The sequence below is a fragment of the Melanaphis sacchari genome, unplaced genomic scaffold, assembly GCF_002803265.2.
Source record: "Melanaphis sacchari strain LSU unplaced genomic scaffold, SCAv2.0 Contig20_pilon_pilon, whole genome shotgun sequence".
In the NCBI taxonomy this organism is placed as follows: Eukaryota; Metazoa; Arthropoda; class Insecta; order Hemiptera; family Aphididae; genus Melanaphis; species Melanaphis sacchari.
The window spans coordinates 4,122,285-4,266,463 of record NW_020271042.1 but is presented as its reverse complement, the minus strand read 5'-3'; the positions used below and the strand labels follow the sequence as shown (position 1 = coordinate 4,266,463).

Below are 144,179 nucleotides of genomic sequence, written 5' to 3'. Positions count from 1 at the left end.
AATTGTAATGTTATGTTTATAATTGTAATACGGTAATTACAAAAGTATTATATAATGTCGCTATGTGTTGGATTAGTTTACGAAAAATAAGAATAGACGAGTAACAATATTGTCATTACTCATCATTATCGCATGTTATAAAATAAATAATCTAATTTCGTATAATATTGCAGGTACGCGCGTCGTTATCACAACACGTTCTAAAAAAAACTAATAATTCGAATCCAGTCTACATTTTCTTTTTCTTTTTTTTTTAATCAATAATAATTAAACTAACTTAAATAATTTTGTTATAAATAAAAAAACGCATAAATCATGAGTAAATTAATATTTTAAGCACTTAGCTTAGTGTGAACATGTCTTATAAAATTATTAGTATTAACTGCAATAGAGTTCCATATATTATAGACACGACGCGTACGGATTGTCATATGTATAATGACATAAGTGTCATGAACTAATCCGTTACCATTCAATAATAATTATTGTTTTCTTTTGTCAAAAGTCAATATAATATAATATACATTAACCTGCAAAAGTGCACAAAATCACTAATTTAATTGTAAGTAAGTACTTAATATTAATAATATTTATTCAATAAATTTTTAATAATATTTAGTATTTAACAAATTTAACAATATTATCATTAATTATAATACTATTTATAATTAATAATATTATGCTATATAAAATAACAATATTATACAAATAATTAGACGATCTACCGATTGAAGTAGATAAACAATTTTTCATTAGCGCTTAAATTTTCTAACTAATGATACCTATTATATTTTTATTTTTATTTTATAAAAAAAAGATTTATTTTAAATTTAAAAATATTTTATGCTAATTTCTTTTGGTCTATTATTTTATTATTCTGTTTTTGAAAATGTATAGATTACGTTTTGTTAGACACTATCAGGTTTAATAGTTTTGATTGGATTTTTTTTTTTTAATTACATAACTATCTTAACTAAAAAAAAAATGTGTGCATTTTTTAGTAATGTTACAATTATAACACATAAGATATCATATTTGCATTTCGTTTCAGTAGTGATGACTATAGTGAGGTATTTTTTCTGTAATAATAACACACATTTTATTAAAGTATTAGTGATTTCCAATCACTGACGGGTGAATTTGATGGTTACTGCTGCTGTAACATAAAAAAAAAAATAACATCAACAATATAAAGTGGACACTGTGGAAGTAGCACTCTTGATAAGAGACAAAAGAACTCTCTAACTCTCACACCCACACACACACACACATACTATCGAATAGGAAAATATTGAAAACTTGTATTTTTGAAGAGTATAAAAATTATTTTTATTTTTACAACAAATAAACTATTGTTATCAAATTTTTTTTGTAGAAATACAAGAAACATGTGTGGGTGCGGAAGTAGTAAAGTAGAAAAGGATAGTACTTACGGTGATGGTGAATACAAAAATACTAAACGTCGTCGCCAAAATCATTCCATTGTCCAAAATTATTACGGCTCCAACACCTACTCCACTGGCGAACTCAGTGACCGTGGTAGTTATTATAACAGTGGTTGTCGTGACAGCGGTGGCAATTGCGATTGTTTTGGCAGTGACGGTGGTGGTGATTGCTATGATGGTGACGGTGGTGGTGATTGCTATGGTGGTGACGGTGAAGATAACTGCATATGTGATTGTGGAAGCGGCGGCTGAGTCTAGCTACTATTTTTAAATAATAATAATTTTATGTACACTTACGAATAGATCTATAAACAATATACCAACAAAACTATATAGTATTACTTTATGATGGGTACCTATAAAACTTTTACCATATTATTAGGTAATTCAAATCAATATAATGATGCATGTACGCATAAAAATATTTCAAACGCATTATTATTATGTTAATTTATAGCTTTTATTTTAACCAAAGAGTAAAGAAAAATATAATATAATTTATGATTGCTAACATGCTTGTATACATGTTTCTCAAATCTCCATCTTATACTATTATATATGGACCCAAACATATTGTGTCGAAATTGTTAAAACATTCCTTAATACCACCAGTTAACCCACTTAGATTTTTTACTGTCACTGCGTAATATTGCACGTATAGCTTGTATAGAAAATGTATCATTTTTTATCTAGAAAAAATTGTACTCTTATTTATTACACATTCCATTTAAGACTATAAAAATAATTATTCATAAAAAATTAATTATATTAATTAAATCGGTTAATATTTTAATTTATTAAAATATGTGATATGAGTTTTTTATTTGATTAATTTTATTTTTATATCCTAAACTAACTTGTTAATAAAAATTAGCTAAAAAATGTATTCATAATGTTTATTTGGGTATAGTATAAATATACTTACTTAAACTTAAAAAATATTAATAATAAAACATTTTCATACTCTTATAGTCTTATGTCATATGTTATATGTAATACAATATTATATTAATTTATTAATTATAGTTTTTGGTTTCACAATAGTGATGTTATATAATAGCATACTTTATATACAGATAACTTCAAAAGATTCAGTTATACAATAACTAAATTATTTTTAATCTAACATTAATAAATTGCAAGATTATGCATTAATGTATTTTATAAGAGAATATTTACTTTTATACAAACACCTACATGCTTATTGCATCAGGGCACCAAAGGTCACTAGTCACTACTATACTAAATAGTATTTATACCTAACTAGCCTAAAAATAGTGTCCCTATTAGAATATATCAAAAGATTAGTTATTGTCAATACCTTTGCGTATTTTGATTCTTGTTATATTTATTAAAACATTTAGTAACTATTCTTTATGTAAAATAAAATATTATATAATTATATCCATACATAATTATTTATTTAAGTTATTAATTAATATTACAAACCCGACCTATAACAATAGAGTAAATATTATATTTAACCAAAATAATTAGGAATCAAAACAATAATAAGTTTAATTTTTTAAGTTTTTGAAACTCGAAAATCAAGCCTGAATGCTATACATACTTAGAAATTGTTAAGCAATATTACCGCAATAGATTATAAATATTAAATACCTACTTTTATATATCGTTTTATTTACATTATTGGACAGAAGAAAAATAAAAAAATAAAACCAGAGAAGCTTTGGCATACAAAAATATATCAAAATTATAAATAATTATGTTATGTATTATACATAGATTCGAGGACAATAAACTTGATGGTAATGTTAATTGATTTTAAGTGGCTTGATATTAAACATACAATTTTCTCCGTCCGCTTATTGCATAAAATAAAATTTGAACCATAATACCCTTTGCCATTTTGTATCTAATTAAGCCCTGTGTATAAGCAAGCAGTTTCTCATCAGAATCTGTCAATGTGTACCTCACCATACATTTATTCGATTGCTTTCATTTTGACGACCTTTAGAACTTTATGAGTCAATATTTTTATAAAATTATATATTTGGAACATTTTTTTTTTTTTAAGTCTAAAATGAACGTGGCCATTAACACAATTATCATATCATACAAATGATTCAAATTTAATTAAATAATTAAAAGTTAGCTATACCTGATACAAGTGCTTAATACATGTCTTTCTTATTGTCATTAAAAAATTTTTAAATTAAAAATAAATGTGTACAAATTCGAAATAATAATCTAGTTATTGAATTATCGCGGTATCTAATAATTTATTAACATAATAAATTTTGAATTAAACGAAAGTAGGTTTTGATGATAGAGCTAAAGATAGCTAAAGATGTTCCACATAACTGGTTTAACTTGTTCTGTCATATTGTTAAAAACCTCGAATAAAAAATAAAACCATCTTATTATATTATCGTAATATCAAGGATAAACTGTTAAAAAATTATATCGTGTAAAATCCATCGAAACTAAGAGTATAAAATGTAATAAAAACGAATACATTATTAAGTGTAAGTATTTAGCTGCTTAAGCAAATACTCAACTATAATATTAATGATTAAAAAAAAAAAATAAGTAATCACTAGTCCGTGAATAATATAAATCAACTCTCGTATTTTAAAAATGACAGGCATAGTGCTTCCATAAAAACAGTGAGCTATAATCAAAAATAAGAAAAATTATAATTTAAATAATAATTAAGTATTTTAAGTTTTTTCAATTAAAATGTATCAATAACAATAACAAATTTTCATTTTTGAAAAAGCCCCAATTGATTACCGTAGATAACTGGTTAATTCAAAATTTGCGTTTTTCCTTGTATTGTTTTTCTTTTTATTGTTTTTTGAGAAATATTTACTAAGAAATTTTATCTTTTGTCACCCGAAACTACTCTCAAAATTAAAGATTGAAGCAATTTTACTTAACTTTTAATGGTGTCATTAGATACAGAAAAAAAATAATACATTCATTGATCTTCAGCTCAGAATCTAAAAGTGAGAGGAGAAGGTTTTCTGGTTATACGATTTCCGATCACTTTCAACAATATATATAAGCAAGGTACGTGTACATAATACGTAACTATATATCGCCGCTCTTTAATAAATTATGCCATAAGAAGGTTTATAATATTATAGTGGTCGTCGAGTGCATGCCGCCGGCAAATATATTTTATAACCAATACAATTGACTCGTCTCTATCATTATTTCAAGGCGATTGAAATGTCCGATAAATAGACACGATGTGTAGTCGTACAAATAATGTCTTCTTTACACGACAACGGTAGTATCTACTTCGTGTTATTTTAAATAGATATGTATATAAATATATCATATTAATAATATTATGAATCTATTAAATCTCACACATAATTCGATACTCGGCATTGATGAAAATTAGTATTTAAACATAAAATATGATCTAATGACTCAAAAATCAGTTCATTATTTATTTATTATCTATCAGCACTTTTTGTATTTATATAGTATCGCAGTTTTAATTACGCATACCTACTTAAAATTATAATTTATACTTATTATCACACGTGGCTCGCATTAAAGGTGCACCTATTTTTCGCATAAAAATATATTGTATAATACCTACAACTAATATATATAGTTTAGAAATCATTGTATTATTTTGTAGCCAAATGCTCAAGTTATGCGCATATTTCGCATGGAATATGAATAAGGTAGTTTATATTTATAATATATTAAATTATTATATTATGAATGTGAAAAAAATTCAACTATTAAAATACACAAAAATTGAAAAGTAGCCAATTCCAACAAATATCAGCGATATGCCGCTGCGGTAAGGCACTTGGACGGAATAAATTATTTAATTATTTTTTTTCCTCGAAGAAAGGTTAATGTACGTATAATTGGTTCATCATAACGATTCACCAATGAATTCATGTATCCACTTTTTTGAATGTAAGAAAAGACGATGAATTCACCAATCTTGTGTTCCACAATGCTTATTTAATAACTATTTAATTATGAATTTGAATGTATAAAACGACTTCTTCCCATATTGATTTATTGTAATTTGTAAGCAAATAGATATAATATTCTACCCAAGTATAGTATTGGAGAATATTAAAAAAAAAATAATTATTAAATGGCAATACCCGTGTTGTCATTGTTGTGTATATTTTTGTATTAATTGTATGAATTTGAAACTGATGAAAAATAAACTTAAAATTTAGCTGCAGACATTCAATAAAAGCTCCAATTCCGAGGTTCTAATAAATTGTGACGACACGTCAGTGTGTCATGTGTAGTACCGTGATGTGTGTCATCAAAAAGACTGAGCACCATAATATGGTAGGTATTATATAAGTCATAAGAGACGTTCGCTGTCCATTTACGAGTATCGGAGTATGTTCATAATATTAGACATAGCCAAACAAAATATTGAATCAGCATATATTTAAGTCGATGCAATAATTGCATATGAAAATAATTAATACCTACACATACATGCGCGTACTAAGCAACCGAATAATTTCTATCAGCTATTAAATAATAACACACCTACCGTGGCAGATGTATAATATAATAATCGTAACACCTTTACAAAGATATCGTGGACCGCGTGGGACGTTACTATAATCGAGTTTCAACTTTGGTTTGTACACAAAAAGATCTCTGTATTAGAATATACGATAATAAAACAGCAAAATCAACATAATATCAAAAAATAGATGGATTCTGTTTAGGTACAATGTTTAAGTCCATTTCACTAATTTACTCCAGGAATCAGAGTCTTTATATTATTTTATATTTGAGTATCTCAATTACTCTACTATAGGATCGTTATAAATTATTAAGCTACCTACTTTAGCGGTAGAAGTGAGACGAGTGTGTAATCAGGGCCGCGTTAACCTAAGTGCAAAAGGAGAATTTGCTCCAGGCGGAAAAAGATTTAAAATACCTATTTGAAAAATAAAATGTAATGATGATTTTTTTTATAAATATTTTTTTTTTAGTTGAATACCTAAGAAAATTTTTAAAAATAAGTGTAAATCATTTTAACATTAACTTTGTATTTTTTATTAAAACTCTACTTAATTACCTGATAATTTAAATTGTTTAATTCCTATATTAAGTATTGTATAATACACGTAATTACACGAATCACACATTCACATCTAATGATAGATATTAAGTTTCGAAATTTAAAACTTATTCCTTCACTTAGATATCATATAAAACGTGGTTTTTTAATAAAAAAAAAAAAAATTTTCGGGGCCTTTTGTTGCAAAATTTTCGAAAATCATATAAATAATTACATAAAAAGGTAAAGCCATAATGCATCAAACATTTTAGCTTGTTTCATATTAATTTACAAACACCTTAAACTCTAAAAAAGAAATAATACTAGGTTTTTAACAAAAAAAAAAAAAAATTCAACAGGTGGCTGTGGGCCGTATAAGAAAAAAAAAATTGCATATTTTTACTTTTTTTATGCTTATATAGTTTTGCGGTACCACATCTAATGGCGGATACAAAGTGAAGTTTCGGAATTCAAAACTTATTTCTTGAATAACTTAATAGGGTAGAGGATTAAGTCGCAAAAATTTTGTCTTCTCCTTAGCGGCATTGAATCTTAACCCGACTCTGTGTGTAATTGACCCCAATCACAAACTTATTAACATAATCTTCTGGGAATAATAACAAGTAAAAATTAAATATTAAAATGTGGTCGCGATAAGCATATATAATAAAATAAATAAATAGATAGTATTGTATTGGTAACATAAAAATCGTTGTACTGTTTCAATTTGACTATAATTGTTTGTTATAATGATATGATTTTTCTCATTTTCTTATTAAATTTTAAATATAATTCAGCAAGTTAAAATTATGATGTTTGATGTTTGAATATTTGTGTCACTATATTATATTTTGTATTATTTCATAGTTTATACTGTAACCAATCTAACCAAAGCAGACCAATAAAACATGTAGCATACGATTTAATGACGTATCATATTATAAATTCCCTGTCTTTGGTCGGTTACATTTTATACATCGGATGTTGTTAAGATAACCTGAAATTGTGTTAAAATTATACCATAATACTTCTATAGTCGTGACTCATGTGTAATGTCAGTTATGTTATCATTTCAAGAATTGTTTGTATCAAATCGAGGTTTACGTCTTAAATAGTTAGTTCTTACTAATATTTTTCGTCTCTTATCAGTACTACACTATTCATATTATGTGTAACTGCCGGTTTTTTGAAATATACTGTGTACCTGCACGGTTGCATTGCACTACTAATCGTGTGTATGTATTTTTAATATTTTTAAATACTTTCAATAATAACTTATAAAGAATCTTTTACTAACATATCAATCTTTTAAACAGAGCGAACAAACATTTATTGACGTATATATGAAGAAAAAAATGTCATTTCTATAAATAGCCCATTAAAAAGTGTAAAAATATTCTAAAAATGATAATATTATAACACTGAATTACAACGAAAACAAGAAAATCGATTTTATCGATAGCTAGTTTCGTGTTGAAAACCTAAGGTGTTTTACAAAATTTGTTGATCAGTAATTTTTTTTAATGCTTTATTTCTTTTGATGCTGATTTTAAATAATTATAGATAAAAATAAATAAAAAAATCAGCTAAACGGGTAAACACTCAAATACGCTACCATGGTTTTAAAGTATAGCGGGTAGTAGTTGCCCGCGACCGTTCATGGCAGGGGCGTGGTCGGGGGAGGCTCTCGACTGACGGCGGTTGCGGCTGTCAATCGACAACTCTAGGATGACGCAGGATAAAACGTAGCCCCAACTGTACCAGGCCCGCAGCCGAGCCTGACGTTGTACGGCTAGACGGCAAGTCACGACCCCACGAGCGGACGTGACTGCGCCGTGGGAGGAATTTCGGCGGCGGCGACCGTGAGAACAAACATCGTCGAACGACAATTTCACGAGACCGTACAAGTTTACCTACCAGGGCCTCATGCGACCGTCAGGCACGCCGCCCGAAAACGGTTGCTTACCATTCCGAACCGTTAGACTGCAACAATACGTAATGGCAATCATTTGAGTACTCGACTGCTATAATGATAATATTTTATAGCATATTATTATTATCGTAATATTTTATATGTATTATACTATCACAAACGATATAATATTATGATGATGCATGTGAACGGGCGAACGGTAGACGACACATGTTCTCGAACCAGTTTACTGTTTTAAGGCGAATATATTAAAGTCTAATAGTTATGTATTTTAGCCGTTTTAGGTATACAAAATGCTTTTTTTCAGGTAAAAAACTCATACCCTTCTCGAAAAGTACTCGCGTCTTTTAAATTTCTTTTTGTTTACATAATTTTAAATAATGTATTGTATTGACTAATTTGAATTTAATGTAATATGATATTGTAAAATGTTTTTTATTATTTTTATTTATTTTTAAGATTCTTAATTTTTTGAGCGACAGCCTATATTTTTAATTTTATATCCCATAAAAAAATATAATTTTTAAGTATTTCAAATTTCAACGTACAAACGTTGAATTTTAAACAAGTTATTAATTAGTTCCGATTTATAGACTAATAAGTATTTCAAATTTAAATTAAATTGAAGGAGTGAAAAATGAAATCAATTGCGCCCGATGTGAATACAACACATCAAACATATGCATATGTAAACTAGATAACATATTTTTTAAGGCACTATATTTACATTTCAATATATTGTTATCAAAATAAGAATTACTATTAAACTATAATTAATAATCATTAAAATAGATAGTTATTTTATTGTTAATAACTCTTAATTAAGTTATATTATATTAAAGGTAAATTAAATTTAAAAATAAAAATAAAGAAATGTGTTCTAAAAACATTATTTAAAAATTCAGGGGAGTCTCATTTCTTACTGCTGTATAGTAGATATCTAGTGTTTAAATGTATACAAAAAACATTTTGCGTCTATTTATTTTCAAGATTTTAAGGTAACAATTAAAATTACTGTTAAAAATGAGACAAATCTTAGATTTTTAAGCTTAAATTATATATTAAAATAAAACAACCAACAATTCAAATAACTATAAATAACTGAAAATAAATCTACATATTTTTAAAATTTCATTGCACAAAGAAAGCGTCTGTAAAACCTTAAAATTTAAATAGAAGTGCCATATTTCAAGTTTTTATGACTAGTAGTTTTTGAATTATGACAAACTTTTTTAGGCTTATATATATTTTTTATCAAATAAAATTATATTTATAATCTAAACAAGAATCATTATAAGTAAATGTAATATACATTGGATATAAAGTTGGCTTGGAGGACACGGAAAGGTATTAGATGCTATTTCTAAAAAATATGTAGCTTGTATATGAAGGAGTTTTTATAACAGACTGTAGTGAATATGTTGTATCAATGTATTATATTATAATACACTACATAATCTAGTAGCTAATAGCTAGTATAAACATCCGTCTTTATTTTGTAGGATTCGTATCTAGAATTTAGCTATTTAAATTAAATAAGTTTATAAAGGTAGCTTTATATTAAAAGGAAGGTCAATAATACTTATATTATTTATTTATTTTATTTATATTATATTATGATTAATAAAACTTAGAATTTTAAGCAATTTTTGAGATAGATATGTAATTATACTAGTTTATTTTGTAAACAATAACATTAAATAATTTAAAAATAATAATTACATTGAAAATTTTTAAGAATATATAAGTTTACTTAACAGAGGTAGGTTGGTAGGCACTATATTATATACCATAATAATATATAGATATAAATAAAATATAAATACACTAATCGTTCAATAACTTCATATTAAATCTAATGAATATAGAAATATAGAATGCTACAAATAGATGAATTAATAAAAAATAAAGACTTAAGAGTTAATATTGTTTTTTTTTTACTAAATTAAGTTTTGATTAAATAAAATGATAAAAATACAGTATTATAAAAGATAATATGTGATCCTCTTGTTATATGATATGATGATCTATCTAACTTTACACAGTTAATCTAAATAATGTATTCTCTCTAATAAATGTAGTCAAATTTTATCGAATTTAAAAAATCAAATAATAATAATATAAAATACTAAATAATTTATATATATAATAATTCAGCTCAATGATGTACATTTCTCTTTGCTAAGTTGACTAACTGTAAAAAACTTATTACAAAAAAGTCTCCATTTCGTATGCATTTGTAATTTTTCAAACCTGTATTATAAACTTGTGCATAATACTTTAATGTCTAATTGTATCTCTCTATTCATTAACATTATAGAAAAATATAAATATTGATAGTGAACCATAAAAATAATATGCCAAATAAGGTACTTGAAAATTACTTCACTGTTATTCACTATAATTGTTAAAACTTAAATACACTTGTCATATTTTAATGTGTGCCGATTTATTTTATTTATCACACTAATAATAAAGTTATGTCATACCACGTCAGTTTCTAAGAAAATCGCATTTATTATATAATTATTGTTCTTTTATATTTCGTTCACACTACACGATATTAAGTAACAAGTGATATTTTAACAATAATTAATAGTGTTGTAGACTGTAGTCAAAAAATTCTACAGTTAGGAATTGCTATTGTATAATATTATATTCTAAATCATCAAAAATAAAATCTCAATTTAACATACGTTATATCAACCTTAAATAATAATCATAAGTCTCATTATTTATTCATTATTTACAATTATTTATAATATGTTTATTCTAATGTATAAATAATTTTTTTTCAAGTAAAATTAATATTATAAGATAGGTATTTATGATTATAAACGTAACTATTGGTAAACTATAAGAGTTCAATTTTTTTCTAACCCGGTATGTCATTAAAATGATTATTTCAAAACTATACATTTCTAAGTTTATGCACTTATATGTGGTTTTTTTTTTATATTTTCTATCACATTACATAAAACTTTAACTAAATTCGTTTGTAGGTTTTGATAAAATTGACTTTTAAATAAATGATTTGATAATAAATATTTATGAAAACAATTTTTCTCTTACGTAAGTACCATAAAACTGTTATCACTATAAAATTTTAGGCTTAAGAGAATATAATAATTATGACAACTCATAGAGCAGGAAGTATATTTTACAAAGTTATTATAGAATTTACAAATTATAAATAGTAGGTTCATAACAGTATTAGTATTTTTAAATAATGAACCGTATTTGGTAACATAGATAAGAATCTCGTGTATTTAAAAATGTTATATTATTTTATTTCTTAATAATGGTATAATCATAGTATATTAGGATGTACATATAATGAAATGCGATTGTCTATTTGTCTCTATAACTTTACTATCTAGTATCTACTAACCTGCAGTGGTTTACATAGTATTTATCAACAGTAATCCTATCAATCAGTGTACGAATAATAAATAGCTATTAGGAATTATCGGCGGTCGTTATATGTAATGTTTAACTGCATAAACATTTGAACTTTTTGTCAACATATATCAAGTTATATTTTACTCATAAATTATAATATAATACCTATATAGGCTATGGCTATCTAGATATTAAGCCTGACCGGTTTTATAAGTTAACTATCATAAGAATATTTCAATTTGTATTAATAGATTTTTAATCGATTCACCATTATATAATAAGTGCAATGTGGTTTAATATTTAAATATAATTTGAATAATAATATATGATATTTTTTTCTAAATAATTTTATGATAATGAGTAATGACTATAATGAGCGAGTTGTTTAAATACGAAAATAATAAAAACACAGTCTAGAATATATATAATTACCTCGTATAAACACATTATTAATTATGATAAATTTTAAATTATAATTTAAAAATCTCTACCTAGTTATCGATTATTGGTGTATTAATAAGTATTCATTTATATAATATTACTTACATAAAAATGTTAGTGTACCAGTGTTTAGACATTGATTGTATTAAAAATAAATTGTATCTTATCAAATAAGTACCTTCATCAATTATTTTAGTAACACATTGTAACAACAAAATGTAATTAGTATTAATAAATGTAATTATTTATATACCAGGATTGCAAAGAGTAGTGCTGTTGTTAACACGTTTTTATGAAAATGTTTAGGATTGTCGTGTATGAGTATGAGTGGTTTTACAGAATAATCTACAATACTCTACTTATTAAATACCGTCTAAACCAGAGTTTCTCAACCTTTTCACTGTGACGACCCCCTTTTTGAATTTCGATTTTTTAATGAATCCCTACATATATTTTTTTAAATACTCGCATAGATTATTATTAATTATTATAATAGTACTATACACAATACAGTGTTTTATATTTATTGATTTTATTTTTTTCATTATTTTATTTTATTATTTGAGCTTTTAAATTTTTGTATTTTTGTATTTGAATCATAGGTTAGCGACCCTAATTAATAAGATGGCGACCTCCAGGTAGAGAAACACTGGTCTAAACCACGTAAAATCTATTTTACATTCATAACACTAAAATATTTTACACTTACTTTATCAGTTACTTTGAATTTTACAATTATATTTTTATATATGGAATGAATACAACTATGGTATAACAACGCCAAGCGTATAATTTTAATTAACTTAGGTAAGTGAAGAAACCCAATATTACCTGGTTACTTATTGCAATAATAGGAAATTTATATTTATACAAAAAAAAATTTAGCCAAAGTGTTATGGTAACATTTTTCGATGCATTCGAATCGCATGTCAAAAAAATAAATATATATTGGAATTTCCAAATTATATGCCATCTCTTAGAAGACTTAGAGGAGTCTACCCGAATTGCATACCTATTCAGTATAATTTTACTAAATAAAAAAAATAATGTAACTTACTTTTCCACTGAAGGAACGGGCTTTTATTACATTACAATAAAATATTTTAATATTAGAGCAAGCAACACTGTGAGTTTTAATTATTAAACAAAATAATTATAGTTTAGGACAGGGGTCGGCAACCTTTTTAACCACACGGGCCATTTTTTTTTCAATTGTTCATCAAGGGCCACATTAAAAAAAAAAAATTACATATTATGATATAATACTTATAATTGTATTGCTATTATGAAACGGTTAGATTACATTTTATTTATAAAGGAAAAAGAATTATATAATATTTAAAATTATATGAAAAATGTTATTGAACAAAAGTAAAACACAAAAATTAACCACCTTTGTGCGGGCCATTAAAAATTGCTTTGAGGGCAGCGGGTTGCCGACCCCTGGTTTAGGATAATAAAATTAATTTATTCTACATTTTTACATGGTATTTCAAATAAATAATAATATTATAGAATTTGATGGAGTTTTTTGACAAATCAGATATAGAATACTACAATTTTATAAACAATATATAATATATAATAATAATAATATCTTTATTTTCATATTCAATGTCAAAAATTAGATATTTTGTCGGCAACGCCATGTATGCCAACTTTCAACATATATAGTTTTATTAATTATTTATTTATTTCATGAAATAGATAAATATGACATGAAATTTGTACTTCTTTTTCGGCATGCAATTCGGATGCAGCCAATTTTTTTTAACCAAAACGATTGGAATAGTATTTGCCACATCAAAAAGTCTAATGGACAAATCTATATACTATAAGGCAGTGGATATCATAGTAAATTGCTCTCGTTCGTAGATATAATGTCATCCGTATGTACTGCACTACAACGTACCTACAAATTACGGTTTCAAAAAATGTAATAAGTATTTTATTCTTATATCTGATAGGCTTCAAGCTATTCTATTCCGATTATTTATTCATAATTGTTAGAATAATAAATTGTGGTAAATAATACTTCTCCCGTTTACCATGGTCACTGTCATGAATCAAAATAAGTCGGTGCCTTAAAAAATACAGATTTTTTTCAAACAGTACATCATATTACCGATACTTCCTAAATGATAATAAAATATTACATAGGCGTACACAATACACCCGATGGACATGACGTTACAAGGAACAACACATACTCACTCACGTTGCACTTTTCGATACGCAGCTTTAGCATGGTACCCTGGTTACCGGTAGTGCGGATTAAAAGTATAACCGTGTCGATATGTGTGTAGAAACACTAGAAACCCACATCCGTGTGTGGAAACAGCCGCAAGTGTGTGCGATGGCCGATCCGTGCACACAGACGAACGTAGTTGCGTAGTGTCTGCCCCACACACAACGACGACGTCATCGCAGTAGCCACTCACGCGCTGTTCCCAGCAACAGGTCGCCGTCGGACGATCGGTGGTGAGGGGAATGGACGTATGGGACCCTAGTACAACTGACGACTTGCAATTATTACTATACTGTGACCTGCAGGCGAGAGAGTAAAAGAGAGTAAGTTATCAGTGTTAGTCAGTCGTGCACAGAGATAGTTGATAATTTTCCAATAATGTCGCATCATCGTTAGACGAGGTTCTTTGGATTTTAATGTTGAAATGTAAAAAAAAAACAATTGCACGAAACACAACATCCTCGTAACATTTTATCGGCTCGAAGCCAATACTCGTCGACACTGATCGGACTTTGAGAGCGACAAAAGATAATTGCGAAAAAATTAAACGATACAGAAATATAGAATCGATAAGTACAAATATTTATTGATAAAAATTTTAAATCGTTTTAAAATGATAAATGAGACATCTGTCATACGTAAAAGGAATTATCAACCCACTTGGCGCTTAGATAATCATATTTTATTACTTATTACTACATTATACTGAGGACGACATCATTCTTTTCTCATCGTATCAAAGATTGCAACTGTAATCATTATTAAAATTAAATTTATTCTCGAACATACGTACTACAACATTTTAATGTTAATTTATGTACGTATAATATATATACACAGAGGAGATAAAAATGTGCAATAATTTTTCATTATTATTCTCATGAAAACTTTTACTTAAGAATCTTAAGCCGGAGCAATGAATGTAATGATTTTTACAATGATGTATTATTATCATTTTTTTTTTCGTATAAACTTTGAGAATGGTTTTGGATAGAAATTTGACACTCTAGTTTGTACTTTAAAAATGTTAAAATTAAAAATACCAAGTACTTACTTTTTTATAATTGAGAAAAATATACAAAAAATAAGGAAAACGGAATTTTTATGCCAAACCTAATTTTCACTAAATTGATTTTTTAACTTTTTTTATAACTCAAAAATTAATAACTTCAAAAATTTTAAATGCTCTCCAAGTATTTATATTATTACTTTTTCATACATGATCTAATTTTCAAAATATTTTGAATTTTATTGAGCTATTTCTAGCCTCTAGAATGCCAAATTTTAAATTTTTTAGATTTTTTTTTTTATAAATATTGATAAAAACTGTTCACTGGATCAAAATTCTTGAAAGTTTAATACAAAAAATCCCACATAAGTTGTTACTATATCAAAAAAAAACATTAAAACATTTATATTTCAAAGGCACAATATATTTTGATATGCGTTTAAAATTTGAATTTCTATGAAATTTGGCAAAACAGAAAACTATTTTGTAGTTAAAAATGTATTAAAACTTTTTGTTTCATATCTAGTTTTTATAAATGCAATAAAAGATTCCTCATAAAGTATAGTTCATATCAGAAACATTGAATTTAAAAATATATTAAGTCAATTAAAGATATTTTAAATTCAAATTTAGATGAAATGACTTACTTAAACAATAAATAACAATGTTAATTTTGTTAACATTTAAAAACATTATTCGTGAGATTGTGAGAACTTAAAACTCTTACGTAAATTATAATATTATCAATTTTATTAAACGCAATAATATTTTTGATTTATATTTTAAGATTTTATTTATTCATACTATGTAAGTATTTTTACTGTATTATAATATCTACAGGAAGATTTGTTATCAAATTTGGAGTTAAATAAGTTGATATAATATGGTAAATATATATTTTATTGATATGGTTAAATGTTAATAATTTATACATAGTTAAAATAAATACAATATTTTAGAAAAAAAGTATACCAACCGTAATATTAAATTAAAAATAAATTACTTACCTAGCTATGTATATCAAAAATCAATAAATTGTAAATAACGATATATTATTCAATTCAAATTTAACACCCATAATAGTGACCTACTCGATACCTAATGTACATCAGAATAGTATCTACTTGCCTACCTTTTTATGTTTTATATTTATCATAGGTACAATATATTATATTGTGATCGTATGATATGATGATAAATATAAAATGTTTCACACATTCACGTATCATCAATATTATATACTATTATAATTTAGTCATTATTTATTACAATTCAGAAAATGTCACATATTACATATTTTTTTTTTTTTTTTTAATATTATATTTACTGGGAAAATCATAAATTTACCTACCCAAAATATCATTTTATTTTTATTTTCAATTTATAGATTATATTATGATGATATTCGTTTGAAAAAAAATTATTATTAAATAATGATTAGCGTTTTAAAATGTTTTATGACTTTATTTATGATGTATCTAAATATGTCCTATATCAATATTAAAATAATGTTGATGAACATTTTGAAAAATATACGTAGTGGTGGATTAGATATGGTATGGATAGGTAATAATGTCATAGTGTGAATCTTTTATAGACTATAGTATGTAGCCATGCAGCTGGTATTATGTAGCGTATACTTTAACTTTAATTGTTTCCATTGATTGATCAATTCATTAAAACCGATACTACGATCCAAATAATCTAAATGAACACCAATATATTTAACCTCAAACTTGATTAGGAAACAAAATTATGACGTTATGAGAAAATATAATTTTGTAAGACTAACCCAATTGTCCATAGCGTATAATGGTGATTGACGATTGGTTTTCGTAACTAAACACTTTTAAATTCTTATGAATATATCATTGAAATATGATATTCGTAATATATTACTTATGAAAAATTAAGAACTTTAAGAGGATTATATAAATACATATAAATATATAATAGATTTTATTAATAATTATTAACGACATTAACCTTTGGTTTTATATATTAATATAGTTTTCATGGTAAACGATAAACATTTACTCAATGAAAAGTGATTGTGCAAAATGTTGGTAATGATAAGGTATATTCACTGAATCCTAAAACATTGCATACATTATGTGACCTCAACCCTAAAATACATTAAATACTAAGAAGGCATTTAATAATCACTGGGTAGGTAATTTGTATAATTTTTATATATTCTTTTATTTATTGTTGTTAATAGACATTATGAAACTAAATATTAATAAGTCTAAAACAAACACAATTAACGAAGTGATTAAAAAGTTAGTCTAGGTTAAATTATTCAAGACGTTTCATTAGATTTACTATAAATTTCAATGTTATGAAATTAACAATATAATAAAAATACTAAAAAATAAAAAAAAATTTACTGGTACGTATATTTGGTAGAATATTCTCATTGTTAATACGGCGCTATGCTTAGGAATAATAACATAGTCTTATAGACAAATGATGAGATATTTCATGTAAAATATCGTTTACATTGGTTTTAAATATAAAATAATAATTCTATAGTTATTGTTTTTATGTAAAAACTAAATAGATTTAGGTATAACAGACTTTTTAAAGAAAAACTTTTAAAACTAAAGAAAAGTACTTCACCCAATAAATAATATATAGGTACTATTTTGAAATATTATTTTAACATAAACGTATAATAAAGTACTACAAAATACTTATAATAATTTATTATTTTGTAATCTTCAAGGAATTGAGCATTTTAAAATTTTAACTGCATTACAAATGTTCACGTGACCTACCTATCTATTATGTTAACATTTATTTTATCAATACAAAATATTGTAATCTTTGAATAGTTCATAAAAAATTAATAACATTTTTATTAAGTCAATTAGACATTTGTAGAAGAAATATATTCTGTTTAACATAATAAATGTCTCAACAAAATATTAATACTCAAGTAGAGACTTAAAGCTTATTGATCCAGAGATACAACTTTCTAGAGATTTTATGTCTAAAATTTGTTGTTATTTATAAGTATTTTTATGCTTGTAAATCGTTTCTAATTCGGTTCGTTTGTTCGTAAAAATATAATAATTGTGTAGTGTCCCTATGATTAAATGTCCTTGAATCTGTTATATATGTTGTAAAACATTTTATTGTTTGTATTTAATAAACAACAATCGCAACAACGTTAAAAATAATTTTACGATCACGGATTAAGTACATGCCTCTACAAGATTTATTTTAGCTATAAAAGTATTCTTTATAATAATGTAGTTGATATTAGAAAAAATACTAAAATAACTTCTACAGAAAAATAAAATATATAGCTTAAATAAATACAACCTCCAAATGAGATGGTATATATATATATATATATATATATATATAATAGTAATTTACATAATATAATATCGATTTTGGTTGTTAATCAATCATTATTAGGTATTTGATGTAATAGTGATTTCTATCAAAATTAATATCACGATTTTATTGTATAAAATAAAATTTTTGGAAAGGTTTATATTTATATAACCAAATTATAAATAATATTATAGCAGTATCTATAAAAATATTTTATTATTATTAACTTTGAGTATCTATATAATACCATAAATAATATTAGTTACATATTCAAAATCTTTATTACACATAACAAGTATATACCGAAATTTAAACAAAAAAGTCATTAAATAGTACTAAGTGTACTTAAACAGTAAGTTTAATTTTTATTAAATATATATTCCTACGAAATTTTTTGATATGTGATAATAAAACCCCAAATATTACTGCACAACATAATATCTAAAATATGATAAAATGATTATAAGACACTTTAAATTTAATAGGTATTTGACGTTTTATAATAGTATTAACCATAACATTTTAATAAATATCCTGTATTTCTGTAATAAAAATATCAACAATTATAATATAAATTAATAACTTTTTAAATTTATAAAGCATGAAAAAGTTCTATTACTATAAATGAGATTATTTTGTAAGCAAATCTGAAAGTCTGTTGTTTAAAAATGTATTAATATTTTGTTCATTAAATTATTTTTCATTTTGAATAGGTTAAAATACAATTTCTAATAATTTATTTCTTCAATCATGAACGTTATACTTAATTTTTTTAGTTTGTATTTATTTATTTTGTTTAACATATTCTTATTGTACCTACGTGTATTATATTATATTTTATTTATCCTATAAAATACAAAAATAAAACTTTTGAATATAGCAAAGATGCTTAATAATACAAAATATCTTATATGTATACAATTTTGATTTAAATAAAATAAATAAAAAAAAAATTATCACGAAAATACCGGATGAATAATTAAAATGCATTAAAAATATATTATAATTTACGTGTTAAAATTAAACAAACCAAAATATACAGTACAGTTTAAAATAATTAAATAAGAATTTTAAATAATTTTAAGATGTATTTTAAGTATAAAAACATTACCCCGTCCATTAGCATAAGTTACTGAATATGAATATTGAAACCAATTTAATAGTTGATACTTAATTTGCTGAAATTTCAAAAAAAAAAAAAAGTTACATTTGTATAATTGCTTGAGAAAATATAGAAAATAATAATTTAGTTACATGCAATATTATAAAATGTTTAACATAAAATTTGAATTATTAAATAAGTTTTAGGAGAAATATGCGAGAACCCCGAGGATATACATTAATTTTCATATAAATCTTGTTTTATAATTATAACCACATGAGATAAGTAAAAACTAAAAACCATAAAATTGTATTTTAATAATATTTAACATTTATTAAAAATAACTTTGGTGAATTTATGTGTTTTATATTTTTTAACTACCAATAGAAATGATTAAAAATTAGTATACAACTATATAACGATTAATAAATAATACTTGGTAACTTAAATAGTTTAATATTAGCTAATGTATCATATATGGACAGCTTATACAATGTTCAGCTGATATAATAATTTAAAAGGGATATATTTCAAAATCATAAAACGTTATGGTCACGATACATATGCCGCTCTATTAAATAATCATAAATAGTCTGTAGTATTAATCGTAATTTGCTTATTTGCGTTATGATATACCTACGACTAATAAATTAATTAACAGTACTATCGTCTATCGACGTTGTTATAAAACTATGCATTTCCTCGAAATATTGAGGAATCAAATACATGCAACTACTTGTCACAACAATGGTGTATACTAGCTTTAGAAACTGTTGTATGAAAATCGCTCAGTGTGTGTTGAAAACGTGATACAATGCATCAATAATAATACAAAGAACACGATGCACCCCTGAGGTAAGTACATTATATTCAATTAAAAGTGATAGATTACTATGTGATCGACTGAACGGCAATATTTTATTCTATATGGCGTGACTACGTAACTGAACAATGTTTTATAGTTTTCCATCAATTATAATATTATTTTTATTAATATTAGAGAAGATTTAATATCTATCTGTATAGAAATGTTGTTTATGCATTTCGTCGTCTATACCTAGATAGGTATATATATATATATTATTATTATTATATGAGTTTGGAGTTGCGTGTATAATGTAACTTAAACCCAGCTGTAGTTTCTTTAAATATATTCATTATTATAATCATATTCACGATGAAATAAAATTACATTTATGCGTCAGTTCTATTAGGTAATGTTCTCAGAGTTAAAAATAATGAAAGATGATATAGTAAGTATATTTCTTTATATGCATATGTTAAAATACAAGTAGTTATTCATTTAAGCGTATTATATTTTTATATATTATTGTATTTGTATTCATGATTTACTATTAGTTACCAAAATCTAAAGCAGTTACAATTTTACACAAATTAAAAATTACATAAAAAAATAATATTTATACATTCTTAAATTTATTTCCAAAAATTTGAGATTTTTTTCAAGAACTAATTCTAACATAATTAATTGGGATATTAACATTAAAAGTATAGTTACTGTTTTGTCATTAGAAAGAAAATATATTTTACAGAAAGTCATTTAGTCATAACAAAATGTATTTTAAATCAATCTATTATAATATCTACAAACAATACGAATTTTTAAAGTTTTTAAAATAAGTAGTTTCATACTTTCTAAAAATTCGAACTAATTTACCTAACGGATTTATTTAGATTAATAATAGATAATATGATAGGAATGATATTATTTAAGAAACTATTAGGCATTTTATTATTATTTTATTGTTATTTATTTTTTTTTTTTTTTGTTACATTAAAATATTATTGTTCATTTGTTAAAGAACTTAAAATATTTATTACATAATCATGATTTTTGTTTAGACGTTTATTACTCAGTACTGTCCTGAACCTTAATGACTACATAATATAACATATTGTGTATATAATCAATGGTTAACATTCACGACTATACACTATAGTGGTTTCGGAAACGATTCAGCATTTCAGCAAATCTTTAATAACCCTTAAAACCAGACAGCCGAGACACGATTCTACTCCCTAATTGTTTGTTATTAAAAAAAATCTCAAAACTGTTTACGTTTATATGTGACTGCGCCAGAAAACAGAATGTAGTATCGTCTGTAATCGTGTGTAAATGCGCGGAATTCAATATAATACGAATGAGGCAATAGACGATTTTTTTTCCTTCTTATTCCATCGAAGAAGCGCGTCAGTCAAGCGCGGGTGAAAGTGTAATTGTATATACTACATATATGCAATGAAAAAAAAAATGTGTATACACTTAAATATGCGTGTATTCTGATGCCTCCGGTGTATAATATAATAATCGAGAGGTCAAGGCTATATAGGGGAACTGCTCCGCCCAATGCATATTATAATAACCTTACGATGTAATAATATAATTGCAGCCACCCAATAACTATATAGTCGTTGTAATGGGTTTCGGGCATAGCGACCAGTAGTCTTTTGATAAGTTTAAAAAACACTGTTTATGTGGCGCCATGGAATTAATGCACACTGCACAACCGCGATAGGTGATAGTTACACAGTGTGGGAGCAAGCAAGGATGTCATTATACTATAATATTAAAATATGTTGCTAACTGCTGAAATTCACAAAATCACAAGTTTTTTCAAAACCAACGATTTTAAGCTTAAATTTATCTAAACAAGTCGATGTTTAATTACCTAATACAAGACACAGCATGCAAATAGTCCTAAATGTTGATCTTAATCATAATTCTGAGTTAAAGTCTTAAATTTTTAATCAACACTTTTTTCTGAAAAAATTATATTTTTACTATTTTTTATACTTTTTTTAAATAAAACTCATTTTTAATTGCTTATTCAAAAAGTATGGAATACATTTGAATTCTTCGACACATAAAGATCATATTTTGGACAAGTATTGTCCATAAATATAATTAGGTTTAGTTACAACTAATTAACTTATCATCTGAACTTTGATTTTTATTTATTAAGTACTGCAATACTTATTACACAACATTAAACCGTTTTAAAAATGAAAACAATAAAAAAAATAAATCTTTTTATAAAACTAACCATTTAAATAAACAAAATATATAATTGTAAATATAATATACTCAACTATTTAAAAAATAATATAAACGTCTACTTAATAATATGATAACAATGAAAATAATTCTCTATAATTTAATTTTCTTAAATATAGATTTCAATTCAACAAATAATTGGTTTATTAAAATTTTAATTTGGAATCTTGAAAAGTTGTTATTCAAACTTTTCGTGATGCAATCAATATCCAATATAGTTTAGGTAAATGAAAAACAATAATCATAATAATCGACCTTGACATTTCGTTTTTATGCCAGTAAAATATAAAAAAACTAATTTATAGACAAGTATTGGAGGCTGTGGAATTATAAAAAGAAGAAGGCCTCTATAAATAGTACAAATATTGATAACAAATAGTTTAAAACTGTAAATAATACTTAATAAAATATTTTAATTTATGAAATATTAAGCCATGCAAACAATAGAGTCTTTAAATTTTGGCAATTAAATTTATAATTTCAATCGATCAAGTCACACATTGAATATTTTAATTTATTTATTAGAGTGCGTAACAGTATTTATTAATTGATTTACATATTATAATTATTATTTTTTTTATTATGATCAACTGGAAATGAAGATATGATATATATATATATATATGAGATGATTTTGATATCTTTTTGTTCTATACTAATATACCCAATACCATAAGCTCAATTTGCCCTTGGCCGATTTGCCTTATATTTTTTGGCTAGTCGAAGCAGTGAATACGTTCGTGAAAATCTATTGATCCGCATTGTTATTATCATAAACGGGATGTTCCGACACCCAATCATTATAATAATCGTTACAAGGTTACGGATATGCAATGCAAAATTCCATTTGAAATGAATAATCGGTTTATAAAGAGAATAATGGAAAATAACATCATGTGCGGGCGTGCTGCATGTACCTATAGCGAGTACATAGATATTTTCTTCGCACGAGCAACAACAAATCCCCACGTATAATCGTTACCATTTTAGCCTACGTATTAGTATTAAAAGTCACGAACTGCTCAACTTGATAAAATTATTTTTAATTATTTTCTTCATCTTCCCATAGACACATATTTGTTTGATAAAATTGTGCACTATAAGATGCATCCTGCATAGGAAAACACGAATTCATGAAGGACACATATCGAACCTATATCATGTTCAATTGTAAATGGCTGCACAGGTGAAAGGTTTAATGTGTATCATCTTGAATAACATTTAAATCCTGATACATATATTACATTGAACTATTAAATATCATAAATGTATATCTATTTTTACTCTATATTTTGGTTAGCAATACGCCAATACATATACTTTACTTTATAATATTATTAATAAATTATACACTTGTAAAAAAAAAAATAGATGCATCCATTCAATGGTTTGCCCTGCATGAATTTTCAATGGTAAAGGGGTATGTTATTTAGTGAATAATTATATATTTAAGTAAATTGTGGCAATAGAACCCAAAGCCATCTTTTTAAAGCATCCTTTTAATTCACAATAAAAATAATTTCATAAAAGTTAATTTTTTGTATTAATGGAGGCTGGTTTAAAATTGTTATACGTAGTGATTGAAAAGATTTGTTGCTAGCTGTTTCCGCGTACTAAAAAGTTTAAAAACTATTAAAAAAATCTTACGTAATTTTACGTGAGAATGATTGTCATACGAATTTCAAGTTTAAGCATAAATTTTCATTAAAATAAAATACATTCTATTAATAAAAACAATTTTAAAAATCTTAATTATTTTTAGAATAGATGCGATAGAGCTGGTAGTACTTAATTGTTTCATGTAATTTTGATTTTGAGAGGTAAAAAGTATTTTATGAATTTCAAAACTTAGCTTGCATTTCACGGACATGAGGTATATTATATTTACAAAAAAAAAAAAAAGTTGAAAAATGATTTAAAAAGTTGAAAAATGATTTAAATCGATGAGCTAATGAAACCTGTTGCTGATTGTTTTCATATATTTATAATTTTATATCGTTTTACAAAGGATTACTGTGTAAATTTCAAAACTCAGCTAATGTATTTACTGAAATGAGGTATTTGTGCATTATATTCGTAAAAAATTTAAAAAATCTTATATCAAATACTTTCTATATAAGTATAAACTTTTAACAGAATTTTAAACAGATAATTTCAATAAAAATTGAAAAGACACTCATATGTTATGTATCGTGTACGATGTACCTAAAAAACTATTAAACTAATTTACTCAACTTTTAAAAGTCATATACAATATATAGATTAATCCGTAGACAAAAATTACGTATTTTTAGTGGAATCAAATGTTCTAAGTTCTATTGCGTGATATGTGCATAATGCATATACTCTGGAAGTTACGTTTTACTGTAGGTATGCACTGACACACTGTGCGTTCATCAAAGTTGGAACGTGTTTTAAACTAGTTGTTTTATTTAAAATATTGTATACATAAACGTTTAAAAAAAACATGAATTTGTATTTTAATTTTTTTTTTTGTTAAATTTACATTTTGTGTGTAGATTACAATATATACAACTATAATACATGCATAAATCCTTTCAGTTAGAATTTAAGTCAATTTGTTTTTAAACTTTTGTTTAATAAACTTTATAATACACTCATGTATTACAATGGAAACAAAGTATTGTTATAAATAAAAAAAAAAAATTAATAATTAGTTTTAAGCACTGTTTAAAATATAAAAAAACATTTATATTTCAAATGAATAATTTTTTTTAGTTGTTTTTTTGCATAGAACTCTTTAAAAATGGACCGTTAAAAATTCCTTCACCGTGAACGTCCGGAGCATTGTAAGATGAGCAGTTACTCCTATTTTAGGTTTTTAATTGTTTTCCCAAACGTTATCTACTACAGCCACATTAGCTAATAAATTTTAAGATAATTAATTGTTACTCACACATTCTTATTTTATTTTAGACTGATGTGCTTACTTGTAATAACTTGCTAGAGCCACTACGCGATAATATTTATAAATTAAGAGTTTTCTTTATAATACAATTGTAATTTATTTTTTAAATTACTATGCTTTCTCACACTAAAAAAATAACCATGGATGCCATTATTCTTTGATACTAAAAAAAATATTGTACTAATATCCTTGCCAATGCAATATATTAACAACTTCTTTCGATAAATAAACACATTTTAAAATTTAAAATAAACCTCTAATTTTATGAAATCCTGACTGAAAACAAAAAAATATAATTAATAACCTATTAGTATTATAAAACTAAAATTATGAATTGGTGACCTATACATGTTTAAGTATGTTAAATATTCTATCAGTACCAACAAACATTGACTGTAAAATTTAAATGTTATTTGTATTTATATATTATATCATATATCTTACATAATGGTCCTAACATCCTATCTATCTTATAATATTATTTATCTGAATTGGTACTTTTTTCTCCGAACAAACAACAAATTTAAATTAATAATAATATTATTTTTTTTTAGTCATCTGAACTTGTTTTTTATTTAATGTTTACCTAATTCAGCATCATCTAAACTCAATAATATAATTTTGTTTTTAAATTATTACGTATAGGAACACAGGATAACTTCTAATAAACACAATTTGTTAACTATAACAATAATAATATTAAGCTTATAAAATGTAGGTCACATACTAAACCTGAAATGTTGAGTAGGTTATATAATAATTATCTCGACATTTATTTGGTATAACAGTACATAATAGGTTACATTTATTACCCATGTCTCACAACTATGATGTCAAATTGTGTAAACAATAATACGTGTACAAGATGTAAGTCATCTGTCTTAGTTCATGTTGATAATTTATAAATAATATTATATAAATGTTTAAATATAAAGAATAAGTATAATATCTTCAATTATAGTCAATGAGCTTCATTTTCTTAGAAGGTAGGTGCTAATAATTTTTTTTTTTTTTTAATATAACTATGAGTATTATTTAACGTTATTATTACATGAACGATGGACATCTATAGCATTTTCATATTGAGCAGAATTATCTTTAAACATTATATTTTTTTATTTAAATCGATTTAAAATTCATATTTAATTGTAAATATAGTGTTTTGTACTAATTACTAATTACATAGATAACTATTATTAATAGCTTATTATAACTATGTACATCATTTCAAGGACGATTCTATATACATCTGGGTACATTTACCTACATATAATAAATACATACCTACTTTTGATATTTTATGTTTTATATAAAAATAAAATAAAATCCTATAACGTGCTGTAGAAAAATTATATTTTTAAATAATAATACATACAATTAGGTGAATAACTGAACAAGGTTATTAATTATAATGTGTTAGTTAGAACCGCGGAATATTTTTTTGTAATAAATAATATACTGTAATATTTCCTTGTTTTATAATTTTAATTAGGAAAAAATAAAAGAATAATACTTAATAAATATGGAAAATACATTAACACGTCTAATGTTTTTTTTTCTTAGTTTTCGTAAGACTAAAAATAACAACACGTGATTCAGGCAAAAGTATTATAATAGTGTTTAAAATCGATCGTACCTTGATATAGGTAATTGAATAAGGTTTACATAAGCATTATAATAGGCTAATCGACTAAGCTATATAATATGAATTTCTAAAGTATTTGAACCAATAGCGCCTATTATCTGCCTTATACCTATGCAAGTGTGCCACTGCGTTCACATAAACTATTTTCGAGGCCAAAGGGGTACAAAATAATACCTATATATTATAAAGAATTACGATAATGGAAAAAAAATCATCTTCATCCCTCAGTCACGTGATAATTATTAAACGATTTAAACATTTATACACACAAAATCGATATAATCATGTACACCTGGAGCTATATTATGTAAATTCGATTTTTTTTTTTTTACGTTTTACATTTACCTGATATACCAGAACAAGATCGTTACAGGTTTGTATTAAAGACGAATCGTAAGAGTAGATTTTCGCTACGAAAAATAAGCTTTGAGGGGCAGTTAAATAGTTTTATAATTATAATGGAATTAAATTTAGTGCCTACACGTAGGTATGCGTTTTAAAATTGTTAATCTTAATACATTTGATTATTTTGGTTAATAAATACATCATAAAAATTAATTAAAACGATTAACTTTGATGAGTATGTAGTATATTAAGTAGTAGGTGTATACAATTATTTAAAAAAAAAAATCATGTTTTCATTTCATAAACATAATCGGACAATTACTCTACAGGAGAAACTTTATGATTCGATAACACAAACCTGCCACTTTTAACTGTATGAACCGCATAAGCAAATACAGATTTTCAACTACCAGCTGATAGCTGCGATACGAGTTATCGAAAACGTTTATCGTCCACCCACAGTCGCCGACTGCTGCAGGACCGACCCACCGCGTCAGTAGTGTCGATCTGCGTCAGCATCAGTCGCACTCGTACAACCCGAAATAATGTTGCCGTTCGACTTGCACATTTATCGTCACCGGGTGAACACCTTGGTGGCGTGTACCGATGCGACAATAACAACCTGCCGGTCATACCGCGGTATAAAAGCGCACGCCGCCGTCAAACGATAGTATGGGCCGTGCGATTGGCGTTCGGCCCGCGTCCTGGTGTCGGACGACGCCGAGGTAATCGCTGGACACGCAACGCGAGCGATTCGAAAGCGGCGACCGGTACCTCATGGTCCCCTGGTGGCCAATAGACAACCTAACGGAGCGAGTGCACACCGGCGGCGGCGAGTTATCTATTCTCGCGCGAACGGCGGCGCTTGCTTCCGCGTTGGGCGGCCGGCACGACCGGGAAACGCGTCTCGACCGGCGCCGAGGCCAAACCGGACCGTACGCGTAACAGGGCCCCATCGGCCGGCACTGGGTTTTCGAAAGTTTCTGCCGACCGGCGGGTCAAACAATGCGGTGCAATAACAATGTAACAGCGACGTATCATCATTTATTATTGTACACGATAGTAACGACCGAACGGGTACCGACAGTAACGATGCGGTGTAAACATTAACGATCGATTGTTTATTACCACCGGCGGCCACACGTAACGTGAAAAACGTGATTTTTGGATTTTTACAGGTGTACGCGAGCGTCATGCGTGGGACGACGATGAGATAATAATATTATTTTAGCGATATTTACATAAAAAATAACATAGGTAGTGACGGTGAAAAAAAAAACGCATTTCTCTTTGCTCGTTCACCGCGGTACCATACAACCGGCTTTGAACTAATTCGATAACAGGATTGCAGCAAGCAGTAGCGCGCGCGCGCGCGCTAGTCGACGTCTAATATAATAGTCCATAATATTATAGTCTAGACGCGTCGCACAATACAACGACGGTTTTTACATAATATTGTATTGCCCAATGACCCGATGGTCAAAGTAATAAAATTGCCGTCAACAGTAACAATATTCGTAATTAACTTATTGTTAGAAATATACATCATAAATTATATTATAGTTTAGGGTGCAGTGGCTACAATTAAAAGTTTTTTTTAAGTTATTTTAATCAACTATATTATAAAAATATCAGGTTGTTATAGAACTATTTACGAACGTCAATTATATTACTGGACGCTTCGCAATGAGTATTAATAACGAATCTGATTTTAAAACATTGGAAACACTTAATATAGGTTGTTCTAATTTATATAAAATATTGTATCACTGATAATCAAAACATTATAGCATTTTTGTTTGCTTATAATAGTTGTGTTGGACCTTTTTTTTTAAGTATTTAGTGGTCAATTGTATCATGATTCGTAATCACATCATAATCATTAGTAGTCAGTGGCGTATACAGAGGAGGGGGGGCACAGCCCGGTACAGAGGCTATGCCTCCCTTATTGGCCGCATATTTGCTATTTTTTTTTTTTTTTTAAGATTTATAATCTTTTTTGGTATACATCAGGAATGGGCAAACAGGAAACCCGCAGCCTTTTTTATCTGATGACCTTTTTCTTTCTTTCTACACTTTTTACTGCTTAATATTTATTTCTTTTTGGTAATATATTTTATAAAATAAATTTTAGACAGTGAATGCCCCCCTCTCTAAAAACAATTCTGGATACGTCACTGTTAATAGTGCATGTAAAGTGAGTAACATTAAATTGTTAAAATTTAAAATCTTAAAATTGAATACTTCCTTTCCAAATGCTTATGGGTTGTATAATACTTTAAATTGGACATTGCTATTCCCCTGTTCGTGTAATCAGCGTGCAATCGAATTAGTGGTTATTAGTTATTACTTATTACACGCTAATAAACGATATCACTTAGTCCTGTAAGAACTTAAAAGCATCTCAAAATTTTCACGCAAATTATATTTAACATATGATGCATAATAGTGTATTAGAGTAGGTATAATACAGTTGTAACATTTCGTACTAATTTTATACAAAATAGTATTACATATTATATAGGTAGTTAACGATATTAAAATACTAATTTTGTCATGCTCAATCAAAAATTATTAATCATTTACTTATATATTATTAAAAATAAAATAAGTTTACTAATTATTATACTCTCATGCATTTTCTCTTTTATGCGAGAGAGTTATTTTACATAAATAATTTAAAATATTTTCATCTAAAATTATTTAAGTATCATGCTCAAAGTTGGTGACAGTGCAATTTTTTAAATCTAGGGGGTATATTTATTAATAATTTACTTTCTATTTAAGACATGAAATACAAATTACTATAGTAATACATTAATATAATATATTATTACCCATAACTCTGATTATCTATATTCCTTTAATTGATAACTAAAAGTTATCTGAAAACATTTATACGTAATTAAATCAAGAGTTTTGAATCACAGTAAAATAATTTAATATGCATATATACCAAGCGATCAATTTCATGTAAGACACTCATTATTTAAAATATTATTAATATAAGTTTAAGTCATAAGAAAACATTTTATTAATTTTTTTTATTATTATTTAATGACAATATACATTTTTAATTTTTAATTTTAAAGCAGAACATATCTATAATATTTCGATGTATAAAATTCAAATTTTTTATGAGTTTATGAGTACTTATTTAAAATTTGTTAAGCATAGTAGAATGATGCGGGGGTATCCTACATAATCTTGATAGACTACTCCGGTGTTCTTAAATTTAAATACTTATAAATTATAACTAATAAACTATTTGTCCGAAATTTAACTTTGATAAATCGAAATACTGTGATAAATACTCTGATGCGGAATATGATATGATTAAAAATATATGTTCTCGATCAAAAGAGTACAAAACTTAAAAAAATTTATAACGTTAAAAATAGTAAAACATAATATTTTTCAAAATAATTTGTTTTTTATTAACTTAATAAAATGATAAAAGAAATACTTTCAAAAACGTTAGTATTTTCTTAAATAATAAATGTCTCTCTGGATCACGCTATGTATAATATACCTAATATATACTATTATTATTATATGTCATATGATTATAATAAACAACACTTTATATTTATATTGAAACTAATATTAATCATCAATAATTATTATCAATTTATAAGTATATAAAGTACAAGTATTAATATATAAATATAATATCATATGTATTAAATATTTGCGAATTATCAAAAAATATAATACATTTATAACAGGTAATTACTAATATTTTATTATATTGCTAATTATGAATTATGATGACATGGAAATATTTTATGGTATTATACTTATACGTTAAATTACGCATGCGCAATAAATAAATGTAAAATAATTATTATTGTAGATTATTTGTAAATTAAAGAATAATAGGTAGGTATTTATAATTTATGAAATGTATGATTAAATTTATTTTAAATACCTATTAGTGCTTACAAAATTATTTAAAAACAGGTCTAGGTTAGATTATTTCTATTTAAATATTAATAAATAAATTTACTTTTACTGTATGATATGTATAATATTATGTATAATATCTGCATAATATAAACACTGAATTCAAAATAAAATGTCTACGCAATAAATCACTTTCCACAAAGGACGTTTACATTGACCTCTTGTGGTAAGATAAAATGAATAATAATAACACAGAAATATCTCTCAATCACGTATTAATTTTATACTAAATAGTTTACATAAATATTTTGATTTACTAAAAAAAATTTCATTAAACCTATGTAGCACAGTATTTGTTTACTATGTTACGAGTACATTACGCCTATTAAATATTAAAATATATTTAATTTAGGCGTATAATACGCCTTAATTCTACCTCTTAGCTAACAACGGAATCCAGGTTATGTTTCTTTACTACCTACATCTTTTCCCCCTTAAATTTACTGCACAAATATGCATGACTCCTTAAGTAACCTACAAAATATTATGATGTTTGTAGGTTTACCTCTTTTAAAAGTATTAAATATTAATTAAACTACAAAGGATACACAGACAACTCACTTACACCAAATATAAACCTATCTAGCGATAAGGATATCAAGACATTTTTATATAAATTCGTTGGTTTATCGGCTTTATTAGAGGTATTGAAGCGGAGCCCAACCAATCATAGATTGATTACATGCGCTTACATTTATACAATATACATATTACATGCATACATATATATGAACACTACGTATAGATTTTCTTTTTCCAAACACACCTATAATCACAGACCACAGTTGAACAGAGATTTAAGGTTTTAATTCAAATTATATTTTTACAGCAATCGATAAAAACCAAAAATACCAATAAACTTGTAATTTCTGTATTCTACCCTTGTACCATAAAATTAAAAATTACATGAATGATATACCATCACTTATGCCAGTATATTATTACACTTGAATGCGAATTATTCAATAGAAAAACTATGTTTTAACAAGTCTAATATTTTATTTTTATAAATTATAGTTTATAAATAATAGTAATCGCAGTTACATATTTCGTTATAGATAATTTTATGTATATTGTTTATTATTTTTTTTTAACTAGTTACTGCTTGTGACTGAACTGTATAAATCGTTCTAAAAATAAATTTTTATGTCATACAGCGGATACCATCATAACAAATATAATGTATAGTTCAATAGTTGTTTAATAAATACATAACATTATAAAATACCACTATATATATAATGCTATAAGGTGTCCACAAACATGATTAAAATAGTCAATAATAAAACATCCGACAATACTATATGATAAAATCATAGTCATAGTATAAAAACAAAAATATATATAAAATTCATTTGAATTATCAATTTAGAAAATATACTTACAAGTTTAACTAACAAATATAAGGTTAATACACAATCAGGCTTTTAAAACCATTGATAGAAATATTTATAAGTCAGGTATATTAATACTAATTCTAGTATACTTAATATAATTCATTTGTTGACACTCAAGATTCGACAAAAGATTTTCCGATTAAATTATTATTATATCCAGTTTTTATTTTATTATTTGATTACATTTTGTATTACATTAAAAGTGTTAATTATTAATATTAGTAGCAACGTTTAAATTGTTTATAGGATATGGCATCTATAAAGAATAACCTTCACCCTCACTCTGAGGTCACCCACCGATAGGTACCTGATGCAGTGGTGCGAGACTGAGTCTGAAGGTTCTCCTTTTGATGCCATATTCTATAAACAATTTAAATCTTTAGTAAGATAAATAACAAATATTTTTAATATGTTTATTTTATGTATATTTAATCAATGGTGAATAGTCATATATACCTGCTTATGAAATTTCAAACCTGAACAAAATTTAAACGTATAATTACTTGCTTAACCTAACCTACATACTTAACAGTTAGTAGTTATCCATGCCTAATGTGGAATATGGTAGAGTTAATTTAAAGTTATGTAAATTAAAAATTGCTCAAACTATAGCTTCAAAATTCAAATACCATATACATAACTATAATAATATACCTACTTACTTGTAAATTTTATAATAACTAGTAAGTCCATTTACCAATGATATTTAAAATAGCTGAGTAAAATATTCTTATGGACGTAAAATTTTCCATGCAAAGACAGAGACAACGCACGTAGACATAAAGTCCTCTTAAAATTCTACACATATGGATTATGTGTTCAGACTTTAGCGGCCTTGTGGAATCATACGTGTGTTCAACAGACTCTCTGGTGCAGTGTCAGTGTGGCACGTTATCATCACAAGGGTTACGTCGTTTACTCAAAAACATTGCAAAATATTAAGTCTGTGATTAAACCGCAAAAATTATCGTTGACGTCAAAACGACGATTAAGTATCAAAATCATTAATCACTAATTACACGGCATTGACGTACGAGTATATAATAACATACATAACACTGCAATTTGAGGACTAGTTGAGGTGACGCTCGGTGCCCAATGCCCATAAATAATATGAAAATATGCCTCGGGGGCGCGCCGACGTCGCATAAGTCGTAGTGGCTCGAAATAAAAACAGTTAAAAAACGATGAAAAATCGTGGCACACATACGTCATAACACTCATAACTATTTAGTAAATAATAAATGATTTGTTCGAGTATATTATTAAGTATTGTAAATTGTAATGCAGAAAATAAACATTCATATTAAATTTCGGTGAGCGTCAAAAAAATAAAATACAGTCAATAATTAATCGATAATTTGTAAGATGATCGTTAAATGGTCGTATATTGAAATAATATAATTATGGTATTGTGTAAAAATATGTTAGCGTGTAATCGAACAATAATAATTATGTACCGAGTGGAGTTGGCGTCGCAGCGATAAATTATTAAGAGGTTGTTATAGGCAGACCGCGTGACGAGAAATTGGCCGAGAGCGAGAGCGAAGTCAAAAGGAATTGGGGAGCGAACTCGACGTCAAAGTATCAGGAACGTATGTACTCGCGTTCCGTCGGGCCGGCTTGCCACGCGCCTGGTCCGAAAAAAAATGTCACATCAGACAATTTCATGCGATACTCGACGTTTGTCGAACCGGGTCCCATGCGCGGATCGCGTGGGAAACCCTCGATGCGCGTGAGATGTGAAAATTTCCACATAATAAGCCCATCGCTTACCAGGAGCCCAGCCGATCGCGACCGTGTTTTTCGGTGCACCATGCTGCTCGTAGGTTGTAGCCCACAGCTGTATGCCAACGCCACACGTGTGTACGGTGCGTAGATGCATTCTCCCCGTCTTGCCATCACGGCGCGTCGTTGTGAATTTCGAATATTTACTTTAACAGTGTTTGAGCGTATTTAAAATAAGTCAACAATTATCCGGGACGTATTTAACGACCATTATCGCATATTGGTTTACGAATAGATTTTTTACTAGAATTTCTTACTTCGAAATCTGTTTCCAAAAGCTCAGATTTAATTAATTTTTATGTTCCTATTGGCACTGTCCGTTAATATACAGCAGGCGTTACATGTTTTTTAAGTGCATAACTATTCAATTTGTCCGTCTTTTCGTTGGCGTATAAAACAATATTTGATTGAATTAATTAACGTCTAGTCTTTTCCGCGTTCTGACATAAATATTATTTTTGTAATTTCCACAGTATAAGATATTTTATAATAAAACTTTATACTATACACTAAGTGAATGGCCATCGTTCAAATAATAAAATGTATAATGGTAATGTAAACTTTTATAGTTTTATAATACAATAATCATATATTATATCGTCTATGTATGAGGTATATTATCAGCGTAATAACATTGTTCTAAGTATTAAATAGTGTTTTTAAAAATATACCGCCGATAAACAGTGTAATGCTGGGATTTTGATAAAATTTCATTTTATTTGTCAGTACTTTAAAATAATATCGCTTTATTACACTGGTTCCCAAACTGGGGGGCTCGCCACCCATTAGGCCGTGTATACATTACTGGGGAGGCGCAAACAATTACTACGAAATACAATTTTTATTTTAAAACGTAGAGAAAAAAAATTAATTGACTGGTTCCTTTTATCCGTTATCGGGTATCAATTACGGATAACCGATAAATTATTATCAACAAAAAAAAATAATCATTTGGAATATTGTATAGTTTATTAGTAAAGTACACGTAAAAAAGTGATCGATTTTTTTTCAATTCTTAGGAGTGGAGGGCGAGATATTTAAAAATCTACAAAAGAGGCGTTGAATAGAAGAGGTTGGAAACCACTGCTTTAATAGAAAATGTGTTTTATGGGATCTTGATTATTTATTGTACATTTTTTTTGTATGTTCATTAATTGGAATTTTCACTCTATTCCAGCTGGAAATATGTATTTCTGATCACTGAGTGTAATTTTGATTTTTAGAGGATAGGGGTTTTTTTTTAATCCCAAAATTAGGCTTGCATTTTCACGGGTATAGCATAAATTATATTTGTATAAAAAAAATTTCAATAAATCTTAATTATTAAAATCTATATTGGGGCTGAAGAGACCTTTTGTAAGCCATTTCTATGTTATTTTAAATTTGAGGTGGAAGGTGGGTATTACTGTTATATAACAATAAATCTTATATAAAGGCGATACGTCACTTAAAAAATGAAAATTACTACGAAGGTGGACATGAAACATTTGAATGTTTTCTGTAAGTAGACCATATTAACAGAATTTCAAACAATAATTCATTTCCCACAAAACTAAAAACACATATTCATATGTTGTCCATTGTGTGCAAAATCTTGTCTAATAAGACATCAATTTGTATGATGGACAAAAATTGCATACTATTAGTGAAAAAAAAAAAACGTTCTCGAGCGTGACATGTATTCACGCGTACACACACTAATGATCATTTACTTCGCATAAAACTCCTTAAAAAATAAATCGTTAGAAATACTCTTATCATGATCGTCCGGAGGGTAACAAGATGGGTGATTCCCTTTTCCTAGTTTTTTATTATGTTTTTCTAAATATTATCTACTATGGCTAAATTAGCCAATTCATTTTAATATTATAATTAATTGTTACACATAAAAACTCATCAAGTTGAATAATTTTACCTTTGCGTTTGAATGACAGCTTATTTATACCTGCAAATATTTTCTTAAACCATATAGAAATAGACAAAATAGTTTGCTGGCTGTAACTTATAAATTAAATCAATATAATCATAAATACGCTATTGCCATATCCACTTAAATGTAACAAATAACAACTAACAACCATGTAATTATGATGTACGATGATCAACTGTACGATTGTACTTATTTTAAAATTACACTATAGCAATAACTTTCATAAATGCAGCACACTATGCGATTATTTAAAAAAGGTTTTTCAAAAAATGTCCAAGCTTACTCATTTTAAATAAATAACATTCATGCTTCAATCGTGCTTTACTCATTGTTTGTACATCCATCGATGATTAGCACTGTTTCCATCATACCCCATTAATTTATTTATTTCAACAATCAAATTTTATAACTAATAATTATCATTTGTTTTCAAAGCAATATTAATTTTTTTATATATTAATTGTAAAAACGGTTATATAATTTTATACCATATACATAATATATTAAATATTATTTGTATTCATATATGTGACTACTTATAATATATATAAATATATATTTACAACTTAAATATTTATTGTAACTTGCGTGTATTGTAAGAAGGAATTAAAAGATCACAAACCCAAAATGTCTTCTTTTTTGAAAATATATTTCTAAAAAATTCCTCACTCTCCTTGCATCAATAACATGTAATTTCAAAAATGTTATTATTAGCACAATCTCTTCGAGAAATTTTTTTTTTTTTGTGAGTTACTGAAAAATAATTTAACATTCTATGTATTTTAATTCTTAACAATTATATATAAATTATCACACTATTACTGTAAGTATAACTAAGTTAAATAAATAATAAAAATACTAGCGGCAATACGTTTTGGCTTAAGTTGCTATATTTCAACCTAACTTTGTTGATTGATCTTAAAATATATTATACTAATCAATAACAACTTTTAAATTTGTTTTAAATATTGTAGGAAACATTATGTTGCATATTCACAGTTATACATGAAACATCCACGATTTTAAATAGTTTTACATAGTTATACATTCGAACTTTATACTTATATATATAATTTATATACCTAAGTCATCTACGTAATGTTGTCATTACGAATAACCAACATAGTACTTAAAGGTCAACATTTAAAAATGTTCAAAGTGAAAGTCGTTTATAATATTAGATCTTATCTAGTTCGAATTCCCATTAGGTTAAAGTTAAAGCACACGATAAATGCCTAAGAAATACGAATGACATATCATGTCCAATAAAAATTAAAAATATAAAAATAATACAAGAGATTTTTAATTTCTGATAAATTTCTTTCTAGTCTTAATAAGCAATAATTAATAAGGTTCAAAATATATTTAAAGCAATGTAAAATATATATATATATATATTTAAAGTGGATATATTTTAATTTAAATTGTGCTCTTATAAAATACAAATTATAAAATTGTTAGTAACAAAATGTATATTATTCAGTATTCATCACATTTTATAGAATTGTGTACGTACTATTAATATGTAATGACTAATGGTATTTAAACATGGAAATTCTAAATAATATTAAAGTGATTTATTAATACGTTATAATTATTAAATAATTTTATTTTCAAAAATAGGTATGTGTACAAAACAAATTTCTATGAAATTATAAGTATAACTATGTTTATTTATTATTTAATATTTTATCTTTTATTTAAGAATTATTAAATTGTGTTATACACATATATTATAATTAACTATTTATATTTTTTTTATTTATTCTTTCTCAAGAATGTTTTGTCATGCCCAATATCCAAGAACCAACAACCTAATATTTATCTAGAGTAATAATTACAGTTACAAACTATAATTTTACACACGCTTATACTGGTTTTCGGTTTATATTTTCGAAACATAAGCATTTAATATCATACTGAAGTCAATAAACTATGTTCAATATGTGGTATTATCGATGAAAATAAAAATATAAAATAACATTCTAAATCGTGACTTTTCCGTTTTTAAAATAAAAAAACAATGAAGTCGCGCATAGACGAGTATAGTATTATGTTTTACACGACGGTGAATTTTTACAAATCCGTAATAATCGTAAACCCAGCAAGAACTCGTTATGCACAAACTGTGAACATACTACGCTTTTTACAATGAATATTATACAAAATTTAAATTAATTGGACATTCCGCGTGATAATGAAATTAATAAACTTGCAGTTATATATGTATGATATATAAAATAGATACAAATCTCTTGCTACTATATAATGTAGTACAATTTACATTATCAGATTATCGTAACGCGTGAGCGCGGTAATCACGGGCCATGACTGCTATGCAACTGGTGAAGTGATAAAGGAGCAGGAGGAGGGCTTCCTTTACTACGTATGCATATGATTATTGTTATTAAAATTATAATAAATCACACACGACTGCGATGAAGAACGCGCGGCACTTTTAAATCTTGCGTCATCAACGATGACGACTACTATACAGAGCTTACGAGAATGTATACTGAGAATGGAGGAGCTGACGTACCAATCGAATAAGTCACAATTAAAAAGAGAAGACTAAAAAATATTCATTATAATTTTTAAGTTGTATTGTCTGGATCTAAGGCTTGTCGTGGTAAAATGAAATGTTATGGTGAATTCATTTTATACCAAAAGGTCGCGAAAAATCTACTTAAAGCGTGATGATTAAATTAAAAAATGATAGTGTATTTTTGAAAAACATTTGAACGCTAAACCCTATAAAAGCTAGTATAAGATGAAGACTTAATTCTATATTCCTATAATACATAACTTTAAAAATGCCATATTATTACAATAATTTAATTAATTCACTACAATTTACAATGACAACATTTTCATGTTTAAATATTATATTTTATACTATTTTACTAGAAATAAATATTAAGAAGAAATAACTCATGGTATATAAATACTTATTAGTCAGTTATATTATATTACTTCACCTACCAATAATTAGTGCATATTGTATATAATAAGCATTAAATATGGTTGTATAAATAGAACAATGACATATGGCATTTACATAAAACGTTAAAGAAACCCCGCAATGGTATTGCTATCTTCATTCTTCAGTTCCTCATTACAACTTTTTAAATACTTATAAAAATTTATAAATTTAAAGTTTTTAAATACATATTATACATGAATAATAGTTTAAAATATTTTTATTTGAATGTACAGATATATGTAGACGACAAAAAATGTAAGTAAAAATTATTATTCATACAAATACACAATAATATACGCTTTAAACTGTAGAATTAATATAATTCTCGTTATTTTTTGATTAAAATGACTAGAGTTACCGTCTCAAAATTCAACTAACAATACTTCAATCAGGTTAATAGATTATTGTTAATACCTGTGCATTAGTGACAGCATCGATAATAAAATAAATCCTATTAACTCTTTAGTGGTAGAATAATAAATGTATACTAGCAAGGCTATATACGTTCTATCAATATGCTAGATAGTAAATATTAGTTATTGCAGATTTTTGTACTTCATACGACAATTTATTTTCATGACATATTAAATTGATTGTTTTTATTTAATTTCATGTTCAAAAATTTTAATAAATTATTGTGACAAAGCTGATATTCAAGAATATGTTATTTATATAATTGAGTTACGTAAAAATTAGCATAATCATTAGACTTCGATGTGTTTTATAAGTATTATTGATTAAAAATTAATTATATAATATTATTTTTCTAAACATCCTAATTACCTCAAGTATATTATAAATTGTATTTTGCTGCAATCAAAACCGTCGGCATATATAATATTATTGATATCGATAATCAAAGTACATTTTACGTCACATCTCTATCATTGACATTATCGATATTAATTAATAACTTTTAATAATTATTTTGTAAATATTTACTTTACATAATATATGGTATATATGCAAAAAAGAAAATCAATCTGTATTAATCTACATAAGTGTATATAACATGGCAAAATTGTAAATCAAACACGTACTTCTAAAATCATTTGAAATTATTTCTCATACAGTTTTATTGAAAAATTTTCTATAATATTCCAGTATAATTGAATTACTACAATTAATAAACATTTAATTTAAAATTAAAATTGAATCATGAAAATGTTTGAACATTGACAAATATTACTATAAAATTTAAAAAAAAATATAGTCTTCTTAAAAATTTAACTAACCAATTAATTTAATTAGATATATACTATACATAATCTGCATTTGTGCAAAATTAATTCCTATCATAATAATTTTAATAATTTATCCTTTGTTTAATTTTTACCATAATTTTTTCCTTTTATTCTTTTTTTTTTTTATGTAGTTTTAAAATTTATATTTACAATATTATGATGTAAACTCTGTTATTAAATTGATTTCGGAATAATTTTCTCATACTAATTATACAATAACGAAATACAAATACGCAATATTTTACGTGCTTAATAATTAATCAAATTGAAAATATTCGTTATGAAAAAAAAAAAAATGATTCTAAACTCAACATGATGTAGTACAAGCACCTAGAATTAAAGTGTTATTGGCTAAATAATATATTGTAAGAGATAAGTTACGAATTCTACAAAAGGTAAGATATGTTTATTTAGCAATTTTTATAAATTATTCTATTTAAAATGAAATATTTTTAAAAAAATAAAAAGAAAAAGAAACTCTTGTACTCACTCCCTAATAAATTTTCACATCAAGTGACTAAACAGATTTAATGAGATAGAAATATTATAACAAGTTTATTATATTTAAATTAGACTTTATATAAATATATTGATAATTCCAAAACAGAATTTTATTTTATTAAATCACTTTGTAAATATAATTAATTATTCACCATATTTTTACCTCATTACAATATATTTAAACACTAGGTCTGACTTGCAACCGCATATTATAACGTATATAATGGGAGTAGACTGATCATAATGTACCTATGAAATAAAATATAATTATTGTGCTCATGCGCACGGCCGTTACGACGCGTACGTCGGTATTACAATAAAGTTATGGCATGGTGGATGGAGTGCGTATATTACGTGATAACGTGATTTCGTTTGATTGATAAAGGGGATCGCCGCGTCGGAAAAAAGGTCAGCTTGCTGTACGAACGTGTACATAGATATGCCTATACATCGCGTAAACCCCCGAGGCGCCCCCCATTGCTATCAAAGTAGCGGGAGGGACGCCGCTTGAGCGTTTGAGAGCGCATATAAATACAACGGCGGTCGGCAGTACCGACGAAAAACGTGGACATCATCCTACAAGAAACGGTGCGAATCGTGTTCGACAGCGAAAGTACCAAGCACAATATCTACGTCTCAACGACTTCGTACACGTACGGCAAATATTATAATATTATTATAGTTTTTCGTCAGCCACGAGAAGTCATCATGAAATTGGTACGTACCTGTTATATCTCATGGTATATAAGTGTATAAGTCCCTATATGTTATACTTGCTATAGTATCATTGTAGACGTGATATCGTGTTCGGCGTAGTTTAATGCTTAATTTTCAACAAATATAATATTAAAATAAATACATTATAGAAAATTATAATATATATATATTTATGTATATATGTATATATCCTTGACGTGTACGCGAGTACATATGGCCTGCTACCCGTCATGCAATGATTATATATTATGATATTTTAAACGAAAAAATCTTGTTGTTTAATACTCACCGTACTTATTTTAATATATTACACCAACTTAACTTTATCAAAAACACTATTAGTCCAGTCCTGGAAAATTATTTTTCTTTTTTTTAAAAGATAAAATCAAGTAAAATCCAAAATTAATTTAATTTAATTCAATTAGATGTTTATTTTGATTTAAAGTATTTAATATTTAGATAATATTTTATACCGGTTTAATAATTCCAAATAATTACATAAAGTTATTTGCACTATAAATTAGAGTTATAATTTAATTTTACTATTACCTCTTACATCATCACGGTTACACAGGAATCATCGACAAAATATCGCCAGCAAAATATCACGTGACCAAAATATCGCAACTGAAATATCGCGAAATCAATATATCGCATATTGCTAGCACTCATATCGCCAATATGAAATATACCTGTAATTTAGTTAGAAATAAATAATATTGATTATTGATTGATATTTTATAATAGTTATAAATAATTTCATATAATTCAAATTTCAAAGCATATAATATTGTTATATAAATATATTATAGTAGAATTGATAAAAATATGTATAATTCAATAAAATTGATATTAGTATAAAAAAAAAAATTAAAAAGATAAATAATAAAATATGTATATTAATTAATGGAAGTATATATTAAATGAAATACCTTGAAGATGATTTTCAAACTCTCGATTATGATAATCTATTACTACTTTCTTAATTTGTTCAGCCCAATTAACTGTCTTGTTTTTTTTTTCAATCATTGATGTATTTGGATTTAACAGATGCGATAATAATTTACGGCGGTGTTCTTTCTTTACAATTTATTGGTTTCGTGACATTTTTGTTGCGATATTTTACCGGCAATATTTTATCGGGGTACTGTCACACAGATACATGGAAAATAAAGTTTTTAGATATTTAAAGTTTACTTATTATTTGGTATATGCGATTAAAATATTAAAATTATGATTGAAAATCACTTTAAAAATAGTTAATGCCATTTTATCATTACTAATTCAACAACAAATAGAAAAATATTATATCCTTGAAATCGATTTACTTTTAGCTTTCATAGGTCATTCATTAATTATTATTATACAAACTATTTTAATATACTCAAAATTGATTTACATTCTTCTATTTTATTTTATCCTTATTACAAAACAAAACTTAAAAACTAAAACAAGATTTACGTATATTAACATCTAGGATTATAGCATATCAAATTTTAACTTTGAACTTATTCTCAAACATCAATAATAACAATTTATTATATTGGTATCTAATTTATGTTTTAATATTTAAAAAAAAATTAGTTGGTCTCAATTCTTGATATTACAGGCTGTAATTCTTAAAATAAATAATTATTTTCCTCCTTTGTACACAAACTCAATTATAATAATGAAATTCAGCTTTATAATAATAAATTAATTTATGTACGAATTAATTTTTCAGACAATCGCAGTAGTAAGCTGTATGTTGGCCAGTCTAGTCAGCTGTCAACAATATCAGCCCACAACTCCTATTCCTATCGTCCGATATGAAAACGATGGAGTCAATTTTGATGGATCTTATAAATGGGCGTAAGTATAATCTTATAATTTAAAACGAAGAGTTTGTTTTCTTTTTTTTTTAAATTACTAAATCTTAAAAATACTATTTTTCTCACAAACCATTGTTTGTCATTTGTCAATTAGTAAATTTGGGTAATGAGAAATTTTTTTTATTCTTCATGATTATTTTATCAAACGTATTAATGTGTTATATTCTACAACTTAAAGTTTAAAAATGGATAAAAATTAATTACTAATTTGTTGGTATTATATACCATTACATTTGTATATCCGAATATTCATATTTCTATAATTTCATGTAATTTTGGAGTTAATTAAGCTGTATAAAATATATTTCAGAAATAATCTTTCAATCAATAATGAAAAATTTAAAATCCTGTATATAAATGCGTCGTAGCGTATTATATAAGCAGTAAATTATAACAATATATTATCCCATTATGACATTAATATTTCATTGTGTCGAGCTTCACGAGGCCTATAAAATGATACGTTTTGTTGACAACGAAACTCAAACGTATGTATAGTACTTAAAAATACTAATAAAATAAATATACGAGTGAAACTTCAAACTAGTATTGCGTTTATGATACCCGTATGTACACACATAATTCCTTGACCCAATGGTATTAACGACATCTTGGCCTCTGACCTAATAGGATGACCACTGCTATCGTCCCTAACATTTCAACAAGGGAGACACACGATGATATAACTACGACTACATAATACAAAATATTATATAAACTCAAAGACGTTCATTATCAATAATTTCACATTGAAAGTCATTGTTATTAACAACGACTGTGCTAGCTATCGTATCTAACGTATGGAGTAATTATTTTTTGTCATAGCCCAACAACTAAAAAATAAGTTTAACAACTATAATTTAATCGGTGGTCGGAATGCATAAAAACAATAGCAATACAAAACAAGTAATTGTCGGTTACATTAAACACACGTTAGCCTGGTGATGATATAACTGGCACACGTTGAACACGACCGGCGCGGCTTGGTGTCAACGGTCAACTGCCGCACCTTATCTGGGACATGGCGTTCTTCGTTGTTTGGTCGAATGCTGCCTTTTACTGTCAATCGGTAGTCGTTCTATGTACTTGTATATCTTTTCTTTTTTACTATTGGCTCACATTAAAACGATTTATCGTATCGTGTCTGTTCATCACGTCCTTCGCACACACGCCATAACTTTATAGTTATACACTATTTCGATATCCTTGAACGTATCAGCCTTGATCCTTCGCTATATTTACAATAAAGTCTTCCTGAATACATACACGTGTGCACGTGTATATTCAACGCAATTAGAGGAGAAGATACAATTATTAAAATTTCGGAAAAATTAATATGATCTACCTATTTTATAGCTAATTGGAGTTTTCAAATAGGTATTAATTCAATATTAATACACTTACAAACATATCATAACAAATAAAAATCCTTAAAAAACTTATAACTGGTATAATATTATTTATTTTATTTATTTAAAAAGTTAGATTTGTATACTAATATAAATTTATTTATTTTAGCCAAGTGACAAAATTAAAAATACTAATATGCATTTGATTGTATGTTGTTTTATTATAAATTTAAAGTCTAATACCAATTAATAATATTTAAGCAATATGAAAAATTTTAAAATATTTTAATAATATTTTGGTATGTTTTAATATTTTAAATAATAATAATAATAATAATAATAAAAGGTAATTAAAGGTAGAATTTAATATCTAAAAATTCTAAACAAATAGCCGGCGCACTGAATAGGCAATTTAAGGCCAGCCATGTACACAAAAAAAAAAGTTATAAATTATTTTAATAACAATCTGATTTTTAATACTTGAATAAGTATTGTAACATAGTTTTATTTTTTAGTTATAAAAGATTTGTTTTTTTGGTGTATTTAACATAATTTTTAAACTTTTATTTGTTATTTATTCAAGTATTATACAAATTAGAAACTAACATATTTTAAAACTCACTATTGACACTTAACATTTATGATCATTCATTCTTTTAATTAATTTTTAATCAGTAAAAATTAATTAGTATTGATAGAATTTAATGATAAATCAGATCATTTTTTTTTTTTTACAATAATTATTGCACAATATATTATTTAAACACAGGCTCTTAAATAACTATCGATGTATGCATATTACCTTAAACTAAGTTATATTTTATTAAAAACAAAAAAGAAAACTATGTTCTATGGCTTCAGTTATTTATTATATTAAAATAAAATAATTAAAGAATCCTATTTATTTTAGCTTCTTAGAAATATTTTATGCAAAATGTTCAATAAAATAATTCTATTTATTTTTAATAAGGTTGTATTCTTTTATACTTTATTACTTTTCGAATAATTTCCTAATACTAGCTAATTAAAATGTACAGTTTAATAATTTAAAAAATTAATTTATAAATCTTAAAAAAAATTGTACATAATATTTTAGTATAGACGTTAGATGTAGTCTTTGATTTGCCTTTTATAGATATAACTTGCAAAATGCAGTGTAAAAAATTACTGTTTCTTTAATTATTTTTCAGTCAAACTAATAAATGTTATATAAGATAAAAAATGTGCTAAAAAATAAAAAACTACATAATTGTAACAATAAATTCAATATTTTTAACCAAATTCATATTTCTACTTGTTATTCCTAATAATAGTAAAACGTAAAAATACTGGTTAGGTTACGGAAATACAATATTGTGTGAATAATTGATTGATTTATAATAATGGTTTTACTTGAAACTTCAATATTATAATTTTAAAAAACACTTGCATTCTGCATTCCTGTCATTTTAACAACAATTCCAAGCGTAGTTTAATTACATAGGATCGTCTATCAAAATTATTAGTCAATGATTAAATCTATATAAAAAATTATATTAACACGAACAAACTTAGAAAATTGTAAATTATTTCTTTACCTTATAATCCAACTTATCGAATGACCCCTCATCATTTTAAATAACTTAAATAAATTCTTCGTGTTATGTATATTTTGGTCTTTATTTAATATTTATTTTACTAATTGCTGGTCGAGATAAGTAAATTGGTAATTTTTATGCAAATAATCCACACATTTTCTTACCCTGGTAATACTCGCTTATTAATTCATAACAGTTTTGAGTTTTTAACTGTAGTAGATAGTTTAATAAATACTGATTTTATGATACCCACTAAAAATACTTATACTAATAAATTATTTGAATTTTAAGTAATAATGACTTGTCTATATTTAACGTAGCAAATATTTTAAATGTAACGGAATTTATAAGGAACTCCTCCATCTCGATAAACAAACACTTTATATATTAATACTTAAATTATTTGTAGATATTTCTGGTCTCATATAACATTATAATATGGAATTGTAATTTTGTCAAAGCTATTTTACTAAGAAATAATGTACCCAACCGTAATAAAGTCATTGACATTAAATACTTTTATAATAATATTCGAGTATTCGGAAATTTTAAAAATTTTGTATTCTTCAGCCATGATGTAATTTCTACTCAATATTTCATTACTTTTTGCAAAAAAAAAAACGCCAAAATATTACCAGATTTCTGTCATAACAATCAAAAATAAATCTAAATATGTTTCCGATTCATTATTATTATTTCGCTATGAGTAGTTTTCTATTAAAAAAAAAAAACACAACAATCGAAATTGCATAAACTCAATTATTCTCTATAGAACATCTGACCACAATAACTGAAACTCGTCCGGATAATAATCGTTTAAATCTCCTATATTATAATGATAAGCCGAGACGCCACGGACGACGATAGTTTGGTTTTTGTGCTCAATCATGGGTTATAATAATCTTACTTAACTCTGTCACGTTACACAATTACATAAAGCCAAAGAATTGCATGAGTAACAATAACAACAACAACAATAATTATAATAATAATAATATAATATATATTTATTATATATAAATTATATGAATGTATTTGTATGTATGTATGTGTGTATGTGTGTGTGTGTGCACAAAATGTATAATATTATAAGATCGAGAAAGTCTTCGGGGTTTGACCCGAAGCCGTTTGACCCAATCGCTGTCGTCAATCCGTCAATTGGTTAACCCACCAGCAGTTCATCATTTACTCACACGTTTCTTTAAGCAGCACTGTTGTGCCAATTTTCAAATGATTAGGATCGTGTATTAGACACACCTCTTTGGATGATAGCTTATCACGAATATCCGTGGATCAGTCACCCAATAGGGCCGCGGCTGGGTCACATGGACGATGTAGTAACCAGCAAGGACTAATCAATTCTCACATTGATCCAACGACCGTGAAACTGTATACGAATTGCGCGTTATATTACAAGTACCGTCAGAATCGATTACCTCTATTAAACTATGAAAATTAATGATACGTCATTCAAAATACATCAGTTGCCAAGAAAGTTCTTGGTAAATCAAATACTTAAATCACTAATCGATATTCGAATATATTTTTTTTAAAACAACCTGTTTCAAATAATCGTATTTAATCGAAGAATCTAGCTGTCTTAACTTGACCATGATACTTTATTGCACGATTCATTGGAACTTGTCGGTATCAGAAAATCGGATGAATAATTTAAAATTGTATGTTTTAATCTTTAATTAATTAACCTAATACTCAATCACCAATTATCTAATAATAATTGTATAATATAAAACTGTTTGGTAAAATGATTTGTATCCAATTGAAGTATTAATTATCACATCGAAAGTGTGATATATGGTGATACCTGACCATATAAAGTAATAATATAAACTTACTTATACAATCATATCATTATATTTAAATAAATAATTCATATAATTTCAATCTAAAATTATTAGTTTTCTTGACTCAAAATACGAATTTTTTCATTATTATACTATCTCCAATTCAATAATTAAATTTATCTAAAGAACAACTATTTTTTGACTGGGAAGTAAGTGTTACGTATTAAACTCGAGGCGTGTCACTGTATCTCACGATAGATTGCACTAATCATCATATTGCATACAAATGGGTTTAATTTCATTGACCTCAAAAACTCGGCCAGCACTTTTTCGCGTATAGTCTCTTAAAATAGATGCTTTCGTTGATTCGGCCACCCACTTTGATTGAGGCCATTGTTATTGTAATAATGATGTAACGAAACTCCGGTAAACGGTAACGAATATATCCAGAACACAAAACGTAATAACATACCTCCGGAAATTATACTCTCGCTTATGAATGTATTAAAAACATTCCAGTTGCATCAATGCGTGTTGAACCGTAGTTCAACTCAAGGTTGTACAACGTTTTTGAATGAATTATCGTATATAAGTGTATAAAGATAAATAGATACAATAATTTGTATAAGTCCATAAGATTTAAAACATAATTATAACACTTTTGGAAATGGACTGAAAGAAACTTGAATTAATAATATAATATTATTAGTCATCAACCTATACAAAATTAATCAACATATAATACACGACTAATTTGACAACTCTAAATCAAAATATTAGAAATAAGTAGTATAGTTTAATCGCTTTAAATACATTTTTTTTAATTGTAATGTCTAGAATATAAAAAAATTAATTTTATTCTTATTTTTCGTTTCAACGCAAAACGCTAAATTAATCATTAGTATTTCTTTACGCATATCAACACATTCCCCTGCAAATTGTATTCATAATATTAAATATGCATAGTAATCTTTGATTTTTATTTGTGATTTCTTATAAAAATGATCAATTCAAAAATTACAATACTTAATTGATTGAAAATATGTATTTATAACTAAAAATATTTAAACAAAATGTTTAGCATTACATAAGATGTAGATAATAACTTAGACACCTTGGCCCCTAATATTCATCAAATGAGTTTCACGGAATAACCAATCAATTAATATACAGTTTCCCTTAGGGCATGTCTTCAATTTTGACGATTTTGGTAATACTCAGTTATGATTAATGTAACTTAATGTATTCGCTAAATATTTATCATCTCTGATAAATTGAGTGAAAGAACATTACAATAATATAACTCAGTCTGTTATTTTGTTAAAATGTTCTTTTTGAACTATCTAACCTCTTATTGTTTTATTTTATTGATAAACAAGAAAAGATTATAGAGTATATAAATTTTAAAGAACAAAAATCTTATCAACAGATACGAAACCGGTAATGGAATCCAAGCCCAAGAGACTGGTTATGTGCAACCGGCTCAAGATCCTAGCCAATCAGCCCTAAATGTTGAAGGTGGTTACTCATACACTGCTCCAGACGGTACACCGATCAGCGTCAAATACGTCGCTGGTCCTCAAGGATTCGTACCTGTTGGTGATCATCTACCCACACCACCACCTTTACCACCAGCAATCGCCAAATTGCTCCAATTCCTTGCCACCCAGCCATCCACACCAGAACCAGCTTACAATAAGATTAAATAAACATCCAACACAGCTTTAACATCATTCACCCAACACGTCTCCTACGTGCTTGAGAAATCGTCTATGTATCAATTCATCAAATTACCCGCTTATACTTAAGTTTTATAACTATTAATATCATAAAAACTGTCATTATTTATTTTTACTTTAATTTAAATTCAGTTTTTAAAACTTTGATTTGTTATTTGTTATTTACCCTTCTTTATTCTATGGAAGTATGTCATAGAAAATTGCTCGAATCTATATGTATTATTAATTAGATATTGATTTTTGTAATAAAATTATACTTATTATACATATTGTATTATTATTTTGCTTAAAACCTACGAGTACAGTCCATAGTTATTTTAACGGAATTATTTTCGTGAATATAGTACTTATTACCTAAAATACCATTTTATATCTTAACACCTTAACATACGTTTTTATATGATTTTACTATATCCTACAATTTCCATTAAATATATACCTAAATAGATTTTGTGATATGGGTATTTATATAATAAATACTACTACGATTGCAAAGTATCATTTATAACCAATAAATATATCACATTACTTTTTACACACATTTTTATGATATATATATATACATTTTATGTTCAGAAAATTACACTGTAGGATAGTATTTCTAATAACATTAAAATGTACAATACAAATAAAAAAATAATGTAAATGAATTAATAATTTTAAACATAATTGGTTTGATTATTTATGATTTAATTCATTGATTATGCTTGTAATCAATTACGTATTAAATTTGTATTTATTGATATATCGTTTTAATTTACAACGAAACAAAATCGATTTTGTCAAAAATAATTTAGCGTAACAAATATCTCCTATTTTTCAAAATAATTTTTTTGTTCTTCTAATTACTTTTAAAAGTATTGAAAAATTTTGAATTCTGATCTCTTCAAACTATATTTACTTCAAAATCCAATAACCACATTCAAAATTTCAAAGTTTAAAATTAAAATTATTTGTTTTTGTTCTTAAAAGTGTAGATTCCAACACACACACAAAAAAATGATAAATCATTGGAAGAAAAACAATATTATAGTCATCGATCCGTTTAAAGTTTAAAATAATACGCTTGTTACCGATTAATATACCTACGGATAATTTATGCCTAGCTAATATTGTTTTACTCTTTAAGCACAACAATATAAATATAAATTAGAAAACTTTTATCAATCATCATACTATACATGAAGATTAACGTTTAAAAAGTACTTTTTTAGGAACATACACATTACATTTTCGAAAAATGTATAAGCTTCAAATTCTTATAACGTTATTAATACATCAAATTTCAAATAAAAATCGTTTTACGAATAACGATTATGTCTTTTATTTATGGATTTCTGAATATTAGTTTCAATAATTTCAAAAAATATAATCTAAATTATCATTATAGCGTAAGACAATTAAATGGGCTAATCATTTTTACATATATGCTGTTGTAAATTAATACATTTCATTTTAAATAGTTCCCAAATTGGCTATATTTTTTATGTCAATAAACCAGTCATACTGCTAATTATAAAATACTTAATCGCATTTTTTTAGAACTCCCGCTATATTTTATATAAACAAACCTTCCCTCTCCTTGTCATTGAAACATCATTATTAGTTTAAAAATGTATTTATTATTTATTAACATTCAACAATTAAAATAATAACAAAAGTTTAATAAAAATTAGAAGTTACAATACTTAAATGGACATCAACAAAAAACGTTTTATTATTTATCAAAATAAATAAAAAATGAATTTTATGGAAAAAAAACTTGAATCAAATTTACTTTATTATAATAAAGTATTTAATTACAAGTATAGGTAATAATAAACATGTAAATATAAATTATTTGAAATACAATACAAGTTATCAGTATTTTTCATTCTAATAATGTATAATATTTATATTGTAATATTTGTTTTGTTGTAGCTTAGTTATCATAAAACAATTTATTATTAATTTTCTATTTATATTATAGATTATAATAATTAACTAATTACAATATTAATGAAGGTGTATATTGATTTACATATTTTAAATAGAAATTATAGTATTGTTTATTATATTATCATTGTTTGATAGTCGAGTGGGTTTATTTTATAAAAAAAAAAAAAAAACAATACGCATAAATTTAAAACAAAAACCAAGTTGTAGATATTAAAAATTGGAAAAATGTTATTAAAAGAAAAATGTATAAGTACAAGATTTTAAAACGGGCCATCCTTGACGTTTATCAAAATGTTTGTCCTTCACGATCCGATAAGATAGTGAATTAAATATACGTTTACATCTAACTATATTAGCAATATAGTACCATCTATTTTAACAATTTATCATTTACCAGGGAAAACTGCATTCTGAAGTCAAGATCGAACGATCGTATTTGGTAATCAAAGTGTTTTAATGATATATAATCTATTCGTCATTATTTGTGTATATATTGTATTCATTACAACTGGCATAAAAGCTACGAAGACCCTAAAAATTGTTTAAAATTCACTTTATTTAATATATTTTATCTAATCACCTCGGAGTGTAGCATCCATTATCTATTTTATTTTTTTGTAAAACCACACTTAGTTTTATACGTCACCATTTTACAAAACTATTAAATACTTAACTACTTCAATTCCAATACTTTAAGACGTTAGTAACGTCATTTTTTTCACCGATTAACCTTAAAATATTGAATTTAATTATAATTAATATTAGTCATTACATTGAACTTAAGGAGTTACAGCTTATTATACATAAATTGTAAACTTATATATTACAACACACGGCTACTGAAATGATCATATATGGGGTAAATTTCAAGAACGTTTAGTTGATGCGATTAAATGAAAATAATTCAGAAAAGTGGAAGTCATCAATCATCTTTAATATTAAATATTATAACTACATAGAAACACAATATTAAAATACTTCTTCATAAAATATTCTTTTTATATGATCAAGTTAATAATACACTATCGAGTGTATTATTATGAAACAAAGTTTTCAGACGAAAACTAAACACAATTATCATTGCTCTATAATGTAGTTTTTTTTTCTAACGAATCCTATTTAATTATACATAAACAACGCACATTTTAAAATATTATTTTTATCTAAACTTAATTACTATCTAGTATTTTTTTTTTTTCAAAACAGAAGTTCAGTATCTTTTAATACATAATAAACAGAAATTATTTTTAAATGCAGTAACGATTTTCATACAAAAAAAAAAAAAAAAATAATAAAAATATTATTCAGCAATTTAATCAGATTCAAGTGAACAATTAACTAAAGAGTAGAGTAAACCTACATTAAATTACATTGTAAATAAACTTGTTTAGAAAAAAATCAATAATTTACTGGGTTTCAATTTTTTATTTCAAGTGTATAATTCAAGATCGTTTTTAATTTTATATAAATAAAATACCAAACAATTCATAAAAGAGAACAAGTTTTAAACATTAAGTATTACAAAATAGGCACATTTTTAAGATACACAATATATATATATATGTATATATATTATTTATAAACTGCATTCTTTAAATAAAAGGAGAGTACAGGTACTGCAGTTTTCTATTAAGTTAATCTTACTTATTATTATTTAGTTCCTTAAATGTGTAAATTATCTCAACATTTTATCGTACATTATAGTATTATATATACGCATTAATCATCTAGTAATGGTAAAAGCGTGGTAACAATGAGTTATGTAATAAGATAGCTGTGATTTACGTGGATACATTATAATAAAACATCACATCTTGTTGTCTAATAGCTCAGAATATTTAAATTTAATATTAGAGTCAACCGCATTAAAAATAGTCAAAATGCTTATAAGATTTATAGTTGTATAAAATGTTGACTGAGTAAACTTACTACAAACACAACTTTTATGTTAAATTGACCAATTTCGACATAATTTTATTATAAGTGTCTAATGTATAATGGTAAAACCAACATTTTAAGTTTCGATAAATAAATATATCCTACTATAGCTATAAAAAATATTATTGTATCGCATATATAAAATATTAAAAATAAGATTTATCAATTTATTTTATTAAGATTAATTAAAAATTGTTTATTCATATAAGAAATAAATAAATAAATGTAAATATTATAATACTTGTATATTTAAAAGTACTCTTTTTTCTTAATATAATCTTCAATATCTATTAGAATTTAATATATATTTTTTTAATAGGTATCATTATTCTTAACCGTATAATATATATTTTGTTATTAAAATCATATCATGAAAAAAAAAATATATATATATATATAACTAAAATTAAATAATTTTAATCCAAAAGTCCGAGATTAATATTATTATTAATTTAAATGACGCTGTTGATATAAACAATATTATATTTAGTAGTATTTCCAAAACAAATTCCTAAATTTTAGTCACCCTTGATTTGTTTAATTCATTAATCTTGACATCTTGCTTCTGCAAAGCTTAATAAATATTAATGATAATTTGTATTTTATAAAAACCGATTACAGTTCATGTTTCTTGTCTATAATACTATGTTATTATGATTATATTCTTTTAATTTATACTGAATCTTCTACAAGACCTTACTATCACAGACACGTCTATTGTGTAGCGGTCATTGTTAAAAGCAATAGCGATTCCCCTCACTACTCGGATAGCCTACACTGTTACACTTTCCGGTTTGATTTATAAACAGTTCAATAATAATAATAATATATTACACATTCATTTATCGGAGAGTATATCATCGAGGACTTTCGGACGGAACAATAGTGTATTGCCAGTGAATCATTTTCGTTATATAAACCGAATTTTATTATAATAATTACGATTTTATGCATCGTAAATATTATTATTATACTCAATACAACGTTAAAAGGCAGGTGTGCAGATTCAATCTTCACCTAGCTTTCTTCGACGTCCGTTTATCCTCTCCCTACACTTGTATTCGTATTATAGGTATGACAATCTTATCCCCAGTGGGTTTACTCTCCCATTTGTGCAATTCTGTCAATCCTCCTTTCCAAATATTGTGAGTAGCTTACTATGATTTATGACATATTCGATTTGAACGATGGTGGCGGCAAATAAAATAAGGAGAAAGGAGCGTGGGACGAGGAAGCATAGCTAATAACTGCATGCCAAACACCGAGCATAATATCGGTAAATTAAGTTATGTGTAAAAGTGCATTGTCTCTATACATTTCGCGAGGTTTTATTATATCATTACGCACACATATTGTTCGACGAATTATACAAAAAGAATACATTTACTATAGGAATATTAATATTTTCTAAATTTTATATTGTTCATTTTTAATTTTTTAATACAACGTATCAAGAAAAACCTGAAACTATGCTTTTCTTATCATGATTACGACATTATCTCAATTTTTTAAATATACGAATCATAAACATATTAAATAATTTAATTTATGTTTTATAATTTTAATAATTATACTTTAATCTATATAAACATTTAATTAATTTAATTTTTATTATTAAATAAATAAAATATATTGTTTTAAATTATGTATCTTTGTTTTACATACTGTCTCCTCTCTTCAGTTAGGAATGATATATCTATAAATACTAATATTTTTATTATTATTATTCTTTATCATTATTATTTATTATTTAATGAACATTTCTTTGATTTACTGTTATTGATTATTTATTCAACTAGAGTCAAAAAATTATTTAAATACACCGTGTGTATCATTTTTTTTTTTTTATACATATATATATATAACTTTATTTTGTAATGAAAATCAAATTTAATAAAAATAAAAAACATTTTATGTTTAAAGGTTATTTCAAATAAATACAACTATAAAATAAAATTAATCAATTTTAATTATTTAAAAAATTCAGTTAAACAAAATAAATGGCCAATTATATGATTTTATAAAATTTAAAAAATAAGTTTAAAGAAGTTGTTATTCAAACTTATGAATTGTTAATGATTGTTTTATGTATGTTCTAATGGACATTGATCAGGTAATCGATACACGTCAGTATACTGATTACTTGAAAACGCCTTCTTGTCAAATACAATTAACTTTTTTTAAACTTTTTGATGTCGTAACAATTTTTTTAGATTTGTAACATAAAAACATACATTATTATTAAAGGTATGCTATAATATGCGTTAGTGAGTTGAGATTTAGCTGTTTTTCTTATATTTTTTGGTGAATATTACTACAGTATCATTACTGTATCATGATTATGCAAAAGTTTAGTTTTTGTACAATTTCATTACTTTCACTAAAATATTATGTCAAAATATTGTCACTTAAAATTAATATTAGTATTTTATTTATTTGTACAAAATTTACCAGTTTATTGTAGCATTGATCTAGAAACATGAAGTGTAAAAATTACTACATTTTAGACCCTTCATTTCCGGGATCACCAGGTCAACATGATTAACCCATTATTGTACTTGGTAGGTAATAGGTTTTTTTTATGACCAACAATTATCATAATATTGAATAGATTTCAGTGACTGGCTAGATTTATCGACGTAAACAAATCAAGAAAATAAATATTTATTTCAATTTAACGAGGTTGCAACTTCTATGAATATTTTGGTTTGTTCAAATATTTTTTACTTATTCTACAACCTATGCTACATCAAATTATAATAAAATTGTATTTTTATACTATAAATTTATGTGCAAATATTGTAACACATAAAAAAATACAAAAGAATTAAATGATATTTGACTCAAGCCATTATAATATAAATAAAGTAAATAAAAAAAAGAGAAATTATCCAAACGAGAGAAGTTGTATATTTTATTAAATATAAAGATAAATCATTATATAATAATTTATAAATATGTATTCATAATTCATGTCATTTAAATATTGTATATAAAATGCATTTATATTTTGCGGTTCATATTCTAGGATGCTAATATTTAATCCACATGTATAATAATTCTTAAATAAAGTTGTGTCAAAGTATTACAAAAAGTTATCATTAATACCATAATTTTTGGCACACAAAGTAGTTTTACAAAACAAATTGTAATAATAATGAAAGTAGTTAAACCGGCAAGAGAAGTTTTCAATTTTACTCATTACTCTTTATATTTCCAAAAATGGAGTTTTGAATGTTATAATACCTACTAAAATTAAACGCCAATACTCGTTAACTATACACTATTATATTAATAGTTATGTGACCAATTTGTATTGTGTTCCTTACGAAACATTCTTATTTCTTAGTAGTATATGAATTTCATATGCCAGAGCATGACAAATCATAAAACTAAATGGACTTTTTCATAACATTTTATAGTTGGAAGGCAGTGCTACGAGAGTCTGAGAGGAAGAGTTAAACTAGATTACTTTTTCATTTGAAATATTATTATTATTATCATTATCATTGTTAATATTATTGCTGTTATTATTAATAATATTATTATATATAGCACTGCTAAGAAATTTGGTAACTAAGCTACAGACAAAAAAATAATTACCGATAAAGAAATGTATATGTAAATAGATGCATTCGTGTGCATAATTATTTTACTCACAATTTATATTAGTTAATAAAAACAACTATCACAAATTATATTCTTTACTTAAATTTTAGCCAACGGTTAGGAAATAGTGAAATATCATTTAAAATAGTCATCATTATTCTTAAGTTATTAACATTCATTTAAAATTAGTTTAAAGTTTGATTGATAGCAAGAAACTATATAATTAATAAAATTAAGCAAACATATGATAATAGTACGACCAGAAAATCTACCTTCAATAATATATCTCGATGCAGAATATGTGTGATATAATATATAAGTTGTGATATTATATTTCAAAACAAGTTTTTCCTTTTCAGTTATAGGAATTACTGACAGAATCCAAATACAACGAACTCTTTAGAGTGTATTTAATATTTTGAGCACAAAATCAAACATATTTATATTACAACCTGTGGTTTCTAAAACAAGATTTCTATTATAACTATTATTATAAAATAACTTAAATTAATAAAAAAATAATTTTTTTTTAACAAATTCAAATAAATACGTATTCCTGTTTTCGAGTCTTTCCCGTAAAATAATGAGATAAAATTCAGAGTGTAATAATTATATCTACCACCTGTTATCTATAGGAAAATTTATATATAAAGGCGGAAAATGCTATTAAAAACAATCTACTACAAAAATGATAATATAAATCTTCATTTTACCCAGAATCTAATATTAAAAATTAAATAACACTATGTGTAAGAAAATTATCAAATAACTACTTAATGTAACGTTATTTAAATATTTGTTTGTATCATTTAATAAAAATATACATTTCACAATACAATATACAAATATTAAGTATATTATTTAGTAATTTCAAATTTTGAATAAGATAAGATTTTTATATTAACTAAAAATTTTAAAAAAGCATAAGATACATCAAAAAACGAAATTAAATTATACAAATACGATGGAAATTGAATAGAATGTGTACCAATGATAAAACATATTTTCTATGTATAAGACAACAAACTAAAATTATAATAATATTCAAATTACATGCATAATGGATAAATTATGGTAAAAATCTTAATAAGAGAACCTTTTATTTTAATTAAATACATGTTTAAAATGTTTAAATTTATCATATATTGCGAAAATCTCATATATAAATGCATATACAGTTTATAATATTTATAACATTTAAACAAGTAAATTGTTCAACTATCTCGATTGTTCTAAATTAAGCCTAGAAATAGAAACAAATTATTTTAAAAAACTTGATAAATAATATTATATTAAATGTTCCTAACATTTTTTTACTTTTATTTTAATTATTATTTAGAATAAAGCTAAGCAAACTCAAAAAATGTTAAATGTCCCTATAAATTATTCCTTTTTACGTAATATATCAGTTATCAATTCTGCTAGGTTATAATTATTATTCCATACAAAACAATTAATTTAACTTCATATTTTTATAATAAAAATATATTATACTATTATAAGTATGTCTATGTATATATTATACTATATTAAAAATGAATAAACATAAAATATTACGTTAGATTGATGTATTTTGGTTTTAGTAAAACCTTAGTTTACAATAAAATCGGTATCTGTAAACCTCGCTTTTTGAATTAATTCAAATGAATTAATCTGCAAGGATTGAATTAGTATATTTGTGAACATGATTCTAATTAATCTCTAACATTACTGATATCTTGAAGAACATTTTTTAAAACTTTTTAAAATTAGTTGAGTAGTTTTTGAGTTTATAAACTACTAACAGAAAGAAAATTAATTTTGTAAAATATTTGAATAACAAACAATAAATAAAATGTTATTTAAAAAAAAAAAAATTCTATTGACCTGTCAGGTTGGACAGTCTATACCAATTTTTTTCAATTTTATTTTTGTAACTAATGGAAATTATAAATAAAATCAAAAAATTATTCGATTTTTACGAGCTAAATGAGCTAAAACAAAATTCACATGTGAGAAACATTATTACGGATCCTCTAAGTGTCAAAAAATCTATTGATATAATTTTTAATAAATTGATTCAGTAGTTTCTAAATTTAGTACGTCCAAACATATACTCTTCAGTTTTTTAATATTAAGTAGATATTTAATAAATTATTATAGTTTATAAGTCAATAACTATCATACTAATAAATAATAATTTTAATATTAAAAATAAATTTTTAAATACGTATTTGACGTAAGTTATTATTTATGTCCTATAAGGAAAAATTGTTTACGATGAAAAACCTTACATAAATTATTTCTGTTTTCGTTTTAAGTACATAATATATGAATATATTCATTAACTAATTATTAACATTCTTTTTTATTCGAATTTTTGTAAAATATTTATTTCAGTATAATTATGGAACAACCAAGAAAAATATTTTAGTTATATTGGTAAATGAATTTATATAATATATAAATATAGTTAAAATAATTTTTTTAACCAATAAAAATTAATTATATAACATAAATTTAAATTTAAATTTTATGAAAAGTAGGTTACTTATCTCATGTAAGGTATTACTGATATTGGGAAATTGAGTTAAGTTTACAAATTTTTCGTGGAATCTCAGAAATACAAATTACAATACATAGCATATGAATAATATTATTTGAGTTATAAAAAAATAGTAAAGAAACATTGAAAAAAGATTTTGACTAGATAAGACATTTTACATTAAATTATGATCTATTTATATTGTTTTAAAATAAATTAAAATTTCGAAAACTTTTATTGACATTGAGTTGTATACATAAATCAGTTAAATAATATAAAAGATTCATTTTACTAAAATTTGAATTACAGTTATATTTAGTCAAATTAACTTTATTATATTGATATCTAATAAAATATTTCGGATTTAGTAGATGTATATATTGATATGAAACTTAAAAGTATATAATATTATATATTAGACGATGATGCGAATAAGCTGAGATAACAATTAAATATAAAATAAAACTATAGTTCTACTCAGAATATGAAATCTGGATATAACATGACTGAATTTACTTACTCGTATCTTTGCACTCACTTCGGTGCCAAATAATTTAATTTAATAGCCATGCTATAAATTATTCATATTTAAACGCAATTGTGTAATATCAAAATACAACATCGTTGCATACCAAAAACGATTTTGAGGATGCTTTATTAAATCTGCACGTTTTTAAAGTTCTTCAAAAAAATCGAAATTACAAAAATATATTCACACAAATTTATATATGAAATTCGATAACGTGTGTATATTATAAATACACAATAAAATAAACACACCATAATATTATATCGGTAATAATCAGTAGTAGTAATAAATTCTTGTGTAAATGAACAAATAATTATTAATTATTAGGTAATTAGATATAATGTTCATAACTCAATGTACCTATAAAACTATAAAAGAAATAAATAAAATTTATCACACCAGTAGTTACTGATGAAGTGATGAAGTTTTAAAAATTAAAAACTTAAAAAATACTAGTTCAGGATTCACCCATAGGACTACCCATATCACATTTTTGTATTTAAATTCTAGTAGTCGACTGTTATAATATAACTGATTTGTTAAAAATATTGTTATGTATAAAACTAATAAATCATTGAATAAAAGATTTTTTTAAAATTAACACATATTAACTAAATAGATATAAAATTAAATGTTTAACGAGTTATTAGATAAAAATTAACATACATTTTAGGTATAATATCTATGATGCATTCAGTAAAATATTGAAATTACTCGTAAAATTAATCTATAATTATATTAAATACATTTATAAACTCAGTATAAAATTTAAATACTTAGTACTAACTTATAACACTTAAAAAAATTACATACCACTTAATAAAAACTTATTGATACAATAAATCTACTACATATTCAAACTACTTCTTCAGAAAATATACAAGGTGCTAATAATTAGTAATTACCAGTGCATTAAAATATCTTCACACCAAGTTCTATACCATAAGATTCAGCTACTCGCTAGTGTGCATAGATCATAGGATCAAATTTTTATGTTTGCATTTCCTATACATAATATAATTTTCTAAATATTTTGACTCTTTTTGAACTATTTATAAACTTGATAAGTTTTGAATTTATTTCTATAGATTACAACAAAAATTATTCATTGAATAAAAATTTTTAGGTCCTATATCAGTTGTTCCTACATCTGTATGAAAATGCAAAGTTACAATATTTTTAATTATAAGTTAGAATTTTGACAAAATCGTCAAAATAACAAAAATTTGCAATCTGGTTTTTTGTCATCAACAATTTTCTACGCATAAAATTTTAAATATAATTAGTACTTATTTTACACCGTAACCAAAAAATAAAAATAAATAGATAAACACAATCATTTTTCATACACTTTTGAAACAGTTTGGATAAAATTACATATTTAAACAATGAATAATAGTATTAATTATTATACTATAATACTTAAATATTAATCTTGGGGGCTTAAGACTTTAACGTTAATTATGAACTTTATTATACAAAATGAAAATTTCAAATATGTTAGTAACTTTAAAATATTATTTATTTATACCATGAACGTATTCAGATTATTTAACAGTAAGGTGTGATATTAACTTAAAAATTAACAACAATAATATAATGTGGTATAAATATATCATATAATTAAATATTAGTAACAAAATAAATACAATGTTTTAACAAAAATTAAATTAATCTACGCTAACAGTAATATTAAAATAAATTACTTTAATATAAATATCAAAAAACATATCAAGAATTGTACTTAATGATACATAGATTATAGACTGACAGACTCCGCTCAGAATCGATTTTTTTAATATACATTTTTAACCTTTGAACAACTATTCTAAAGTGACCTCTGTATCATTCATTAATGAACTTATTATTGATAGACTTTTTTGTATTTAAAAATCAAATTAAACTTGGTTGAGGTATCTCTCGTGAATTTTTTTTTTCATTTATGAAACATGAATAAATTTATTTTAGTTATTTTTTCGAGGCTGGGCATTAATTTTAAGTAAGTTAAATTATGATTTACTTTTTTTAGCTTTTTTTAGAAGTAACTTCTAATTTTTAATGTCTTAATTTTTTCCGATAATGTACAATAACTTATGAGTTAAAAAATGTATTGCCACGTTAAGTTAAAAAAAAATTGATAATTATAAATATCAAATATTATTTATAAATTATAATGTTATGTACATTCTAAACTTTTAAATAGGCATTTAATTAATGGTGATACCGAACTATTTTGCACTATTTAACTATAACAGTTTTTAAAATAACTCATATAAGTACAAATGTACAAAATATGTACGTAAAACAAAAAAATAATTAGTGAGTGCTTATAATTTATACAGTAATTTATAGTAATAAATAAAAAATTTATAATAATTTATAATATGTAATAGTATAATTGCATAATCATAATAAAATATAATATGTATAGATGATGGTATATATTAAACAAGGCATTTATAGGAATAACTATTTATCGAGAAAATCAAATAATAACTAATTTACCCAATATCCCATACAACCATACACGTTGTATATATAATTATTATTAATTAATAGTTATTATGTTTAATATAATATTCATGTATTTCTGCAAACGGTAAATATAACTATTATATTATATTAACACTAAAATTATTTAATCTATGATTCAAATAAAAAAAAACTAAGTACAAAACATGTGTATTATTTATAACAATACAACTGTTAGAAGTTAATTTGTATTATATATACTATATATTATAATAATAAAGTATAATATTACACTTATAATTTTTTAGTATTTTTTTTTTTTCATTTTTAAAACAAAATACTAAATTCAAAGCAAAATATTGAAAACTACATTCGATAATATTCTTTTTTTCATTTCTATTTATTGATACAAAATACGAGTATATACTAATATCAAACATGAATTTATTAATAATTAATACAGTTAATTTTTCATACACATTTAAACAAAAAAAATATTATTAATTTCATTACAGAAAATAAATTAGATTTTAGTTCATAAATACTGTCAAATAATTCTTAAGTTACTGTAAGTAAAATTCATTTTATATAAACATTCCAATTATGCTTCAGATAATTGTTTACAGATCATATAAAATAGAAAAATATGTTTACCGCAATTTTTATTCTATTATTATTTATTAAAAATAAATATAAAATATAATATTCTACAACTTAACTCACAAAACTATTCCAAATTAATTCAAGGTAAAGATACCTTGCATAGTATAGATATGCTGTATTTTAAATTTCTTTTAGATTCCCTCTCTTTGAAAGATTAAATAAAACCTACATGGAAATAGTGTGAATACCAGTCCAGAAGTTATTAATATTACATAATTATGTAAATCTGATGAATAAAATCATACTGATGTGCGTCATTGTATAAAGCGAATAACATAAATTCTGCTAGCAAATCATGCATTATACAACTGTGTAGTATAATACTATGAGCTTTGGCGGTACGTTTTGGAAAGAATGAGAGGTTTATTATATTTGAAACGGAAAGCCAGCTAAAGCAGTTTCGACATAGATGCAAAGAGAACGTAATTTATTAACTTAAATAGATGAACCATTACCCATTTACAAAATACATATGATAATGGTAAATAAAATGTATAATTGTTTCTTCGTCATATTTTAGTCATTGCCTTGAGATTTTACAAAAAAAAAAAAACACAAATTCCGTTTTGATGTAAAACTATTTTAGCTGTAAATAAAATTATGCTAATGCACATCGAGAAACACTCATAATTCATAACCCATCATCTTCATTAACAAAATTAATAGATTTCAGGATCGATTGGATCGATATGTAACAGATAATTAAGACACTCATGATTAATAGGTACTCAATAAACCACATGATTATATTTTATTAATTAATACTCATTCATATCCATATAAACATAGTTCGTAATACAAGTTAATGACATGGTAGCAAATGTATTAAATGGATATTATCATATAAGAGTTATGATTTTTTTTATAATTTGAAGACATTTTGAAAAAACCAATGATATAGACCTAAATGTTATTGAGCATTACTACTTTTTCAATTTAATAAATATTTTTAAATAAAATAATTTAATTTAAACCTTTTATTATTTCATGTCGATTATATATCTTAAACCGGTTTTGCATACACTTAAATAACTAATTATGTTTAAATGCATACCAAATTAATTGCATATAAATGTCAAAATAATATTAAATAATAGTCATCTTAATTACTCATAATGCTCATATTATAAATAAATCCGATTGCGATATTCTTACTCACAGTACATAAGCTTTTTTTTACACATGTCTTAAATACAATACTTACACAACTAGCCGTATAGTAATTGGCACTTTAATAAGTATATAGTCTAAGTATTAGTTAATATAATGTTGTTGTTTTTAAGGTACTATAGTAATATAGTAGTAGATTTGCACCTTCTTCTTATAGTATTATAAATATTAATACATTAAAATATAACTTTTTTTTCAAAAATATTATTAATACGATTAACTTATTAGATTAATTAATCTGAAAAATGTCAAGACGGAAGTAAATCCTATAACAAGGTAAAATCCTTAACGCTTCATAAATAAACGAGATCCATTTATATTGAAAATTTTAACGATTATATTAACAACATAGTTCTAGGAACCAAGGTAATCAAATTTTTCACGGCTATCAACTTTTCTACATTATTAACTTGATTTTTCAAAAACAATATTATATAAAGTTTTTATTTTATATGGATTTCGTTTTTGAAGTATAGGTTTATAAACCTATACCTACCTATTATACTATTGTATACTATGATAATTTTAATTTTGTACTTTTATTACATAAATGTTTAGTTTAAAAAATGTATATTTATTATTTAAATACATTTCTTTCTATTATAAAAAACGTATGAATTAAATTATGTTTGATTTTTTTTTTTTATCCATTATTTGATATCTTTATTCTGTATAAAAACCTTATTTTAAAATCCTACAAGCACTCTCAAGCTTAGTAATAACTAATAAGTAATAATATACAGTAGAGCCTCGATAGTCCGGACAAACTCAGACCGAGCATCGCACGGATTACCGATTCGTTCGAACTACAGAAGGGTTTTCAAAATTATCTATTCAAATGACTAAAATTTTTATTTTTAATTCCACCACCCTCATATTTATTGCACTTAAAATTACAAAATTAATAAATAACTTTAACATAGTGAATTACAAAAAGAAATATTTAAAATAATACAACTTAAGTTTAGTAGTCAGTACATTTTTTTCTGAAAAATTCCGAACAAACTACAAATGTTATATGGACAAATGGACTTATGCCGTCCGGATTACTGCGTTCACCGGATAATAGGGGTCCGGATTACCGAGGCTCTACTATATTATATTATGTGAATGAAAATGCACGACAATTATTAACTACTTCAATTTTGTAAAAATTATATACAAGTATATAGTGAGAATTAATTCTGCCCTTTTTTGCTAAGTATACATTTTAATATGCATTTAAATAATTATGATATAAATAACAATAAATTGTTTAACTTTATTATATTTTCAAATAAAATTCCACTATCTCTTTCATTTCTATGAAGGTGTCAACCATTTAATCAACAATAGACAATAATATAAGTAAGCTATACGTTTCTTGGCGTCCGACATCACATTATACGCATACCTAGACGTCCATTCGTTAAAACACTAAAATGAAAAGCACACTCGTAAAGTAAGTACATATTTCAAAATACAATTTAAATGGTCTGAATGATTCAATTAATGAGCTATATGCTAGATTATTTTGGATATTATTTTCAAAACTAAAGTAAAATAATTCAAAGGGAATTTATTCTTAAAAAATTAATTTATTAATTACGTACTCGTACAATTTGGATCTGTATTTTTATAGGGAAATATTATTTAGGGATCTTCATCCATTTGAAATATATTATTGTGTCAGTTAAAAATCTACTCAAAAGTCAAAATGTATTTTTTTTTCTTCTTTCCTAACAAATATAAATATTAGATAGATATTATAAACATAGAAATTTTACATAAATTCAAAAAATATATCTTTTGTTTTAACAATTAGATTATTTAATATATATATATTAATGCATTAAAATCGATGATTTATAAATTTATAATTATAAAAATAATTATAAGCCATATTCAGTAAAATGTCCTATCAATAAAAATACTTATAAAATGTATTATTTTTATAATTATAAATTTATAAATCATCGATTTTAATACATTAACATATGTATTAAATAATCTGGTTATTAGCACAAAAAATACATTTTAAAAATAATAGTATTAAAAAATAAAATTTTTAAAATTATTGCACTATTACATTAATAATTGCTTAATATTCTTGAAGACAAAACTGATACGTGCTATTATATACCTACTGAAATGGTTCTATTCTTTAGTAAATATATTAAATTAATACGCTAATATGTATAATATGTATATAAGTGAAAATGTAACCTTCCTTCATTCTATAGGTGTATCATATTTTCATCATTGTTTATTTCAATGACAGATATTTTAAAAACATTGTTCTAATTAAAATATTTATTTATTTTATCAGTATTTAAAATGATATAAAATATATTTGTAAAACGATCAATGAATATACAAAATATAATATTTCATTAAAAATAAAAAATAGTTGAAAGTCAAAAGTTTTATGTTTACATGATTGCAGTAAAAATATAGATATTAACATAAAAATTGTAAACTTACTTTATATGAGATTTTAATTATAACCTAAACATAAAATATATCCCCAAATATACAAGTATTTTAATGTAAATTTATAAAATTGTTTGTAATGAATCCTAAAACTACATAAATTATAAAATATTAGAATGAAAAATAATAAAAGAGCTACCTATAGCCATGGGCTGTAATAAATACCTACAATTTAAACATCGACTATTATTTTTAAATATATTTTACCATTTAATACTAGTTTATTTTTTATTAATATTTAATGCATTAAAAATGTAAATCATATTAACGTTTAATCTCAAATCAGCCAAATTACAAGTTGAATACAATTTAAAATGTTTTAATACCTCGAAAATGTGTATGATGATATCATAACCCATAGGAACTATTTAATGGAAATAGGTATTGCGAAAATCACTTTCGTGCGTTCTGAAAAAACCACAGAATGCAATAAGATTATCTTTACGTTGTGGTTTTGATTACTAATCTCACATTATATTTTTCCGTTGACATTTTAATGATTTTCAACTATTGTTTATAATGTTTTAAGCACAATTATTTATATTTTTATTAGATAATAAAACTCTTCATTGAAAAAATTTGAAAGATCTTTGTTTAACCAATTAAAAAAAATGAGTTAATTGAGTAACAATATTGTTAAGCTTGCACATTATGAAATCAGTCATCAATCAAATTTATGAATATCTATTAAAATTAGGTTCAGTTAAATCAATATAATATACCTAATAATATGAAAAAATGTTATGTGCTTATAATAAATTAATAATTATCATATTAAAATGATCTTTTTCTTGGCTAATAAAATCGCTTTCATGAATTAAAAGTGAAATGCGTTGAATTGGAATAAGACCAGACAAATTTCACCCTAGGGCGCTTAATAAATCAAGAATAAGAAGAAGAAATATGTTTAACTTATTGTGGTGTTCCAGTAACAATAAAATTCAATGGATATATTATATTAATTGAATGCAAAGCTTAGAAATCCCACTCAAGAATTGAAATACAGGACAAAAATCCAATAAAATATCCCAAAAACTTTATAGCTTACTGGGACTTGATGATAAAGATTACACGAACACACTATATTTTTTTACAAAAAATATAAAATATTTTTTTAATTTAATTATAAAAATACTATGTTATACTATGTTCCAGTAGGCGTTTATCGATTGCTCCAAAACGAACTTTATACCTGTAAGAAATTATACCGCATATCAACTCCGCCAAATTTTTTTATACATTGATTCCTCTGGCCATCAATCCGCTGAATATTTGTAAATTATTTACTTACTGTCTAACTGTATTTAACATAGTATATTATATACGTAGCTATCGCATATTATCGTATTGGTTTTCACAAATTTTAACCAATTTAATATAATCTATAGAAGTTTTAGCGAAAATAGTCATATTTTATAATCTGTAGATAGGTACATTGATATTATTAGTAATAAAAGTAAATACAAGTCTTATTATTTTTGTTTTATCATGTATTAAATTTAAAAATATAAACTGATTCTTATATAATAATAGGAGAGCTAAACAATAATAAAATAAGCAAAAATAAATATTATAAAATTTAAAAAAAAAATATGCAACGAAAATTTTTGACGATTATTTAAATAAAAAAGTTGATAGATTAACTTATGTAAAACTGGCATCAAATCACTATTTTAAAAAATAAATTAACTTACATTGTAACAGCTTTTTTGCAATAGTATATTATGTATACTCGTGTTATATTTTTTGTTGTGGACGACAATGAATTGTTTTTTTAAATTTTTTTATTTAAAAAAAAAAATTATGGTTAACTGGGCATGCCTATACTATTTATTAAAAAATATGCTTTATATAACCAATATATACTAGTATTCAGCGGAATAAATACAGACAACTATCGGACGAAATCGATAGCCGACGGAATTGATATTGAAACGGTGAAATCAATAAAACCCCATTCCAATACCTATTCTCAAAATAACAAAAAAAATATTATATAAAAAAAGTATCTTAATTAAATAACAATGTCCAATATATTAGTCTATAAAAATATTCAAATTACAAAAATAAAATTTAAGTTCAGAAATTATATTTCACTGTGAATATTTATTTATTGTATTAATATGATATAATATAATATTTAGAATCCTTTATATATTCTAGTATCTATAAAAGTATTATTAAAGGTATTATAATGACAAGATAATAATATTATCTAACTTATCTATTATAAATTTATAAACGCATTTATTTAAATAAGAATATATTCTTAATACGATTAGATCTAATTTTTTACCATTTAATGAAGGTATACTTGTGAATAATTGTGGAAATAGTTCTTAATAGCCTTAAATAAATTTTTAAGTAGTAATTAAACTCCTATAGTATAGTATTTGTTTTTCTAAAAATAATAATACTACATTATACATGTAAAGCGACTATTATATAATTATATAGATGTTTATTAAGATTCTCTATTGCTTTATAATCATATATATATAAATATATCATTGAAGTGTCTATGACTGACACAACTGAATTGTTGCAGCCTAAATTCAAATATATATATTTTTTAATCTCCAAGAATGTCACGAAATTCGTGCAGACACATCTGTAAGATGCAATAATCTAATCGGCCGCGCGCTTTTAATACCAGGTCGCATTACGAACGGATGGGCGGGCACGTGTTGCGAAAAAAAATAAAAAAAAAAATTAGAAATTTAAAGCGAAAGCATAATAAATCTATTTCTGATAAACCTTTCAAACATATTTAGATGATATTTAAATAATAATAATGATAATGGCATCGTAATACAAATCCAATCCTGGGATAAATACAATAATATTATATATAACGACGAATGTGCACCATACCAGTGATGAAGTCACTTTAATTGTCCGTAGCTCAAACACAATATAGCGCCCTAGGCCTTCCTATATAATTCTTATAGTATTATGTTTACATACTAGTAGTTTAATGGCTGCAATTTCAAATTACTCGCATTATTATAAAAGTGACTGATTTATGTGTAATTAATTGGACATATGTATAGAAAATGATTAGCGCATACGACCCTGCTGATCCATTGAATTGGTGTGCATGACCGAGTCTAAAGCAAGACGATACCTACATAGTTTTTTCTTGATTGCGTCAGAGTGACAGACAGACATACAGACCTTTAGTCATACCATAGAGTGAGAATATATAAGATATAGAAAATATACAAGGGTAATTATATTGAATTGTCTATTGACATTATAATGTGTTGTTATGTCTAAAAATTATTTGTAACTATATATGTACATAAAAAAAAATTGTTTATTACTTAGTATTCGTAAGTTAACTGGTACCAACAGTATACAATACCGAAAATATTTTAGCTTTAAATAAGAAGTACGTTATTATCTTGGCGGTATTACTCAATACGCTTTTAACAATACAATTATATTAACTAGGTAATTAAAAAAATAAAACATCTCCAAACCACCGAAATTTAGCTGATATTACGTGTTAGACCGGTTAGTATATTTCCATTCTCGTGGTCCCGAGTTCAAACTAATTTACTATACCTAAATATTGTATAACAACGAATAAGATATACTTTAATATTGTAAAAGTGATTAGCGATTATGCCTCAGCTGCTCGGGATAAACATATGTGAAAAACGATTAAAACAATGTTATAAGCTTATATAAATTATAATTATTAAACATAGGTGTTAGGTACTGTAATTGCTATTATAATTTATGGATACAAGAAACAACCACACTTATAAGTTATATGAATAATACATATATCTACAACTAATAAAATAATATTATCCACTTTTGTATTATGGTAATAAAGTTATCGGCAGTTATCGTACTTATCACTCGCTTTGATAAAATACTTTTATTTAATTCAATCTTAAATGAAGAAAATGTGTATAATACAATTATCTATAAAAGATAGTTATTATAGAAAATAATACATCCATGTTTAGGTACCAATAGTTGGGTAATCTTATTTAAATAGGTACTTGTTAACTTGGATGACATTTAAAAGTTTCTCAAACCTAAAACTACCCAAATTAATTCTAAACAGTATTTCGAAATAATTTTACAATTTTATGGTTATTACTATGCCATTTATTACGTCTGATGCATCGTATTATACTATTATATATATAATACAATATATAATTGATGATTATAGATAATATTACCTTAAACTTTATGATTCATTATAGCTCCCACTTTATAGGTGCAGTCAGTGTATAATAAAACATTATATTACATTTTATATGAGTTAAATCTGTAGAGTATATGTACTTGTTTTGTATTACAAACTAATATTTTTCTTGTGTAAATTAAATTAAATTATACTCGTATATTGAAAAGGGAGAAATAAAATACCTCACAAAAAATATCAGATACATACAAATTATAATAATTTATAACCAAGTTGTAAAACTATCTAATATAAACTATTAGTTTACATAAAAGTTGTCGAAACACTTGTATGAAAAATAAAAATTATCAAATACCTATATAATTATAGTTAATACACTACTCTGCAGTTAATAACATATCGCCGTTACTTGTTAACGTTAGATACTATATTTATTATAAACCAATAGCCATATAGCCATATAGATACTATCTATATATTTTATATTATCACTTAATATAAATCTCAAATAAATGAAAATTATACATAATATTTATTCTATACCAGTACCTACTGTAACGACAAGTGACAATCTAAACATATGAGTATTTGACCATGATAAGTATTTTATGTAACAGATATTTTTTTATTTACCCATACGGCAACATACAATAACTATTATAAAAATTTAAATAGCCACTCAATTTTTATAATTATAATATTACGATTTGATCATCGTATCTTATATACAGGCATTGAAAATTTAAATACTTTTAACGTGTATATTAAAATATATTTAATAAATAAATTTAGTTAAGTCTACTATTTTAATATATTCTAAAGCAATTTCATATTTAAAAAAAACCATGGAACTCGCTTTGCTATATAGTAAGTGCTAAGTATACATTGTTATTGAATAGATAGTGAATAATGTGTTTAATTTTAATTCAATGATAGGTATATCATTTTATACGAAAAACATTTCTAAGCAAAGACGGTCTATCAGCCTATATTTCTAAAGATATTTTATATTTTGGTATTATTAATACGCTAGATTCCACTAATATTTTTTAAATATCACTAAGTATAGTTAATAATATTACGTATATTAATTTACGTATGTTGATAAATGCAAAAAGTTTCTATGAATAATATTTTTGAATTAAAATATAATATAACCTAAATGTTCAAGCTTTTAACCAAACGAACAAAATTTTATCAATAATTTTCATGTATGAGAATATTATATAGGATGATTCTTCAGACATGCTCACCATCATTTTTTCATTTAATAATGAATTCATTCAAATTACTCTGATATTGGGAATTTTTAATTTAACTTAAGACCATATCTTCAAATTATAAACTTTAAATATATTTAAAAATCCCAAAAATCAAATTTTTAATTTTTAATGATTACGTAGTTGAAAAAGAAAATTGAGGTAAGCATACTCGGTGAATCATCCTAAATAGTAAATACGTAGTGTACTCGTATATATATTATATACTAGGACTTATTGGAGACTGGAGTTGTACAATTCCAACCTAGAAAACAATTAATGACTATTTAGTAAACATATTTATTAAGATTACTAAACATTTCCTATACGAAGATTTAATGAAAAATACATATAAGTAGTTTATATTATGATCACAAGCACATTTTCTCGATTAATTCATTTAAATTTTAACACAGTTATTATAAATTAAGCTATAAAAATAAAATCGTTTTAAAAAATTAAAAATTAAAATTATATATTATACTACCTAATGTTATACTAAAAGTGCAATTATGATATGTTAATTGTACTTAAAATTTACACGAATTATGTTTGTAAATTTAGAATTCATGTATAACCATAGATAATAAAATAATACTAGTTAATAAAATGTTTAAGTTAGAAATTAGAATATGAGAGACTAATATACTCGGATCATCGCGTTAAGTAACAAACAAATAAAACAGTTGTAAAACACTTATGTACTTTAAAAACATATTTAATATTTATGTGTGCCTAATTTCTAATTAATACCTAGTATACATATTTACAAATGAATCTAGAATAGCTTTATTGGTATCAATAATAAATTATAACTTATAGTGTTTCTTGAATTCTCCTCTACTAAGACACCTAAATAAATTATATTTTTTCTATGAAATATAATATTTCAAGTTAGGCAACTGATATAATTATAATAGGTTAAATAAAAATATTTATTGCATAAGAAATAAATTAACAACAATCCTGAGATATCCGATTTTCACCCTGACATTTAGAAAAGCAATTTCAGTGGGTAGATAATATTTATTGACGCGTATTAATACTAATAGGCCATGTCAACATAATATTATAAATGATGGTACATTTATAATATAGATACAAGCTTATAACTAAGTGAAATACAAAATTACGGTAAACATTAATTCTAATAATTCAGTAATTGAAAAATCAACTAGAACCGTGATATAGATGACTATAATAATATACATTAAATTTAAATAAATGACACGAATCAAACAAATATATTATACTAAATATAAATTGTTTATTAAGTAAAAAAAAACCTTTCAAAATAACTATTCAAACTGTTTGCAACATTCGTAATATTGGGCTTCTGCATTAAGGAATGACGTTCACATCATTCTGAATGACCTGCCCTGCGGCGTTCGACCTGCCATTTACCATTAATAATAATACTGTATTCGATTTGCTATTCGATCGATTTCTTCTGCATTTTTCTGACAAGTTTTTAGGTCAACATTTTTTTTTTTTTTTTTTTTTTAATGAAATTTGGAAATTGCATAATAATCTACAAATGTAACATTTAAAGAAGTGAGACATACATATATTTGTATTTCAAGTTTTATTTTTTAAATTAAATCAATAGTGAAGATGATTGATATAAATGTATATTATCTAAACTTCATTTATTTATCAGATTTAACTAAACTTTTATAAAACATTATAAAGCAATAAAAATTAAATTATCATTAATTAGGTATTTTAATTTATATCAAGTTTTTCTATATAATTATACGATAATAAATATAATATAGGTACCTATTGACGATCATATTAAATACAAGTAATATGTTACATGTATAATATTACTAGTACCAGCAGTACCTACATATGTTATGATAAAGTATGAAATGTGAATATCGAATAATAATTTCTAATTATCTTATCAATGTTTATTTATTAGTCAGAAACTTGATAAATTTACATGATCACACAAATAGAAAGAGACTTGCCAATAATACAATATGCATTGAATCGGTATACGCTAAACCTGTACAAGTATATGAAATACAAATTATGTCATTACATAATCATTAAATCGAAGATAGACCGATTCAATTGGAATTGCAAAACATATTACCGAAAACTTGTTACAACTATACAGCGCGAATTTTGTGTGATTAAGATTAATTTAAGGTCTTTCGATGTCTGAAAATGAAAAAAAATATATCTTGAATCTTGATTACATAAATTAAATGAATAGCAAAAAGCGATAAACGGGAGTTGAGTGACCCACTGCAAGAATACAGAAGATATCTTTGAATTTTAAACATCATCTGAGCTTGATTTACTAAGCAATGGTAAAGGTATTGTTAATAACAGGGTACTTACTATTTTTACTAACAGTTATTTTACTATTTTACTAATTCATTTTTTCTTTATATTTAAAAAAGACATATTAAGTTATATTTTAATTAGAAACTAGCGTTATTATGATCGAGTTTAATTAAAACAATATACAAATAGGTATTTAATAAATCTTCCTTAAATTAGCCACGATGACAATTAATTTCTATACACGAGCATATATTTACCAACATAATTTGTATCATTTACTATTCATCTTGTAAATCTATATCTGAATGTTCAATGCTTGGAGATATTAAACAAATGTATTTTAATTATTAAATAATACAATAATTATTATAATTAAAATATACTACACTTGTAAAAATATAACATTAAAAACATATAGTAAAATTAATTTATTAATCAAGTATATACCTAGTTACTACTTAGTATATTCATATTTGTGTTTAAGATTAATCAATATTCTTATTTTTTGTATAAACTGATAATTTACAGCTTATCTAAAAAGGAAGGCTAGGATTTTGTAGCAAAATAAATTATTAAAAAAATTATTTTAAATAACCATTTAAAGCAACAGAAAAAGCATTTATTAAATTTAATTATTTACCAGTCAACTAAAGTATTAGAACGTACTATAAAAATACGTTGATAAAACTCAGATTATTTTTCCTTTCCTTAATTACAGATAAAAATATAAAACTATAGAATATTGACATAATGACAATAATTATTCTATCATTCATCCTTTTATTATTGGTTTTACATCGATTTTATAATTTCTAGCAATAATAATATAGTATTTTTAGTCCAAATATAATACACATAAAAATAAGTTAAATTTTAAAGAAAAATTAAGAAAAAAAGAACCAAATAAGTGGAAAAGTAACAAAAAGCAGGGTTTTGTGGAAAAAGTAAAAAAAAAAGTATGCTTCATTGAAATTAGAACGATTCAAAACTTATTTATATATATAAATTATCTTTCTATCACACTCCCTTCAAAAGAAGCATTTGCTACAAAATCCGAGCCCTACAAATAAGCAATAATAAATAAAAAAGAAACGTACGGATTATTAAATATAGGTACGTATACGTCTTGACGGTTTATTTTATAATCAGTGATCAGAATTCACAAGTATAAATAGTGTTTACCCACAGTGCATGCTGTATGAAAACCAAACGAATTAAAATTCAAAACCCAAGTACATACGTTTACATATTTGGCTAATTACATTTTATGTAAAAATCATAAACAACTAGAGGTTACATTTACGGTATATTAACATCTCACATCAGCTACAACTATTGTAAATATCAGTGTACACATTATACCTTATCGGCCTATCGTTACACGTGAAGCAATAGAATCAAAATAAAACGAACAGTATACAATGTTTGAAAAGTAATCAATATACAGAAACGAAAAAACTATTAAGGTTATCCCAATATGGTTGTACGTTTCGATGGTTTACGAAAAAATCAAAGAACATGACACAATGATAAATGATTGAATGCGTTATACACTTTGTACACATTTTATACTTGTCTCGGTTTCCGAACTGCCTGATCTTTTACACTACATACGGCGACCAATATTTTTACACGTTTAGTGTTTCGCGTATAATACTACAATATCGTATAAATACGATACAATACAAATGAGAAAAAAACTGAGTCAAAACAAAATATGGAAAATAAATGACAAACGTTGATGTATAAAAGACGCAAACATAAAATATAGGTATACGTATTGTATAAAATAACGTCGCAGAAAACGCAATGAAATCGCGAATAGTGCACACAAAAAACTAAACCCGAAGTACACTTAATGGGGAAAACAAAAAACAAAAAAAAACGGACAATTATTAAACGTCTCCTCGTCGTCCCGTATAAATAATGTATTATTATTATTGTGTTCGCAGGTAGATAATATGTTGTTATAAAAATCCGCGTACGGCTTGGCGAGACGTAGGTACACGTATGCACTGTTTCGACCAGCCGGTTGCAGCCGAAGAGCTCCGGATACCACGACCGTACAACAGCTATTACCGCCGCCGTGAATATAGCGCACCAGATGATGACGATTGTGGTAATAATAATCGCCGCCGACACGTACATATGTACGAAAACGGCGACTACACGGCGAGCAGAGTCGTCGGTCGACCGGTCATCTCCATCCGTCATACGAATATTATGTTTATAGGTATCATCATCGACGCCGCCGCCGCCGTCGTGATATAGTTGCGCAACACTTAGCACGCGGCCCACGCTCGGGTTATGATTTTTTTTTTTTCCATTATTATTATTTCATCCTTAAGGTCATCGGGTGGCCCCTCCTCGACGATGCTTCGGGTTATCGCACGCGCGCGTAAAATCCGACACCATCCCGCGCTCGACCTCCTCCGGCTCTGCTCCTCCTGCTCATCCTCCCGCCACCGAAATGAATTCGAAGGGGAATGATATCGGCGGTGGCTATCTTTATTTTTCGTCTTTCCCCTTTTTTCTCTTTTCCCATTCGTGTTGCTGTTCCTATTTTCTCTCTCGCGCTCATCAGCACACATACACACACAGACACCGTCACTCTCTCTCTTTCTCTCTCTACATCTCTCACTCGATCATCCAGACGTACACTTTACGTGTGCGTTTTTGATCTAGTGCGATACCTGCACCGTTCATCCAGCCTCATCGCTCCAGGGTGGGGAATTCGAGTATTTAACAGTTTGGCGACAGCCAACAGACAATTGTGTGCGCTCTCAAGTCCGTCCGACAACAGTTCGCTTTACTCAAGAAAACCACCAACACCAATAAAACCCAAAAATCAAAATGTTCACCTCCGTAAGTATATTATTATATCATATATATTTATTTTTTTATACGACGTAAATTACCTACCTAGTTTAAGACCCACGGTTCAAACACGAAAAACATCGTTCTTTTTTTTTCGTTTTCATCTTAAACTGCAGTCATTCAGTTGTTTTTTATTTCTTTTTTGTTTACCACGTGATCAAATGCTTCCACGCACTTCGCCTATTACCTACAAATACGCGCCGAACGTGTGAGACCGACCGTGATTTCGTCCGGGGACTAAGTTTTTCGTTCGTACTTCGAATTTCTACTTATACGAGACATGCGCGACATGTTTCTAACTATACATCGGTGCTGTTGCGACGTAGAAATTGTGCGTGTAAAGAAAACGCTGAGCTTAAAAAAAATAATGTGCCGTGACAATGCGTTTTTATGGGCCGTGGTGGCGATCAAAACAACAATAATAGTACAAATAATAAAATTATTATATGCCTACGCCGAGCCGAGCTGCACGATCGCGACGGGGAAATGAGTTTCAAAACACGTAACACAAACACTTCAGCGCGTCCACTCGTAATAAATTATCGAGTAATAGTTACGATTATATTTCATATACGAGTATATCCACCGCTTTTGATATTGCACGTAACATTCAGTTTGAAGCGTCGACCGCAGACTCTTTATATGAGAAAACGAACAACGTCCCAAATATCCTAGATCTATTTTGCATAATATATATATAGCTAGACATCATTCTATGGGTTAATATATTATAAGAGAACACGCAATATATTTGTCAAATCATAGTATTTTTCAGTCCTTTAGGCCATAATATATACTGTTTATCATATATGTTTTAGATATTTTAGTTATAATCACGATTTACGATCAATTTCTATAAAATATACTAATTTTTAATTAAAAACGACCTGATAATAAAATCGAACGCAATTCGAAAAACGATACTACCTAACCACCTTTAAAGGCACGAGACAAGATAAAATACAAACCATCAACTATAATATCGATATTTTGTTTTACAGGTTGCATTCGTCGTCTTGGCTTCGGCCTGCGCTGTCTTCGGCGCACCACAAGGTGCCTACTACGCCCCAACCACCGCCAACACAACCCCCATCCCGATCATAGCCCAGACACAAGAACTCAATCTCGACGGATCTTACCAATACAGGTGAGTACCTACATACATAGTACACGCAATTAATCAGTAGAATGGTACTATCGGTGTTCAGTACTTAACTTTTTCCTTTTGCGGAATACCGTGAAAAACAAACAATGACATGTAATCCATAAACGTTTCATAATATATACGTTTTAAATACTATGAATTATCGTCTTTGTTAATAATATAGTAATAAGATTTTATCATAAAATATCAATGACGACACGCAACCGTATCGCTTTACAATTGTTCGCAGCTACCAGACCGGAAACGGAATCTCAGCTGGCGAATCCGGATACCTGAAGAACCCAGGCACCGAGGCCGAGGGACAAGTAGCCCAAGGATACTACCTGTACACCGGCCCAGACGGCGTTGTCTACCAAGTGGAATACTACTCAGACGCTGAAAACGGTTTCGTCGCCAAGGGAGCTCATTTGCCTACTCCACCACCACTCCCAGAGGCGTTGGTCCGTGCCAACGAATTGGCCTACAAGAACGCCGCCGCCGATGCCGGTCAATACGACGAGAGGGGTTTCCCGATCAACACCGCCAAACGGTACTAGACAATAAATACTCGACAAAATCAACAGATTCAACAACTGCCGGACGTTTATTTGCGCAAGCATCAAATAATCGAACCACCACCACTTCTTCCTTCCCTCGTCTTGAAAAAGAATAAGAAAATAAAAGTAAAAAAAAATCTACAATTAGGTTCGAATTTCAACGTTTTGATGATTGGTTTTTTTTCAAATTTTCTTTGAATCAAAAATCCAAAATTCGAACTCAATTGAACTTTTTTTTTTCCTTTTTTTCCTTTTCCTTTATTTTTATCTTTCCCGACGAACGCTATAAAGAAATGTCTCTCATAGTTGACGTTTCTGTCGTCACTTCTTTATGTGTGTACCCGTTTGGTACATGTAGGTACGGTGTATATCGGCCTATATATGTCTAAACGAACATATTATTTTTGTTTACCATGTGTAATATGTATGTCATGTAGAGTTTAAGTTTGAAAATAAAAAAAACATTTTGTACAACAAATGAAGTTTTTCAAATGTATTTGTTAAGATCTTAACCTTATTATTGTTCATAATACACAACATATTTCACAATAATAATATTTCAAAATACACAACGACTAAATAATAAAAAAAAAAGAATCAATATCAGACGAAAAAAATCTGCCAACTATTACAAGATCATCTTTTAACATTTAACACAATCTCGTTTATAACATAATCCTTGGCAAAACTCTTTAGATTCTCAATCTAAAACCAGAAAAACCGGGCGATTCACAATCGTAGACATAATAATATAATGGCTAAATAAAATAAATGTATAATTCATTCATGGGAACTATCCAAGAATTGACACATTTTTCCATAATCAAAACTGGTTTTCGGTGTTATACTAGAAATGTTAAAAAACTTTACTAATCGAAAAACACATTATTTAATAATGGATTTCACAATAAGTTACATCAGCCAAAAAAATAAAAGATGCTTTAATGACGATATCAATTTCACTTGAAGTTTGCCTTGGATACGAAATGTTATGGTTGCAAAATAAGTATCATTTAAACAAAAGAACCATTAGTTATTTTTTTAATTTTAACACATTAAAATTAATTTTATTATATCTAATCTATCTAAAGGTAGGTACATACTAATATCTACAAATAGTTTAAAATTTAATTGTTTTAATAGCTATGGAAAAAGATAAATGATACATAATATTATATTTAGGTATAGAAATTTGATTTGAAATGAAATTTAATTAATTTTACATTTTTAGAACATAGATAGTTTGAATGAATAATAGTAAATGATTTTTAAGACTTATGAAGATAATATAATTTGGCTTATACACACCTACTTATTTTATTAAAATAATTGAAAATATGCACAGGAGATTATATGATAAACCTATATAAATACAATTAAGGACTTGGTACTTACTAAATTTATACTGAAGTAGATTTAAAGCAAAATAGCGTAAGAAGATCTAACAAAAATATTAACAGCAGTTTTAAGTGTAACAATTAACAATATATCACAAATACAGTTAGACCAGTAAGTAATAACTAATAAGGCATTTTATAGTAATAAAATAATAAATTCATAAATTTCCATATTTGTATACCTTAATTATGTAACGTCGTAATACCTGATTTAGTAAAAAATAACGGATTGACAAACTGCAAATGGTATGCCTACTAATTTATAATTACAAATACCTACATCGTAACTAATCAGATTCAAAATACAACTTTTAAGTCTACAGAAATCCACATTTTCTATCTATGATTTTGATTACGGTAACTTGTGAATATTTTGTCTCAACAATCTTTATTGCAATATAATAGAAACGTCGTTCGAGTTTTAAAAAATATTCCAAAATGATTATTTTTTTCGTGTAAATATTTGAATTAAATTAACGAGCAATGTGCGGTATTTAGCGACATTTAAATTATTAAAATAAATATTATATAATTAGGTGTTATAAATACATAATGCAATAATAAATTAAAATTGTTCGTATAAATACAATTTTACAATATATTAATCGAATCTAAATAAATTCTAATCTATACACAAAAATATAGGTAGGTATTTACAATATTTTCGAAACTTCTTGTTTAATTGTAAAAGTTACTATAGTAGTACATAGTACCAAAGTGTTTCATAGTAAACGTTATTGAATTAATGCTATGCTGATATTACTGATTATTAGTTGTTACATAATAACATTATATAAAAAATATAATATTTACAAGGTTCATGTTATATCCAAAAAAAAAGCAAAATAAATTATCTAAACTTTACAATAATAATTGTGAAATGTATGATCAATTTGCCTATCTAAAACGCCTGATCTAAATTAATGTTTACGACCATAGAGGCCTAGGGTCGTAAAAATAAAAATAAATTGATCTTTCATTGATCATTTTATTTATAAATTAATATTCAATAGCAATCAGATTCTAAAAATATAAAATAATAAAATACAAATGAAAACGTAAACCCAATGCCTCCATAGACTATGGTATAAACTACCTAGTGTCTACATCAATATGTGTGAGAAAACGTTAAATTCTAGTAGGCTAAGTGTGATGAACCTAATAAAATACACGTTAAATAGTTACAACCTTTTAAGTAGATGGATGGTGCGCATCAGATCAGCACCCCATTATTTTTCCGACATTCGCGATGATAATATATTGGTACGGAAACGTCTACCCGTATAAACTTTAAGGTTCTTTACGTACCAACCTACATAATACATGCATGCGTATGATATAATAAATCAATAACAATAACCGCATTAACAGCCATTGAAAATTGATTCCCATTGCATCGTTCGGCAAATAATGTATATTTTAAAGATAATTCATGTATAATACTGTTTTTTCACCAACCCATGGCAGTTAATTATTATGGATTAAAAAAAAAAAATTTATAAATCTTCTTTCCTATATACCTACCGGCCAAGGCCACCGACTACAAGTCTGTGCCAAGTGTACGGGTATAATATTGGTACTCGCATACATAAACATGCAACGGTCAGATTAGGTGGTTATAGCGTGCAGTGTGTGGAATTCATTGGCGTCGTTATTCGGACATGCAGCCACTTCGGAAAACCGGTTGCGTCCTTTAACATTATTTGTGTGTGCATGTGAACCATGGATAAGAAATAAAATAAAATGCGTTATTAAACGGCTCGAGACAATAAAATGGCAATAGTTAAAATACGTGCACACGTATAACACGCGTACCTACATCGTCCATGTGTCTACCAGTTGTCATAGTCATTAGGCATACCTGGTCAATACGTTCTGATTGAGTTTTTTAAGCATTTACCTAACTTCGGTCTGGTACAAACAATTATATTTTAAAAGTTTTTGTTACTATTCCTTTTTAAATTTTGAACCTAGAGCAGTGTTTTTATGATGTGTTGGTAGTATTCACTAGTCAGTACAATTTATGGCATAGAAATAATTCCTAACTCGACGTATTATGTTAAACATTTGCTAACTTTTACTATATATGTAATTAAATTAATATCTCAAAATAAAAAAATAAATCCTTATATTTTAGTAAAACAATGTTAATACAATTTATTGCCATTAAATATATATATATATTAAAAACCAACAAACAATTTTAATAGTAAACTGACTTTACTGACTCATAAAATATAAATTAAAGAGTATAAAGGGTGACTTGGTTTTGCTATGAAAATTGAAATACATTTAAAAAAAAAAACACATCAACTTACCTATTGAATATTGAGAGAAAACTAATTTTCATCAACATAAATAATTGCTAATCCGATTTAGTTCGCTTGTTAAATTTAAAAAAAAAATGTTTCGTTCTAAGTCAGGGATCGTATTAGTAATATACATAAATACATAATACATAACAATTACAGACGTAGTATACTAGTCAGTGGTGGATTCAGCCCAAGATAACGGGAGGGGGATATTAAAAATAACATATATACCTACTACACAAATAACTTAAAATTTCTTATGATTTTTTTTTACTAAGTATTTATTCCTAAATAAAACAGCTTACGGAGGAGCAGCCTCTCCCCCCCACGCTGAATATACGCCTGATACTAATACCTAATCAAATTATATAATAATTCTTGCTATAATTATTATCAAAGATAATTTTATCCCACTATCTAAGTTGATCATACATCAATAAGTTGATTAGATATTTTTCATTGATAATTCTTTAAGGAAATCGGAGGACAACAACCAATTTTCAAATAAACTAGATCAAACCATTTTCATAAAACGTAATTCATTGTTAAGTGGACTGTACTGGCAGTGGCACATCGCACATAAATAATTTATCTTTTTATTGCCTAAAAGAAATGAAAATATGTATGTTTGATGTTATATATATATTTTAAAAATTATTATCTCCCCCTCAAATTTTAACAAATTCTAAATAACTACACTGCGTAAAGCCAATTACATTTCCTGATGAATGATAAATAATTATAATAATTGTCATGGTTCTACCTATTGAGATTTATGTACTAGATACGACATAAGAACATAGTACTAATATTGAACACCTATTGTATACATTTGTACACAAATTATGAATTAGGTACCTATTAAATATGACTAATTTTATAATTTCTCTGACAGCTGTAATAAATAAAACAATAAGTAAATAATTATTTTTTTAAATAATCATAATTTATTGTAAAAAACTCACAGTGCATACTTTACATTTTAATGTTGTGATTATAATATTTTTAAGTTGAATGATTAATTAAATTAATTCATTTTAGTTATTAATGGAAATTAAAAAACTTATTACATCGAATGGGCACAGCATTTTATATTCTCATGTGATAGTGTTACTGTTTCATCTTGGTATAAAATATATAATCTATCTCAAGCTTGATACACTGTTTTATAGTTGTATCTTTGATGTTTTTAAGTCTTTGTATTACATATTCTCCATATAACTGGTCTTCATCAAGTCTTCCAATTTTTTTGTTTTCAAAACTCTGTTAAAAATAAAAATTTGTAAAATATTCATTTATAATCAGTATCAAGATTTAATTTCATTATATTGTATATTATGTGTAACCACGAACTCGATTTTAATCTTCAAAATCTTACACCAGTTTTTAAAAAATTTTCCCCAGCAATTCTATTCACTCATAATTTATTTACCAAGAATTTATTTTGACCATAATCTACTAGTTGACCTATCATTAAAATTTGGGCTTAATCAAAGTCTTAACTATGCCCTCTCCAATATATTATATTAATCAACAATCCTGTTCCTTCAATCATAAACTTATCTAAAAAACAAATTGTTTTTTTCCCAGTTTCAACTTCTATACTAATACTCATTAATTTAATAATGTCAATCATATATCTTTAAAATACAAATAGTACGAGCTTTATAATTAATTAAACTGTTTGTTTTTGTTTAATAGTTGGGATAGAATTTTTTTTAACACTTCTTTAGTAAAATAATAAAAATAATAATAATAAATACATCAAAATAATTATTACAAATAAATCCAACAGACAATATAATTAAATTAATCTAATATTATTAAACTAATAAATAGAATTAATTACCAAATCATCAGTCAATGCATTAACAATATTAATGTTTTCAGGCATCTTATTCACAAGTACATTTGATTGATATGGATTAGTCATTAATGTGTTAAGCAAATTATTAGATGTTGTGATTTCACTATGAGTCATCAGTTTTTTAGCCTGAAGTAATAAAATTAGATGTATAATTAATAGAACAACAAAATAATATTAATAGTGAATAAATAAAATTAATACATTTGAGGTATTTTTTTCATCCTGTTCGAGTTCATATTTACTCTCAGATTTATCAAATAACAATAAACCATTTTCCATAATCATTGGATCATCCTTATTTATACTTGGTTCTTTCATTAAAGAAAAATTATAGTTTTTGCTATTATTATCTTTAGAATATTTAAATTCTATAACAAATATAAATAATAGTTAACTCGCTTCAAAGAAATTGATATTTTAAAAATGTTTAACCCGCCATAAATTGCCTTGAAATATATTATGCCACTAGTTATTCATCTTGATATTAAAAACCATAATAACTAAATGCAAACAATTTCATATCATTTAAATTTTAAATTGTATTGAACAATCAATATTGTAATCATATTTATGAAACCTAATTAAAAAACATTATCAAACGATAATTTAAAATGATCAAGTTTTACTTATGTGACAAATTGAGTGTTAGTTAATAAGAATAATTAAGCATATAAAACTTTAACTTATTAATTAATTATAATAACTAGGAAAAAATGTATGTTAGGTCTTAAATAGGTACTTGAAAAAGAAAATACATTTCTAATAGAAAATATTAATTAAGAGCAGTTATTTTATGACCATAGTAAGTATGACTAACAGGTTAATTCGAGTGATTCATACTTAACGACTATAAGACAATACCAAAATGACAAATAGAAATAGTAAAATAACTCACGTCAACTACACTTGACATAAGAATTAAGACTAATTAAGTAAATAGAGTTTTATCTTAACACCTGATTTTTTTTTTTTAACAACATAATTTATGTTTAGTTTTTTTTTTTTTATAATGTATAAAAAAATTGGTGCTTTCTTAAACAATGCCATTATTTAATATAGAAAATCAATATAAATCAAATACAAAACACTTCATGATAATTATTGTTATTTTTTAATATCAATATTACCTTTGAAGCAATTAGAACTGTTCAACTCAATTTTTTCTTTTTGTTCTAGGTTTATAGAATTTACATCTGATGAACCACTTTCAACCAATTTTATTAATGAAGTGTTATCCTTTAATACTTCTACTGGTTTTAATACTTGTAAGAAGTTCAAAAATATACTGTGTTCAATTGTAAGGTTGTGTTCTTGGTAGTTTCCGCCAACAAACATAGAGCATGTAGAACAGTAAGTTATAGATCTATTGCTATCTATAGAATGTTTTAATTGGTTGTGTTTATCCCATAAATATTTTTCTACAGCTATAAAATCACATACATCACAATAGTATGACAAAGTTCTCATGATAAGATCTTCGTGTTGTTTTAATTTTTTCAATAAATTAATTTTATGTTCAAAATAATTTGTGTATTGTTGTCGGATTTTACTGTGATTTGATAAATGTATGTTTTCATAAGACTTGTTACAGCTCTTTTGTACATCATCATTCAATTTTTCAAGGAAATCATTGTTTACAAGAGACTTCTGAAAATTATATAAATATAATGAATTTATTTATTAATCAGTTAATTAATTTCCACGCTTAGCACCAAAAAAATGAGAACTATTATAACACTGTTCAGCAAGAGAATACATTTCAAAACAACAAAAATTGATTACACACATCCTCATGCAATGTAATGTCACCAAGACTAGTTTCATTGTAGCAGGGTATTAAATAAAGGTACTCAAAATAGACATATTTGCTAAAAATGAACAAACTACCTACATTAATACTTGAAACCAATACAAATACATCTATACATAGGTAATAAAATGCAATAATGTAACAAAATAATTTAATCACAAAGAAATAATTAAAATTGAAATTTTAATACACTGAATTACCTATGCAGTCTACATAAAAAATAAATTTAAGTGTTGATAGTAAAATACTAAAATAAGAATATGGTAATAATTTCTTTTTAAAAAATATCAACATACACTATACACAATTTATAAAATTAAATTAATACCTTAACTGTTTGTACATTATCCAAGCTTGCCGTTTTATCAATACCAGGATCTGTTAGACCTAAAATCAAACATTATAAATCTATATTCTCTAACTTACATTTAACAACAATTTTTAAATTATGAATTATAATACTGTTCGTAAATAATTTTCATTAGAAATATACTAAAATTTAAAAATCAATGGTAAATAAAATAATACTGACGTAAAACACATTTACATAAACAAAACATTTTTAGTATCAAATATTTTAACAAACACATTAAATGAATAACATATTCTGTAATAACTAATATTTATCATTAAATAAATACAATTAATTCAAAAATAAATTTAAAAACGTTAGATCGAATTTAACTGTGTTTGTTTATCTACATCTCCTTTGATTCTTATGCATTGTTTAAATAAAATTGATTAGTTGGTTTAAACTAAATTAAAACATTTTTGATTATCTGAATTATTCAAATTAATAAGTTAAAAGTATCTACTGTGTGATTCTTTCAATAGTAAATACTTGTTATCTCAAAAAGTATTAACCTTTTTTTAAAACTTTATCTTAATTTTAAATATCTAACTACTTTAACTAATTAATTACTCGTTCAAAATTACCTTTCTACACATCAAGTTTCAGAAAAATAGTTTGCTTCTAAGTAGCAAAAAAAATAAAAGTTTAAGAAAAAAGCTGTAAAATTAAAATAATTTTTTCAAAATGTAATTTTAAAATGAATTCAAATCATATAAAATATGTATTTTCAAAAATGTTAATATTACTCAAGACCTTGAGTAATAAAAAATATCAACTATGTATAAAACTTACTTTTATTTAATTGTACATTTTGTGTGTATTCATCACTTTTGATATCATCGTATATTTGAGATACTGGATCAATCTGTAATGTATTTAGTTTTGTGGTTTGTATGTTAGATATATTAACATTTTTTATTGCTGCATTTTTTTTTTTTTTTTTTTTATGACTATTCTTTAAAACTTTTGATTCTTCTGATGTATTTTGTTTTAAGTGTATCTTAGTTTCTGAGCATAATTCTTCAAAGCACTTGATTGTCATATGTTCTACACTTAAAAAATGATAATCAATCATTTCATGGCTAGATAAAAAATGAATCCTACAAAACCTGCAATAATATTCAATGGGAAATCTTATTGCTTTACTCGATAATTTAATATCAGTATGAATTGGCGTTTTTTTAAATGTTTTACAATGAGAACAAAAATATAAAGGTTCTAGATTGAACGCAAGATATTGTTTCATTACTTGAGCCATAAGAATTGACATGTTAAAAACACTATCATTAAATGAATGTTTGTCCAAATTATGTTTAATTAAAGTATTTTTAGGTCCATACAATAATAGTTTACATGTTTTTTTATCACAAACGTATGAATACAAATCTTCAATTTTGTGACAATTTGCCATATGAGATAATGACATAATATGACATTTCCAATCATTAAATATAGATGTTTTAAAAAAGCATACAAGACACTCAAACTTATTTATTTGTTTATACTGATTTAAATTATTTTTTGAGTCTATCTTATCCCACTGTTCAACTTTTTCCAATAATTTACTAATATCATTATGTATATCTATTTGAGCAATTATGCTACACATAAAACAATCTTCACAATTAGTCATATTCAATGATTTGATTTGAGAATTTTTAGTTTTTTAAAGTTTTATACTTCATAACCTGAAAAAATTGTAAGATTTACTTATAAAATATAAATTTTAAAAAAACACAAGGAATTTGCTTTGCTTTTTAGAAAAAGTTAAAGATTGAATCAAAAAAACAAATAAATGAATAAAATTAATTTTTTCATTTTAAGCAATTGATATAAATATTAATATTAACACTAAAATTTAAATTTATATTTAAGTCATTGTACATAATATCAGTACACTAAAAAAATTACAATTTACCTTTGTTTGTTTCTCATAGTATACACGCTGTGCATTAACATAACTAGATTTATCGAATCACGCTTTATCTTGTGCTAAAATCTCTAACATAATTTTATCTAAAATAATAATAATAATAATAATTAACTTTATATATACAAGTAAGAAATACTAAGTTATTTTTAATGAATGAATTTAATATTAATAAACATTCATAACTAAAATTAATTTTTTTATCAAAAAATATATACCAGTTTGGACTAATGAATTTCTAGAAAGGATTAAAAAATAACAAAAAACCTGCACATCTGTATAATTTTCTTTTAAAACTGATCATTATGTGATCTAATATTTGTTCTAAGTAATCAAATACTAACTTATGTAAATGTGTAGGTAGGTCATGAAAGGGATATATTTTAAAGTAGATTGTTAAACAAAATTATATACTAGGTCTAAGTTAGTCAACATTTGTATTATATCTTATTGTTTTAAAAATGCACATCAACACTGTGTTTTTTAAGATGTTTAGAATAAAAATTAGCTTTAATTAATTAAATTTGTATCATGAGTTCTGTGCGAATGTAGATAATAATATTACCATTATCTTTAACAATAATAATTATAATTGGCAAAAATAAGCCATTTACAATTTCATTAAAATAACACAAAATATTAGATGTCTATAATTTACAAACATTAAAACAGCTGAGCAAAATTAAAATTTTGTTATAATAGTCTAAAACCTAATGAAACAAATTAAGCTTAGCATCCATATGAATTTTTCAATTCTTTTTTTCACAAAACCTATGTATTTCAACTGGTTTAGAACAATGGTACAAAAATTAATTGTAGTATTAGTTTTTGAATTAAAGCCCTACAAAAATCCAAATTTTTTGTGTTTAGTGCTCTATATTACCATACTATTGAAAACTTTTCTGTTTTACTTCACGCTTTTTATTTTGCAATTGTTATTTGTTCTAACATACCTATGTTGTTAAGTATGCTGAAAACAAGAGGAAGACAGAATTTGACTAAATCATTATAGCACATTGAAATTAATGGTATTTTTATATACACTTGACGTGGTCACTCGCTCAAACAATTAAAATCGAAAACATCACTTGACTTACTATATAAAACCAACATGAATGGGTCTTAGAGTTAAAAATAAAATGATTGAAAGCACATTATACATTAGATGTGGAAACTCGCTCGTTGCGCCCACTCAGAAAATTTAAATCGAAAACATCTTTCGATTTATTATGTAAAACCACTATAAGTTAAAGGTATTACACTATGAAAAAATACAAATTATTAGTTAATTATACGTTAATTTACCTAGATTACAAAAAAAAAAAAATTGAAATATTTATTATACGCGTGGTTAAATAGTGTTTTACGCATGCACAAAAACACCAAAAATCGTGATTTTTCACAAGACTAACTCAAAAACTAATGATTTGCACCATCCTTTTGAACCCATTAAAATTCATAGGTTTCCGAAAAAAAATTGAAAAATTCGTGTGGGCACTAAACTAAATTTATGCCAAAAGTAAATTAATATATATAAACACCAATCTATACAATATAATATACTATACAGCTATAAATAAAAGTTAGATGCACACCACGATTAAAGATATATATCTTTAATCGTGATGCACACTAATAAATTAGTGGTATTAATTGTAGACACCTAAATATTAACATTTTAATACATATCTTTATGACAGTGATATAACCAAAATGTATTTACCTAATTTAAAATTGAAAATTATTTCCCCTATATACACCATCAAAAAATATAATTTATGAAATTTTACTTATTTTGTTATGATTACTATTACAAATGTAATACTTACAGATGAAATCAATCTGAACATAATTTTCGAGAAAAAAATAAAAATTAACATTGTCCAATACTTCTTGTTTAGTTTAAATAATCTTTAGTTTTAGTGTTAATGTCTATTGCACTAATGGTTGGCAACCGAATGAAATACGGCAAATACGCCTAAGACAACAGCTGACAGTCCGACAGTGTGAAATGTGAATGCTACCAAGTAGTAAGTCTAGCTGATAAAAATTAAAAATAAAATACTCCAACGAACTTTGAGCACAGAAAAATGTCCGACTTGTTGACAAATGACAATAAATATCACTAATAAATAATAATATCTGAATTTCCAGATCACTAAACACTTTAACCACTATTGAACCAAGCAATACCACAAATACCATAAACCAAAAAACATTATTGAATCTAAATTCTAAATTTTAAAATGACAAATGACAATGATGAAACGACAAAATAGATAGAATTATTAAAATATCATCTATTATATGTAAGTACTAAGTACCTTAAGTTATACTCGACAATACAAACTGCAGGTCGTTTGGCATTCAATGTTCAACGATTCATTGTTGAGTTGATTGTTCATTTTTCTATCTGTATCATAATATAATAAAAAATATTATTAATAAAAATAAAATAGCATTTCATAGCATAGGCGGTGATTGGGAGGTGCTTGGGGTGACCATACCCCTCATAAAACAAATCGAAAGCCCCCTGAAAATTTATTGAACAAAATAGGTAGGTACCTATTTTGCTACAATGTAAAGAAAGATTTAAAGCACCCCGAAAATTCAATCAAATATCCACCTATATTTCATAGTCATTTTAATAACTCTAAATGATTAGACTAACGACGTAAATGGTAAATGGTGCTACGAAAATTAAGATGGAAATTCCATAAGTATCCTCGTATTTAAATGAAGCATCTCGATATTCCGACAATAAATTAAAAATAACTATGTTGTCCCGTATTTTAGATAATCCGTCCAGTACCTTTGTACTAAGTACCTTATTCTAAAATTATTTTAAAATAAAATTTTTTTTATCATTTGTCAATTTTAAAAATTTTATTAAATGACTAATAACATGATAAATAATTATATTATTTAACTCAAATAATAATACAGTAAACCCTCCATTTCGGAAACTTCTAAATAGAGGACATTTTTTCGGGAACGGGAACATTTGCACTTATTATCTATACGTAAACTTCTGAATATGGGACAATTAATTTTTATGACTACATTTTTGATAATTATTTTCCAAGTATATTTTATTCTAACATGTATTTTTCATTTTAACACATTATTATATTATAATAGTTACCTTATCAGTAGTAACTTGTAAGTTGTAGGAAATAGTCGTCTCACTTGATTGATTTTGTTATAAATAATAGTACATATTATGAGTAAATTAATTTATACAAATAGTGTGTATAATTTTATTAGTATTGTTTATTTTTCCATTTACCTGCCCACCCTAACTAAATAGCTGACATTTTTACGACTGTCTGATATTTAGAGGTTTCACTGTACATGATAACTGATAAGTATTATAAGAAAGTTGCCTCATTATTTATTTCAATTTTCAAGTATCAATTACTGCGTTTAACTTAATTGAATAGTATATATATAAAGTTTGACTAATGGGAGGAAAATAAAATGTAACATCGAGGTTAAATGTAATTTTATTTACCTACTTAATGTGCATAAAGAATTTGTTTAAGAAATATCACAAATATAACTTTGTAATACGTTAATTGTTAGGATAGGTTCTCTTATTCAACATTACAATGTCTTTTCAGGTACCTAGGCATGAAGAAACCGGGAACCTAATTAATAAATAAAAATTAACTTACATGGTCAGACTAAAACTTTTGAATTTTGAGGGACTAGGTACACCTTCATCTCACTCCTCAATTAATATAAATGAAAATTACAAGTAAAACTTAAAACATTCCATTTTTAAAAAAAATAAATCTAGACTTCCTAATTTAGGCGTTGCAGACCACTTAAGATCTTAACTAAATTTTATAATTTTAGTACCTAATGTAGTTATCACTCATTTAGGTTTGTATTTCTCTAATTATTTATTACTGTACATGATACATAACTCCAATAAAATATTTTAGTTATTATAGGTATATGATGTGATAACATATGATAATGAATGCATGCTGAAGTCTGGTGTGAGCGCTAATTATACCTCTTACATACTGTCATAGAGTATAATTACTAATTAAGTGATGTTGAGTAGTAAGGTAATAAAAGTAATAAGTGTTACATATTTCATAAAAATTCTTTGCAAGTAATGAAAATGTATTGGAAATTATTTTAAATAAGTACCTGAATAATTCTTAACATATAACAAATTACTATAATAACATTTGAAGTACAAAGAATCAAAAATAAAAATTATTATTTTATCAGAAAAAATAATACTATGCAAAAATACTTAGAATGGTCATTAGTATATATTAATTATGTTAACTTATCACAATATTTAATTTTTAATTTTTTGAGCAGTATAATATACGTATTTAGTTGCATTGTACCCAGGGCCGGATTAAGGTTTTTACCGCTCATAGGCTGAAATAAATTTACCACTTAATTTACATAGGTATTTATATTTTACTTCTATAAGTGATATGTAAAAAACCCTTCACACCTCATATTAAAAAAATTATCATTAATAAAATAAAAACATAAAGTTAATACTTTATGTTTAATATTATTAATAAATAAAAGCTCCTTAAAAAAAAATACAAAAAAATAAATATTTTTCAGATTTTACTCTTACGTCTTGATTTTTTTTCGCAGTCTTCAATAATGTCGTCTTATGATAACTGATTAGTTAATTCATGTTCAATACTTAGTATAGCAAGTGCATTTAATTGATCTAGTGACATTAAGTTTTTTTCATGTAAAATTTGAAGAAGTTTGGGAACATTTTTTTTGTTTATTGTCAGCTAGTTGTATTATGTGTGCCTTTAAGTGTAGACATTCATTAATTAATTAATTTAAATTTATATCACCATAGTATATTTCATTGTTGTGTAGCTCCTTTAACAATATCATCATGTGATAAACTTTCAATGTTTACAATAAAAGCAAATGGAAATAACTGCTTTATAACGAATGTAAATAAACAACCAATCGATTTTGTTACAGCGTGGTGTATAACAAAATAATAAGCCTAGTACAAATATCTTATAATTTAAGTATAATATTTGAGACGTCATCGCTTATTGCTGAAATTTCCCCACATTGTACATTATCTACTATAATAACTATTATGAAATTAATGACAATAATATTATAACACTTGTTTTATTATCTAAAAAAATAAACTAAGTTAAAATCAGATTTGGCCAATACAAGTTAAATGCTTCTTTCTTTCACGATTACTATTAATATGATAAAATAATATTAATAATCTAATAAATAATAATAGATATTATAAACTTAATTTCGGTTACGGTTTATTTAGAAATACTTTATTTCACAATCACATCGAACTGTGTTCAAATTACATGTTTTTATATTTTATATTTAAAAATAATATCTCAACGTAGTTATTAAATCACACCATAAAAAATTTGCTATTTCATTTTGGTCATTAAAATTTGCTGCCTTAGGCTTTAGCCTAAACAGCCTAAGCGGTAATATAACCCTGATTGTACCTACTTTATTAACTTTATTTAAAATACTTTGATTTTTTTTTTTCATCTATTTATAAATTATGTCAATACAACCAAGCAATTAATGATTGTAGGCAAATATTTGTACAGTACTTTATTTATTTATTTATTTTTTTGTTTATTACTTAACTGTCACAAAATTGTTGTTTCTTATAGAAAAGAAATTGAAGTTACGTTTCTAATATAATTTTGTAGATAAATTTTTTCATGTTTATTAAAGTAACAAAATATTACCTTAACAACATTATACATAAATAATACCAGAATCAGATTTCATATTAAAATCAAATGATTTAAAAAAAAATAAAAAAGTAATGGTTTTTTAAATTTCACATTTTTTTATTACTTTATTTTAAGTTTTGAGTAAATCATTTTAATTGTTGATCTTAAATTTTGTTGAAAGCTGCTATGTCAACACTTTGAATCTAAAAAAAAAAAAAAAAAAATTGAAGTAAAAATTAAATGTAATGATATTGTAATAACTAAACTACATAGTGATGTTAAAAGCCCTAATGTTTAAAATCAAACAAAATCTAATCCTAATATTTTTTTTTAATTTTAACTAATTCAAATTTTAAATGTTTACTTTAAATCAAAACCAAGCTAAGCTATTACAATATTATAATAAAACAGAATAGAGTTTAAAAATCAATACTTCTATCTAAGTTTGATTTTAAAGTTTAATTAAAATGTTTCAAATAACTAATGATTAATTTTAAGACACTGAGTGCCTTGATTAACAGGTATTGAACAACTATACATTGTTCTCATAACCAACTATTAACACAACACATTTTATAGACATCGTTATAGCTTAATATAATTCACTTAGTTGTCAAAATAGTGCTTCCATTTTTTACATAATAATAAATAAGTTTGATTATTAAATAATCTTATTAATGAGAGTCTGAAATCTATAATTAGTCACAGTTACAGACATATAAAGCAAAAACTAAGAAGCACTCAATATGTCAATAAGATAAAAATAATAGTAAAATAAATAATTAATTATTATTCTAAACCAAACTAAGCCCAAATTATAACTTCATAAATTTAATTAGCAAACCAAATACCTAAGTTAATTTTGATTCAAAATCAAATGGTTTATAACATCACTAATAATGAATAAAAATAAAATACATACGAAATCTTCAATTTCTTGTAATGTTTCTTGTAACCAATCAATTGATACTTTTTCATCTTCAACAACACAACTAATTTGAAGTTTATGTATTCCATAAGCTAATGGAACCAGCTTAGCTGAAATAATTAACTTAATTATGTGAAACGCTCTTTTAAAATTTTAGATTACATTATACAATAATATTTAAATGAACTAGATAGTAGTTACATTATTTTAAGCATTTTTATTGTATTTATACATACATTTACATAACATAAGAAAGTAAGTTAATATTTACTAACAAATTCATAAACTCTAATACATGAGATTTGTATTTCCTTAGGTAGAATATTCTAGTAAAATTAATTAGTAATTAAATTAAATTAAAATTATTTACTAATATGTTGCTATCAACAGTGTTTTTGTAGGAACAATCAAACTTTTATATTAAACTTTTTTAAATCGGAAATTTATTTTCTTTAATTAAAGAGAAAATTAAGAAACATATTTTTTAGTTTAAACTAAACTTTAATCTATAACTATATGTTTTTCTAAACATGATAACTATTTTCAAATGAAATATTTCAATAATTTATTACCTATCACAATGTAAGCCAAGTTAGACTAAAGCTTTTCCTTAGACTTTCATAATTTAAAATTTAATTTAATAATTTATAGTTAACACTATAATTTGTTTGAAACTAAAGGCAAGTAATAAAATAATCATAATGATTACCCAATTATACAACTTATATACATAAAGATAGTATACTAATACATATTTTGTATTGATACATTTAAATACAAAATACTCATAAAAGTGTTTAAGTATTTTTATTGGTTTTAAAAATTATTTGATGTTTTAATTATCAAAGTAGTAGTACATCTCTTCAAATAAATTGAAAATTAAACTTAATTATATGTACATTTTTTTACTGGTAGTAAAAAAAAAAATTATTTATCATAGTTTGATTTAAGATTAAAATTTTTACATTTGAAATTACAAAATACTTTTTAATTCTTTTAAAAATTCATCATTTATAAGATTGATTATAGTGATCTAAATATAAGAATAAATAATTTCTGGAGATAAGAGAATTCTTAGAAATTGTAATTGATAAAAATGTATAGGAGAAATAGAGTAAACATAAAATTAGCTTACATGCTCCCCATAGTAAACCATCAGTAGCAACTTGGCGCACTGCTTTTTCTAATTCCTTCATATCAGTTTCATCATCCCATGGCTTAACATCCAATATGATGTTTGACTTTGCAATAAGAGTTGGTTCTAAACATTAAAAAAAAAATATATATATAAAAATACTATAGAAAAGTAGTATTAATTAATAATATACTGGGTGATTTATTTATTGAACTCTTATTAATTAAAAATCTATCAACGTCCTTGAAAATTTTTTTTACTTAGTTCTCAAAGAGATAAAACAACATTTTTAAAAAGATATATATATATATATATATTATCGTTATAAATTTTTAAGTTTATATTTTCTTGAATGACAACACAAATTTATAATTTTATATTCTGAAGCAAAATACTTTTCAAATTATTTCAGCATATACAAATTTAAATTAAGACAAACAGTTCATGACCTATAAGTAAAATAGTAAATTAGTAAATTCTAATTTGTATGTATATTAAATACTTTAAAAAATATTCTGCTTTAAAATGTAACATTAAAAATATATTTTGCTTTAAAAAAAAAAGCAAAAAAACTTAAAAAATTATAACAATAAAAATATTGATTTATTTTTATTTGAAATTATGTGAGAAAATTTTTTTTTAAAGATTTTTTAAAAAAGGGTTCAATAAAATAATTGGAATTTATATATATACTTTTAGATTTTCGAGCTGAATACTCAGCTACCCTCTGGGCTTTAATTTTGGCTGCCTCTTCAGATTCTTCCTAAAAATGATATTAATAAAATAATTATACTATATTTATCACACAAAATAGAACTACAGTACAATCATAAATTTAGATCTTAAAAATCAACTTTATAAAAATTAAGCATAATTTTGAATATAAATAAATAATTTATAACTACATACTCTCTGATTTTTAGTATTAACACGACTGATAGTCAACTTATAACTAAATATCAAATCAACTATATTCTATTAAATCGCTTTAGAGGACTTTTCTGGAATAACTTATTCTCAAAATAAAGACTTGTAAAAGACTTAGATACTGATTTTAACTTTTAAAATAAAAATATTATAAACAAAGTGACCGAATTTGTTTTTACAAGTACCATATACATACACTGGTTAGTGATTTTCAAATGCATTGTAAATAAATTTGTATTAATGAATTCTTGAAAATGTATACTTTTATCGTTTTATATAACTTTTTATTGAACATATAAAAATTTTATTGTTAATATATTAAGTATTTTATATTTTTTGCTTAAATGAGAATCTATCTAAATAAACTAAATAACAACAACATTTAAAATAATTTTAATTATTTAATGTATGATATTTACTTCAGAATCTGATCCAAACAAATCCACATCATCATCTTCATCATCATTTACTTTTGATGTTTTCTTTTCTTCCGGTTTAGAAGAAGGCTGAGCTGTTTTTTTAGTTTCTAATGATGTAACACGAGCTTCTAATTGTGCCATAAGACTTTGTAATTGTTCAATATCTAAGTTAAAAATTAATTTATATTTTTAATATACATCTCATAGAACTAAATAATATTATTTAAGTACCTTGATTCAATGAACTTGAATTATTTGAAGAACTCTGAAACATAAATTGTACATGATTATATATAAATATGAATAGAAAACAATAATATTAACATATTCACAACCATGTGTCAACAATACTTGACATAGGATTTTCATTTAAGCCTATGTCAAATATAGTTTACATAGAGTCCTTTCATTTTTATATAGAATTATTTAACCTATTCTAAAAAATATTATAGTAACATGGTTATTTTAAATACCTCTATAGCTCTATATATTGATTGATATACATGGTTTTAAAATCTAACGATTAGTTAACAATATTATTATTTTTTTAATAGTATTGTTTATGATAGGCATATATTTATTTTTTATTTAGGGTTTTTTTTTTTTTTTAAATAATTTCCAAATTATGCCAGAGGAATGAACATTTTAAATTATAAAAGACAATATTTATCATGATTATAATCCAGACAATCCAGTAGGACTCAAAAAAAACTAGAAAATTAAAAAAAAATAGTATAATTTTTTTAAAATATGTTGTACTTTTTGAGTAATATTAAAATATAGATACTTCATTGGTTCTTTTAAATTTAATTACATTCAATTATATTTTTAATCCTGACTAGATAAAAAAGCTTATTTCTAGCTAAAAACTTAAAATATTAAAAAAACAATACTTAAGCATAGATAATGTGTTATCATAAACAATAATATAAAGTCAATTTACTCTAATATTAAAGATAACAATACATGATTGTTTCTACTAAATGCAAAATTGTTATGTTGTATATTTATAAGATAGAAACAAATCAAGTAAATGTAACATCCACTTAGTTAGATCTAAAACAATATTACTAAGCAATATCAAAAATTGTTTATTTTAATCTCATCAAAAGCTTGTTTTATAGAATTAAGGAATTATATTTTAATAAATTGACACTGAAAATTAATTTGAAACTATTTCATATATTAATTGAAATAAAATTTAGTTAGTTGTAATTATCTTTAATTTAGAAAATACTTACACTTGGAGATTTTCCTTCCAATACACTAACGCGGACCTCCAACTTTTGAAAAGCATTTTTTAATTCAGCAATTGCTATAATATAGTTCAAAATTATCAATTTTAATTAAACATATATTATACCTAAAAATAAAATTGTAATTAATTACCATTTATTGTATTGGAACTTTCTGTATCCCTTGAACAAATGACAGATGACTCATATTCACCAATCTAAAAGTATAAAAAATAATTTATATAAAAATCTAGAATCATTATTTTTTTAACAGTTTAATTGAAAAGCTATAAAAAAAAGTGAGAGATTTTATTCAATGATATTTATCTGAATATACTTTTGACAAAAATGTTTTCAATATTTTAAGCAATTAAATCCATAAAAAAATATAAAACATTATTTTTAATCAGCAAAAAAAAAAAAAACATTACAGTAAAGACTCGATTAACTGTCATTCACTATTATCCATCATTGTCAAAAAAACGCCAATCATGGTAAACTTGTTACATGCTTACATTAATTGGTATTGACATGACTATCAAAGGTATAAAAATAATTTGGAATATCTAACATAGTACACAATAAATGTGACATGAACAAACACACTTTTAATTAAATGTAATCAGTATTGATGATTAGCCTGTGCATATATACATTGTATTATTTTTTTACTATTATTTATGTAAAAATACTCGTTATAAAATAAATATTATATATATTTAAATTGTTTAATGAAAAATTTCTGTTAACCATTTTTTTGAATATCTATCAAGGCTCCAATTTTATTACTAATAGTTAATTGAGTTTCTGCTGGTATATATATATTTATTTTTTTCAGTTTGGAACTGACGGCGCCACGGGGACTGCTTGCACATTACTTCCACAGATATAAATATATATATAACTAGTAACTAAAACCATTTTAATAAGAATATAATTAAATGTATGCTTCTTAGAAATTACTAAAAGTCAAGTTAATTGCACATCTCACTTTATTGACATTATATTTTATATTAAGTAATTACATGTCATTATGTAAGCATGGCATTTAAACTCTAAATAAAACTTATATTTTGTACTAGGTATATTTTTATGGATTAAATATTATATTATTAAACATTTTTGTGATATTCAAAAATATTCAGAAACAAAATCTCTCTCAAATTCTACACTTAAATCTTATATACAATAATATAATATTATTCTAAAATGTTAGTTTAGCAATATGTATGAATAATTTATATATGTTTTACGAGTTTGTCTTACATTTAGAACTTTCTCGTGCAAAATTTGACGAGCCTTTTCAATCTCAGCTAACAGCACTTTCTTGCCAGGGGCCTCACAACCGGTATTCTATTAAAATAAAACCAATATTCTACTACATATAAAATAATTAAATTAACATAAGCTATTATAAAGTACTAGATACTTATATCTTTCTACATATATTTATGTTTTAATTATAAATATGATCTACTATTCCTATTCTTATAACTGAAAATGTATATATACATATATATTTATAAAAAATGTAAAATAATAAAATAAAATAGATATCTTTTACTTAAGCGTCATGAAAATTATTTTAAATTTAGCATGTATTAGAATTAATCTACAAATATTTACAATCTCAAAAATAATAGTAACAGAATAACTTTATTTTGTATAATGTTAATTAAAACTTTATTTGTTTTAACTATTTAAACTTAGACAAACTCGATACAACCTAACAATTTTTTTTATCAAGATTATAATAATGTTAGTGATTAGTTTTCAATTAATGATAAAAGTAGTAGAAGTAATTATTAATGATACTTGTTTGTAATCACTCACCATAAGCTAGAAATATATATTAATATAATAATGGTAAAACCGCATGATTATATTAAATAAAAATTAATAAAGTCAAATAAGTTGGAATTATTTTGCTGTACATTAGTTGTCAAAAGAGACACTGTTATTAGCATGTTAAATTTGAATTCAATAATATATTATAACTGAACAGTGTACACAAATAAACAATTAACAGTCAATCAGCCTATATCACTAAGTTTATTTCATGATATGTTTTTTGATATAGCTATTAAAGTAATTTATTTTAAATGTTATGAAAGTTGATGTATTTTTTTCAAAAATATTACATTAATTATATAATAAGTATTTAATAATTATAATAATATGTATACACACCATATTATATCAACTTAAAATAACTCAAAATCTAATAACATTTGTTTTAAGTACCATTAAACAGTAAAAATAGGTCCAACATCTTAAAATAAATGAAAAATATCATTACTTATAATAAAATTTATAATAATACAATATAAGTAAAAGTTATAAGTGCCCATAAATAGGTTTCTGATTTATAAAAAAAAATTAATATTGTTATTCATTAAATCTCTATAAAATATGTATTTTTGTTAAAATTTGAATTTTTTCCAAATGTTTATTAAAAATAATTATGTTTGAAAAAATATGTGAATTTTTAGATTTTTTTTAGTTTCAGTAGGAAATACTTATGAGGAATATTATATTACATTTTCAAACCTTAGCTTCCTTCAGTTATGAAAAACCAAAGATTTTATTAATTTTTTACTACAAAATACTCGTTTATAATTCTTGATTTAAAAAAAAAATTGAACTTCAAATGAATATGAAAAAAAAATTGTGTCTATGAATTTTTAATAAATTTTTAACAGATTATGATGAACCTTGAATCAAATTCTCAAGAACTTTGACCTGTCAATAATTTGTTTATTGACAAAAATATTTGTTTTTTTCGTAATTTGTTGTTTGTTTTTCCTGGATATTTTGAAAAATACTGGTAATTTTTCCATATTAAATCATACAATTTAATATGTTAAAATATTCAATTTATATGTTTATTATTCAATAAATTCAAAATTGATCAATTTAATAAACTTTAAAAAGAAATTACAAAATATGTTTGAAAGTTAAAAAAAATTACCAAATAAAAAGAAAATAATTTTTTTTTGTATCTTATAATACAGGGTGTTCCAAAATGATTCATCCGATTTAAAAAAATCATATTTATTGTAAAATTTGATTAATCATGTTAGAATTAATTTTAAATTTTGATGGATTATTTTAAGTTTTAGGTACAATGCTTATAAATGTTCAATGTGACCCCCCTTACTTGCACAACACACATCTAAGCGATATTCAAATTCCTCATAAACCTGTTGAAGCATGTCAACTGTAACCAAGTTGATGGCGCCTGTAATGCGACTTTTCAATTCGTCAAAATCTTTTGGAAGGGGAGGTACATAAACAATGCTTTTTATGTAACCCCAGAGAAAAAAAAAAAAAAAAAAAACTTCTCAAAGCGGAGCACACAAAACGCTTTTTGTTGCTCGGTCGACATTTCGATAACAACTAATTAAGTTACGTCACTAACGATTACGGTGCCGAATTTAACAACTAGATAACTTAAAATAAACTTAGTTATCTAATCTTTCCATTAATACATTGGTCATTAACCTGCGATTAACCGTTGCCGAACTATATCAGTTCGTAATCGGATGAATCATTTTGGAACACTCTGTATAACATACATTTAAAAAAAATATTTTGGTAATTCTATAAAATTTATTATGGTACTTGTATATCTAGGTGAAAAATATAGGTATACTTATTCCTGTTACGTTGGTTACAGTAAAATAATGTACTTTTAAGGAATGAGCATTCCTCATAAACAAAACTAATTAAAGAAAACAATTGAATACTCAAAATGATAGTTGTGAAATATAAAAATTAAGTTTGTACAACAGAATTAGTTTTTAAAATAAACTTTTTACATTAATGAATATTAAAACTTAACAACAAATGTTATAAATCTATTTGAGTAACTACTATATCAAGTAACATGTATTTTAAAGAATTAAAAACTATAATATTCCTAGCGATTTCCATTCTAAAAAACATTCATACCTTCTTTTTCTGATAAATAACATTAAAACAATAAACCAGAATTATAATTACTTAAGCAGTACAAAACATGATGCAAACATACAGAATAAAAATGACAAAATATGCACTTAAACACATGCATCTATATTGAAAATTAAAATTTGGTTTATAAAATCAGTTTGATTTGAAAGGCCCACATTTTAAAGCCTCATGATTGTACACACACTCAGTTACACTTGGAATGAATATGTAAATACTAAATGTATATGGTTAGAATCTTTAATTATAATTTAGAAAAATGTTATTCTAGAAATTAAAAATAGCTATACTCAAAGATTTAGTTTTAATTTCCAAAGTCAGATGAGATATTTTTTAAAAACTTTTCTGTATCAGCGAACACTTGGATAAACAGAGGGCACTAAGCACCTAATTAATTAATATTTTATATGATTTATAAGTGACACCTAATTCTAAGAAATTTTGTCAGTGTTAAAAAAAAGAGTTTACAGATTTTTAGTAAACTGCAAATAATACTCTAAGAGTTAAGATGACAACTCAGTAGCTGACTCGTTTGCAGGAGCATGGCTAAGTTACACCAGATAATCTACATATCTACATAATAGGCATAAAAATGGTTAACTTTCAACGAATGCGACAAATAAATGTAGCTTGACCACAGTTTGACAAAAATTGGTCTCAATCAGATTGTCTTTTTTAATTTGAAATAATATTAAGTTTAACTGGATATAATATTTGATCCCCAGGAATTATAAGCTGAACAACATTTGAAACTTTAGTATTTAAACCATTATTTTTTTCAATTACTACTGATAATAAAATAACTAATTATGAAATAAGGAGTTTAAGATCATAAGGGTAATACTAACTTAATAAACATAGAGAAAACTGAAAATATATGAAGAACACAGTAAAAGAAAATTATGATTAACCAACTCAAATTTGTGTTAGAAATGTGACTTTAATTAATATAAGAATGCATAAAATTAATCCTAAAAAAAAATGTATGATATAAGCTTTGCAGTGTGAACAAGCGGTAGGTGGTTAGTGCTCTACTATGTATTTGAGTTCTCATTTATACAAAATCGACAATTTTAAAACATGCACTTACTAGTGCTGCTGTAATAAATGAATTAGCACTACTAAAAATAATTTTTTCAGCTTATTCCAAAAGTTAGTAGTAATAATAGAACTAATTACAAATCTTAGCATTTATATTTTAAAGCAGCAAACTCAATAAATGTAAGTTAGGTTAGGTTAATGAAATGATTTTAAAAGATAAAATCAAGCTTTTTATTTGTAGTTTCCTCAATATAGATAACTGTAACCAAATATATTCACCAGTAAAATATTAATGAAAAAGTAATATGTAATAGCAATAACCCAATATTAATAAAATAGAATAAAAAATAAATACATTTTAGATGATTAAATATTATAGACGATTATAATATATCAATAATATCAGAATATTAAAAAATATTCCTTACCTTTGATTGTTTTTCATAGAACATACGTTCTGCATCAGCATACTTTGATTTATCGAGCCACACTTTTTCTTGAGCTAAAATCTCCAATGCCATTTTATCTAAAAAAAAAAAAAAATATTAGGTTTATAAGAAATATAATGTAATATAATGGAAGTGAAATACTTGTATATTTTGTCATGATAAATTATTCAATTATTGTTAATTACAAAATCCAAACTAATATTTGTTGCTATTAATTTGAAAATTGTAAAAATAATGATTCTAATTAGTTTTGACTATTTTTGTCATGCTACTATCTTTAATATTAATAAAATGTACACCCAAATGCAATGTTATAAGTCACATTATTTATGTATTAACATGTGTAATTTTGTTATTAACAGGGTATAATACCTATATTTAATCTTAATCTTAAGTCTCACTATTGCATAATAAAGAAAATAGTATTTTCAGAAGAAACTATTTTACTTATTATTTTTTTATTAGAATGAATACTGATTAACTTAATGATAAATTTAAATATATGAATATTGTTCAGGAACTCTAAGGATTTAAATGAAATACTTTTGAAGCAAGTAACAAACAACTATCATCTAAAAATTGTTGTTATATCAATCATATGTTTGGAAGATAGTCAACATACACTACACAAGGATATGACATCTTCTTAATCACATATTTTACAATATTTATTTAATGTTTTTGTTTTTTTTGGTAATAATTAATAAAATACAGGCCCCTGACTTAGAACCTTATAACCCTTAGGTCCTCAATTACTTAATGTAGATAGGTGACTAAACCACTAGGTACCCTTTTTTTAATATACGTACACCACTGTCTTATTTCAATTATTTATTGAATGTTGTACTTATTTTTAGGGATTGATTTGAAAATTGAGATGAAGAAACTGCCAAAAACTTGTTTTAAGTCTATTAAGTCTAAGACGACACGTTTTTGAAACTTGTAAAATTTTAAAAGAATGAATCTAGAAACGTCAATAACTGAAATGATTTTCTTATCAAAAAGTGAAACAGAAACTGTTTCTAAGTTCAATACACCGAATTAGCATACTAGCATTGATAATATATAATCTACGCGAGAATTAATCGTAGAGTGCCACTATAGAGTAATAAAATTGATAAAACCTACCACATATGTATATAATCTGTGCAAAATGCAATAGAAATTAGAGATAATAGAATGCTTATTTTTATCGATACGTAATCTACTGCTCTGACCTTTGGCTCTGATTCTAGAAATAAATAAATAATAGAAGTAATAAAACATGTTAATGTGTCAGCACTACTGCACTAGAATTAGGTATTTATTCACTCAACATTTAATTAAAATTGGAAGGGAGATATTCATTAAACCTGAGTAAGAAGTAGTAAACACATTATTCCTGAAAACAACAGAATCACGGAATAAATTTAATCTGTGGTAAAATTACTGTAGAGAAAACAAAGGTTTAATAATATGTATAATTTATTGTCAATTGTTCTAGTATTATAGTTGCCAACTTTTAAAATTTCAAAAACTATATGTAACCAAGTTATTTATTTTTTTCATAAGCTCATTAACTAATAATATAATTTTTAACTTAACATTACATGTTTCTAAAAAACAAATTTTATAATAATATAATATATTATAAGTTATACATTTTTATTAAAACTTAAAATAAATAAATGAAGTATGAACTGCTATTTTGCTATTTAAAACTATATTTTTTTTCATTTTTTTCTTTCTTTGTAAATACTTGACGTATTTTTGTTTCCAAAAACCATAAAATTCCTTACATGACTAACTAGTTAAAAATTTCATAATTTCTGATTTAATAACTCTTACACTAAGTCGATTCCATTCATTAGCCATTTTATTTTTCTATTTCCACTATACTTTTTATTTTAATGCTTTTACAAAAATTAAACACATTTTTCTCCGATTGAATTTTTTAAGTTAAATACCGTGACTTGTTGGTTAAACAAATTCGTACTGTTATACCGTTTTTCATGATAGTATTTAATTCTTAAATATACAACTAAGGTGTCTTTTTTAAATACAAAATATATTTTAGACTGTTTAAGATTACCTAATTAAGGTTTAATTAGTTTTAAAACCAGAAACATTTTTTCATATTATGATTTTAATTCAATTAGGTAATACATTTTTAAAAATAGAATGAATTAGCTTATTTCAATGAAACTACTTTCAAAGGTTTTTATTTTAAATTAAATACATCAAGTTATGAAAAAAGTAAATGTATAACTCCGGTAAACTCGGACCTCGATCACATGGAAGGTCATTTTCTTTTTCAGGTATAAAATAAATGATCAAAAAAATAAAAATAAAATAAATATTTACATTTTTTTCTTGCTTAAAATAATACGTTTTTAATTTGTTATTACAGGAAAAATAATTAAGAAATTAAGATGAGAATCTTGATGAATCACCTAGCATTATGCTTTCTCAGTTTCCTAATAGAATAAAATCTTAATATTTATTAAGAGTATAGATGACCAGGTGACAGATGACCTTCTAAATCGTTATTTCATTATGTCTATTATAAAAACAGAATTACCGATTAAGATATGTTTGTTGCATACTTGCATAACTTATGTAACATAACAGATAGGTTCACTGATTAGTGATCACTAATCATTAATTTACTACCTCCTATCAAACAAATAACAGCATTTAAATTATTTCATAATCAAAGTGTGTATGGTAACAACTAGGTAACAAATAACAATTAATATTTCATTTAATAATAAATACATTATACATAGTTTAGTAGTACTTATGTAAGATTTAATAAACAAATAAAATTAAGTTATTAGGTATTAACTATTAACTAAATTGGTAAAATAATTAAATAATTATATATTGATGTTCTTAATAACAAACAATCTAGTAAACAATTTTATAGATAATAAAATTATTAAAAATACTTATACAGTTAAATTTACTAAACTATGATTATTTTTATTTTATTCTTCTTTATAGATGTTTAATAAATTAATAATCGTCTAAATTTCAAGTTGATCAAACTTGTTCAAGATGAACAGTGTAGTTTTGATCATTGGTATTTTAATATCAGTGAATAGTGGTTTAACGCATAATATATTAGCTTTTTTACCAAGCAAAGCACGTAGTCATTATGGAGCATTTGAACCATTATTAAAAGAGTTAGCAGAAAAAGGTCATAACATGACTGTTTTATCACCATTTCCAATGAAAAATCCGCCATCATCTTACCATCATATTCAAGTTGAGGATGAAGATGTCGTAATGGGTAAACAATAAACATAAAAACTAAGAAGACATTGTACAATTATAATATTTCGTCAAAATTTAAAGAATAATCCTTATACTATGATTTAATCTAGTTATACTGATGATAATAATTTAAATTTGTTTTATAGGTTTTAATCCATTCAGTGTAGCTAAACATTTCAAACCAATTTTAGTTCCGTTTAGGTCTTGGATTATTTGGCCAAAATTTACAGAAACAATATTAAACAAACCATCTGTTCAGAAATTGATTCATTCAGAAGGACTTCATTTTGATTTAGTTTTATTTGAAAACTTTTACCATGAATGTTTTGTAGCTCTTGGACATAAATTCAATGCGCCTGTTATACAATTATTTCCATCTATTCCAAATGCTGGTGTAGCACAGTGGCATCGTAATCCATATGATGGATCATATATTCCAGATGTCAACTCTGGATTATGTGACAATATGTCTTTCATGGAACGTTTGACGAATACTGTATTATCATTTATACATACAGCTTTGGGTTCATTTTACTACTTTCCCAAGCAAAGGGATTTAATGAATAAATATTTTAATTATACCAGTTGGGAAACACGACCGTCAATGGAAAATATGTTAAAAAATATTTCACTAACATTGATTAACACACACTTTTCTGTTGGAACACCAAGACCTCTTATTCCTTCATACATAGATGTAGCTGGAATGCACCTCAAACCTGCATCTTTACTCTCTGAAGTAAAATTATTTATTTATTCATATTAATAACTATTAACTATGATTGTATCTTAATTTGTGTCATTGGTTATTACTACTCATTAGGATCTACAAGATATCATGAACAATGCTCCTGATGGAGTTGTATATTTAAGTTTTGGTTCTATACTAAATCTATCACAATTACCTAAAAACGAATTTGAAATTTTTATCAGACAACTTGGTAAAATCAAGCAAAAAGTATTATTTAAATGGGAATCAGATACTGAAATAGACTTTCCGCCAAATATAATTATTAGAAAATGGTTTCCACAAGTTGATATTTTAGGCCATCCTAATTGTGTACTATTTATTACTCACGGAGGCATACATAGTACTGAAGAAGCTATATACTATGGAGTGCCAATGTTAGCGATATCGGTGTTTGGTGATCAGTTACATAACTCATTAGTAATGCAGAACAGAGGTGCAGCAATTAGAATTAAATACAGTGAATTTACAGAAGATGTATTTGAAATAGCTTTATATAGAATGTTGAATGAAAAATCGTAAGTTTATTTAATATTAACTCTAAATAAAATTTTATTATTGTAATACCTACAAAACTGAATCAATATTTATAGGTTTAAACAAAAAGCATTAGAACTATCACAAATGTTTCGTGATCAACCATTAAAATCATTAAATAAAGCTGTTTACTGGATAGAATATGTAATACGCTACAATGGGGCTCATCATTTGAAAACAACTGCTGGCCAATTGACTTGGTATGAATTTCTACTACTTGATGGTTTGTTTTTTTTGATCATCATCAGAATAATTATAACTATAATATTGTGGTCTGTAGGAAAAAAATTATGGAGAAAATTTTGTTCTATAAAATTTAAAAAAAACTAAGAAAAGGCATATAGTTAACATGTAATTTTTTTTAATTAAAAAATTTAATTGAGCAAGAATTCATGACATATATTTTAGTAATTTTAGTTATTTTTTAATCAAAGTATGTTTATTTAAATAGATATATTTATTTTTTACTTATATTTTTTTATTTTTATCAAATATGTTATAATTGAAACAATTGTATACTTACCTCTATTTTATCTGTTATGTCACAATATACTAAAATTATTTTATACAAGTTAATATTTTTTTTAAATCTAATTGAGTCAAATATCGAAATTAATATTATTTATTGCCTTATTGGTAAAAAAAATTTGTCATTTTTTTCAAATTAGAGTTTATTTTTAAAACCTAATATAAGACTGTTACTTATAAGTCAACATCTTGTCAAGTTGACTAACGTGTTTTAAAATGCCAATGCATAATTTATAATTCATAACCTAGCTATTTCCTACTTTAAATGCATTTAAAGATTATCGTTTGATTATATACTAAAATATACCAGCTTATTATAAAATGAAGTATTATACAATGGTGAAATTAAGATCAGTAAATAAAGTAAGTGTTCCAGATGTAGATAAATACAATAACTAATATATTAAAGTTTTAAAATTAAAATTTGAGGAAGTCAAATTTTTTTAGACATTTAGGCATTGAATGATATAAAAATCAGGAAATTAAAAAAGTTCCTTAAGTTGTATTTTTAATTGTTTTTCTTCTGAGTGGCACCTTAAAAACTAGAATAGTGAAAAACATTAGTCGGTAAGAACTATTTAAATGGATGACTATCTTCTCCCTTTGCATATAGAGGTTGGAATGGATATATAGTCGGTGCTGACAAGAGCAAGAACTTAATATGCAAAAAAAAAAATCATCAGATATGGATTTAAAAATATCCCATGTAAGTTTAAATTATGATAATACTAAATGAAAAATCAACTTGTTTTAAAAATAAAATTGATCCTAGAATACAGTCAGAAATAAATTATGAATGATTGACTTATTATCTAATTAATTAACTTTTGAGTGTACACAATACACAATAGCAACTTATTATAAATATTATATATATATATATTTATTTATAAATACTTTTATATCATTGAGAATGACATAAATATAGGTACCCATGAAATAAATAAATCATAAAATATACTTAATAATTAAGCCAGACAGTTTTCACTCTGGATTATATGTTATATACAATTTATAATTTAATTCAAATTTAACATAGATTTCACAATGGTTATCTACAAGATCAACTTGACACTTAATGAACATCAGAATGGTTACCTACTTCCCCCCTTAATTTCTAATCATAATTTTTCAGTTGGATTGTTGTAATTTTTTTTTTTTTTTAGTACACACTAAATAGTTATATAAATTATAACATAATATAATTTTTGCAATTTTTAACAAATATTAATAAAATAACATGAAGAATTTTAAACCAATAAATAGTTTGTTTTTATTAATTTTAATAATAAGTTAATAACAATTTTTAAACATGCATAATATCACATTATAATAGTTGAAATATCAATGTTAGTTTTCCATAAAAATGTCATTTTCAATGACTGGATCTTTATCCATTTCTACCTGTTTAAACAATAAATTTGTAATATAATTAGTTTTTAATATTTTCACATATGCTTTTTTGATGGGAAATTCCATAATATTTTAAACACTAATTCAAAATAACTTATATAAGTATAACTAAGGCACATTAAGGAATTTTTAAGAGGGGTCTCACCAATATATTTAAATTAAAACTTAATTAGGGTTATAAAAAATAAATAAACTAATAATAATCAGACTATCAAGACAATTTTCTCAAAAAAAAAAAAAAAAAATATATATATAGTAAAACTTACTTAACTACCAACAACAAAAATTATGGATTTTAAGACAATTTTATATTTTTATGATATTGACATAAAATCAATTAAATCTATTCTGAAATTAAAAAAACTGCATTCAAAAGTCTATGTTATTTTTTTTTTGTGAGAAAAACTTAGTTTTTAAATATACTCTATTCAAGTTTGAAAAGGAAAACTTGGCCGACTTGATTTACTAGATGGTAGTGTAAATCAGTGTTGCTAGACATCTGCCTGACTAAAACTAGTCACTGCTGAGTTGTCTTCTAAACTAACATTGCATGTAAGGTTCAGATTGGTTCTAACTCATGTGAGTATTTTTTAAAAGGACATTAACTGGAATATGTTATCTACATATCTCTAATTAACACAAGCGTAATGTACTTAATTTACTTATTAGATTCTTACTACAGTTCAAACGTTAGAAAAAATTTACATATCATAGAATTTATGAGGAAAGAATATAGATTGTGTTTAAGCAAAGTTTTTTCTTGTTTTAAAACAAATTTTATGAAATTGATGAAAAAATGAGTAAATTAAATACTTATTACTACCTACTATACTCATTATTTAATTAAAACATGAGATAAAACTCTTTACTCAAGTATAGTTTAAGTTTACCTTTACAAATTCAATTTTAAGTTAATTTTTTCTAATATTAATCATAAATAAAAATCCAATATGTATATTAACCATGTTATGGGTGTATGAGATAGAGACAACACTTGTATACGTTTTCTTATTAATTTTAACTATTTTTATTATAATATGGTGGCCTTGATGATAATTATAGAATTCATTAATTAATGGATATATTATTTATTTAACTATTGTTTACAAGCATCAAAAATTGTTCTAAAAATACAAAAAATTTATATACTACTAACCTCAACCAAATTTTCTACTTCCATTTTATCATAATTAAGAGTAGAATTCTTCTTCTTCCTAGATTTTTTATTTTTCTTTTTCAAACTCTGACTGTACTCAAATACATTAACATAATTAGGCGGTCTATGTAGTTGTACTAATTGATCATTGACTGGCTTTTGTAAAACATCAGGTATCATAAACGGTTTCAGCCAAAGTACTAATGGTGTTTCACCTGAGGTGTACAAACTTTCTGGATAGTAAAAATTAATACCGTCTAATTCAATATTATCAGGGAAAAATTGATATTTTTCCAACAGATGCTGATACAAATCTCTGGTAATCATTCGTGGAGCGAGCTAAATTAAACATTAATAATTATATAATAGTTGGTTTACTATATTCAATAGTATTATTAAATATTAAGTATTATTACTTCAAACGGATAAAAATTTGTTGTTGATTTTTCATTGATACCTGGTATTTCATTAAGTTTACTCTGTATAAAGTAAAATCTGAATTCAGCCTACAAAAAAAATAAAAAATAAAAACATTTTATGATATTATTTGGTATTAAATATTATTAAAAATATAACATACATCAAAATTTGTATATGGTACACCCATCCACTCAATAATGTCCAAAACATAATATTTTTTTAACTTGAAACTATACACACAGTCTAAAACTGTACGTTTACGATGAGATGGACAATTATTTGATACACGGCATCCATATGGAAATAATGATGGAAAATTGTTGAGTGTAGTTCCAAATTTGTTAACTGTTTTTGTTTTGTTCTGAAAACAAAATAATCAACAATTTAAATTCTGTTAACTATATCTTTTTTTTTGGAAAAAAGTATTTGATAAATTTATTAAATATCATACATCTTGAGCAATAACACAACATCGCTTTCCTTCTGGACATAACACTGCAATCCAACTATCAATGTCTTCAGGTGTTTCAAGCATCCATTCTGAATACATCATGGACGATGCAAGTTCATATACTTCATTACTTGGCTCCACTGTTCCATTTTTTCTTTCGTCAATTTCCTATAGTTATTTATTTTATATTATGTTATTAAACAAATGTCAATATAAAATTAAATCTAATCTTATGTACTAAATATAAATAAATAGCTCTATAATATTTATAATTTTGTCATTATAAGTGTACCTAATAACAAGAAAACTATACATTATATTTTAATGATGAATATTATTTGTAAATAAAATAAAATATTGAAATACTTTTGAAAATTGTGTCATAATCTTCTAGATCTATTCTACCAAAATTATTGATATAAATGACATTGTTTGAACACAAAAATTATTAATGTTAATTGTATCTAATAGTAAAAAAAAAAATGAATTTAATATGTATTTTGTTAATTATAATATTAATTATTTATACCTAACTTAATTTGTGTTATAAATGTTGATGCTATAAAAAGCTATTTAATGAAATTTTAATTATGTAATTCAAAAATAAATTTTAACTTTTTAAACTGTATCTCATCTAGTCAAGAAACCAAAAGTATTATAATTTTATTTTGAGCTATACATTTTATAAACCTATACAATATACATACAGTACTATAATTTGACAAGATATTTAGTCTATTGATAATACTAAAAATATATTAGTAGTTATTTTGAATGAAATGACATACCATATATGTATTATTTGCATCATTTTTAATATTTCTTCTTTCATTAATTTGTTGATCACGTTTTCTAAAAAAAAAAAAATAGATATACCAAAAAATATTAATCATAAGAGACATAAAACTTTTCATCAATACTTATATTAAAATAAAACATAATACTTTATATAGCTACATAATTTTGTTATGTAATAGGAATATAATATGAAACAAATTCAATATTTAAACTAAAATCAAAATGCAATTTGCATACATTCTGAATGCTTATTAATAAGCAAATCATTAAACTTACATAAAAACAATTGAATCGAGATTATTAATGATTTCAATAAAATATTTTAACATTGATGTTCCCATTTTAATTGATTTTCAATAATAGGTAAAGAAAAATATTGACTACAGTATTTAACACTCTTAAAGACTTAACTTTAGCATAACACAAGTTAACTCTTAACTAAAACTAATAGCTTAAGAATTTAACTATACAGCAAATAATAAACATATTCACGACACGGGTGCAGGTAGGTTTAACTACCTAATACCTATAACCAGTAACTAATAATTAGCATTGGCGTTCGGCAAAATAGCAACGGCAGAGTATACGCAGTACGCACTACACAACTAGAGTCTACTGTCTAATTGTCTATATAGTGATTAGTGACTATGGTCTATGAAGTATGAACTGTATAAACATTAAACTGTTGTCTATTGTACAAAGTTGTATTATCTTATAAACCGGAAATTCCCGATTTCAAAATCTATATATATAACATTAACCAGCATCAAACATAGTCCTGTAATATAACTATAGATAATAATATATTTTATCGTGGCCCGTGGTCTATAAAGATATAATTTGATTACAACATGGAACAATATGAAATATTTTATAGCTTATAAATTATGATCAAATTAAAAATTAAAACCAGCATTAGCATGGAGAGGAAGAGTAGGGGACTGGGTCCCATAATTAAACAGTCTACAGACTACAAATAGTACAAATTAATCCTGAGACTTGACACGTTTGACTGAATTTTATATTTTTATTTCTGTGTTCTGTTTGGCGTCGGCACTCGATTTCACGGTTAAGAAGACGTCGTTCTAGCGTGTGTAGTTTCGTCAAATTATAACGCATAACATACCAAAATATTCGTTCAGTAATTCCAATTTTATGTTGTAAGCTTTAAAATTAGAGTGAATTGACCTATTACGAAAATTAAAACTAAGAACATTATCTCTGTTAATTTGTTGGATTTTTACAAAATGTTAAATTTTTTTCTCAAAATTCTATACTATGCCATCATGCCATCTGTTACTATTACAACAATAATCTTAAGTAATAATTAAGATAAAATAATGACGGAAAAGACAGGAAGAAGAGGCCTCCCTCCCAGGGAAAGTACTTTAATGTGAATATGCATTTAAGATAGCGATACTAATAAAGTATTAATAACAACCATAGCTGAAAATTATATAAAATTTTTTTAAATTTTATCGTTAGATAATAATGATTTATACTGTTTTGTAGAGGATTTCCTGGAATAGTTGCTGAATGCAGAATATGATAGAAGGGTTGAAATGATGAGTTAGTTTACTAATGAATTGCTTATAGAGGAGTTTTGCTAATTCAGTTTCAGTGGGTAGTTTAAAGTCAAAGTGAAGGGTATTATTGGAAACGTAGAATGGGGTTTTTAAGATAATGCAAAGGACTTTAAATGGAAAACTTTGTTAGCGGCTAGTCTTTGAGATTTTGGCTGAGCCCTATAGCCCTATGCCATAGGACCAAGCGTGTCTTAAGTAATATTGTGGTAGATAGTTTTATTTTTTATATGAGCTAACCAAGTAAGTCGACGATCGATGTTGATCTCAAGGTAGTGTACACATTGAGCAGTAGGAAGCTGGTCGCTAGAAGGGGTTGACTGTTAAGGAGGAGAGCCTGAAATATTCCTTGTTGGAGTGTGAAAGTACAATAAATCAATTTGGTCTCATTCATTTTTACTTCCTATTCTTTGTACCAGGCTTGAATTTAGCTAAATAATAGGTCAATTTGATCTAATAATAATATTAACCCTAACAATAAAACTAGAATTTCTGAATGTATAATTTGGTACTTAATTAATACAAAAGAAAGTCAGAAACATCATCACTCTTTGATTAAAGAAAATTAATAAAACTAAATACACTTTTCTTATAGCAAAACATTGAATCAAATAAAACAGTTGGTTTTAAATAATAAAATTTAAAAACCCTAATCATAGCAGAAAAATGTTAAATTATGCTGACTAATTAGTATTTAAGTAACTGATGAATGATGAAGAAAAGTGACTCAACCAAATATCATACTTGTAGTACCCTAACTATCAAAGTATTTTTAAAGAGTACCCATAACTCAAAAAGTACAGATTAAAACTAAAAATAAGTCGATAGTTGACTTTTTTTTATAAATTATCAAAATCACATAGATTACATACTAATTTAACAAATAACAATAGTAACTATAACTTACTATAAACTACACATAATTGTTAAATATATTAGTTTATCATAATTCATAGTTATCATTTTTATTAAAGTATTGAGTACCTATTACCATTGAATATTGATTATAACTATAAATACTTATCCTTAAACAGTTTTTTTATTTTATTTTAGTGAACTTGGTCAAAAGTTTTAACTCAAAACCGTTAATCTCAAGAATTATATATTTTAAATATATACAAATAATTAATATATATTGATCAATTAAATTATAAAAAACAATTAAATTTTCAATCTAGTATTATAATTATTATAGAAAAATTTTTTTATTATGGTCAAAATAACAATATGTAAATAAATTACTTAATCACTATTATTATTAAATGTCGTGTATGTCTATATTCATACCAATTACGTATGATTTTGTTTTTTTTTATACGTCTTAAAAACGTGTAATATGTTAAAAATACTCATATAATTATTTGCAGTTGGGTTTTGATATTTTGGCTCTTCATCAGTCCAGCACCATTAGAAATCTAACGTATTTTTACTATATTCGCTATAATTTTATTTTTGAATTATTGTTCTTATAATTTAATATAATTGAATCTTTTTAAAATATTATTGGAATTTTGACAAAAATTATTTGCTTTTAAATTATGTTAATTACATCTACACTCATAATTCAATAAAAATGTAATGAAAATAAATAAATTAAAATTTTTACTATCCAATGTTTTTAATAATTTGGCAGTACTATGGTAAAAGACTACTGTAAGCTTATATATTGCTAATTTCTAATGGCTATTTATTCTAAGAGAATAAAATATAAATTAAAATAATATACATCTTTTTTTAACACTATATTATATAGTTTATATGGTATTTTTGTCGTTTGCAGTATACCATACATTTCTATACGTCATATGCGGACATACAGTTTATGTCTACCAAACATGTTTCTATACGTCATATTTTGTCTACCAGATACTTTTATTACTTTATTAAAATATGAATAAATAAAGAAATGTAAAATTATAGTACATTTAATAATCCAATAATGTGTCAAAATCTAACCATAAATTGAAAAAAAAATTAAAAAGTAATATTATTTATAATAAATATAATTTAACGTATCTTAAAAAACAGTTAAATGTGTAACAGAGCGAACTTAACTGTAACTGATATTATAGTCACAACTATTGTTAAATCTAGGTTTTATTATAGTATTATATAACTAATAGAAGTTACATTGTTAAGATAAAGCCCAATCGTTGGAAATTAGCATAAATGCATAATAGACTGTACATGAGACAAGAATAACATTTATATTATAATAAATTAATTTATAAAATAAAAATCTAAATTCATTTTTATGGATGTTAATTAATCTTTAACTTTTGAACATACATTTTTACTTAGAAAGTTTAATTATAGTAAATTTATTAAAATTATATTCAATTTAATTCAATGTTATTATACACATAATATAGATATTTTAATCCAAAATGTCAAATTTTATTATTAGCTATGAAGAAATCTGGGGTCTGTTAATGTTATTTTTACTCGGAAAGTGTTCAAGAGATGTTCTCTCTAACACAATTCAAATAAGCAATAACATATAATGCCAATAAAGGGCTTTAACAAAATTTTTAGTAGTGCAAGATAATTGAAACCTATATTACAGGAATTTTATGTTATCAGTAAGCTACTGTTGAGTTAAATGACGGTGTATACCAGTATACCTCACTTTTATTTCCTTCGTTCTAATTCATCACTTAACTATTTGCAGCTACTATCTAACTATAATATTATGAACTAATAAAAATTAAATTCTTTACTTACTGTTTTTGTATCTCTAAAGTTTCTTGTCTACGCTTAACTTGTTGAAATTTCAATTTAATGTACACAGGGCATGCTTTTGAACTAATAGTTTCATATGTTGAAAATCTATGTTCCATATTAAATTAATCTAAAAAATTAAATTAAATAGTTTATTCATTTTTATTCTAAAATAATGTTAGTTTAATAATACATGGTTAATACTATAATATTTATAATTTCTGTTGGTACTTACAAGTTGTAATAGATATAAAAGTTTACAAGTGTACCTTAAGAATTGATAACTTATACAAATAATAAAAGATTTGAGTTACATCAAAATCAAATTCAAATAGTCAATTTCAATAATATTTTAAATATAGGTAACTAAAAACTATATACCTATTAACTAGATTATAGACATTAGTTAAAAATTAAAACTACTAACTATTTGTAACTACTAACTAAATAGTTCAAATCAAACCGCGGCTATTATCTGTGTTGGATGTTTATTATTCTCTAAAAACTGTTATCAATTTGGCGTCAACAATTTTTTCAACGAGAGTTTCCTAGCAGTAGATTTTTGGCATCCTTATCACGCGCGCAGTGCTCCTAGTGGTTTGTTCCGCAATTTGATTTGGTTTTTGGCATCCGTGATAACAATTATTATTGTTGATGAATAATAATTAATAGTTAAAATATTTAAAATAAACTTCCGGTTTTTACTTTTTAGTCATTCATAATTTATACTTAGTAGAGGACTGTCATTGACTTTACGTTTACTCAGAGTTTAATACAGAACAGTAAAGTTTTAATTAGCATTAATAAAACATGGACACTGTTGTTACGAAGTGTTTATATTGTGAAAAAACATTTTGTCAACGTAAATCGTTGTACGTTTTAATTCAAGTTCCTATTAATATAATGACTATATTGAATTATTATTTTTAATTATAAAATATTAAATTACTACCTAATGTATTTATTGGATATATTATCTTCAATAATTGAACCAGACACCTCCATTTTTCAAATTATTTTAGGAAGCATAAATTTAGATTTTAATATGCAGGTACATGAACGAAGAGTAGGTATACAAATTTAGAATGGAAGCACAAATTATGATATAATAGTTTAAGTTTGTATCTATATTATGTTTACAAGAGCTTTGACTGGATTATTAATTATAATAAATCAGGTATATAAATCACATCTGATTAGCTTGTTTTTTTTAGAGTTATTAGTCTTAATGAAAAATATAACATTAAATATTAGCACACAAATATTTGGAAAATTTTAGTTTTAATAATCCATTAAATAGTAATATGGTTAAAAATTAAGTGAAAACTATAATGTATGATTGAACAATTATATGCTTCTCCTCTATATATCAATTTGCAATAGCACATTATCATAATTTCACATTAGGTATCGATTAATTATTATGATTTATGATGCGTTTTACCATTAGTATTTACTATGAAATTGTTAACTTGTAACCATGATGGGTAATAAGAAAAATTGTGAGGCAAAAGTTAAAAGCATCGAGTTACGGCCGGCAAGAAAATTGGAGTGTTTAAGAGCTTTATAAATTCGATTATCTAATTATTTATAATCATTGCTATAATTTTGACAAGAAATTGTTTTAAAAAAAATTATTCGCTTATTTACTCATGATACATATAACTTCATGTTTACAAATATATTTATGCGTCTATACTTTAAACTACGGTATGTAAATAATAAATAGTACCTACCTATATAATATTATATGCCTATAGGTATATAGACTTTATATAGTATATATTGTTCACGCTAAGTGTAACACTAAATATTTGATTTTTGGAAGATAACAGAAATTAGTATCATAGTACATATTTTTAGAAAATTACAAAATGTTAACACTTTTGGTACACTTATATACAATACAATTTATTTATTTTTTAAATGGCAGCATCAATTTTTTTTTATATATTCTAATAGAATATATATTTTTTTTACAATTGTATTTGTTTAAAAAGTTTGTTTCTAATTATAAAATTGACAAAGTTAGAGTAAGTTTAAATTTACAACATAAAAGGTTGATGAATATGAAGTTATTGAATATAATTTGAACGGTTTATATGACTATATAACTACTAAACTACCTATATAATACGTATACTAACTATAAGCGGGGAATTATATGATTGTATACCCCAAAAACTGCATTTCAACCCGTCCATAGTACTATTCTTGTAAAAAACATGCAAAAGGTATTTTCTAACCCCTTATAATATTCAAAATATTTCAGTATAATTTGTATTTGCAAGGCTATTTACGTAATTTGCAGGATTTAATTATGCATAAAATAAAAACTTTCAAGAAGAGGTTAAAATAGAAAGAAAGTGGACGACAAATTTACATAAACAAATTCAAAATTTTTTTAGTTCCACAGTAAAGTCAAATAATACGACTTTCAGTGGATTTTATATAGAGCGGTGAAATAATATGCAAATTTTGAGTTTAATCGTGCAAATTTGAAATTCACGCTAATCATATGTGTATTAATTGGCACAAGAAAACAATTCTAATGTAAATATAATAATTATCTTTGTGGAAGGAGAGAGGTGGAGATATATTACTCTAACTCTCTTGGGAAATGTTTGGTTTTATGAATAACTAAATAGTGTGAAAATTATAAAAATTATCTTATAAATACATGTCAATTGCATACTAATTTGACTAAAATTTTAAATAATTTGAATATGTGATGTTGGTGGGAGTGAAAGGGGTAAGAAAAACGTATGTGTAAGAGTTGATACTTAAAAGATCAGAGAGTCAGGAGAGAATCAGAGTCTATAATAAGAGTAGGTGCAATACATGATAATAAATAATAATGTATACAAAATATATGAGTCTGATGACGTCGCCAGTGCTCTTAATTACGTTATTGTTCTTCTCTGTCATTAACCGCTAACGGCGGTGCCGGCAATTGTGTCGGGATCTCGGGGCCACGGTCAACGCAAACACCTGGACCACGCCACCAGAGGTTTAAGTTCCGGTAACTCTTGGTCGGCGCTCCGTCGTCGTGTAGCATCGCGCACAGCCGACAGAAGAACTTTGTGTCGATAAACTCGCCGGCACCTTTCCACTGGAAGTACTCGTTGTACAAATCGTCGTTGGCGTCCAACTGCCGCAGATGCTCGGCCAGATGTACTGGCGACTCATAGTCGTCCACGTGTAAGTACGATCGTTCTGGTGCGAATCGATTGTAGTCCTCGCGACGAGCACCCATCACGACCGGCAATACGTTATGCCTGCAGATGCGAAACGTTTACTGAGTTGAATACCATTAGTATACAGATTTTCGTGTTATATATTATAATAATTATCAATATTTAATAATCAATTTGTTGGTTATAAACAAAATTTATTAAAATTTAGTTTAAGCATAACAATGATATACCGATCACTAAAAGCTAAAGAAGAATATTTTTTCTGTATAATTTGATGATTATTATATATTAAATATTCACGGTGCAAAGACAATTTTTTTTTTTAATAATAATAATAATAATATATCCGTACTTACTGAAGTCCGTAGACGAAAAACTTTTCGGTCACGTAATCAATACAATTTGAATTTTCGATAGCCATATAAAATTTATAATTCTGATCCAGCATTTGTAGAAATGTATCAGATTCGATATTTTTAAATTCACCACATTCACTATATACATCTACAGATATATTATATTTGCTCAACTCTCTAGCATAAAATAGTTCTTTGTCAAAATTAGTGTTACAATCTGTGATAATTATCGACATTTGTTTCGTTTTATTTCGTGCGTAATTTCGATTAAATTGTTCAATTTGAGTTACTGACGGATCGTAATAAGCCCATCGTTGAAAAGGCGTAACGATATCACTATCATGTCGATATGTAGCAGTCCAGTTGATTAAATCATAGCCAACGTTCAAATCTGTATAGTATGCAGACTTATTAATAAATAAAATCCATATCTGTGGAGCATACAACAATTTTAAAAAGAGGGAAAATAGGTAACCATACCATAATGTATACAGACAGTAGATCAGTGGTCTCAAACATACGGCCCGCAATAAAAATACATTTTGAACAAAAATATGAAAATAGTGCAGCTCAAAAATAAAAATTATCAAATATTCAAGCTATTTTTAAATTTTAATTATAATTTTTTTTTAAGTTAACGATCATTATATTTTTTCAATGATAATTTTGTAGTAATAAAAAGTAAATAAATGGATTTTGTATGTATTTTTGCCTTCATTTTGCCTTTAGTTTCTAGTGTGTAAGTATAAAAGTGACACTTAAAATTTGGCCCACGAATTTTTTTTGAAAAAATATATGGCCCGTAGGTAATTTGAGTTTGAGATCACTGCAGTCTGCAGTAGATGTTGACTGTCGAGCATACTTCGTCATTTCATACAAAAAACGATTCTGGGCGAAGACGGTCAGCCTATAACTAATTATATTTTATGATTGAAGTATATTGCTTATACTCGTATAAACCAAAACATAAAACATCACAAACCTGTCATTCACATCGCTAAGTTTAATTAGTTTTTCGATGATAAATACTCATTAATTATAATTATTATATTTTTTTACCAAAAAATGTTGAATTTTCCAGTATTAACTTAAACTGTAGTTTAGTATTATAGAACCTAAATATGGCAAAGAATTAATATAATTTTTAAAAATATTTATTGAATAACTTACGCTTTTTTAACACATATATTTTTAAATACCAACTTATTAATAGTTAATATTGAATAAGAATGCTCGCAAAAACAGTCTTAATATATTTTAGAATTCTATTTCCTGGATAAAATTTTATAGAAATAACCAATATATGTTTTGTAATAAGGGGTGACCAAAAATGTAAAAACTGAAATTTATTGTGGATGAAAATGGAAACATTTATTATTATACTGATAGTTGTAAACGAAAACGTCAGTCTTTCCGGAAAAGTGGAACATTCTTACAATTTATATAGATTACTGTGTTAATTTAGGAATTGCATAAAATATTAATTATCTGCACCTGCAGGAATTTTACAAAAATCCCAGTTGTAGCATTGTTTAAATGTTCATTCTTACTTGTTTATTGGTCTTTATGTGACTTGGACGTGAGAATTCATTTCGAAATAAAATTGAATCTATGTTTGAGCCTTTTGATTTATTTGTAGTAATTGTGCATCTATTTACTGGGCAATTTTTTGAAATAAATTCGTTTTGCCCACTATCAACCATCCATTCATTAACATTGTTGAATAATAAAATTGACTTAATTGGTGCATTGTTATACTCGTAATTTGGTGGTACAAACATCAATTGTTCTTCTATGCGATCGCTATTTATTTGTTCCTCCGGCCATACCCGAGAAAGTTTTATTCCAGAGCTTGATGAAGCTTTGGTAGGTTTTATTGAACCATCTGAAAAAACAATGATGATACATAGCAATGTTTTGTAATTTATAATAATTATTTGTATAATATATTTATAATAGTAAAAAACGAAAATGTTATTTTTAATAATTAATTATACGTCGTGTATAAGTATACAATGGAATAATGATTAATTAAGTATTAAATATATAGTATATTCTAGCCATTTAGGTAGTTTTGCAAATTATACAACACGCTCACAATTCACATAATAGTAATATTTATATCTACGTCTTACGACCGTATTTATTTTTTTAAATTTATGAATTATAATTACCTTTGAAATACCATGGTAAAGGTGGGTTCGCAATTTCATTCCATTCCATTTCTTTGTAATAAGGTGTTACTGTTATAATTGGTTCCAAATAATATGGATGGTTCTGTATAAATTTGATTAATGTTATTTCGCATTTACATTTTTAAATTCCTTGATTATCAAAGATTCAAAATTAAAATGTAAAAATATATATATTTTGGATTTTTAGTTTGTTTTGCACTAAATTAATATTAGTCTTGTTACATAAATAAAGCAAATTATTGAATTCATATTTCATATAATTTATAATATTTAAATTTTTATAACCAATAAAGTCCGTTACTTTTTGGTTTTATTTTTTTAAAATTTTTTTTTAATATTCTTATTTCTTGTCACCAGAAATTTTTAGTCAAACTCCATGTTCTACTGAATAGAATATTTAAATGAACAAGCTCAACATAATTTATTAGATAAAAATATTTCTAACTTAAAATTTTGATAGTGTAATTCCATGAAAGATAGTTTTTATGATACTTAAATTTTATACTTTATGAAAAAATGTTTATTATTATTATTATTATTATGCAATTAATATATTGAAAATGAATAACAATATTGAACAATTTGATTAAATAGTCAAAATTTCAATCCACATTTAAAGTATTTAGCGTTCTTACAAACTTTGTAATGTCATTTTAAGAATATATCATCAAACTATGTAATGGGATATTCATTATTAAAAAGTTCTTATGTAAAAATTGTTTAACCTCAATAGAGCATATAATACTTAATAGACTTCATTCATATTTTGAGACAATTTTAAATATAAATTACATTTTAAGATACATTTTAATGCAATTTACCCCCGAGTTTTTAATGAAAGTATAGGTATATATAATTGCAATTTTTTATCTCATCGTAAGGTTATTTGGCTGGTCTTTCAAAAATAAATTTTAAAGTTTTACATTATAGATTGTCACTGAGTATCTGTTGATCTTTTGCCATCATTTTGAATAAATTTAGAATTTTTCAATCGAATATTTTGTTAATTTGATTTGTTTTTAAACAACATATTATGCTTATGGCGTTTATGCGAGTCGTTTATGTGAATCGTTTATTGTCGTTATCTACATTTTTTTGAAATACAAACTTAAATCCATCTTAAATTAAAACTGTTTGATAATTTTTTATTAATAACGTTCTATTATGAAGGATGTACCAACAATATTATTATATACGTCATTACGGTAATGGTTGTGCAAAAAAAAACTTATTATGTTGGGAAATATTGAGTACATTTTTAGCTGATAGATAATTCATGATTGACAGATTATGAAAATGATTGCACTCGATAAATTAATCTTTCTAGGATATAATATATGATGTTATAAAACTATATTTTTAAATTTTCCGAAAATTGACATAATAACCGATAGTACATATTGTAACTATTATACATGTATTAATTTTATTTTAGGTATGCTATGAAAGAAAATACTAGTATAAATGTATAATATTCAGGTGTACTCAAATTGTTTTCTAAAACACCCGAACACAATAATTCGAATAAGAAAAGGTAAACAATCTAAATTTGGGAGGCAATTCAAGGAGTGTGTTCTTATCTTTATTGACAGATAATTACTCAATAATTAGTTATTATTCATAACTTATTTATAATGCATAAAATTAAACCATATTTTATTGTATTGTACGTATATCTTTATCAGCAAATTACTCAATGTATTTTACATAATTTACACATGGCTAATTAAATGAAATTATTTTATTTTTGGTTGAATTTTTCACTAATTCAAAAGAAATATTCATTGAATACTATTTTTAATATATTTTTTTTATTTATTAAAATGAAGAAATATTAAAACAATAAAAATCTATAATTTACCTGTTGATTATAATTATCCAAAACATTATTCTCATTTGGTTTATTATACGCGCCTGGTCGCTGTAACGTCTTCAGATTATATCTTCTCTTAATTAACCAATACACCGTAAAAATACTATACAAAATAGAAACACATAATACAAGAATCAGTAGAAGACGTAATTGTCGATTTGTCATGATATATTTTTAAGACTTATTATCTACAATTAAATGTATCCAATAGTTTGATTGTCACTAATATTTTAATAACACTAATAAAATAAGTTACATTCTTAATGGTCAAAAAGTTTGATTGTTATTTTTTCTTTACAGCTAATATCCATTAAAGGTTATTTTAAAAACTTCCAAGAATGAATAATAATTTAGTTTTAGAGTTTATAAAATGTATAGATAGAAAATATGTTTTTTGCTATTCAATAGAAACTAAGTAAGTAGGACCAATTGCATGGTTTTTAATGTGACCAAAATATTGTTTTATGAAACAATGCATGTTTGAACAACTGTTTTGAAAACAGTTAAGTGAGTATACAGGTATTTTTTTTTTACACGTGTATATGCAGATATAATAATTTATTCATATGCATATAATTAATCATGAATATCTATATTATACTTAATAATAATAATTTTAATGAGAAATAAGCATATTTGTGTTTATTATTTTTTTTAAGAAAACATAAAAATTGATTATTTTCCATTAAAATATGAAAAAAATATTTGTAAATTGTATTTTAGTAGTTCAAAATTTGTATCTTATTGCCTGTATACTTCACATTATTGCTATTTGTTATAATTTATAACTAAACTTTAAAAATAAGTTGTCATCGTTTTGACATCGTTTGCACCAAAAAGTGAAAAACTGAAATGATACGACTGCTGTTATTACTTAATAGTTTTTTTTTTTATTAGTATGTAGTAGACATATCATGCTGAATATATAACATATTATTGACTATATAATTCTATTCCCCTCAGAAAAAAAAATACTGAAGTTGTGTCTATGTGAATCAATAAAAAAGAACATAATATGTCCTACGCACGACATACTCAGAACTTGCTCGCGGCGATGGATACGATTGTGGTGCAGGAGAGCGACCGCAAAAACCATTCCAACTGCAAGCCCGGGTGCTAATCCGAACACTGATTATAAGGCAGTGAGTAGTTTCAACCATTTCGTCGAATAGTCACATACGGCCGATTTTCGCCACCAGTGGTCCACATCATGGTAGTGCTTGGCCGGTGTACCATCGTCGTGCAGCATCGCGTACAGCCGACAGAGGAACTTTGTGTCGACAAACTCGCCAGGGCCCTTCCACCGAAAGTACTCGTAGGCATCCAACCATCGCAAATACTTGGCTAACCGTCAAGTGACTCGAAGTCGTCCACATGTATAGGTATGAATGTCTTGGCGCTATCCGCCTGTAGCCTTCTCGACGTCCGCCCATCACGACCGGCAGAACGTTGTACCTATATCAACCGCTGATATCTGATAATTATATCGTTACAATATTTTTAGTTCTATCGAAAATTATTTTATACGTTCGTACTTTCAAAGCAGCTGTGAGTTATAACTGTTCGCATAGAAAGTCGTGTATAATATATTATACATGAGATTCATGGATGGTCAGAGACATCAATACAGTGATAAAGCGATTTTTATTTTAGAATCAGTTTTAAATGTTTAATGCAATTAAATTTGTCTTTATTACATTATTAAAAACATTTCTTCAAAATTGTAAAACCGTAAAGAAAGAAGTATTTTTTTGTTTATTAAAATTATGTATTTTATTATTTATATGTTGTTAAGTGCTCTTTAAAGTTTTCTGGTACTTACAACTTTAAAAGTACAGTTTATCAATTTTAAAGTTTTAACTGTTGTATATAAACATATTTAATAATTAATATAAATCACATTAAAGTAATAGTTCAATAGTTAGTTTATAACGTCATTATTAAATATAATATATAACTAAGAAAATTATAAACTTACTGAAGTCCTTCTATAAAAAACTTTTCTGTTACATAATCGATACAATTTGAACTTTCAAACGCCAAATAGAATTTATAATCATGTTTTAATATTTGTAAAAAATTATCAGATTTTGTCTTATTCAATCTTTTACATTCACCAAACATATCAACAGATATATATTTGCTCAATTGATTTAGCATACAATAATCTTTTGTTGTCAGTATTACAATTGGTAATTCCTATTTAAATGTTTGATCTCGAGTCATTGAATGTTTGAAATATGCCCATCATGCATATGGTATGACGATATCACTATCGTGTCAATATGTAGCTGTTAATCATATCGTTTCCTACATTAAATCCTAAGTAATATGCTGATCGAAGAAAGAAGAAAATCTATATCTATTAAGAAACATTTACATTTATATTTAATTTTAATGTTTTTGTTTTTTAATAGACTTATTCTAAAATTTATAATAAACTATAATAATTAAAGTAATTAAATATATATGTACATTTTTTTCATACTTGTTTACTGATCTTTTTATATCCAATGTCATACAATGGATCAGAGAACTCCTCTCGAAATATAACTGCATCCATCGAAGTAATACATTTTATTTTAGTTGAAATTGTACATCTATTTACCAGACAATCGCTTGAAAGAAATTCACTTTGTTCTTCATCTAACATTTAATTGCTTATACTGTTGTATAGTAAAATTTTTTTGATTGGCGTATTTTCATATTGATAATTGGGTAGTATAAACATAAGTTGTGTTTCTATACGATCGCTGTTTTATTTTTCTTCGGGCCATAATTGTGAAATTCTAATTCCTGTTATAGGATCTTCTTCCTTCCGCTTTATCAGGCATTTGAATTCCATGAAACAAAATCAAATTGTTAATTGTTTATACACGTAAATCAAATTTAATTAAAACATAACAAGAAATATTTTATCTTGAATATTATGTTATTTGATTCAGTCATAACAAATATTAAATATAGTTAACTATAATTATATAATACCTTAACCTGATATTTTTGATTTCATATAATATAATATATTATTTGTTCTATCAACGTTATTTATGCCACGGTATAGAATGGTCAGAGTATACTCATCAAACTCTCTGTGTGTATTAAATGTATTGTTATAGTTTATTAAATATTTAAATACTAGAATATTGTACTAACCTTTGAAGTACCATGGTAAAGTCGATAAATGTGATTTATCAAACTTTTTTCATTTTATTACATGATCATAATTTTTATTTATAAATGGTGATTTTAAAGTTTTCACAATCTGTAATTTCCAAAATACAGATTAATCAATAGAAAATATACATTTATATGTATATATATATTTATTCAATTCAAATAAAATTGATCAATAAGTCGAATGATACGTTTATTTATGATTATATTTTTTTAAGTTATATGTTGCATTGAAGAATATTAAAAAATATATTTGAATATATTATAATTTAATCACTTAAATTAAATTTTAATATAGTTATTTATAATCAGTGTTGGATTGAAAAAAATTAAAAGAGGTAATGCAAAAGTGTAAAAAAATGTGCGTTTCTGAGTATTTAAATGTCTTATCGATTAAGATATAACTAGAAGGGGTATGTCAAATGTGTACTCTATCTTCAATAAAAGCACTATTAATAATTACAAATATTGTTGAAAATATTGCATCTTATTTTATATGATAACATATTTATAACAGCTAGTAATTTATTTATTCTTTTTTTAAGTACTTATTTATATCTTATCTTTTCATCATCGTTTGTTTGAGTCATCATTTTCATCCCATAGCTGTACAATCGTGTCGAATAATGTCTATTCTTAATTGGAAAATACGCAGTAAAAAATCCGTAAATAATAATGATAAATAACAATTAACATAAGGACCAACAGCCCGTTTAGTAAATTATGTATTCTCTGACCCGTTATGTGTTTGTGCCTACTTTTCTCTAAAGGTTTTGGTTATGCTGGACGTTATTGTAAACGCCATTTATTTAACTTATTTTTTATACTTAATAAATACTATATAATGTTTAGTAACTACTAAGTATCTACATTTTTTTAAAACCAATATTTATTATTTATATATTACAATTGTACACCTATATGTTTAGATAGCTATTTCAAAGTTAGAAGTGAAAAATTTCAACAAAAATATGGTTAGGTTATAGTATACTATGTAAAAATACCTATGTATATATTATACAATATACATATATTAAAGAGCAATTTATATTTTTTAATGTCATGTATAAAATATACGATATACGATATACATAAAATATCATAATTTTATAATCATATTAGTTTTTAGTAACAATTTCATATTTAATAGGTTAGGTGTGCGTGAAAAATTTCAGTTAAAATAAAATTAAATAAAAATTAATTTAAATTTAATAAAATTAAAGGTGTCATACTGTCATTGTATGTCCTTACTTACTTTAAATATTGTTGATACTTTTTATTGGATTGATATTGCATTAGATTTTATGTCTATGTAGTAAAATAGACATAGTATTTACATAGTACATACCTAATGATTATTATCTATAATTTTCGTATATTATGAATGTATCAACTAATTTTTATGAAATAATTTACTGGTAACTTGTTAATTAAATCATGACTTGATTGTTTTTAATTTTCTATTTATACACTGGCTTGGTTTGTTGCGTATTCCAAACAAAATATATTTGTAGTGTTTATGTAGACATAAAGTACGAGTTTAATATATGGTCATGTTTGTAATATAATTTAAGGATCGAATCAAACCACAAGTCACAGAGTAAGTGGATCATAAACTTTATGACTTAAAACTAATCAATAATAAATACCTTATGATAATATACTTAACATATAAAAAACACTAATTTCCTGTGTACTTTATAATTGATTAACATTAGGTATTTAATATTCATATCTAACTTATTGTTGATATTTTGCCATTTAACTTCATTATTGGTTTAATGTTAACGTTACAGTTAAAACTAAAAATCGGTCAAAACTATATAGTTTCCAAAAATTTCTTTAGTTAATTCTGGTTTCAAATAGTTAAAACTAGAAATAACTAAAACGTTCATCGTAAAAACTAGTTTTAACTTACTTTTGTTTAATTAAAACTAGTTATGCCTAAAATATATTGGTGAAAACTAGAATTGTCTAGTGAAAATCCGTTATTTTTATAACGATAGCTTAAATTTATTTTAACTAGGGGAATGTAAAAATAAGTACATGTTAGGATAATATTATTATTATAGGCATTAAATAAATTATTTATTTCGACAAGACAAATTGTCATGGCATTTAGAATTGCATAGTGACATAGTGTTCTATTTTCCTACATACAAATCAATTTGTTCTACAAAATATTTACATGTAAAAATAGGAATATGTTATTCTTAGAGAAAATCTTGCTACTAATTACGTTTCTGAATTGGCAAAATAAAATTTTAACAGTCCTATGACTGCGCCGCAACTCTTAGCGTTGCATAAACCTTATGCATAAGCTATTACAGGATCCTGAAAGCGATAACTATATTTGTGTAATGTTGTTGTGTACTTAATCAACCGTTTATAAGGTTATTATGACTTATGATAATATTGTATTTTCTAATGGTAGTAATTTTATAAAATTGTCGTTTATTATTTATTGATAATAAATAAATATAGTTATTATTCTACAAAATAATTTTATTATCAATTGATAAATATAGGCACATAGTATAATAATTTATAAATACAACTATTACATTTATTTTCAATGCAATTATAACGCAAGGTTTATTTATTTATTTGTAACAATTTTTTAACATAAAATTATTAAAAAAATTCCAATTGATGCTTCAGCACCGTTTTGAAAGTTTTTTCTAATATTTAATTTCATAATACTAAACTTAAAAGCTAATTTACTATAATGTAATTTTAAATAAGATCGAATAGGCGCAAATATTCATGAGAAAATGGCGCTTAAGTAATTCTTTAGTAGTTTTTACACACAAAATGTATTATTAAGTAATATTATATCATATATATAAATACAAGCATTTAAGAAATATTTTATATACATTTGCGCCTAATAACGTAAATAAAAAAATATCACTTTATTATCACAGGAGGTATAAAATAATATATTGTGCAATATAATATTAATAACAATGAAACCTAGTCGTCACAATGTAATACTTAAAAAAATACTACTCAACAAACATTAACACAATTATCTAAATAATATCGCGAATAATTTAATGCATAACAGTTGTTACATCAGCAAATATATAAGTTTAATATGTCTATATAATTCAGTCGATATTAAAATATGTATAAAGACACATAATAAATAAAATAATTGTAAAATTTCAATAATATCATTCCAGTAGAAGACGTTTTTATTATGACATTCATATTATAATATAATAGAACATAACCATCACTGAAATCCACTGTAAAGTTAAAGTAAATAATATTTACCATAAAATATTATAATATTTGTTGTTTGAAAAATCGTTCTCTATTAAACAAGTATAATTTTTTGTTTTTATGATTTAATTAATTTGTACTTTTTGCTTTTTTACAAGGTTTCACTTAACCATTAACGTCAATTATGGAATAATATTATATTTGTTAATTATTTTTTGAACATTTCAATTATTGTGAATGTGATATTTGTGTACCAATGGAGGTGCAGTAAATCGGGAAAAAATCTGTGTATATTGATAGCAACATGGTCGTATACCGCGGGGGAATTAATAATATTAAATGTACAAAAAAAAAATAAATAAAATTCACCGTTTTCTACGATATTGTGTCATATGACTAGATGGGTGAGTGGGTAGTCGATTAATCGAGACGCGGTTGATAGCTACGAATCGAATCAAGTCGGATCGACTCACGCAACCGTTTGTAGTTAATTTATTTATTATTAGTCGACAGCTGTACACGCGGAGACCACTCGACTTGTGGAGTTTGAACATTATTATTGTATAGGGTTGGCAGTGGAGACAATATCGGGTTTCGGCGATTACAAAATATTTTACAACGAATAATTACAAATAGACACGACACTGGAAGTCGGACGTCGCGTGTGTGTACAGTGGAGCTGGAACGACAAGTCGTCTATGCACGACGACGTGCAGGCTGACGCTCGTCGCGGAAGTTCTTCCGACGGCCTCTCCGCCGTCTTCGTGCAGCGCTCGACATGCGCGCGTGTGGCGGCGGTGGCGTCATCGGTGCCGACGGCTGTTTCCGGACGTTCGGACGTGACGGCTGTGGTATCTTCCGAGCGGCGCCGCCGGATCGCCAAAAGTCGGCGTCCGGTGGTGGCGGCGGCGACGGTGGCCCGCCAACGATGCGGCGGCCACGCTGACGTCGCCGACGTCCCGTGATGTAGTTGAACGCTACGGCCGCCGCTCGTGGTAAACGCTAATCGCGGTTGACCGCCGACCGCGGGTCGCGCACTCCGCCGGTCTGGACCGTCGACTCGATGAACCGCCGCCACGGCATAGCATTGTTGCAGACGCCCGGGCCGCGCCACCAGTCGTTGATGTTCCGGTAGTGTTTGGCAGGTGCGCCGTCGTCGTGCAGCATAGTGCACAGCCGACAGAAGAACTTTGTGTCGATAAACTCGCCGGTGCCCTTCCACCGGAAGTACTCGTTGTACAGGTCGTCGTCGGCGTCCAATCGCCGCAGGTACTCGGCCAATCGCTTGGGTGACTCGTAATCGTCCACGTGCACGTACGACCGTCTAGGCGCTAACCGCTCGTAGTCCTCTCGGCGCCCGCCCATTACGATCGGCAAAACGTTGTGCCTGTATCAAACCATTTCATTATTTTCAAATCATACTCACATAATATTTCTTTGTATAATAAATCGTCTTATCTATATCTAATTCTATAGTATCAGCGATAATAATAGAGTATGCATAACTCTTGTTTTGTCGAGTTACAAGGGCAGGAGTAGACCCGTTTAAAAAACCTAGTTTATGTAAAAAAAAAAAAAAAAAATAGAGTATGTTTAAAGAAAGTTTGAGGTATTTATAAAATTTAAAAAAAAAATGAATAATAATTGTTTACGTTTACATTTATAAAATTAAACGCGCTTAAAATTACCTATACAAATCATCTATAACGTATTATAATAAAATATATGTCTACAATTAATACACTTAATTTTGTAGTTGATTACTAAAATAATTAATTAGTTAAACTTAATATTCAATAATCTTTTCTCTTTTATTAATTTTGTCTATTACTTTTTCATCAATCACTAGGCACATAGCATTTTACTGTTATCTTGTGGATCCGAATTAACTCGACTTAAGTGAGATCAGATAGATGAGTATAGTAAGTTATATTTTATTAAATGCGTATATTTTCGCTAAGCATAAAATATATAGTATTAAAAATAAATATTCGGGTGGTATCTAACAGACCACATTTCAACTCTACGCTCCATTGTATGCGCCACTGGTTAGTTATAAATTATAATATAATCGTTCAAAGTTACCGTATAAAGTAATAAAAGGCGGGTAACAAAACTACTATAGTTATTGTTCGGTTCAAAACAAAAGTTTCTCACACTGTTTACTTTTTACAAAAATTTATTTTTTTCACAAATTATACTTTAATTCTTTACGCATTATTCGGTTCATTTGAACGATATAAGAAATTATAATTATTAGAATCATTAAACCTAAATACGTAAATCCTAAACTATTCAGTTATTTACTTACTGGAGGCCGTTAACGAAAAACTTTTCGGTCACATAATCGAAACAGTTTGAATTCTCAAAAGCCAAATAAAATTTGTAATCATGTTCCAACATTTGAAAACACTTATCCGATCTAGGGCACTTGAATTGTCCACATACGCCATACACATCTACTGATATATATTTGGCCAATTCTCTTGCGTATTGTAATCTGCCGTTTTTGGCACCACAGTTTGATACAAACCATGCCACTTGTTTTGTTTTATTAAACGCGTAATTCCGATCTAATCGTTCAACTTGTGTCACGGACGGATCGTAGTACGCCCATCGTTCGTATGGCGTGACGATGTCACTATCGTGTCTATACGTTGCTGTCCAGTTGAACACATCGTTGTAAGTAATTAGTTCTGTATGGTACGGTGATTCGAGAAAATATAAAATCCATACCTGCAATGTTAAAAATGTTGTATCATTTATACAAATATTATATATACATAAATGATAACTTTATTGTTTTTAATATAATATAGTATACCTATAGAAAAAATTCAAAACGTATTATAAATGTTATTATTATATTATGTTTATGTAGGTATAATTACTAATTACTACCATTGATCGTTAACATGTCTTATATATACACAATTAATTTTAATTGTATATGGTTTTAAAGTATAATGAATTGTCGATCTTACTTGTTTGCCAGTTTTTCTGTGACCGGGATGTGAAAAATGATCACGAAATAAAATTGCGTCCACATTTGAAGCTTCTGATTTTTTTGAAGTAATAGTACATCTATTTACTGGACATTGTTTTGAAATAAATATATTCTGCCCATCCTCTACCATCCAATTACTTAAACCATTGAAAAGTAAAATTGTCTTCATTGGTTCATCGTCGTATCGATAATTAGGTGGTATAAACATTAGTTGGTTTTCAATGCGATCACCAGTTTTTTGTTCCTTAGGCCACACCTGTGTAGTTCTTTGTCCAGTTATAGTATTTTTTTTAGCTCTGTTTGGCCTCAGCGAACCATCTGATAAAATCAAGATTAAACATATTATGTTAATTGGTTAAAAATTTACAATCATTTGATTGATATTAGCGTGGTTTATCAAATTTGCATTAATCATTATGATAATTTCCGGAATTATATAAAATATGTGATGCTACAATCTCTTTTAGTTTTTATATTCACTAGGAAATTAAAGATTTACCTTTAAAATACCACGGTAATTGTAATTTTGAAATTTCGTTCGATTCCATCATTGAAGAACTGTATGTCAAAGATTGAATTGGTGATTCCAAGTATTGTAAGTTCTGTAAGTTTAAGTCGTTTTGAATTAATCTACATCAATAATACTCACAAGTCACGGATTTAATTTAGCCCAAATAAAAATAATTTATTGGTACTATTTGATAACATTTTCCTAAGAGATGTAAACCCTTTTATTTTTTTATATGTACATTTATATGAATTTATTTGTCAACTCTTAAAAACCCCGTTTATATTTTGGTAACTTTATATAAAATTAAAAATATATATTTAGCCAGGGAGGGAATCATATGCTTAGTGTTTATAAATATACTTTATTCTAACACATAAAAACTTAATTGTTAGTTTTTATATATCTTATAATAACGCCATGTTGACTCGCCTTAGTTGATATCTGTTTTTTTTTTTTTATGTAAATAACACAGTTATAAGATATGTATTAATTTATTATTATTTAATATTCAACTTTTATAATCCATACTATAAAAATTACTTTTTTTTTTACACTTGTCATATTATAATCTTTAAACGACTATACAGTATTATTTTACTACTGAAGTACTATAATAGCTGTTCTAAAATCATATTTTTGTAATTTATTACACATACATGTATATAATATACACATATATATAAATATGTATACAGTGTATATTTATCATAAGTCTTTTCATACATGTTAAAATATTTTATAATAATTACAATACTATTTTTACGATTAATTGTTGGATAATTTATAAATTATATTAGCATATTTTTTTAACAAATTATTGGTCAACTTAAATTTTTCTAAAGATGTTTAGTGAAATAAAATAAGCTACAAAAGGCAGTTCATTTTTGGTACAAAAAAAAGTTATAATTGACTAAAAACAGGTTTATTCATATACTTAAACATTTCAATTGCTTTGATAACTATATTAGTGAACTATTCCTATGGATGCAGATCGCAAGCTTACAGTCATATATAGTAATGTCATTGTTTTTACAATTGTAGAAATTGTAGAAAATTGTCTAAACTACCTGTTGTTCGTTGTAATCTTGCTGGTCTTCGGTGGGAAAGGGCGACTGTTTTAAGTAATGTTCATCTTTGACTAGCCAATAAGCAGTACGGCCATTGTGTATAACAATGACAAATAACGCTAAAATCAGCAGTCCGTATAGCAAACGACGTATCTGCCGACCCGTCATATTTTCTATTATAATCTTAAATAATCGACACTTTTCTGAAACATTGCATTTTATATTATGTTATATATATATGCATGAATAATATTATCCTATATTCAAATAAAAAAACGATGATACATATTTTTTAGTTTTAATACTATTTTATATAATGCCAATAAAACTATTTACTAACATTTTTTATCCTTTATACTACAAAAACACGCAATGAATTATTTTAACTATTCAGTGTTCGACTGAGTGATATAAATTATTAATATCAGTAATTACGCTAAATTAATTTAAAAATAAGTAGTGGATGGACTTATGAAGTAATGAATCCCACGTATATAAATATTAAGTGGAAACATACAATACACCATAATGACTTAATGAGAAGGCACTTGTTAAATAAAATAGTTAATAAATTTCACTGAAAAAATTTTTTTTTCTGAATTTATGTCAGTAGGTATGACAATTCTCGTTTATTATCCATTGTTGCTGGTTATTTTTTTTAAAAATATTCTATGGCATAACGCCAATTCAGCATACGAATAGTGTTCGAAAAATATCATTCTTACCTAAAGACTATAATAACTTGTTTTACATAACTATACACAACTCATCCATATATACAAAAAACAAATATATTTATAATTAAAATGTATAATGTTATATTCTTGTTTAAAATTACGTTAAAAGATAACATTTATAATTGTATAGATAAATATTTTAAATAAACTCAAAAAAACAACAAGTTGCTTAAAACTGTATTACTGAAAAATTAAGAAAGATTATTACTACTGAAAAATTCATATTGCAACATACAATATACTTATACAGTCATACACATAACTATAAAAATAGGGAGTGGTTTGATATTTTTTATCAAACGTTTGAAGGTTATTAGTTATGGATTATGAATTTTATTGACTTATCTAGAATGAAAAATAAATGTAAATATAGAATTAAAACAATATATTTATTTATGACAACTTGTGATAATTCTCAAAAAATATCCGTTTTACTAAAAATTTATCAATAGTCTTAAAATTTACAGAAAAATAATTATCTATTATAAATGTATTTAAATATAAATACTACAGTAGAAAATAGAAAGTATGTAAAAGTATGAAAAAATTTAAAAAAATAACATTAAAAAGTTTGTATCAATTAATAAAAACAAAAATGTTTGAAGTATGACATGAATTACATTACATTTTTAATAAAAACAGTGAAAACTGATAAGCTATTGCTAATAATGTAGATAATAAAAAATAAATGATTAACTAATTAATATATTTAATATAAAATTAAAAAGGGAGAAAGTAGATACTATACCGCCTTGCTGTATAGAAGGAATCGAGTGTACTTTGTTATATTTGTGTTGTGTAAGTCATTATAATAGAAGTGTTTTGTATTCAGTGATTTATCATTGCATACGAAAAATGATTCTGAGTGAAGCTAGTTTTTAATATTTATAATGCTATTAAAGTAAATTTATTTCAATATTAGTAATATAGTAGGTTGAGTAAATTTTTGTCAAAAAGACAATTTTATAATCAGGTATATATAATATAATATATCCGTAAAAAATTTTAAGTATCCACAAATAATATTTTTAAATTACAAAAAAAATGTCTAAAATCATTATTCTTCGTTTAAATATTTAATTTCATTAAAATTTTAACTTAAAATATCTATAAAAAAAACTGTATTTAAATATATTTTTGGATTTATTAGTTACAATATGAATTATAATTTATAAGCAATTTATGATGAATTTAGTTGGTATTCAACTAAGAAATTTTTTTCATTAAAACTAATAAAAAAAAAAATTGAAAATATCAAATGTTTATAAATAGCTTAAGTATAGAATTAAAATATTTTGAAAATTTATCATGTACGTATAAAAAATATTAATGTTGAAATTTCGTGAAAATTCAAATATTTTTGTTCTTTGTTTTTAAATTACATAAAAATATCAAAAATTGATGGAAAGTAAATCATCAATACATTATGATAGTTTACTAAAGATATGTTGACTGGTGAATATCCAATGTCATAAAGTTTATGTTATTCTTCCAGAAAATTTTGTTAATAGTATAGGTATGAATTAAATTAAATTATAATTATGTCTGTATGTATAAATGTGTGTAGCAATTTCTTTTAAATAATTTTAAAATAAATTTTTGCCTAGGTTCAACAATGCTTATAAACATAAAATATTAATAAATTGATATTAATTACCTACTATTTACTATTATTTTCAAATAATCATAAACCCTATATATGAAATTCAATTAAGTAGATATATACTTTTATTCTTAGAACACAGCTTAACAATTATTCTGCAACCTTAAGTTTAAATTTCAAGCTATAGTTATATTAATATGATAAAAACAATATATCAACATATTAAAAAAAAAATTATCCGTGTAACAATTTACAGTAAAAGATGTGATTTTTTATTTGAAAAAAAAATGTTTGTACCTTATAAAGACAACTGCTAATTTGAGATGAATAGTAATTATTTATAAATATGTTTAAAATATAAGTACTTACTTATAAATTACAAAAATTAGAATTTAAACGAATGAATTACTAAAGAATAAAAGGAAGTAAGCGTACTTGGTGATTCTATCCTGTATACCTACAATACCTACATACATGTATTATACAGAATTAATTAACCATGAACTTCATTTTTTTGAATCTTTTATTTATATCTCATATTTTAGTTATGAAATTCGATAACTCTATTTGTATTGTTACGATAATCTATATTTATAAATTTGAGTCAATAAGAATCATTATGATGTGCAGAGAATAGTTGCAATTATTTAAACTAATTCATTATTTACCATCGAAGTAATATGATTAAAAAAGAGCCTATGAAATAAATTCGAACTTATCATTTATTTTTATTTTTACCGGTATTTTCGAAAATTTTCAATTTTCATAATAAGTTTATTACTTTTTTTAAATTTAAAAGCGTTACTCCTGGGTAATTTCTTTTAATCAAGGCACTTATATCATCAATTAAAATATCAAACATAATTATCATGAAATAAAACTTACAGGTTATAAATTGTCCAATAAATAACCAAAAATATATCTACTCGTAAAAAAAAAAACTTTTAAATAACTATTAGTAAGCAATAAATCCTTATTAATTTATAAAAATTATACAATAAAAATTCTCCCGATTTTATTTCTATACTACTAGTCATACCTAAATGATATAAGGGTAGAACACTGTTTGATTGATCTTCTCGCATTCATTGCGTATATTTAAATTCAAACAGATTAAGATATATTATTATACATTTATGCTACTAAATTTAAATATTAATAGAAATCTGTAAAAATGATCTAAATTTACCAACAAACTCTAACAAATAAAAATAATAATGGTCTAATAATGGAAAGTTGCTCTCAAAAGTGCATGCTTAAAGTCTTTACTATCACGATTAGGGTGATCCGAAATAATAACAAATAATAATGCTATTTCTCATAAAAAATATAAGAGTATCGTTATTATATAGTGGTGACTGGTGAGAAATTAATAAGTATTAATCATTTATGAAATTTAAGGGTTATCGTGTTTGAAGTAGGTACCAGTACAATATAATTTATAATGATATTATGTCTTAACGTCGTATAACTATTTACATTGTACCTATATAGTTAAAAGTTTGCGTGCAATGATTATAATATCTTGATAATAATAATTAGGACGCGGATTTTTATGTAATAAAAAAGTTGTAATGTGTAAATATTTATGTCGTTATTTTTGCCAAAACATGTTTTAAAAAATGGCATATTTAATAAAAAAAAAATTTTATTTAATATTAGTTTTAAAATTATAACTAATAATTACATATACAAACAAAAAAGTAGATACCGATTAGAAAAACAAATTAACTAACGAAAATGGCTAGATAAATTACCTAGAAGAGTGCCTACTTATATATCGTACATGACGATTTCAAAAACAATTATACGATTTTAACGATTGTCCACAGAACGCTGTTTATTTTCAATACACCTGTGATTATGTATGTAAAGTATTTAAGAATATTATCCATTCACTTCAAAAAATATTATGTGACAACGAGTAAGATTTAATTAAGCAGGTTTTGTTTTATCCGGAGTGTTATGAAACGCGCTCGCGTTTAATCAGATTCAAAAAGGTATCTAGGTATCTACATTCAACCGTAAGTTACGAATTTGAACAAAAAATACGTGCCCTAAATAAAATCATAAAATTTCGGTACGAGTACAGCATAATCGCACGCATTGTGAGGTTCCCGAACTTGGTAATAGCGTGTTACCGAGACTTATTGGATTCAGAATTCGAATGACATCGATTTCGTCGGCACAATACCACTATATTAATATTGTATTATACTACGTTAAACGCCTGTTTGCACACCATCGTGTCTCTGAACTCTAAAATAAATACCTCGAAAAACTCTCCGGATCGTCCGTTTTTTTTCATATTTCTCATCTCGTCCGAGCAGTCCGCACACAATTCGTCGGACGGTGCCGCACAAACGTACTATTAATAACATTATTTTTATTACTATCATCATCGTACGGCGCAAAAGTCGAACCGGGTCCGAGATGAGCGTTCGCCCGGAAATCCATGGCCGTACGAAGAGTCGCGCAAATGTCACTGCCGGTCGGCGCGGCCGTCAACGGTGCTGATGCTGTCCACCGTAGCTGGTGCTGCAACCGACGCGCGTTCGTCCCCGTGAACGTCGTCGCCGTGACCGTGGTGCGCTCGGTTCGCTGTGCGTGTGCGTGTGCGGCAGCAACGGCGGTGTACGACGACGACGACGACAACGACGACGATGGCAGCGGCGGCGGCGGGAAGAAAGTTTCGCGCGCGCAGGGACGACGGCGGATAACGCGCGGGCGCCACTCGTCCAGGGCAAAATCTATAAGGGCCTCCACACCGCCACCGCACAGCCACCCCGTCATATATAATCGCAGCCGCCACACAGGGGAACTCTACCCCTCGCGCCGCCGATCCGTCTCCGTCACCCTCGCAGCGGTAACGAGCCGGCGGCGGCTCATGCGCAGTGTGCGCCGCTCCGACTGGATAAAAACGTCGAAAATGAGTTACCGCGAAACTCGCGATTTCGCGGCGTGCCACCGTTTCCACGATAGTGTTTTATTTTTATTTATCGCGTACCATAATACTGTGTGTATAATGGTGACGTCAGACGGACGCGTGGCCAGGTGGCATTCGTTTTACAATAAAACTCCTTTGAGGCCGTCCCCGCTGGCCGCATTTAATTTTAATAACATAATAATGTATACGGAAATATATTAAGAAATCGAAAATAGTTTATAATTTGATTTTAAATTTCTCGTTAAAGGCCCACGTCGGGGGATTTGACGCAACGCGTCGAAAGAGATTTTGTTTTTCGTGTATACTAAACAATTTATATTTATTTACTATTAAATACGTGTGTTTTAAAAAATGATTTAATTGGCATTTATTGTTCGCTTCAAAAGATTACCCTACAAGTACTATTAAAAAAGTTATTTACTTTTTAATATTTATTGCTTTCGAATTAATATTTTGAATAAGAATATGATGGACGTTTAAAAGTTAAACAGATAATGATTCTAATAAATCCAACAATTATATATCACAATAACACACGTATCTTAGTATCCATTGACCACTATGCATCATATTGTTAAAAATGTAAATCACATTAGATCTAACTGTGAGGATATTCACCTTTGTTTGTACCTTATAAATTGAAAACAAATTTGGATTGTTTCAACTTTGAGGATTGTTTTTGTGAATAAAGGATGCAG

The 144,179-nt window shown here is 25.4% G+C and overlaps 8 protein-coding genes across 11 annotated transcripts; 4 read left to right on the top strand and 4 right to left on the bottom strand.

Moving 5' to 3' along the window:
* Positions 1 to 460: 460 nt before the first annotated feature.
* On the top strand, positions 461 to 1,854 carry LOC112593780 (eggshell protein-like). 2 transcript variants are annotated; one of them, XM_025338321.1, is made up of 2 exons: positions 461 to 562; positions 1,376 to 1,854. In XM_025338321.1, the coding sequence occupies exon 2, from the start codon at positions 1,389 to 1,391 to the stop codon at positions 1,695 to 1,697; it is 309 nt and encodes a 102-aa protein (XP_025194106.1). In that variant the 5' UTR covers positions 461 to 562; positions 1,376 to 1,388; the 3' UTR covers positions 1,698 to 1,854. The 2 variants fall into 2 exon arrangements, with proteins under 2 accessions (XP_025194106.1, XP_025194107.1); XM_025338322.1 differs by having other exon boundaries at positions 461 to 566.
* A 40,463-nt stretch (positions 1,855 to 42,317) lies between these two features.
* On the top strand, positions 42,318 to 51,095 carry LOC112593790 (endocuticle structural glycoprotein SgAbd-8-like). Its single transcript, XM_025338331.1, has 3 exons — positions 42,318 to 42,487; positions 44,211 to 44,338; positions 50,519 to 51,095. The coding sequence occupies exons 1-3, from the start codon at positions 42,479 to 42,481 to the stop codon at positions 50,796 to 50,798; spliced, it is 417 nt and encodes a 138-aa protein (XP_025194116.1). The 5' UTR covers positions 42,318 to 42,478; the 3' UTR covers positions 50,799 to 51,095.
* Positions 51,096 to 78,630: 27,535 nt separating this feature from the next.
* Positions 78,631 to 80,676, top strand: LOC112593770 (endocuticle structural glycoprotein ABD-4-like). Its single transcript, XM_025338312.1, has 3 exons — positions 78,631 to 78,739; positions 79,753 to 79,898; positions 80,146 to 80,676. The coding sequence occupies exons 1-3, from the start codon at positions 78,728 to 78,730 to the stop codon at positions 80,450 to 80,452; spliced, it is 465 nt and encodes a 154-aa protein (XP_025194097.1). The 5' UTR covers positions 78,631 to 78,727; the 3' UTR covers positions 80,453 to 80,676.
* A 4,480-nt stretch (positions 80,677 to 85,156) lies between these two features.
* LOC112593505 (uncharacterized protein MAL13P1.304-like) lies at positions 85,157 to 93,346 on the bottom strand. Of its 2 annotated transcripts, XM_025337912.1 has the most exons (9): positions 93,266 to 93,346; positions 92,445 to 92,533; positions 90,109 to 90,206; positions 88,983 to 89,878; positions 88,167 to 88,225; positions 87,156 to 87,675; positions 86,230 to 86,396; positions 86,011 to 86,154; positions 85,157 to 85,424 (listed from the first exon to the last, which is right to left on the bottom strand). In XM_025337912.1, exons 4-9 carry the CDS (start codon positions 89,821 to 89,823, stop codon positions 85,272 to 85,274), a joined length of 1,884 nt encoding a protein of 627 aa, XP_025193697.1. In that variant the 5' UTR covers positions 89,824 to 89,878; positions 90,109 to 90,206; positions 92,445 to 92,533; positions 93,266 to 93,346; the 3' UTR covers positions 85,157 to 85,271. The 2 variants fall into 2 exon arrangements, with proteins under 2 accessions (XP_025193697.1, XP_025193696.1); XM_025337911.1 differs by lacking the exons at positions 92,445 to 92,533; positions 93,266 to 93,346 and adding an exon at positions 91,950 to 92,235.
* A 2,657-nt stretch (positions 93,347 to 96,003) lies between these two features.
* On the bottom strand, positions 96,004 to 106,921 carry LOC112593508 (elongation factor 1-delta). Of its 2 annotated transcripts, XM_025337914.1 has the most exons (11): positions 106,819 to 106,921; positions 105,947 to 106,044; positions 101,772 to 101,858; positions 100,660 to 100,723; positions 100,512 to 100,585; positions 99,502 to 99,535; positions 99,271 to 99,434; positions 98,618 to 98,687; positions 97,925 to 98,050; positions 96,784 to 96,899; positions 96,004 to 96,064 (listed from the first exon to the last, which is right to left on the bottom strand). In XM_025337914.1, exons 2-11 carry the CDS (start codon positions 106,037 to 106,039, stop codon positions 96,026 to 96,028), a joined length of 867 nt encoding a protein of 288 aa, XP_025193699.1. In that variant the 5' UTR covers positions 106,040 to 106,044; positions 106,819 to 106,921; the 3' UTR covers positions 96,004 to 96,025. The 2 variants fall into 2 exon arrangements, with proteins under 2 accessions (XP_025193699.1, XP_025193700.1); XM_025337915.1 differs by lacking the exon at positions 101,772 to 101,858.
* A 1,229-nt stretch (positions 106,922 to 108,150) lies between these two features.
* On the top strand, positions 108,151 to 110,840 carry LOC112593507 (UDP-glucuronosyltransferase 2C1-like). The gene is made up of 6 exons (XM_025337913.1): positions 108,151 to 108,264; positions 108,357 to 108,684; positions 108,953 to 109,241; positions 109,372 to 109,964; positions 110,049 to 110,491; positions 110,567 to 110,840. The coding sequence occupies exons 3-6, from the start codon at positions 109,007 to 109,009 to the stop codon at positions 110,838 to 110,840; spliced, it is 1,545 nt and encodes a 514-aa protein (XP_025193698.1). The 5' UTR covers positions 108,151 to 108,264; positions 108,357 to 108,684; positions 108,953 to 109,006.
* A 1,484-nt stretch (positions 110,841 to 112,324) lies between these two features.
* LOC112593656 (snurportin-1) lies at positions 112,325 to 119,931 on the bottom strand. The gene is made up of 8 exons (XM_025338160.1): positions 119,816 to 119,931; positions 119,584 to 119,710; positions 115,267 to 115,330; positions 114,479 to 114,646; positions 114,188 to 114,388; positions 114,024 to 114,113; positions 113,608 to 113,946; positions 112,325 to 112,442 (listed from the first exon to the last, which is right to left on the bottom strand). Exons 2-8 carry the CDS (start codon positions 119,697 to 119,699, stop codon positions 112,389 to 112,391), a joined length of 1,032 nt encoding a protein of 343 aa, XP_025193945.1. The 5' UTR covers positions 119,700 to 119,710; positions 119,816 to 119,931; the 3' UTR covers positions 112,325 to 112,388.
* Positions 119,932 to 121,602: 1,671 nt separating this feature from the next.
* Positions 121,603 to 143,168, bottom strand: LOC112593671. The gene is made up of 11 exons (XM_025338176.1): positions 142,807 to 143,168; positions 138,195 to 138,397; positions 137,116 to 137,218; positions 136,594 to 136,934; positions 135,921 to 136,345; positions 134,613 to 134,996; positions 127,190 to 127,370; positions 125,308 to 125,410; positions 124,684 to 125,018; positions 123,134 to 123,564; positions 121,603 to 122,858 (listed from the first exon to the last, which is right to left on the bottom strand). The coding sequence occupies exons 1-11, from the start codon at positions 142,934 to 142,936 to the stop codon at positions 122,489 to 122,491; spliced, it is 3,006 nt and encodes a 1,001-aa protein (XP_025193961.1). The 5' UTR covers positions 142,937 to 143,168; the 3' UTR covers positions 121,603 to 122,488.
* Positions 143,169 to 144,179: the final 1,011 nt, after the last annotated feature.

Bases quoted from the DNA above. Each gene is read 5' to 3' on its own strand.
- LOC112593671 (XM_025338176.1), bottom strand. From the start codon at position 142,936: ATGATGATAGTAATAAAAATAATGTTATTAATAGTACGTTTGTGCGGC. The intron at 137,219-138,194 runs GTAGTTTAGACA...TTAAACTTACAG, and splicing joins AAGATTACAACGAACAACAG to AACTTACAATACTTGGAATC. The intron at 134,997-135,920 runs GTAAGTAAATAA...GGTTTGATACAG, and splicing joins TTTTTCGTTAACGGCCTCCA to GCACAACGTTTTGCCGATCG.
- LOC112593770 (XM_025338312.1), top strand. The intron at 79,899-80,145 runs GTGAGTACCTAC...AATTGTTCGCAG, and splicing joins GACGGATCTTACCAATACAG to CTACCAGACCGGAAACGGAA.
- LOC112593508 (XM_025337914.1), bottom strand. From the start codon at position 106,039: ATGGCATTGGAGATTTTAGCTCAAGAAAAAGTGTGGCTCGATAAATCA. The intron at 100,724-101,771 runs GTAAGACAAACT...TTATACTTTTAG, and splicing joins TGCACGAGAAAGTTCTAAAT to ATTGGTGAATATGAGTCATC. The intron at 98,051-98,617 runs GTATATATATAA...TTTAATGTTTAG, and splicing joins TTCAGCTCGAAAATCTAAAA to AACCAACTCTTATTGCAAAG.
- LOC112593780 (XM_025338321.1), top strand. From the start codon at position 1,389: ATGTGTGGGTGCGGAAGTAGTAAAGTAGAAAAGGATAGTACTTACGGT.
- LOC112593656 (XM_025338160.1), bottom strand. From the start codon at position 119,699: ATGGAACATAGATTTTCAACATATGAAACTATTAGTTCAAAAGCATGC. The intron at 115,331-119,583 runs GTAAGTAAAGAA...TTTTTTTTTTAG, and splicing joins ACTTTAGAGATACAAAAACA to AAAACGTGATCAACAAATTA. The intron at 114,389-114,478 runs GTATGATATTTA...TTTTGTTTTCAG, and splicing joins GTTGTGTTATTGCTCAAGAT to AACAAAACAAAAACAGTTAA.
- LOC112593507 (XM_025337913.1), top strand. From the start codon at position 109,007: ATGAACAGTGTAGTTTTGATCATTGGTATTTTAATATCAGTGAATAGT. The intron at 109,965-110,048 runs GTAAAATTATTT...ACTACTCATTAG, and splicing joins CTGCATCTTTACTCTCTGAA to GATCTACAAGATATCATGAA. The intron at 110,492-110,566 runs GTAAGTTTATTT...CAATATTTATAG, and splicing joins AGAATGTTGAATGAAAAATC to GTTTAAACAAAAAGCATTAG.
- LOC112593505 (XM_025337912.1), bottom strand. From the start codon at position 89,823: ATGACTAATTGTGAAGATTGTTTTATGTGTAGCATAATTGCTCAAATA. The intron at 88,226-88,982 runs GTAAGTTTTATA...GTTTGATTTTAG, and splicing joins AAATGTACAATTAAATAAAA to GTCTAACAGATCCTGGTATT. The intron at 85,425-86,010 runs GTAATTAATTCT...TATTTTTAACAG, and splicing joins ATGCATTGACTGATGATTTG to AGTTTTGAAAACAAAAAAAT.
- LOC112593790 (XM_025338331.1), top strand. The intron at 44,339-50,518 runs GTAAGTATAATC...TCTTATCAACAG, and splicing joins GATGGATCTTATAAATGGGC to ATACGAAACCGGTAATGGAA.